Raw genomic sequence first — 144,179 nt, 5'->3', positions numbered from 1 at the left:
CAACAGGTCCGGGACATAGGGCTACATTTCCCTTTTGTTCACGGCCTAGCAGTTGGCATGTATTTGTGCTCCCCTCGATCCGACCACCCAGGACGACTGGGAGGCTGCGCTTGGAGCGGGGAAGATAACTACTGTCACCAGGCACGCTTGATAGGTGGCTGCAGTAATCACGGCCTGGGAATGGTTTATAGGAAGCCTGTCCAGTGCCGAAGAAATATGCGGGAAGTTGGCCAAACGGAGCCTTGTGCCACCTTCATCTCGCTCACAAATCTCGCAGATAGAAATCTCACCTCTCCCTTGTCCTTATTGCTCTTATGGACATTTTCCCCATGAAGTGTAACCGCTTCGCAGAGCAGAGCGAGGAGGGGCGGCGGCAGGCGGGGAGCGGGGCTGGGGGGCGAGACCGGGGATGGATAAATATAATCTGGACACAATAGCTTATAGATGTCTGTTTGGACAGGGAAATTTGAGCCGACAAAGCGCCCGGCTACAAGATCAGCGTGTATCTGAATTTCTATTTCCAGGCGCTCAGAGCATCATCGCAGGGTTTCACGCCGTTTCCCCGATGGGGCGGTGCTGCCTGAGCTTTGACCGACCTTCAAAGCAAAGCGCATCTGCTGGGGAGAGGTTAGGTATGCTCTTCCCTCCAGGCTTTCTTCCACCCAGCCTCACTCGCTTCCCACCGGTTTAATAGACGGGTCCCTCCCTCCAAACCGGTGGGAAGCGCTGGGGATGGGCGCTGCTGCGGGAGGGAGGGAAGCGCGTCCGGCCCGGCTGCACCGGCGATGTGACCCGCACGAAACGGACACGAGTGTCCCTGCCCTGCGGCTGGAGACCGAGCCCTGCCGCTGCCGGTCTGCATTTGAACCGCTCATCGGGCTTCTTGTCTCTGTGTCACAGCTTTTTAGATGTCTTTGGCCGCCATCGAGGGTGGGCAAAGACCAAACGGGCTTTTTTTTTTCACCGGGGAGCCCGGTGAAAGGCTGCGAGGAGGCTCTTGTCCCGTGGAGGGGACGGTGGAGCTGCCTTCGGGCCGTGTCCGCTCCCCTCCTCCCGGATCTGCTGCGGCCGCTGCTTTCGGCAGATGAAGCGGCGCTCGGCGGAGACGCGCGGGTAAATAAACGCCCTGGGTTTGATCTTTCCTCCCTCTCTCTCAGCTGGAATCGTTTCAGTCACTCAAACACGTAGCCCGAGTGGATATTCCTCGGGCTAGCGCAATGCAAAAGGGTCATAAAAATCTCCCCCACCCTCCTCCCGACTTATATGAACTGAGTGTGTCGGGCCTCCTGCGTTTCCCCAGCCGAGCTCAGTCTATCACCCTTCCCGAGAAAAAGGTGTGCAGTGCACCTACTATCCCCAGGAGAGGCAAAAAAACCCAACAAAGCCCTCTCAGATCCCATTCGCTCAAAGCACACACCCGCCACCCTTCCCCACCGAGAGCTCCGTCGACGTGTGAAAAATTCCCTGGCGAGGGCAGGAAACCTGCCAAGAGCAAGCGGGAGAGCTGGAGGTAGCACGGCAAACAGCTCGGCGAAATAAAACAAATAACGACTTAAATTCCTTCCAGGTTTAAAGGGGGGTGGGGGGGTGAGGGGTGGAATAAAGAGGGAAAAGCAGGGAGGGGGTTCTCGGCAGGCTCTGAGGATGTCCTGGGAGGATTCACTTTGTCTGCGGATAGAAGGGACGCTGGTGGCTTTGGTGGCGGATGGAGGGGGGTGGTTGTTGGTCATCCACATGCCACCCAAGATGTTATTCACTGCTAACAATTACCATTATCTGTCCCCACTTTTGGCTAATCAGACAGAATATGTAATGATGAAGCCTGTTTCCTGCTGCCTTTGGGAGGTAACGGGTTATTCTCTCAGGGGGTGGCGGGAGGGGGGGTTACACCTACTCCCATTAGGGCTTTAGCACTTGACTAATTCAGGTACTTAGCATCCTATAGACAGGGACGGTTTGAAAGCAGGCAGTGTTTGCAGTGGGGAGGACTGTTTATATAAACAGGACACCTCTGTAAACGACACTAATATTTGGGGTTAGGCGGCGATGGAAGGGAAGGTTCTCTTGAGCCGGGAGATACCCCAGTAACAGCGTGCAGTCCTTTCCTCGCAGTTTTAAAGGGAGAGGGTTCGAGGCGATATTTTTTTGGGGGGAAGCGTGCACAACCTACCATGGCCACATCTGGCAGGATCAGTTTTACAGTGAGGAGCATTTTGGATTTACCAGAGCAGGATGCCAACAGCATAAAGCAAGCCTCTGACCATCACCACTCCGCCGAGAACTACGCTGGCTCGCAGTACCGAGGGTGGATAGAAGCAGAGAGAAATCATTATCCCTGTGAGTATGAAACGGACAGGAATTCGCCATCTCCGCACCGCTATCTTTTATTTGTTTTCCCTCTTCCTTTGGGGAAGATGCGAAGAATCGAATCGCTTAGAGTGCGTAGCCTACAGGATCGGGGGGATCCAGGCTGGGAATTTTATAGCATATTAACGAATTGCGACAATGAACCAGCAGGAACATCCCGGCCACGAGCTTAAGAGAGAAAAGATACACATTTTTTTTGTAGGTCTGTGCATGTTCCCTGCGATAGCAGAAAGCAAAATCTCAGGCTGTGTCTGTCCGTCTCTCCGCACTTACGGTTTAAGGTCGCTTCCCGGATTCTTTCTCCCTCTGCCCCATCCCTTTCCCCCTCCCTTTCCGTTTCACCCTTGCAGGAAACACTGCCTTTTCGTGCTGGAGGGGTTTCGGGTCTCCCCACGCCCCGCAGGGGAAGACGAAGCACACGCCGTGCCTCTCCTCCCGCGCCCCGGGGGCCACCGCCTCCATCCACGCACTCGCCATCGCGGGGAGAAGGCGACGGCTCCCTGACCCATCATGTGCCACTTCGGTCTTACCTCACAGACACAAATTGTGCCGCAGACACGCGGCGTTTCATGTATAGCTGTGCGTTGCGTGGATGCGGGGAGGCCCCTCTGTTTACGTTAAATATTAAGGTAATCGAGAAAAACAGTAAGAAGGCAACTCGGTGCTGCATTTTAGCACCGAGCGAGCACAAAAGCTCCCAGCCTGCCCGCCCGGGGCTGTGGCGGCGAAGCTCCGGTGCCCGTGCGGGGCTCGACGCGGGGGCAGAGCCTCTCGGCCGCGGAGGGAAGACCCACCGCGTCCCGTTTAATGTATTCGGGGGGTTAGCGCACATCTCTTGTTGACCGTCGGGATTAATTCGTCCCGGTAAAGAGCCGGGGCTCTCCCCGCGGGAGGCGTTTCGGCTTCCGACGGCCCGGCCGCCCCCTGTCTCTCTAACCCCCTCGCTGTCCCCAGCTTCCGACGAGAGCGGCCCGGAGCTGAGCGTGCCCGACTCCACCCAAAGGTCGCTCCCCGCCCGCGGTTCGGAGGCAGAGGAGAAGAAAAAGAAGCGTCGGGTGCTGTTCTCCAAGGCGCAGACGCTGGAGCTGGAGCGGCGGTTCCGGCAGCAGCGGTACCTCTCGGCGCCGGAGCGGGAGCAGCTGGCGCGGCTGCTCAGCCTCACCCCCACGCAGGTGAAGATCTGGTTCCAAAACCACCGCTACAAGATGAAACGGGCGCGGTGCGAGGGCAGCCCCCCGCCGCTGCCGCCCGCCCTGCTGCGCCGGGTGGTGGTGCCGGTGCTGGTGCGGGAGGGGGAGCCCTGCCGCCGCTGCCCCGCCGCATCCCCGCCGCCCGCCGCCCGCCCCAAGCTGGGCTGCTCCCTGGCGGGCTGCAGCGCCCAGGCTGCCCTCGCCCTGCAGGGCTACCGAGCCTGCCAGCCCGCCTCCGCCCTCGGCGTCTTCCCCGCTTACCAGCACTTACCGCATCCCGCCGTCGTGTCCTGGGGATGGTGACCGCGGCGCTTCGCCCTCCAGGGCCGGACTCATCCCACGGGCGCGGGGAGGCTCCCGGCGCAGGGCAGGCGGCGGGGCGGCCCCGGGGCGGCGGGCAGGAGCTCGCCCGGCCGCCCTCCCCTGCCAAGGCGAGGATGCCGGGTGCGGCTCCGTTTTTGTAAAATCTCTGCTCCTCCCGCTTCTTTCCGAGAGGTTCGTTGTTAAAAAAAGAAAGAATAATAATCCTAGCGACCTAGTTTATTTTTTAAATGATTCTTCCAGTGACTAATAAAATGATTTTGGACAATTATTTTTTTTTTCCCCGGCGGGGGAGTGTATTTTTGACGATTGGGGCTTTTTTTGTAGGATTACCACCTCCTTGTGCCATAAAAGCCGAAATGCTTCCTCTCAAATCGCGCCAGCGGAATTTCACTTTCAAGTTCGTTTATTTTACCCACGTGCGCCGGGAAAACGGCGAATAAAGTTTGCTACGAGCATCTCACTGTAAATCTGGTGATGTTTCCTACGGAAAGAGTGAGTCCAGACCCCCCCGTCCCTGGAGCTTTGCTGAGTTTTCGTTCGGGGCGGGGATGCTCCGGGGCTGCGCGCAGGATCCTCCGCGCCAGCGAGCGCATCTCGAGGCCGCCCGTCACCGCCGGCTTATTTAGGGCTAAAGCCAGATTTAGGATTGAGCCAACCTTCCCTCTAGTCTGTCTCTGAGCCGAAGATCGACTGGGGAACGTTAGCCAAGAGGAAATAACCCCCTCTCAATGCCCTATATTCTGAAACGCTTTGATGAACTACTGATTTTATTATATAGAGGAAAATAATGTAGTTGTCCTTGCTACCGCCGACGGGGAAAACCCCTCCAAAGCAAACCCGCAAGTCTCTTTGAAATACAGACTAGACCGAATGCCTCCATCCTTCCGACGGGAGCCGCGGAGGGAATATCTGGGAGCGAAGACCCCCCCCGGGGATTGCCGCGGGGAAAAGATGTCGAGGGAAAAAGAGCTGCAGAAGCTGTTTGGGGTTTATTTCATTAATACTTAATTACAGCCCTGCCTGCCCCAGGGCTGCGGGACCTCCGCCGAGGGCTCGGTGTCCCCGGACCTCCGCGCAGGAGGATCCAATCCTGCTGCCTGCAGGGCAGCTCGGGGAGGATGGAGCGACGCCGGTCCTCCCACCTGCAACCCCTTCCTTGCTTGGGCCATGTGCCAAGGGAGGGATGCAGAGCTGGCTTCTGGGATGCGCTGGAAGGACCCGGGGGAATACAGCCTCTGTGTCACCTGGTTTTTTTTTTTAGTCATTATCTTCTCCCTCCCTTCCCTTTATTTTTATTTTTCCTGCTATCCGAAATCTTTTTTTTTCTTTCTTTCTTTTTTTTCCCCCCAGTCTCAGCTGCTGGCCACCTTGTCTCCCATATGGATGGGGTTATCTTAGAAGAATCTCTCAGAGAATCCCTCCTTAAACCTCCTTTTGTCTTGGGGGTTGAAAAGAGCATTGTCGTGCATGAAAAGGACCTAGACAAAATCCGCACTGTTTCAATTCAGGACTGTTTAATCAGTCCCTAGTGACAATTTTATGGGTTTTAGGCGGTACAATAGTATCTTTTAAAATCTTGTGGCCTTCATGAAAACAAAGGGCTTGAATTTTATGGGCTTACAACTCCAATTAGAACAGTGCCAATGTGTACGGGAGATTATCAAATTTGTATCATAAAACCCCTTTATCATAAATGATTGCTGGAAACTGGGGAGAAATGGGGGGAGAAGGGACCCGGACTTCAAGCAATGGACTGTTGCGTCTAGTTTTAAAAGTGCACATGCTTCTCTCCGTTTTAACTCTTTGCAACCCAGCTTTGCAGCAGCATCAGCAGTGGAAACAGTGTGACATTGGCAGTCATTAGAAACAGAGACAAAGACAACAGGAGAAGACCCGTCCTCCTCAGCCCAAATCCACCCTCCCTCAGCTTCCCAGTGGTTTGGCAGCATCCCACCCAGAAGGTTCCCTCCTTGGCTTCTTGGTTATCTGGGCAGCTCTCCTGTCCCGAAGCCCACACATGGCCTTAGGAAGCACCTGTAAAATAGGAGGTCTTCATTATATAACCGCTTTTATCAGTTATTGGCTGTACAGGTGATGACAAAGGATGTCCCTTCCCGGGCCCAGGCTGCAGTGATTCCCTCCAGGGACCGGCTGCAATGGTCCCTCCCTTCCCCCTTTATGTGGGTTTCTTGACACAAAATGTGCTGTTTGTGAACATTGCTTTTTACCAAGCCCAGGGAATGGAAAATATGCGGTCCCTGGGTGCTAACAAAGGCTAAAATCCTGCCCTTGCAGGGTAAGGGGAGGTAACCGCAACACGGGTACAGGAAGGGTGAGAGAATCACATTCAAGTACTGAGAAAAGCAACGTCCCTAATTTGATACATCCAAGTAGAAAGAAGAATACATTAAATAGTGAATCAATTCAATAGACTATGGAGGTATACAGTAAAAAGAAAAAGTCTTGTGAAGAAGATTCAGTGGGAATGAAAATATTCTTCCCGGTAGAAATGAATGAATCCATCTCAGCGTTAAGTGTATTTAGTAAGGAAAATTGATTTGTTAACCTTACCAGTGGTTAAGCCATACCTAGGAGATGCATCTTAATAAATGTCATTGATAACAGCTTTGAGGCAAAAGAAATCTACTGCCCTTTGGTGTGTTTTCTGTTACTTTTGCTCGGTTTTTAATAAGCCAAGAAATCATATCAGTTGTTGATTTCATTTGGGTTTGGGTTTTTTCTCCTTCTCAAAGCGGTGAATGCATACACAATCTCTGCCTTTTCTCCCTTTCTTCTGCCCCACCAGGTTTCGTTATTACTTTCACCCTGCAAATAGGCCTGTGATTTCACTGAAGCTAATGAATAAACATGCCACCTTCAGAAAAGCAGTGCTAACATCTTCAAACATCTTCCCGAGTCAAGTGCCACCAGTGTCAGTAATGCCAGAAGGACCCCAGGCACCTCATGGACCTTCCAGGAAGCTTCTAACCCATCTTACTTAAAAAAGAACTTCCTGTGGGAAAAGGAGGCACTGGATGCAGGGTTGCCCTTGTCAGAGAAATTGCTTTATATCTTTATATTCCTCAAGCATAAAACTCTTCTCAAGTATCATGCAGGAGTAGATTAACTCAGATCAGCAGTAACCAGCATTATCAATATGATAAAAAGCCACTGACATATCTACAAGACATAAGAGATCTTTGCCTGACCTAAGTATGTGTTACTGAGGTATGAGATCAGGACTACTTTTCATTGCATTCAGGCTGACAATATCATTCTAAACAGCGAAGGCAATCAGGTCTCTAGACTGAGGATGTTGGCAGCTGTGCCAGTTTTCTTCCTTTTTTTTTTTTCATTCCTCTTCTATTTAGAAGCGGTCATGAAGTGTGTTGGAAATCTACCTTCCAAAGATAAGTCTCCCAAGCAAAAATTGGGACACCTCTCTATAGACCAGAGCTATACCTTTCTTCATATTCAGGACCAATATAGAGAATGAGTCCATTTCAGGCATCCACAGGTCTCAGACCGCCTTTCCAAACAAAAGGAAAACAAATAATTTAGTGATGTCATGTTAGTTACTTCTGCATAAACCTTTGCTCCATCTAAATCTTATACCCGGGAGTTAGATTTCCTCTTCAGAATGTGGCAGAATTTGGCTCTAGATGAGGAATACTCTAATAGAGAAAAGGGAACAAATCCCCTCACCAGTTCTGGAGCTCAGAGAGTATGTTTCCATTGGACTGTCCACGCTGCTTTTGAGCAGTCAGCCACACTCCTCAGGGGCACCTTGCTCACCGGACAGTCCTGCTCACTGGGTCATAGTGTTCCTGAAGACAAAAAATATTTCTTGACATTCCCAAGAGCCCCAGTATTTTGCTTTGCAGCATTCGTTGACAGAAAATTTCTTATTTTCTGGGAAAATGTGTATGCTGGGAATATCTCCTTATTTTTCTGTTGTGAGTGGATGGGAGATTTGGTACTAGGTTAATGGCATGATATCAAACACTAATCACAATTTTACTAAATCATAAATGTGGCCATTTAAAAATATACAGATAGTGTTGATCTGGAGAGAAAAAAAATCCTTATTTTAATAAAATAGATTGTTTTACATAATTTAGTATGAATTATAGAGTAGAATTCCAGTATATTGGTTCTACATTGGGGTATTTTCACGCCTTACCCTATACGTCTTACATGAATTTGAGTAAATCATATTTTTCTTTAGCCGTGATAAAAGGACAATTGAGAAGAAAATCTGCTACTGATATTTCTCAGTATATGAATACTGCTGAAAGACACTGAAGATCACTGCCGTCTCTTGTATTTCTGCTCAGATGACTGACTATCGGTGTTAACTGTCATTTTCTTAAAACAATATAGAGTCTTTTACTTCTTTTTTCTACTACTGCTGTCTTTCTATACCCATTCTTCAAGTTTTGTATCCTGTCTTGGGTATCTTCTACACCTGTCCCATATGCTTCTGAGTCTCCAACGCTGTCAGACAAAGTAAACTTCCCTGAAAAGGTCTGAGTCTGGGATAGAAAGGTGCCTGATAGCCAGTGCAGCACTTTTCAGGAAGCCGCTGATTTGCCTCTTTCTGTTGTTTGTGTGCTTTCACGTAGAGCTCCTAATTGGACACATCTGCTCTCTGCAAAATACAGTACCATCCAGGATGATTGCTTTTCCACCACGCTTCAGAATATGCATCTGCTGCTGCGATTTGGGCACTGCCTGGCGGCTGCTCCTCATCTCTTCCATTTCCCGGTTGCTTCCAGGGAGCAACATGTTAGCAAACGCCTTTTTTTGCTATTTGCACATCCCGTTACAGGACAGGGATGACTGCTTTTACTCAGCTCTTCCCTCTCCTTCCCCTACATGGCATCCTCAGGGCAACACGTAGGGTTATAATTTGTGTCTTCAGTGTTGAAGTTCTGCTTTCATCACCACGAGTGCCGGGTTTACCTGCCTTCTACTGTGGTGATTGGGTTAAAATGCTTCCCTTCCTCATCTTTTCTTTTTAAAAGAACAATTTAGCACTCCGTTGTCTTCACTCATGTCTGACACAACAGCCTTGAGGAACTAATTCTACCAGTGAGTAACCAGACCTAGTTAGCTAACCAGTTTTCATAGTACCAATGTGTAATATTTGTGATTAACATTTGTATATTCAAATTCAGCTAATGAAAATTAACTCTATCTGTGCTTCAAAGCAACCTAGAGTTTATTATTGTTTTCTGCTTCGAATACTTTCATTTTAAACGTGTCTTTGGCAACAGAGAGCTGAATTTTGAGCGCACTGGAAGTTGAAGCCTCTACAGAAGTTCCGTTCTGGTGTATTTTAAGTAAGATGCTGAAGTATTCAAAGACACCATGCAAGAGTTGCAGGAAAGATGGAAGCTTGGCATTCATCCTGTGGATTGAAGATTGGACTGGGTGTCCTGTCTATCCTACCTTATCAAAGAGACTGAAGAAGCAATGTAAGTTAAAGCACTCACACAGTAAACCTAAATTTGGTCACAAAAGGCTCTTCAGTTTAGCTGGAAAGTTTAATGAGGTCCAACAGTCAGACAATACCTAGTTAAAAATCTGACCTGACTCCTAATCAGTGAGAGTAATTAGCCATTTTCACCACAACTTGGTGGCAAATTCCCTGACTGAAAATTTTTAACGGCATATTCATATTCTAGTTTAATCATAGGTGTTTGACTTGAGCTGAGAATTAATTACAGGGATCCCCAAGGCTCTTCTAGCATCAGAGATGACAGTGCTTGATTAGAACAAGTCCTTTTGACATTAAAATCTGCATATCTATATTTGCTATCCTGGTGGACTTTGGGTGCCAGAACAGCCTCTGTCATCAACCCACGTAAATGATCAGCGCTCTTGGGCTACTATAATTTCAACCGATCCTGACAGAGCCCTGCCAATTGGATTCACGAAGGTGGGTTTGAGCTGCACCATATAGCTGGAAAGCTCTTCCATGCTATGATTGCATGTGCCAGCTCACAGGCAAATGGCTTGTCTAGAAAAGTTGCTGAGTTTGGGATAGATGCAGCTGTGAGGGTAGTGATGGGGCTGAACAACAGCGTGAGCCCTTCTCTGTCGCGCGGTGTAGCCCCACAGCCCACACAGTTAATGGCAGCTCCCATGGGCTTCTTGGGAAATCTGTGCCCACACACACATGACACCCTCTACGTTTCTGTTTCTAGCAACATCCACTGCCCAGTTTGCAGCAATCCTAGGGCAACGATGCCACCAAAAGGCCAGACCTCCAGCCCTCTCCCCAACACCTTTTCCCCTCTGCCACAGAAACACAAAGAACATCCAGGTTGTCTCAGGTCTCCTTTTGATCACTGTCCTTTCTCCCGCTGGCACTGACTTCACAGAAAACAGAGGCTGCTCGGAACATCTTCAGGCATCTTTCCAAGGGCACCTTGTAACGGTCGGAAAAAAGAGCTGAAAAATTAGGAGGCTGAGGAAACGTACGTGTGACACTCTGTTGCTTTTTCTTTCCTCCTCTCTTGCTCTCTCTCCACCATCAGGCTGTGCCTACTATAGAATCAAGCCAGTACCTGCTCCTAACAGCCTCACTTTGCATTTTTTGCTATTGTCACTGTACCAGCCAATCATGTAAAAAATGATATATTGACTTGGCAGGTGCTTCTGTTTTGAACATGATTAAATAACTTTTTTATTGTCATCTTCAAAGCATTTTTATGGTCATTTACTGAGTGAAAGGGGCTCTGATTTTGTGAGCATCTGCCAGAATATGTTTGATCCTGTCATCATTTCTTCAGAAAATCACACGCCTGTAGCTAGAGTGCAAGATACGGTAAGTGCATGAATTGTCCATTGCACTCTGCACTTACAACACTGCCTGCTTTGTCAATGATAACAACAGCAGGGGAGAGATCTCGGGAGTTAAGCTACCTGCTGTTTTCCCCTTGATGTTTGAGCTCTTCAGTGCTGTGTGAATCTCAGAGATGCAAAGAGCGGCTTCTTTGTCGATGCCCTATTTTATTGGTTATTTAAACTCGGTACGCTGTTTATAATTAAAACTGGGGCTAGAAGGAGGATTTCCATTTCACAGGACACGCTGGGTGTTTTGCTGTGTATCAGCACGACGGTGTTACAGCACTGACGGAGACCTGGGCTGTTTGCCACTGCTCGCCGAGCTGCTCTGCAGACCGCCACTGGGCACCTAATTTTGAGTTCCCATCCTGTTGCCATTTATTGAGCAGAATTCACATGTACCCCTCAAATATCCTAATCCCACTGAATCAGGACTTTCCTGTGGAAAACCACTCAGAGCACTCCCTGACAGCGTTATCTATCTATGCGATGGCTTTCCTTCACCTTTCTCTGGCCTTACAGACCCTGAGCAATTTGCTATATGAGTACCTCTTGCTGGCTGAGTGAAGTTGGTAATATTGGGTAAATGAATCAGAGAGTTAGAAGTAGCGCATCTTTGTTTAAATTTAGCATTAACCAGCTGGCCACATTCTGTGGGAGGCAGGAAGGAGGATTCATGCAGAGGGAGGAATCTGTTAGAAAATCAAGTAGAGGCTATAAAAAAATATTTCTTTAAAACAGCAGCATAATGAAAAAGGGATGCCAAGCAAAGAGCTTGCTGATCATCTGTGTATCACTCACAACCTACCGCAGCGAGCTCAGCCCTCATTTCGGAGGGGGCATGCAGGTGTTAGGAAGGATCGCCTCCTGTATATGGTATTTTCTACAGGATTCTTTTCCACAGAAATAACTTTTTTGTGCTTCATTATCACTCTCTGAGACAGGTTGTTAAAGTGCGAGGTGAAAAAGGCAAAAAATTGAAGAGTATGAGAATGTCAGCATTCCCGAGAACAACCAAAATGAGACTGACTGCAGAGGCTTGACTTTCAGAGGAAACCTATGGGCTAACTGGTTGCATCTTTCCCTCATTTTCACACCTCTGTATCCCTCAGAACTGCTGCTTCTCAACCATTGCTCTGCCATTTGTATTTCTGTCGATTCTGGCTGTGCCAAAACTGCCTTCCTCACCTTTGACAGCCACTATCTTTCCTCTCACAAAATTATCAGTAAAGAAATTAACCTCATATAAAATCAGTTATCATGGAAGAATTTGAAAGACCAAAGAGGCAGTTAACCATAATGGCATTTGATATTGCAAAAAACTCAGCTCCTTATACGAAAAAGGCAAAATCATTTGTTATCAGAGCTTCTTTCTTTTGGTTGGGAGTGTCAAAGCAAGGAGACTGCAGGAGATATCTAACGCTCCCACGAGTATCTCTAATGAAGGAATATTTCGGGATATATTAATGTGTTTATGCTTATGAGTCTATGCCACATTTTCAAGACCATGCCACACAAGTTTTGTAAATCAGCGAGTCAGATCTCACAAATCGTGAGGACAGTGTAAGGAATCATGAGATTTAAAAAGAAAGGCATAACCTTTTTTTTTTTTTCCTCCCTGTTACTTCTTGAAGACAATTTTGTTACATTTTAAATTTTTTTTGATCTATTTTCTCTTTTCCAAAGAGCTTGTTAGGCTCAACGAGAACTGAAATGGCACATATTTGTATGTGCTATCCCTTCATTATTTGACTTCAAGAACTGGGCTATGGAAACAGTTACACTGGCAGTCCTATGAAAATCATGAGAGCTGATGGATTCTGCATTTTCAAAGGCAGAACCCCCCTGCTGCGAAATAATTTGTCACTCGTGTGGTTAGCTGTGGCAGAAAGGTCCCTTCAGTCCTTAGCCCTACCTTTAAAAACATCATGAGCCAGATCTTTAGGTGGTGATTGCCACCGTAGCTCTAGGAACTATCTCTACGTCCAGCTGAGTGTCTGACCTGATTAATTTAATCAGCTGGCATTGATACATACATACGGTATATTGTCTCACCCATACGGTATATTGTCTCACCTTCACATTTACACAGCTCTAGTCCATAGTCTTTGACTAATGTACTATCTTTATTTCTCACAACAACCCCTTGACAGTGTATGCGTGCCAAATCAGAGCTTTTATTACAGTGACTCTCCATCCACATATTTTCCTCCAAAACTCAATTTAAGGACATTGACTCTCTGGGTGATTTGGAAAAGCCCCCATAAATTCGCAGGCAATCACGCTATAAATGTGGAAAGATCAACAGGGCTTCCACTGTACAACTTTCTCAGGCCAAAATCCACATCACATTCCCCGGATGCCATAACTCCTAATGCCCTAAGACACTCGTACATTATAACAAGTGTCAGAATTACACGAATAGCTTATATCCTACTGTAAAAAGGAACTCGAGGGGAGAGAGAAGGTGAATGAAAGAGAGAAAGAAGAGAACATTCACATGGAAAGGGGCAAAACAAGACTGCATTGTCATGGGGGAGCTACACACAGCTCTCGGGAGATCTGGAGTCTCAGATTGTGGCTGCTGCGGGGACAGATAATGTGCAGGTGAAGTGGCTGAAGTAGCACAAGAAATGCAGCCGCTGACTGCATGATTTTATGTGTTCTGTAACCGTGAGGGAGTGCTAGGGCACTGATATCCTTCAAATACGCCCCCTCAGTACAATCCTCTGTTGCACTGCCGAGAAGCCCGCTCATCGGGGATGGTTAGTAAGGCACAGTCTCCTCACAAAAGCTGAAGATGACGGAGAAATTCAACCAGGTCTCGGAGGGCAGAGTGCCTCCTGTGCTTACTTAGCTCATGGGACTATCCCTAACAGGTTTCTTCTGACTTTTCTGGTCCTCTTTCTGTGCACCTTTGACTGTTTGAGCTGACTTTGCGAAGCCAGAGCAGGTCACGTATGCCTCATGTCAGAGGAGTCTGACTCAGAATATTTGCTAGGACTTCTTTCTTAACCGCTAAATATAGTACAGAGTAAAAGCGTAGGGGTTTTTCCACCTTGCTAATCAGGAAAGAGGTAGATCTTAGCAATGAGACAATTATGAAAATCAGGAAGCGATTTAATTGTCTGAAAACAGCTTAATTAGAAAGAATATCATTTTCTTAAATGATAGTAATCATTTTCCTGGTGATTAAAGAATAGCAGATCTTAACTTCAAGGAAAATATCTTTTGCTATCAGAAACCAAATGATTGAAAAAATAACGGAAATAAGTAAGTTTGTCTTTCCCCAGGTTCTGTTAAGCATTATTCATATGGAAACCTTCCCCTTTTCTTGTTTACTCTATAGGGGTGTCATCAGTATTTATCCATAGCACAACAACATCTAAGCCCCTCAGCAGGAGGAGGGCTCCACATTGAGGTAGGAGCTGCCTAAATATATGACAATGTGCTGCCAGAGCCTCCCTCACAGGCCAAAAAGGGGGCAAAACAGTACAGTAAACAAGTTGAAAGCATTGAGCCATCCTTGACTGCTTAAAAAGACCTAAAACCTATTTGGTTCTTTTGAATAATAAACATTAGTTTCCAGGGGCAGAGCAGTGGGAGAGTATAGAAGATACCTGCATAGGGGTGAGGCCGGTATTGTAGGTAGATCAGCCAAGGATGAAGTGTTGCTGTATTTGGAAACCTAATTGTACAGCCTAAAAACTCCTCACACATGGGATTATTCTGCTGATTATTTTGTGAAGAGACATGGGTTCGTAATTGCTGAACCCTCTGTATTAAGAGGGCTGATCCACAGGATCAACTGTGTTCTAGTCTTTACAGAGCCAAAAACCTCTGCCATCTAAGGGCAGAAAGGCAAAACAAAAATAGGAGTTGAAAGCCAGACTTAACTTGGAGCAGGGCACACCGTTGGAAGTGTGAGGGTAATTTGTTAAGGTAAGGACCTTTCCATGAAAACTGGAGGCCCCTCTGCAAGGGATGTTTGAATCACACTCAAATCACTTAAGGTTCAAGACAGTGACATAAAATGACTGCTGATGTATAAGAGACAGAACAAGATGATTCACTGTTTTCTGGTTTTATTCTTGTCTGTGTAAATCAGTGCAGAAGCAATACTAGTGAAAGGACTGTGGGGCACAGCGTGGCTCTGAGCCCTGATTTGCAGACTGGATCCTCGGAGTAGCCAAGCAGGAAGGCTTTGACGAGAACTGCAGAAAAAAGGATCTAACTCCCACTCCCGAAGGCAAATTCTAACTCAAGCGTTGCATCATAAATCTCAATCTTCCCATTCAGCAACTGTGATTAGAGAAGCTGTTGCTTTGGCTTGTATTTCTTTTTGTAAATCAGATTCTTTCCCAGGCTGAGTAGCACCTTTCACCAGCAGTGCTCAGGCTGAGCCTAAACATCCTACTTGTAGACTCAGTCACTACTTAATGCAAGAATGGCTGTGGTAGAATCTGGCTGCAGCACTGCTCTTGTGTTGAGGAGCACTTTAGTCGCCATCAGCCCTTGTTTGTTTCCATCAGAGAATCACTTATGGAGTCAAGAAGTTCTTCATGAAGGCATGCAAGATCTAGGAAAATATATTATGTAACATGTGTCTTAAATTATGTTGAAAGGAGTCTTTTAGCCGTGCAGGTTCTTAACTGGATATGAGTATGATGCAGTTTAGTGTTTATCCTCCATGACTTCTCCCTGCCTGGTGGCAGCACAACAATCTCAGTAATACAGAGCATGAAAAACTCCTTCAACACTTGTTCACCCTCACTGAATTCTTTTGAAGGCATCAGCGCAAAAGGATTACTTTGGTTTTTCAAACTGTAGTCCCAGGATACTTTTTTTTTTTGCAGGGTATTTCTAATTGTATAACTTCTTTTGTCAAGTTGAGCAGTTTCTTTTTCTTTGGTAGCACAGCTACTCCTTGCAAAGAAGCTGCCTGTGTAGAAACTGAGGGAGAAGCACAGGTGTAGGAGGGAAGAGAGGTGCACTCCAAGTCTGGTTGCTCATGCCTTGAATGCTAGCTGAGAATATAACATCTCCAAAAGCAAGTATCTCACTAGGGAGCCAGTGCAGCTGCATTTGTACCTCACACACAGGCTGGAAACTATGGTGGGAATAACTCTGCTAGTGTGACCCATAGGGATGAAAAAGCACGAATAATTGACAGGCAAAATAGACAACCTGGGGGCATCTCTGGGGATATTATACTTCCATAAATAACTTGGCTGAAGCAAGCCAAGTTTAGCAAGTCCTTTACGCTCTGCTGTGACTGGCGCAGCCTAGGACGGAGGGCACAGAGGCTTCCTGTCAGAGCACTTGTGCTGGTGTCTCCAGGTCTGGAGGATGCCAGCTCACAGCCTGGGGAGAAGAGTCAACAGCCAGTCGTGCAGGGGTTGAACGGTGCAATCTTAGAATGTGATTCCCAGTGAATCAGGGAGTTGGGCTGCCTGTAATGCCAGCAAGAACAGCAAACTGCTCTTCATCTACAGAGAATGCAGACAGTTCATATCCCATGAGCATGGGATCTGTACACTGAGATAAGCACGGTGGCGAAAACAATGGGTATCGCTACAGAGCAATACTAGAAATCTCTTCCTGTGGGCATGAGTAGCCTGTGAGGACATTTCTGTTTTCCTTGGCAGAGGCAGACTAGCACAGAATGAGCTATCTCACCCCTCCTGGGACATGCTGGCAGGTAAACGGAGCAACTACACAAATCCAGAACAGATAAGAGACTTAACAGAGCACTGAATTGAATTTCCAGCCTAGTACAGGAGGTATTACTCAAACTGCCCAGGCCAAATATTTCTACAGTTTGTGACCTTAAGACAAGGATCTGGCACATCAGCAGGTAGACAAGCCACTGAGCCATCGCACCACCTCAGGACAAGTACCGTTCTTTGTTGACATAAGTGGTTATTAGGATTTGTAAGAGAAGGACATACCGAGAAAGTGTGAGCTAAGGTATAGAGATATCATTACTCCTAAGAGAAAATTAAATATGAGGCTACACACCCTGCTAAGGTTTTGATATGATGATGTAAGAATCAGCAGAGATTCAGAAAAGCCAGTTATTGCAGAGCCGCTGAGCAAAGCGTGACACAGTTAGGTCATTAGAAGTGGAAGCATAAACCATTGGCCTGCCATGGACTACAATACAGATTGTACAAGCCTGAATAAAGCAAATCATATAATAAGGCTGTCCAGATCAAATAAAAGAACACACAAATAAAAGAATGATACCCCGGTGCTATGGCCAGGCAAGGAAGCATGTAAGAGACTGCCTACGAAGAGTCAGCACTTTATCCTCTCAGGTGTAAGAACAAACTTTTATAAAGTGGGTACAGACTTAAAATGTGGAGACAGAAGCATGGCTGAGCGAAGCCAGAGGATGGGTAGCTGAATATCTCATGAACTATCAACATGGAACAGTATTAAATACACCAAGATTGATTTGAGAAGCCTAATCATGCAAAGCCGACAGCTCTGAAATCTCATAAAAGCCGAGCGTGATGCTGGGAAGAGGCCAGAAGAGACTGATTTGTTTGTAATTGCAGGTGCTACTGCACTGCAGAGAGAGTATCAAACAAGAAACTGGAGGCGTATTGCAGTGCTCGGATCACTCACTCCATCAAAAAATTAGAATTAGTCAGGGCCAAATGAAAGCTTCCCACAGTATCTGCCTTGAAATACTGACAAGCAGGATGAGGGCAGCATTGGGTAAAACTCTCACAGCCAAGTGAAAACGTAAAGAAAGGATTAATCTGCAACACATCCCAGATGAGGGATTTGTGAGCTGCTGGACCCAGATCCTCTTTCCATAAAAAAAGGAAACGCTGCTGCTCTGTCTTCAATAAAAAAGCGAAGGAGAAAAGCAAATTTGGGTCTAGCTATCAAAGCACAAAATGCAATGATGAGCCAGTGAGGCATCCCCAGTTGCCTGCCTTGTTTCTTAATTCAATCCGACCGGCCAAGATTATGCTGCTGTTGCCTAGTCCCTGAATTGTAGAAATAAAATACAATGAGATGTCAGTGGCAGGATCATCACATCAGTAAGGGACAGAAAAGGGGCCAGGATTTTGATTTCTGGAAATAATTAGGCAACTAGAAGCCTGATGTTTTAGCCCTTTGCAGAATGCTACTCTCCTTCCTTAGCGAGTGTTGACCTGCGGATTTCTCAACCCAGCTAAAGGCCTTATCTTCTTAACCACATTCTTTCTCTTTCCCAAACTTTAATTTCCTTCATTATTTTCCTTCTTTTAACAATTATGTTCCATCAAAAAGCACTCACAACTTTTGATGTGGAAAGGTGAGTTTGCTGCTGTTTTCTCCATTTTAAATAGTTTTCTTTTTTTTCAAAAAACATTGAATGTGAGGTTATGTTTGATGTACATATACATACGTTCTCCACACAGAATATTTAAGCGTATAAGTTTTCTTATAATTCTCATGCAATATCACCTGAAATCAGTGGGAAAGTTCCCTTGATTTAACTATATTGACTGGACCCTGTAACTCCCTAATGTAAAAAGATGAACATCCCGTACACGTGAGGTCAACCCTGCATGCAGAAAGCAGAGACACGATGCTAATCATGAAAGATACGTCCTAAGTAAATGAATGCAAATTACACTTAAAATGCTAAATTATGAGCTCTATACATGGATTATTATGTTTTGCTGTAGTACAAAGGAAGAGACGTCATTTTCTGCGAATTAAAAAAAGTTCCCATTATGCAAACATCCCTCTGCCTAATCCCCTAGAGGGCAGTATGACCTAAAAATAAATTAAACTCAGCCAGGCAATTAGTTTTTTTCAAGGGCTGGTTATGTTAAATAAGATTGTGTTTCCCCTTTGCTCTGACAAACTGGCGCAAAGGTGCAAGAAATAGGAAGGTTACAGTTTCCAAATTATATGAGAAAATGTGTATAATAAAACCAGCGATAGCACACTATATTAAATTATTTAGCTCACAGAAATCCATATATTTAATTTTACAAACAGTCAAAGCCAAGTACATTTTATTTAGGCATCTTCTAGCTGGTTTCCTAAGAAGGGTTTTATGGGTTCGGATGGTATCAATTCCTTGGGCTGACCTTAAGATCCTGCCTGTCTCTACCATCTGCGTGGGCTTGATCTGGAGGAATGAAATTGTTGGGTACCCAAATGCGAGGCAGGTAGGGAGCGTTGGCTCATTTATCCGGCACTGCCAGGGCTTGGTGCCATAAGGCAGCCCAAACGCCGCAACGCCCGAGTCCTCCAGGCACTTTCAGAGTCTGAATGAGGAAGGGACGTCTGGCTACAGCAAAAAGAAGGAGGCTCTGTCCCATCATTCATTATTTTATATTACATAATATACATAGATCATAAAACGTCTTTACTTTGCAAGTATGAGCCTTCTGTCTGATGTTAATGGAAGTAATAAGGGACAGGTTTAAAACACGTAGTGGTTGTCTAATACTCCTATTTGTGCCCCGGTGCCCGTTCCCTTTTCATCCAGAGCTCCACTGTCTGATTTTGGGAAACTAAGATCTGACTTCCTTAACTGCCTGAGCAGGGAGAGCACACACTCACACACAGGCAGGCAGAGTATGTTTGACACACACTCCTCAACTATCATTTAATTTAACAAAAAGGGGAAGGGAGGGGGGAAAAAACCTCCAAATGGACATAAGCATGTGCGCAACCTCCAGCAAACACCAACATCCTTCCAGCAGGTACAACCTCACATGGACACCATACTGGCTTTTGTCAGCATTTTGTTTGAAAATGGGTTTTCAAGGGTCAAAGGCTATCTCACAGAGAAGATATCTCTGTTCGACTGCTAGAAATGGCAGAAATTGAAGCCAAGGATCTAGTAACAGGCATTAATTCCTTGAGCAGTAGATCCCATTTACTTAACAGACTCCAGAGGAGCATTAGTCAGCCACTGGGATCCCTTCAAGGCTTTCCCAGTTGTCTGATAATAAGCTGGAGAAGGAAGAAAAATGTTCCAGGATGACAAGTTGGTTTGAAATAAAATTGATAGAAAAAGGGACAAAGAAGCCTTCTAATAAAAAAGTGCCCTATAGCTGTGCACATTTTTATTCTGGTGTAATTGCAGAAAGTATTTTTAATTTGTACCGGTTCCAGAGTTGTTTAAAGCTGGTATTACCTATTCTTTGAACCGGAAAGAATAAAATATGTATATCTGTGGATAAATGAATTTAAAAAATAAAGTTTTGTTGTAATCACCAAGAGTAGGATGGCATAATAGCTCATAGAATAGCTTTTAGTTTCCTGGAATACTCTTCTCATGAGAAAAAAAAACCCCAAATATTTCCGAAGAACTAGCTGGCAGGTACATGAAAAATTACTTACATTGCTAAGCGTGACTGTTGGATGTGGTGACACATTTTAGGTTAACTAGTTTACATGTCTTTTGAAGTGAATTTCCTAGCGACAATGTTTGCACTATTCACCTGCCTCATCAAGGCCTGTTTAGAATACAGTGCTTAATACAGTTTTTAACCCATTATAAAGCCATGCACAGATAATTTAAAATGATCATAACAACTAACAAACACGTAATCAAGGAGCTCTTAAAATGTATTAAAATTCAGGTCTCTCGCTATTAGCAAAACCGCTTCATTAACATACTAAGACAATGTTCATTTGATAATTAGCTTCTGTTTTCTTTGCATCCTGGCAGTTAAATCATCCCTGTGAAGCCAGAGGGGAAAAGTTTATGCTTATACAAGGTGTCTTCAGTGAAACCCAGCTCGCCACTGCCTCCTGATAATTTTTAATCAACTTCCATATTTTCGTCTTCTTGTAGTCCGTTTCTGGAATGTTGTAGACTAAAGCCCACTTCCACAGTGAATGCGGGAATTTACAGCTCTCAGGGCTCAGAACAAGGAAAATCACGCGTTCCTTTTTTCCCCTTGGACTCATGCTACTCTGGTAACACAAGGCTCAAGGGAAAGAACTTGGGGAATTCCTCGCGTAAAACCTCTGTGACACAATTGGGCCCCGTGTAGTGCTCAGAGCCTGGCAGAGAAGAAAAACTAGCAGGACGTAGTTCACGGATGGAGGGTAGAACATTGTTTACCATAATTTTCCTACTCGCTAGTTATTCATCCAAACTGTATTTTTCAAGAAACAGAAAAGGGGCTGTTATTTAAAGTAGATTTAAAAATATTTCAACCCCAAGTACGAGACACTTGATAACCTGATTTTGTCTGACTGAAAATGTTGTCCACTTCCACTGAGACAGCTCTGAGCTGCACATGCAGTGTCCCATATGCGCAGTCTGTTTCCACTGCAGCAACAGCCAGTGGAAGCAGCTTATTTATGCCGAAGGAAGAAGGAAAAATGGATTATTTACATAAGACTGCTCCAGCTCATGTCCCTGTTGCATCCCCCTACCACCATCACCTCACCAGCCACTTCCAGAGAAAACTTCACATCCTCTCTCACAGATGTGCAAGAAATAGGAAGCCAGGCATTACTGAATATACAAGCTAGACGAAGAGGTTATAATTTCCTCTGATATATATTTAATTTGAATACATTCTTAGAGCTAAATAGTAATAAACAACATGTTCTACTCTTTGAAACAGCAGATGCTGAATGCTTTAAGTATAAGTAGTAGGTTGGCAGAACTGTTCAGAAGGATCTTGCAAGACGGAGTGACTGGATACAAATAGCAAATGAAATTTAGTGTAAATGAACATTAAGCAATGTACGTTAAAAAAAATACTATGATAACTTCACATACAATATTATGGGCTGAGAGGTGACTACTCAGGAATTAAAGGTTATAACAGACAGTCCGATGAAAATGTCATGTCAGTGGTTAATTGTGGAAACAATGCTAAAAATGTTCCTAAATAGGAAAGGAAAAGAGAACGAAAGAGAAAACATCGTAGAAATTAATTGTACACATGTATCCTGAACACTATGGAGAGTTGTGGTTGCCCTTCTCAAAAAGGACGTAATGGAATTGGAAAAGGCTCAGAGAAGGATGGCACAGGTATATAATTTTTTCTCTACTGGGGAAGCATCTTCAGTCCGAAAGGAGATAACTGAGGGAAAATATACTGGAGGTATATAAAAATCCTGAATGCCAAGGAAAGGACAAATAATACAGAAAGTAATGATTTGTGCTCTCCCAGTGCAAAAGCAAAGGGGGGCATCCCATGGCATCAGAAGGCAGCGATTATAAACAAAGAAAAAGGAGATGGTTCTCTACACAGTGTTGTTAAGCAAAAGAATTCTATATCAAAAGACATTTTTGGTACTAAAACTGGGCATGAATTCAGAGAAAGGCTGGAAAAATTCAAGTAACATAAACTCATCAAAGACTAAATGCCTTGTCTGGCTCTGAGCCACAAATTGCTGGAGATTGGAAGATTATTTTGCAGAAGTATCACTGTGTGTTTCCTCTCTCCTCTAGACATCTACTGTTGGCTGTTACAGGGTATTGACTAGGTGGACCTTTGATCTGACTTAGCATTGAAGTTCTTATACTCTCACAGTCTTATATTAGAAGAGATTCTGCTCTGAGAAAGCCCTTACAGCAAGAATGGTGTCAGGGATGCCCTCATACAAACAACTAGATCTATCCAGCTTAACAGAAATTAAGCTGAGGCACTGGAGAGAAGAAAATGGACCTTATAATAACTGCACCACAGATTTTCATTTTTCTTTGTCCAGACCAATATTTATTACTGTTTCAGGTATGTGCTGTAATAATGAAGAGACTGTATACTGTCATTGATGTCTTCTCACTACTGATGATTTTTCAAACTATATTTTTGCTTTTTTGTTGTTGTTAAATTAAATTGCACAAAACCCACAAACTTACTTTCATCCTGCCACATTCGCTAGCAGAGGCGCTGACTGAAATGAATAGGGAGGAGATGTTATCTTTTCCTATATGGATGCAGAAGCCAGACGTCAAGCAGAGATGGTAAACAATCAGTCTTTAGGTCTTTTACCTTAGTAAGTACGTGGCTTTTCTATGATATCAAGGGCAGGTGGAAATTAATATCCTTCTAACTTATCCATTTGTTTCTGAGATGTGTGGGAACAGCACTCGAAGAAGAAAACACCCAAGAAAACAGCAGAAAAGTATGTGAAAAGAAAAGGAAAACAAAATCTGGAAGCTGACGACGTGTTCCCTTCTTTTCTCCTATTGCATCACTAAGAGTCCTAATAGATTATTTTCTTCACTCTTCCTCAAGGTTTTCTCAAATCCTTGCCATGGGACTGTCACAGTTCTCAGGGCATGGAAACAGCCTTCCCTGTTCTGCTGCAAGCTCCCCTTGAAAAGCCTCACGAGTGTCAACCTGCCCACCCAGCCCTGTCCACCCCGGGGCTGTTAAAGAATGCCTCAAATCAGCAGGAGACACCCTCTAACCACTATGCTCATGACAGCAAATTCCTTTATTTTTCCACATCTTGAACAACTATTGCGTAGTTGTGCCTTCTTCTGAAGGAACATGGACCTTGAATGGGTGGAGTCGAGTCAGGTGGCTCCCAGGAGGAACGGAGGTGAGTGGTACCACTTTGTGGTAGCGATACAAACTCAAGCCAAAGCCTTTGCCTCCCACACTACGCTGTCTGGTGGTGGCATTTGTGAAACCTACTGACTTATATCTATTTATGAAAATTGCCAGCTCCTGGTTGCCTTCATGACTTCAAGAAGCCTTGCCATCTCCTTCAGCAGACCAATTCTATTGGAGGTAGCTCCAATATCACTGAGGTACTCACAGTGTGTTACTGAGACTGCAAGTTTCAGATAACTTCTGGTGCTTTCAGCTGGCATTCAGAACGCGCTAGGAGAACAAAGACTTTCCTCCGTCTAAAAATGCAAAATACTTGACCTTGGCTCTGATAGAACTTTGCCAGATGCTGTGATATATTTAACCTTCACTTTCAGAGTTTCAAAAACTAAGTCCTGAGGTGTTGAAAGCCCTAGATGTTTTTTTTAAAGGAAAGTGTGAGAAAATGGCAAATCAGCCACAGAGAAGGCTCTGCCGAAAACTGCAGCTGCATCAGTGTGACTGAGTGAAAAAAAAAAAAATGTTTTTAAAACAGAAACTGCTGATACGGCTTTTGGTGAAGCCTCTGCAGCAGCTGTGATGGCTTTTAACTTTGAGTTTTCAGTGGGTGAAAGATGATATTTCTTGCGCTGTCATTTTTATGAATAACACAGGCAGATTTCAAAATGTCAGTCCAGGTTGAGGAGCAGATGTAAGGTTAGCTGTGCCTCGGACTGATCAACGTAGTGTGGGCTGGACAAGTTAGTGAGGGTCATAACTACAGGGAACACAAAGACTGTCGGTCCTCCTGCTCAAGTTAGCTTCAACACGAGCTGGCGCTGGTGTGGGTGGCAGTGGTGATGCTTAGAAAGATGTCTCTGAGCAACTGCTTCTCAGGGATGCCGAGGTACCACAGGGGGGAACAAAGAAGTACAAATCAAATGTGAATAGATGCCTGGTATCTCAGGTCATGGACATCCTCTTGCTTACATGGCAGACTGTGTCCTCAGCGTCTCAGCACTCCACACAAGAGAAGGAGACTCTGGGGCAGAGTCTCCCATGAAATTGCTAAAAAAGGAAGATTACATCTTCCAAATCAGATTCTCCTTTTGTGTTAAAAAAAAGAATCAGTGTAGCAGCTGGTTTCAGGCACCATGCCTCTACATTAAACTCTTCTGGGAGGACAGAGGGCTGAGAAATACTTCTGCCAAAAGCTGACTGAAGACAAAATGTCTTTGTGAAAAGCTCTGGTTTTGAGGAATGATAATTTTCAAAGAGAAATAAAACATTTAAGATTTTCTAACTATGTTTTCTTGAATGTCTCCTAAGGAGAAGGAAAGAATCCCGAGACTCATGGGTGGTTCATACTGATCTCTCAAAAAGACTGAATTTTCACCCTGGGAACAGAAAATACTCCCAAGAGGGGACACTTCTGTGCTTGAATAGCTACTGTCTGAGAGAGCTGGCAATATTCTTTTATTTCTTTGAATACATAAGTTATCAAGTATTGCAGTAGGGTTATACTGCTGGAAAATACATTTCAGTTTTTCAGAGATGGTAACCTTGAACATGCTCTGATTCCCTGTTAAGATTTATTAGAAGTCTGATTTGAATTTGTTCATGCATGAGCCAGGGACCGGGAGTCCATAAAAAAATTTCCAAAAGTAACATTTTATTTTTCTTCTATCCATTTCAAAGTCCCTTCGTTGTTCTCTATGCAAAATCCCCAGCCCTCCAGGCAGCTCGTGGATGGAAGTAAAGAGTGTGGCCACATCAGCAGTGCTGCACACAAATGGCAAAAGGGAAAGATTTGCCAGAGGCTGGTAAATGCCAAGGACACACATCATTTATCAAAATGTAGCAAAGGCAGAAATTCTCCTTTGTCAGTTGCTGTGGGAATAGATCTTAACATTGCCACTGCAGATCTGTTCTTTATTGGCAGCTTGTTGAAATCAAGGAATAAGTCTATCGGAGCCGCAGTTCATCCTCAACAGGAGGAAAACAAAACATGAGGACTGGATTAATTTCCTGTTTCGAAGACTCTGGAGGTGGCTTCTTACATTCCTGTGCTTTGTAAGTGTTTATAGGAATGGGAAAAGCAGTGGACCACTGCAGATCAAAGGATATGATAGGAGACCACCAACTGACCTACACACTCCCCGCGGCCAGTTTTATACACTGAGTATGACATTTTATTGTGTGGGATATGCCTGTGGTCAGTTGGAATCAACTGTCCTGGCTGTGTCTCCTCCCAGCAACTTGTGCTGCCCCAGCCCAGTTGCTGGTGGGGTGGTGAGAGGACAGAAAAGGCATTGACGCTGCACAAGCACCGCTCAGCAATGACTAAAACATCCCTGTGTTACCAACAGTGTCTCCAGCACAAATCCAAAACACAGCCCCGTACAAGCTACTAAGAAGAAATATAACTCTATCCCAGTCAAAAACAAGGAGCCACAGCTTTGTGGTCTGAAAATCTTGGAAGGACTGCTTGGACTTGCGACAGAACTTCCATTCTTTCCTATGAGGCTGAGCAGGAGCAGAGTTATCTCTTCTTCCTGTGTGAGACCCAGAAGTTTGTTTTTGTTAATAGTTGGTTTGACAACTAAATTTGGTTATGTGACACCTGCTCAGAACCTCTTCCAGGCAGACAGTGATTCTTGTTCCAAATCTGAAAAGTATTCAGTTTCCCAGTTCAAAAGTTCACAAGATGTACTTTCCTTTTCTAATCCCTTCCCTGGAAAATTATCATCAAAAGACTTGAAACAGTGCTGGGCTTTTCCTGAGTGTTTGGAGAAAGAAGCGGGAAGATGGAATGATTTGTCCTGTAGAGTACAAAAGAGTCTCACAATCTTGAGAACTCATACTCTGCTTTACCCCAGGAGACAAACCACTGCCATTGGGATCTGAAAGCACCTGATGTAAGTCTTGTTGTGATGGAATCACGGATCAGAGCAAAATGGATAGAGTTGGGGCTAACAGCAAAAAGGATTTATGGAACCTGTGAAGCTCAGAGGAGAAAAAAAAATAATAATTTTCCCCTGAAATGGCCTACCATCTATGTATCCTTACAATAACATAATTTAGTAGAAAATCAGATAGCCTGTGGTTAAGATTTCACTGGAAAATATGCAAGGGTTTCAGTTGATTTTCTTTAATATTTTGTGGAACTTTCAGTTCTCAGTAGATTGAACTGGATTTCCTTAGAATTTTTCAGACTACATAACATGACCAGAACAAAGGGATAATTTGATTAAGCTCATTGCTTCAAAATCCTTCCTTCCTTCCTTCCTTCCTGAAGGTTTAATATTATGACAAATCCTCCTGAACAAGAAAAGTTTGTGTTGCAACCCTGTCAGGGATGAGCAAAATAACTCATATTTTGTTTAACTTGCTAACTTCCTTTGTATGGGTAATTTACCTTTCAAAAAAGAACCCTGTACATTTTCACCATTGCCAACAAAAAATGTCCAAAAATTTAGATTGATGTCTCAAAAATCTTTAAAGCTGCCTTCAAAATATGAACTTGCTAAAAACAGGAAAGCCCTAACACTTTTTCTGCCTGTTACTCTGAGCCTTGCATGTTCCATCAAGCTGTCTGTACTTTGCAGGAGTGAGAGCAAGAACCTTGTGTTAAGAAGGTAAAAGAAGAATAAATTGGACAACTACGTGTTTAAAGAGATCTCAAGGTCAATGTAAAACTCCAAGTATCAAAGGGCTCATGATGCTGAGAGAGACTGAATTCTTTATTCCACATAATGGGAAAAATTAAAGGGTAGGGGAAAGCAAAAAGAAAACTTACGGGTATTTTTCCTCCTATGGTGAACCTAACACAAGTGTGCAGCCGCCTGCAGCAGGCTGAAATAAAATATAAATGGCCCAAAGCAAGAGATAAAACTAAAACAGTTCTGCTAGGTGGATTAAATGGGTGTGCTGCCCCTCTAGATATCTGTATTTGAAAAAATTATTGAAGACGCACCAAATAGATGAACAACATTTGACATTTAGCTCTCAGTGTATTAAGGACTGTAATCAGGTCTTGGCTGCTTTCAGGCACAGGGTCTGCAAGCTCAGACTGCTCAGGCGCAGGGTCTGCTCTTCTTGCTAGTGCACTAGTGGTTCCTTCTCCCAGTGGCAGTTGCCACTAAACAGTCAAGATTTGGTTGAAATGTAGCTGGGAAATCTGATCAGCAGCACAGAAGCATAAACCATCTTTGTGTTGCTTGGACCTACTCCTGAAGAGGGATTTGAACATCAGAAGAGGTGCCTTTGATTTGAGTGGGAAACAGGAGCAGAAGGCAGAACCCTCCGGAGCAGTAGCAGCCAGCGTGCTTTTAGGTGCCAGAGAGTAAGTTGGTACCAGGGCATAGGCCATCCATTCCCTCCTCTCTGATTTAATTTCTTTCTTTTTCCTTCCCTACTTGATGATCATATTCTGTCCCTTCATCGTGTGCACTCTCTCTGCCGTGGAGACTGACTCCAGTCTATGAGAATCCTACTACAGGACTTGCCTCTCTTTTTCTCTCCTGTAGTCTCCAACCACCAAACAGACCGGCTGCCCAAATACTTGCCTGTGAACTTCCAACAAATGCACTTCTTTGGAGCACAGGAGAAGGAGAAGGAGAAGAGAAGGAGAAGGAGAAGGAGAAGGAGAAGGAGAAGGAGAAGGAGAAGGAGAAGGAGAAGGAGAAGGAGAAGGAGAAGGAGAAGGAGAAGGAGAAGGAGAAGGGGAAGGAGAAGGAGAAGGAGAAGGAGAAAAAATGGCTCCTTCTATATCCTCCCTCACTTAACAGGGTAGGAATTGAGTGGTAAGGCTTTGGAAGCCTTTGTTTCCAACACACTGCGCTGGGTTTTGAACATGAACCTGAATGAAATTTCACTGATGATTGTTTTTCCCAGCACACTTGAGAAAAATATGAAGCCAGTATAAAGGCATCCACCAAGGCTTCATGAGCACTGCAGCACCATGACTGTGTTCTGATCCCCTCCCCTAGAAAAGGCTTTATTTCAGAGCATAACATAACTCTAAATGGAGGAAATTATGCAAAAATCCTTTAAAATTATTAATGTTATTTAACGGTTTCATGTGAAGCTGATGATTATGTGATTGATAGGAAAAATACATATAGTACAATGTCTTTCTAGTATGGATTATCTTAGTTTATCTATTCTAATTCCAAACTTAGCAGAAGACAAAGAAATCGGAAGTGTATGTGCACCCTGATGTTCATTAGCATGTACTGGACTTCAAGTTTTACAACCCAAACTAGAGATTAGAACACTTACAGAAAGAATGAACAAAATGGCAGTGGTAACCCTCAAACAGATGTTTTTACAAAAATAGCCCTAAACCAGCATCTAAGTGAGGTCAGAATTTGTTTACTGAAACATAAGAATCTTATAATTAAATACAAAAAACCGTGCTTCAGATTTCTGTCTGATAAGAAAGCAAAGCAATGACCTCTGGGTACTGATTTATACTAAGAAATATTGATTTATACCGTAGGAACATTAATGTGTTATCTTTTATTGCAAAGACTGCTTGAATTATTTTGTAAGGTCTATATCATGAACTAAACATACAGAGAAATAAAGATTTTTTTTTTCAAGGGAGATAAAATTCCTGTTCCTTCATATTATTACAAAAGATTCAAAAAACATGTTCTGGCCTTAAGTATCAGACTTATATTTTGTCTTTTGTTATCACTTACAATAGCACCGCTGCTTGAATACCCAGCCATACTGAATGTAAGTTATTTGTATATCTCTATCCTCTCAGGAAATCTTGACCTTGAAATAGAATAAATATGTAACATGTTCACAGCTAACACGACCAGTGTTAAAAACCATAGACACTGAACAAAAACGTGAGCTTGTGCAGTGCTATTTGACTCATTGTTGCAAAATGAGAAATTACAGTTTAAATGTTTTGCTGTCTGTGAATGACCCTTCATTTGTCATTGATTCAGCTCAACAGACTGCAACTCTAAAACCATTGAGATACGGAACTTATTTGTCTCGTGTTTAGAGTATGCTTCAGTCACTCTACCAAAATCAAACCACACAGGATGGGACCTTCTCTGCTTGAGTGCTTTGGTAATGTGCCACATCAACATAGAGTCTGAGATGACTAGTTATTCAGGCTGAGATTTTTAGATGTCCACGAGGAACAAACAAATCATTTGTTGACCAATTCTATTAAAAGAAGTGAATTACACATAAAACAAAACCTATAAATAAGCCCACAAATTAAAAAAAAAAAAAAAGGAAATCCCTTGAATAACTATTTGAAGCAATTTTTATCATCCCCTGTAAGTAGTCATACTTATAGGCCACTAAGATAACAATCCTTGAGGTACCTGTACTGATGGCAAAGGACACGAGGACATGATCGTGATCAGCTGTAGTCACACCGGTAAACCTTGAGGAATGGGATTTTTACACAAAAAGTTGAAGGCCCGTGCTCCAGTAAGGCCACAACACAGACCTCTGATGGCAAGAAATTGGGGTGAAAAACTTATAGTACATGGCACGGCTCCTTCCTTTTGCCACTACCTGGTGTGAAGGGCTGTAGCCTTAGAGATACCCAAAACCAACAGACATCAACTTCACTTTAGGTTTACGAAAGATGGAGTAGGCAAGGTGTGGAGTCAAGGGATCACATTATAATATATTGGACACTTAAAAGGAAGAAAAAGCCTATCCAAAATCCCGCTTGGCGTCACTGACGGATGAACCCAAGAGATACAGTGAGGACTCAATAGCTAATCTTCTTTATCCTCCCATTCATACACAATTGATTCTGGGGACACATGCACTGTGGTGCTTGTGAGCATGTGGGTGGGAGAACATGGGAGAGTGAAATCTGTAGGAAAAGGAGCATGAGGGACTGCAATCATTTTCTTTAAAGTAGATACCACCCTTGCTTCCAGAAGGTCTAGAACTGTGGTTTGCTACATTAATTTTCTTCAAGAGCACTAACACAGAGTTTATAAATTAGCTGTTGGATTGAAATGATGAACACTAATGTGACAAGCTGGGGAAGGTTCTTAGAACTAGAGGGTTCTTACAGAGACCGGAGCTAGGTCTGATTTTATTGAATATCTTTAGTGCGGCTAGGAAAAAAAGAAGATTAGAAACACATTGATGACATTCGCAGATGATTCTTCCCTAGGAAACATTCCCAGCCTTTGCTGGGACATCATATTGTACAGACATCCAATATGAAAGGACTAAAGGAGTTTGGGGACATGGAAATAAAAACTCAAGGCTGATTTAGGAAAAACAGAAGGTGCAGGGTCTGGAGGAAGGGAGGAAACCCCAGAACAAGGCTATTCAATGGGGATGATGAATCATATCTTCCTTGTTGATGATGCATATGTTAAGAGTGGACAGAAAGTACTCACTGAAACTTCCTGTCCAACAAATACTTCTTATGTTATACGACTAATGAAATACTGTAACTGTCTTACCGACGTGAACAGCAGGTGGACCATCTAAGCTAGAAAAATTTGTACTAATTAAGAAGTACAAACACAGGACAGGAGTTTTATTTATTAGTTTTGCATTTCCATTTCAAAGAATGGGAAAAAAAAACCAAAGATATGGAAGTCTTGAATAAAGGCATGTGAGAAAAGGGACTAAGTTTCAATCTCGAGCAAAGAGGCAGAGATGAGCAGAGAGAAAGGACTGAGAGGCTAGCACTTGGCTCCCTGGGCAGTTCCAGGGAGAATTTCAAAACACTGCTGTGCCCCTCAGCAGTTATTCTGCAAGGATGTTGGTGATGACCAAAAGAATTAGATTCAACACACTCAGCTGGAGAAACCAATGTGCAAAGTCCTACTCAGAAACAGCTCTATAAACTGTTTTTCATAGGCAACACAGGGAAGCAAGTATTCCTAGGATGTGTCAACTCCTCCCAATGTAAAACAGGGGAAAACAGGACATCTGTAGCATAAAGATGTAACAGAGACTAAGTAATACTAATAAAAGTAATAGAATAACGAAATGTGTAAATAAAAGCAGTAGCTTGCAATAGAAAGAAAAAAGTGGGTTTAACGTTATCAGGAATGGAGGGGGAGAGGGTTCAGGAAAGCAATGGAAAGGCCATCCAAGACAAGATAAAGCTTTAGAGAAGGGAGAATCAGTTCCCCACTCTTGAAGCTATACTACTGAGCGTAAACCACACAACTGAGCTAGTCACTTTGGTGACTGTGATTGTGCAGTCTGATGAAAGGTCTGGTGCACTGGGCTTCGATTGCTCCTGCTCCAGCAGGATGTATATCATGGATATCATCACGCATACTGAAGATGTATATCACCTTCTGTAAAGCAACAGTTTCAATAGAAGCCAAAGGAGAAGTGAGGTGCTTTCTAACAGGCAAAACTAGCCTTTGGGGCTAGTAAGCTCATTCAGATCCCCTCAGGAATCTTGGTCTTCTATTCCAGTTAAAAATGAGACAACTCTTTCAGGCAAGTTGTCCATCTAGCTCTCTTATTTTGTGCAATTTGCACATGGATAGTGTCGCTAAAGCTGGTACTGCATTTTCCAGCAAATTTACTGCTCATTAAAATTATATATTTGAGCAAGTGGAGATGGCAGAGTTCAAGTTTGTTTTCTCTTACTCATGATTCATCTGTAAGTACATAAATAAATGAGGCAGTCACAGGAGACAGTCAGAGCTACCAGATGCAGCAATTTGGAAGAGTTTCTTAGTCTAGGCTAGTGCAGAGAAGACTTGTAAAACTGGGTGATGAGAAGGAGAAATCCAACAAAATATCAGTGTTCCCAGCTAGCAGGAGGTTGAAAACAATAAAAGAGTGCTCCTTAAAAATTAACATTGTCTGAAACATCTATATTGCACCACAAAGCTTTAAACAACTGTGACAACTGTCTTTGTTTTGTTAAAAATGATTTGTCCCTGACTTTTCTCACAAGTACTCCTGGAGTAACTACTGAAGTAAATACAGTTGTATTCCAGACACATACCCTTCAGACTCCAGCCCTTTGACTGTGCTGTGTACATGGATGGAGAGTGAGGAAACTTGCCCTTTTCTGAAAAGAAAAATGAAGTACATGACATGGAAAAGAAATGAGATGTGGCAAGAATGAATTTTAAAGAAATGATTGCCAGAAAGAAACTAACCTTGAAAGAAGCACCTGAATATAGGTTATTTAAAAGGATAAAGCTTCTGTGATCCTCTCTCATACAATCACTTTGAGAGGGACTTTGTCAGGTAGGTGGACACCGGAAATTTTTTTCTTGTGTTGGATTCAAACACTTAGGAAAATTTCAGTCACATTGAGTCAAGTCCCAGACGAAGAGAAAAAGGCACATTTTCTCCCAGTGCCCCATCAAAATCTTGGCTCCACAAACAGTAAGCAACAGGAGAGTCCTTCTACTAAGTCCCCACGGCAGCCTCTGTTTGTCATAAGTTGGTTTTCGTCAGGCTGCTGGCTGAGGGTCAGCCATACCACCTCCTCACCTTGCCACATGCCTCTCAGGCTGCGTGAGAAGGAGAATAAGCCATTTATAGTACAGTTTTCCAGGCTGTCTGAACACAGACCGAGTTGGAGTAAAGGTTAGTGGATGCAAATAGCAGCTACCTCTCCTGGAGCCAGTACAGAAGCTATACACCTGACGCAGCTATACACTGGGGAGGAGTGGATGCCAGAGACACAGCTTGCAGTTCTCCCTCTCCAGCCTGTCTTGGCACACAGAGCCCTCCTAGCACAGCATGTCCCTTCCACTACACAAATGGCTGGAGACAAATGTCCATACTTTCCACTTTCAAGACCATTTAGGGGCCCTTTGTGCAATTCATGCAGCCATAGAATAATCAAAACAAATCTGTCCCTCTAACAGGGCTTTTACTCATACGTGCCACTTGCTCTTTGACTCCTTTTCTCCCTTGTTGATCAGTTCCATGGGTTTCTTCCAACAAGCTGACATGCAGCTGGATTTGGGATAGAAACATATTCTGCAACTTCATGGTTACAAACCTGCTCATTGGGCTGTGACTTGATCTCCGCAACTCTCTGGCATGAAACCAAGAGAGAACACCCATGCATGCAGGTGACAAGAAAAGGAGGAGGCTTAGCAACAGAAAGTCAGAGATAAAGGAAGAGGCAACCACATAGAGAAGAAATCTAATATTGATTCAATTACTTGCATTTGAAGTTAAGAAAGAAGTAAAAAGAATAATCGTGTTGTCATTTGCGGTGGTGGCCACTACCAGATCTCTACCCTTTCTCTATGCGTACACAACTGTGAGATCAGTAGAAGCTCTGTGTGCACATAAAAATGGCAAAGTTTGAAAGGGAAGAACTTTATCTAGCGTTGATTTAGATAACTAATTCAAATATAGACATTATAGTGTACAAAGAATAATGCCCGTTGTAAAACTTAGTGGAAAATATTTCCTGTGGGAAAAAAAGAGAGAAGAAGGTGTTTACCTATGCATCCCTGGAACTATGACTTGAAAACAGGAAACAAAGTTTTATACTGCAAAAGTAAATTGAAACTGACAGATGTTTTATGACAGTTTATAGTGTGGCTCTGGGTTGTCTTATCCAAAGTATTACACAACATTCTGTTTAAAAGTGACAGTACAGAATAGTCTAGTTTGCCAAATAAAAGGATAATATGTGTGTCTCGTACAGAGACACAGGATTTTGTTTTTCAATAAAAGACAAAAATACTAGAGGCATTCCAATTCCCTGTTGAAGACTAGGCATTTCGGAAGAACAGCTTTTAAAGTAAAATTCAATGATAATGAAAAATAAATGGGAAAGAAAAATGCATGAAAGGAACAGTGGCTAAAAAGAAAATGCTACCACTTTTTTCTTGAACTATTTTTGCACTAATAGAGACAGAAAGCTATGTTAAAAAATCCCAAGACGAGCATCCTTGGGTCTGCAAGAGCAAAGGCATGCACATTTCTTTGGGTGCCACGATAGTCTGTGGCACTGCATCACAGGAGATCTCACACACCCAGAAACCTCCTTTTGGGAAACAAGAGCTATTGCCCAAGTAGGAGAACTGTGATTCTTGCCTTTGGCAATGCCTCAGTCTTGCCACAAGTGATGAATAATATAGTCAGCTCAGTGTAGTGATTATCGGAAGGTTTTATAATGCAATGAAGCAATATGGCTTGACCAGGCTCTGTACTGCTCAAAAGTTCTGCAGCCTAGATCATGAGATCGGCGATAAAAACAGATGGGTAGTATGTAGTATCCATAGCTGTTGCCTAAGATTTATTTCTAGTTGTTTCCCGGCTGTATCCATTCCCAACTACGTGTCTTCTAGGACAAGAATCTAAGCCACACTGGGCTCTTTGGATACAAAACCCCCTAATAGCTAAGAATTAATCCCTTCTCCAACAGGTAACAGATGTGGGCCTTGAGTGGTAAAGGGAAGTCAGACATCTTTCCGTGCTTGGAAAGTAGTTATAACATTCCCGATGCTAGATAAGACCCAGTTAGTCCTGCTGTGGTGACAACATAACTGATTTTCCATTCTCACTCTGGTAAACTACATAAACAAACATCATACACCAGGGAACAGTTTGTGTTAACCATTTATCTTGTGCAACGCAGCAGGCTTCTGCCAAACATTTGATGTTCAGATGTGCAGTTTGGGAGATTTTTTTTTCCATAGCTTTCTGCCACCCAGAAGAAAGCAGATTATTAAGTTTTCTCACAAGCTTTTAGTTACTCAAAATAGTTTTAAGTATTCAGGTCATTTGGGGGGTTTATTTATCAATTTGAGATGTCTGCAAACTGAAATTTCTCTCTCACAGAAGGGTTTTGATACTTCTTCTGAATCCAGACCATTTATTAAAGCATCAGGAGTTCTGGTGAAATTTCTGTCTCTGAAAAAAACCTTGACATTTGATACTTGCTTTGCTTCTATATTGAAACACAGAGAAGAAGAATTGTGGGAGAGAAAATTCAACTTCTGATAACATCAGACTGTAATCAACAACACAGCTAAGAGGTGGTGCCCACCGAAGGAGATGGAGGACAATAAAATGTGGAGAAGCAACACCCCCAAGAAGTTTCAGTTAGATTTGCTCAAGAGAAAAAGATACCAATTCAGAAAAAAAAATATTTTCTGAAAATGGTACAATTTAATCCAGCTTTAAACTTGCCAGCTTTAATTACAGTATAATATCTATTAATGACTCTTTACCTAGTTAAATGTAGGTAAATGTAGGAAATATACAATGACAACATGGAAAGATCAACAAAATTAGATTAAAGAAATAGAACTAGTGATTGAAATTCATCCCAGTTCCAATGCATATTTATAAGTTTGACTAGATGATCAATAATTATTCCAGTTTTCCAGTTACAGTCACCGCATGTCAAAACTCCCTCTTCCGAACTTCTGGATCACAGATTCCCCTGAGATGCTAGCCCTAATTTGTCTCCAAACTGACTTCCACAGCAGTTTATTCAAGGTCCATGATGATGAAGTTCAGGGCCATTCATGTCCACCTTCCCTCTCGAAGCCCTACCATGAGCCTCAAGTGGTGAGAAGAGCCAATACAAGGCTATTGAGTAATATTAACTTTAAGGGAATAACCACTCTTCTAAGCTAAAGTGCAGCAAGGCACTGAAGTGTCCACACATGTCAGAATTTCATGATCAGGAAAAAACCCACCATTTTGGTGCTCAAAACAATATAAACTTTCAAATGATACTTCATTGAGGGAAGAACAGGAACCTGCTGTACTTGGTTTGTTGTCCTCTCTCCTCCTTGAAAGGCAGTTGCCAAAATAGCATAACCAAAAGCACATTGGTTGTTGAGTCGTGTTTGATTCAGCAAAGATTACCTCCGTTGAACTGATGGCATCACTTTAGTGTAGAGTTTACCCATCTACAGGAAATACTTTGTGCTCCACAGGAGGAAGTGGGGGATTTTTTTGCTTTCTCACTGCATTTCACGTAGATGTGTCTGAGAACACTTTCTGTGGTCTTCTTAATGAGGGTGTATGGATATGCATGCTATGTTCTGCCATGTGATTTCTCCCTCCTTCTATAACCATACTTATATAAATAGTATCGAATGCTGATTTAAAAAATCATACACCAAAATACACTTCTTGTTTTAAAAACAGAGGTAAGAGCCACTGCCTTATTAGAAAAGGAAAAAATATCTGAAAATAGAGTATTTCTCCTCTGCCTAGAAGACAAATCTGAATTGAACCTTATTTTCTAAGTAGCCAAGAAAACAAATCATATAAGAATTCAGACCTCTGACCACCTCTGAAGGAGAAAGCTAATGGAAACAGTACCTCTCTGGGGACATTATTGCATATCATCACCTAACAGCGACCCTGAGGGAAATGAAACTGAAGAGAAATGGAGCGGCGTGCGAGGGAGGTGGAACTGTTCTCATTTCTGAACCTGCAGCAGAATAGCTTAATTGAATATACAGTGCGGCAAAATGAATAAATACCAGAGGAAAAATATTTCCAAGCTTTGTAAAGGAACAACACGCAGACTGAGGGAAAGGCAAAGTCCTGCATTTCCAGTCATTTTTGATAAACGCAGGATCCATAATGATTATTCAGAAAAGGAAAATTTAGACAAGCCCATTAATTCAAGGGACTGCACATTCAGCAAAGCATTATCCCTTGCAAGGAACATGCCACGGAGAGCTGAGCATCTGAAGTTCATTGAAAACTTTCTACAGAAGCCAAAATTTCTCAGAGGTACAAGCATTTCAGACACCTTTTTTTTCCTTTTTTTTTTTTTTTTCCTTTTTCTGAAGTGGTTGGTTGCTGTAATTCACAATTTTCCTAGGCATGAAAGCTTAGCCTGCAGCCTGCGTAGTACTGCTGGCACTCCGACTGCTCTGGGTGTTATGCAGGAAGGTGCTCAGCTGTGAGGCTGGTACCTGTACACAAGCTGTGTCACACAGGCTCTGCCACCAACGCCAGCTCTCGCCAGTACGCTGTCAGCTCTGGTCAGCTGCTGAGAGCATGATAGAATCACAGAATCACAGAATCACCAGGTTGGAAAGGACCCATTGGATCATCGAGTCCAACCATTCCTAACGCTCCCTAAACCATGTCCCTCAGCACTTCATCCACCCGTTCCTTAAACACCTCCAGGGAAGGCGACTCGACCCCCTCCCTGGGCAGCTGTTCCAGTGCCCAATGACTCTTTCTGTGAAGAATTTTTTTCTGATATCCAACCTGAACCTCCCCTGGTGGAGCTTCAGGCCATTCCCTCTTGTCCTGTCCCCTGTCCCTTGGGAGCAGAGCCCAGCTCCCTCCTCTCCACGACCTCCTTTTAGGTAGTTGTAGAGAGTAGTAAGGTCTCCCCTCAGCCTCCTCGCTGTGGGGGAAAGTCTGTGTGGCTGGGGGAAGATTAGGAAGCTTATGGTTGGCATCCTAGTGCCGGTACAAAGTCCTTGCTAGCAGTCACCATCATAGTCAGGAGCCCTGGCTGCAGCTGATCCCAAGAGCTCCAGCTGCCATGCCTGCCAGCACCAAGGGCTGCTGCAGCAAGCGGTACCCAAGGCGAGATCTGTTTGGAAAACCCTGCTTCATGTAATATGTATTTCCATTTGATGTTTCCAGGCTGCATTCAGGACAAAGCTCCTTTACTGAAAAAGCACCGAAATGTAATAATGAAAAGGACTCTTTTAAAGGTTTTGTAGTGCAAGCTTTAAAGGCTGTAATTACCACAGACTCCTCCCACTGAATTTAAATGCAGTCCTTAATTCTCACTCTGGGAGAATCCTGGGCCACAGGTGGCAAAGCGGCAGGACAGAGCCCTGCCTGCAGGTGATGGCAGACTGTACGTGGCCCTGAGCCACAGCCTGCAGCCCTGTTTGCAGCCCCACAAGGAGGTGTTTTTCCTCTCAACCTTTTTAAGCTGCCCTATACCGGCTGCAGTCACAGAGGCCATTGGGGGCTTTGTTTGTCTGCAGCACCGAGTCGCTCTGGCTGTGCGTGTACTTTTGACCAGAAATCCTGCTTCCCAGCTTCAACAGCAAACTGGGCTGGCTGTGCTGCCAGAGAGGTCAGTGGGGCCAGATAGGCAGAAGGCGAATTTGCCTTCATTCCTTAGTCAAAAGAGATTTCCGTAAGGGCACACTGATGGTATTGGACCCACTTATTTCCCATATGACTATAAGCCAAGTCTTTGTCTCTTTTGACATCTCAAAATAGTCCTTAAATGCTTCCTTCTGTCATCCTAAGACCATTAACATTCATAGAGTGTTTTGAGATCCTACAGAGAAGATGGGATGGAAGTGTCAAGTTTACTCACCTGTAAAGATTGCATCTCACAATGGGACAAATCTCTCCCTGCCTTCTGGTGACTTCCCAGGGCACACAGAACTTGAAGTTGGCACCCTTTTAGGGTGGCAGAGCAAGCACAACAAGTATTGTACGTAGATGGCAAAATGGCTTTCCTCCTTAGTCCTGTGTTAAGTGCTCACTGAATGAGTTTGACTCTACAGGCTCAAGGACAGCCAGCTCAGGTTGCTTCCTCCAATACTGATACGTAAACAAGTTACTCACTTGTTTTTTTCAGTTAATGTTATTCAGAGAGAGTAAAATGCTGTAGAGTGTTCATTCTGGTTCCAGTTGTGGAAACAGAGCATATATAATTACCGATGTGGGTAGCAGTCCATCTCATAGTCTTACTTATGCCAGTGAAGGATATTATCTCATTATATCAGCTTAGCAGTCTTCTTTCCCTGGAATTTGAAATAAGCAAGGCACATAAAGGATTGATGAAACAACTAATTATAAGGGACATTATTTTAAAAACTGCACAGAAGTCAAAATCCATTAATGGACTGTTTTACATCATTAAACTACTTCCAAGAAAGTATCTAGGCTTTTTCAGCATAAACATTTCTGCACTGAAAATGTAACTTGAACCTAACTCTGTGGTTAGCTATTTTTTGAATGAGCATAATATGTGCTTTCATTTATGACAGGGCAAAGATGACTGAAATTTTTAACTTCATTATGTCTATCATCTGAAGTAATTTAGAAGATAGTCCTGCTACATGGAGACTCTTCTGCACTAGAATGCTAATAATGACTAATGTCTGGGGAAACAGAAAATAGAGCTGTTAGCAAGGACTTGTTTTAGCACATATTTTAGGGTTTTTATTTGAATAGAAAGTGCTGTTCTAATTCAAAGGTTGAATACTTCTGGACCTTCAGAAATTTCTTGGATGTCCTTTTTACATTACAATACCAATAAGCTTTGTTTTTGTTTTCCAGCTCTCAGCCCATCAACCCAACTGAACCTCAAGACGAACTTTGCTCTTTCTTTCTTGCTGATCAATTCCAGAAAGAAAGATTCTGCAAGTCCGAGACCATCTTTTTTTGTATCCGTGAAACATTTTGGTCATCACTCAACTGCAAGTAGAAATGTGCTACCAGTCCTCTAGAAATATGGACTCCAAAGAATCCTGCTCAATGGAACAGTAATACGTCCAAAGAGAAGAGAAGTTGCTGCTGGAAACAATAGAGGAAGGTGTGGACATCAGCTGGTTACAATAAAGTCACCTCATTTAGGAAGGACTCTGTTCTTCACGTAGCTACCAGAGTGGGCAAAAAAGTGCCTTTCCAACTCAACCCTTTCTTTGTCAGGTTATCGGTTCTTTCTGGGAGATGGAAAAGGTGAAACATTTTGATGAACCCTTTGCTTCGCCTTTCTTGGCAAGAAATATATCCTGGTAGATCTCACACTTTGCAGTCATATCAACAAACATATTTGGCAGAGTGAATGGCAGAGAGTGAAAATGCCAGTGTTTGAGCAAGGAGAGGGGGTACATGCAGTAACAGGAAAGCACATTGCTCCCAGTAGTAATCAGTATTGCAAACAGCCATAATTCACTATCCCCCATCTCCATTTCTTGCATAAAATAACGGGACTCTGCTTCCATAAATCTGTTTGACAATACAGATGCCACTGGTGCTGGAGAGGGTAAGCCATGTACAGTGATTCTACAGCACTCTTTGAAAAGTACAGTATTACGAGATAGAGCAGCTGATGGAGCCTGATCTGGCCTCCAGAGTGGAGCCAGAATGGATCTATGATCCCATTCCCTTACAGGTTATGAGAGCTGTTGCCACAGTAGTCAAGTTCCTTCTGTGGCACACAGGTCTCATGGCCTGAGCAGAGCTCCTCTGCTACGTACACCATGCACACATCCCACTGTACAAGGAACTTTTGAGACTCTATTTACAGCAGGAAACTCTTGAAAGGGTGATACCTAGAAACCGAACTCTCTGAAACTGGTAACTTCACAGAACCCTTTCCGGGCAAGAGGAATGCACCTGTTACATCAGCACCCCGGGCCATATATATGTCAGCGGCCGGTTGACAAACCCCAGGCCTGGAAACAATGCTGCAAAGTGTACAGCTTTGTTAACGGGTTTAGTAGCAAGACCAATAAAGTTCATTGTTGAGTTTCCCAACAAATGGCTTCTTTTGTGCTGCAGCTTTTTACATCAGCTTTTAACTAGACCTACCAGTGGTACTAGCCAAACTGAGGGCGTGATCTTCCCAGCGACTCTGGTTCCCATGACGTGAAAAGAAGACTTCTGATACATCCCTAGAAGCACCCTTGGACTTTACTTTGCTTAGTAAACCTTTGTGTCCTCTCTTCCTGTAAGGGAATGGATCATAGATCCATTCTGGCTCCGCTCTGGAGGCCACATCAGGCTCCATCAGCTGCACTACCTCGTAATACTGTACTTTTCAAAGAGTGCCGTAGAACCACTGCACGTGGCTTACCCTCTCCAGCACCAGTGGCATCTGTAGGAAAAGAACGCAAGAAAATCAAGGCAGAAAGAATTGTGATATATATATATTTTTTCCTTAAGACTCAGGGGAAATGTTGATTTTAAGGGCTCATGTGAAAAATAACCAAATCCACTCTGGACTCACAGTTGCGTCACTCTGGCCCTGCCAGGCCAGGGCTCATCTCAGCCCCTCACGGCACAGCAGATTCCGTCCCCGAGCTCAGAGGAGAGCGTGGGGCAACCGGGGGGGACTGAGCAGGCTCAGGGGGTAGGAATCAGGTGAGGAAGAGGCAGAGCCACTCCCAACAGGCAGCTTTGGAGCAAGAATCTTTTGTGTATGTGACCGTGAACTGTCAAGAGTGCCAATTCGAAAGTGTTTTCACTGTGCTTCTCAAAGTGAACGCTTGGAGCGGGCACAAATTATTAAATAGCCGCTTTTGATCCAGGAACAGGCGAATCGCAGACTCTCTTTCCCAGAGAGCGGCGAGAATCCCGCTCGAAGGCCGAGCTGCCTCTGAGGGAGAGTGTTGAAGAGGAGCCGCAGCGGCATTAAAAGAAGCTGATCCATTCCTGTAGACCTGGAGCGAAGAGGGACTAATACCCACGCAATCGCACCAGCCTCCTGCAAGGACGGCTGAGCGGACCCCCGTCCTGTCGCCTCGTCTGTTTGTTTTGGGCGCCGTTGGGGCCTCAGCAGGCGGGCGGCGGGGCAGGTGCCGCTGGGCCGGCGCTGCGCTCCCCGCGGCGGCCATTGGGGGCTGCTGTGGGCCGGTGCCTCCCGCGCTCCGGCCCCGCCGCGGCCCTCCCCGCAGGCATTGCCCTCGCCGAGACAAAAAGCGGCCGAGACGGGGGCAGTTCGCAGCTTCCTTCCGAATGAAAGCCCCCGGGGAAGCCGAGCCGCAGGCTGCGGAGCGGAGCGGAGGCAGAGGAGGATTTAGGGGCCATGGCCGGAGCGCTCGGCCGCTCCTAAGTCAGCGACAGCGGGGAAGCCGCGGAGAGATGCGCCCGGCACCGCGCGGCTTGCGCGGGTTCCCAGGCTCTGGGTGGGCTCGCCCGGTACCTTGGGGCGAGGAGGGAAGGGCCGGGGCTCCTCGCAGCCCTCCGGTAACTTGCCCTCGAGTTTTGCTGTGAAAACAAAAGCAAAGCAAACAATTCCCTTCCCCCCTAGCCCGAAAATAAAGCTCGGGCACCACCCGGGCCGGTCGAAAGGGCTCCATTGTCGTTTTTAAATGAGATATCTTTGCAACCGCTCGCCCCTCCCCGAGCCAGCGGGGAGCCGCCCGTATCCCTGGAAGCGAGAGGTAGTGGGGAACAAAAGGCAAACTCCGAAGTGACATTGAAAATAAAAGCGAGCTTTGGTTACCCCCAGGGAAAGGTCGAGGGGGAAAGGTCGCCTTCCCGCCAGCGCACGTACTCGCGGCGGCCGTGGGGGAGCGCCCCGGGCCCGGCCCCGAGGGCGCGGGAGGGCGCGGAGCCGCCGCCGCCGCCTCGCAGCGCGTCCGGGGCGGGTGGCGGCGCCCCCAGCCACCCGCCGGGGCAGCCCCGGGGCCGACGAGGGGCTTGGAGACCAAAGCGGGGAGCAGCGAGCAACGCGCCCCCCTCCCCGCCTGCTGAAACCGGTGCGCCGAAACGAGCGGCGGTAAATCCAACCGCCGGTGCCCGTCGCTCCGCTCTGCGCCCACGGGCACACGCGTGTCCGGCGGCTCCGGCCCACGAGGGAGCCGAGAGCTCCTTCCCCCGGCGCCGGCGCGGCCCCCGGCCTGGCACCACGGGGGAAAGGGAGGGCAGCGAGGCGACGCACTTAAATGCCGAGTTCCTTTTTGAAACACTTAGAGACGACAGAGTTGAGGACTGTGAATGTACGCGTAAATATGTACTCACGCGCAGCCACTGCCGGGGACACGCAATAGCCCTACACGTGTGTGTGTGTGTGTGTGCACACAACAGCACCCAACTCCTGAACTATCTAATGTAATCTACTGATAGCTGTATTTAAGCACTGATAACACAGCTCCCGGCAGGATTCCGTTTGTAGGAATAAACCGATAAAAAAAAAAAGTATTTACAAATTGATATCTATGTAATAAATGCGTATGTTTTTAACTATCTCCGTAGAACAACTTTATACAAACCGTCTCAGCAACCAAATTCCAAAAATCCTCCGCAGAAATCACCTGTGGTTTGGGTGTATCGAAGGCGCTTCGGGACAACGATGAGTCTTGTGTGTGTGTGCGCTGACAGTGTCAAGGCCGTGACGGGCTACTCACGTTAAGGAAGAAGACATTATATTAATTGCTAATAATGACACATAAAACTAATATGTCATTATTAGCTCGTATATGTGCGCGAGGGATGCTGCTCCCATCTACTGGGGCATCGGTGCCTTCTAACAGCCCTTTCCACCGGGGCAGCCGCGGAGGGGCGCGGTGCGGCCGTCGGGTCGAGGCGTGCCCGGGGCCCCGCCACCCCCGCCCTGGCACGGCGGCTCCGGGAGCCCTGCCCTGGCACCTCGTACCTGTCCCCACCCTGGACTTCTTGGCCGGGAACGGCCCGGCAAAGGAAAAGACGGGGCGGGGGTGGGGGTAGGGGGGGGAGGCTGTGGGCAGATTAGGGCAGAAGGTCTCAGCCGTCCGCCAGGAACTGGGGAAGGAGGGAAAAGAGCTGCAAGGAGGCAGCGCTGCCCTCGCTGGGTGAAGGGGCCTCCGAGAACCCCCAGATGCGAGATGCTCCACGCCCTGAACAGCTGGAGGAGCAACTGTGCGTGTGCTGCGGAGGGGTGAGGATTTTCGCTTTAGCCTTTGGTAGTTTCTCTTGTTTTCTTAGATTCTCACACCAGGGGAAGAGATTTTGACCGATGTGTTGCGGGGTTACTCGCACCCGAACGAGATCACCCGGGCAGGGAGGCTTTCCCAGGGCTGTGAATGGCCCCCACGAGGCACAGCAAGAGTTTCCCCTACACAAGTCCGCCCTGCTCGGTCACCGCAGAAACCCTCGCTCCCTCCTCCCCGGCGTGGGCTCTGGGCACGGTGTGCTAAAGCACATCTTCCATTTTGGGGGGGCCAGGAGAACAGGGGGTGTAATGCACCGACATGCGCAGAGTCGAGAGAAGGAAGAGCTGCAGCAAGCTGCCTCGGCAGTGCGGGCGATCTCCCCTTTTCCAGGCTTTGGGAGGGTCATACAAACCTCTCTGTGGATGCTGAGCCTCTCTGTTAAGCCTCTCTTAGGCTTGCGATGTTGACTAGGAGAGAAGTTTAGTCCCAGCTCTGCTCTTGCTCCCTCTGCCTCGGGCTCCCTTTGACGGCTGGCCCCTCCGCGGGGTCCGTCGAGCCCCGGTCCCGCAGCAGGGCAGGGCTTTGCGGGCAGGGCTGCGGGCCGGGCTGGGCAGGGCAGGGGCTGCTTCGTGTGCCGGGGGCGCAGCACGACACGCAGCCCCGAGCCGGCCCACGGGGGAGCAGCGAGAGCCTCATGCCTCTGTATCAAGAAAGTTAAGCCTAGAAAGTGTCTCTCTGGCTGAGAAAGAATTTTCCTGCGGGTTGCGTGGGACTCTTCCCCTCTCCCCTCCGAGCTCAGGTGCCCCCCGAGGGTTTCAGCCAGCGCAGACGGCCGTTCACACTTAAGCACACGCTTAAGCGCTGCGCTAAATAGGGGCCGCGCTCCTGCGTGGGGAGCGGCGTGGGGACACCTCGGGAGCCGAAAGTGCCTAAAGGAGGCGAAAAGCAATTTGGGGCAAAGAGCGAGTCGGGCACCGGACCAGGCAGAAATGCTCCCCCTCCACTGCTCCCGGCCGTGCGGAATGGGTGCCAAGGCAGAGCTGTAGCCCTTCGGTGTCTCGGGCTGGCCGAGGACATTCGATTCCCCTTGGGGAGGCACAGCAGCTCGCATGAAAAAGACATTGTTGTCTTTGGAGAGCCCTGTGCGCACTTTCAAAAGCTGATCCTTGAGTTCCCAGCCCCCGCAATCCAGTTGATGAGGAAACGCACTGCGGTCTTGGTGGCACCGTTTCCATTGGAATTGGCACCATTTGATTGACAAAGTCTCCCATTCTTCCACCTCTCGAGTGTTATCAAACGGATTGTGTGGGGTCAGAAGCTATTGAAGGGACGTCCGTGTAGCCGCATTCTGCAAACACTGTGTGAAGACCGTGCCTTTCTCATGAAAATGCTTCCACCAGGCAAAACGCATCTCATCTTCCCTGCTCTCCTCCTTAGCATTTCCTTTTAACTCGAGCGTTTTACTAAGCAGCGTCACCAGGTAAACGAGCACATCACCAGAGGCAGCCTAGGCAGGACCCAGGGCTGCGGGGAGACAGCTCTGGCAGAAAAAACTTGGGTGGAGGGTTCGAAAGTGAAGGGTGAGCGGACGGGTCAGGGTAGCGGCGAAGTTTTCTCACCACTTCTCCGCGGGTTGAATCGCCCCGTTATAGTTCATTTGGGACGGGAAAGGAGGAGCAGAGGCTGACCTACTTCCCTTTCGCTAGGTCGATCTAGCGGGTCTAAAAAGTGCCATCGGGACCTCGCGCGGGGTATCTGTGCCTATACGCGCGTCGGTGTTCTTCTAAATCAGCCGTCAGAGCTACAGAGGGAGTTTCAGGCTTCTCCCCAGCAAAGCGGGAATTAAGACCTCTCGCCTTAACTTCGAAGACCCCGCGCAGAGTCAAGGTTGGACTCGCTCGTGTTAATCTAATCGAGCAAGATTTTAGAGGCGACTTAACCCGCGCTCGTTCGAGCGGGGGGATGAACTCGCCCATCCTCCGCCGGCTGTGGAAGGGGTCGTTGCGACGCGCCCCGTCCTGCCCCGCTCCCCGCCGGCCCCGGGGCCTCCGCAGCTGCCCCGCATCGCCCTCCCCGGAGGCAAACGGAGTCGCTGCTCCTGCCGCACAGGTTGCGCGGTCAGTCGCTGCCGTTCGTCCCTGATTCGAGCAGACCGCAGCATCATCTCGGTGGATCCTGTGTTTTTTAACTTTTTTGTTGTTGTTGTTGTTGGTTTTTTTAATCTCCACCCAACCCCTCCTTTTTAAGGGTAATAAAAACAGGCACAGAGCTGATGTGCCTGAGAAATACGGGGGGGCAGGGGGGAGAGCGACCAACAAACCGCCAAGGCAAGGCCGAGTGTCTCTCTCTGTAGGAGCAAAACCGAAGATCCTATTGAACAACGCGCGCAGAAGGGCAGGGGGTTGGAGAGGGGGGAAGATGTGTCCCGGGGATCTGGAAATACAAGATCTAAAGATCTGGAAAGAAAAGAGTCAAGAAAAGAAGTAAAAGCAGCCGCCTTCCTATCCCAAAGCCTCTCTCCCCTGCCTTTGGTGACCCAGACTCACAACAAGCTCTCTTCGGAATATTCAGCCTTGAGGGAGCTGGTGCCGAAAGAGACAGCTGAGATGATGTAGGAGAGCTGGAGGCCTGATTGAAGGAAAGTTCCCCCGATTATATTTGTGTGGAAAGGCTCACCTCTTGCAGAGCTCTAAAGTGTAATCAAGGCTAAGGCTTACACTTGAAGGATGTTAACTCTCATACGGGAACCTACTTTCTCCTAAACGGTTTCTTGCCTAGTGAATGAGAGCCTCCCAATTGAAGCAAAATGATCCTTATGTACTAATATCAAGCACAGTCACAAAGCGACCGGCTATTTATGCTGCCACTTTAGACAAAGATATTTAGTTATTCCCGGGTAGCAAGTGCACTTTTGCATTTTTAAGCACGAACCAACCGAGCACAAACATATTTACAAGTGCAATTACTGAATAGTTACTTGACACTTCAAAGTCACTGGGTTAACTGTACCTTCGCTGTAACGTTCTTAATATTCGGGTAATCGCTGTATTAAATTGGGTTTGCCAGGGCCGTAGGCCGGGGTGTGAAACACTCCGGAGGTTTCCCTCCTCCGCCGGGGAACACCCCGAAATGTAAGTTTTGGAGACACTGGACAACTTGGAGAATTCTTTAAACACCCGAGTGACATGAGCTGCTGGCTGTACGTACGTGTGTGTGGCTGTGAACGGGCTCGCTTTTGTTTTGACACCGTATCCGAGAGCAGATCTGAAAGTGCCAGAAACTGCGGTTTATTCGAAACTGCAGGGGATTCATTGGCAAGGTGATGTGGCAGATGACCTGAGAGGTCTTCTCCATCCAACTCCTGTGCTGTATAAATAACCTTAGAAGCAGCTTCAGGTTCAGGGGGACCATGAGAGCCTGCAACAGTCTTTGCTTTTGAGAGTAACAAGGAGCATTTTGCTCTATCTATTTTCAGTTTTTCGCCCCAGGCAATTCAATTACTGTTCGTTTTCGCAAACTTGCATCTTACACCTCTCCCTGAGGTTTGTTGCGTTTGTTAGTTTTTTCGTTTGTTTGTTTGTTTTGGTTTGTATTTTTTTTTTTTACAAAAAAAACCCAAAACGAGACAAACAAAAAATCCCTAGGTGAATGGAATTTATGGATTTAGGGAGACGAACGATCCTCGCACTGGGGGTCTCGCACTGGGGGGCTTAGCAGACATAGAGAAGGTTCCCGAGATGCTAAATCCCAAGTGCTGCTCAGCCCCCAGCCGGCCGGGGTGCCTGACAAGCCGGTGCGGGGAGTGCGGAGCGCTGGGAGCGGTGGCCCAGAGTGGAACGTCAGCCCTACGGAGAGCTGCCCTGCCGGCGGCGGGGCTCCCTCCGGACCAAACTTGGTCCTTTTGCTCACCGGCATTCAGCCCCGTCTCCCCAGCTCTCACAAAAGCTAAGCTGACAGCCTTTGCCACCCGGGAGCTGGTTTTGAATCCTTTCACCCAGTCAAATGGGGGTGTCTTCGCCTTGCCTTCCATTTCCCGTCCATGATATTGCCACCCTCGAGAAAAAAAACCAGAATGAGTTGTTCTGATGGGGTCTCTCTCTCTCTCTCCCCCCCTCCCTCTCTTTCTCTCTCTCTCTTTTTCTAAAACAAAAAAAAAAAAAAATCCTGACAAGTAAAACTTAAAGGTGTTTACCTTGTCATCAGCATGTAAGCTAATTATCTTGGGCAAGATGTAGGCTTCTATTGTCTTGTTGCTTTAGTGCCTATGCCCCGCCTCTGGTGGCAGCCTAAAACCTGGCGTCTGGCTAAAACAAACGAAAGGCAGCCCTGAGCCTCCACTCAATCCAATTAAGGCGGACTTCGTCCACTCGGTTACGTGTACATCCAACAAGATCGGCGTTAAGGCAACACCAGAATATTTGGCAAGGGAAAAAAAAAAAAAAAAAAAAAAAAAAAAAATCTTTGCCACCCCTTCCTTTTTTTTTTTTTTTTTTTTTTTTTTTTTCTCTCCCCAGCCGCCGAATCATGTCGATGAGCCCAAAGCATACGACTCCTTTCTCAGTGTCTGACATCTTGAGTCCTTTGGAGGAAAGCTACAAGAAAGTGGGCATGGAGGGCAGTAACTTGGGGGCTCCCCTGTCAGCCTACAGACAGTCTCAGGTTTCGCAGCCGGCCATGCAGCAGCACCCCATGGGCCACAACGGAACGGTGACTGCCGCCTACCATATGACAGCGGCAGGGGTCCCCCAGCTCTCCCATGCTACCATGGGGGGCTACTGCAACGGGAACCTGGGCAACATGAGCGAGCTCCCGCCTTACCAGGACACCATGCGGAACAGCGCTTCGGCCACAGGATGGTACGGCACCAACCCGGACCCCCGCTTCTCCTCAAGTAAGTCAGCCCCGGGGCTGGGTGACCGGCGGGGGGTGGCCGCGCACCTGCCCCTCCGCGCGGCGGGCGAAGGGGGCTCCGTGCCGCGGCAAAAAGTCGGTCCAGATCGCAGCCGACACCCCCGTCCGCCCCCACAATTCCTCCTCCTGCCCGAGGATCGTGCCCGGTCCCTCCTTCCCGGCTGGTTTCGCGGCAGCCTCCCCGGGGAAGGCGGTGGGAAGCCGCGAAGAGGCGGCGAGAGGGAGCGCGGGGGTCGCCGTCCAGCGGGACGGAGCGGCGCGGCCCGGGGTGCCGGGGTGGTGTGTGGGGGGGGGGAGCCGAGCGCCCGCCCGCCCGCGCCCCGAGAGAGGGAAACCGGAGCCGCGGGAGCCGCGTCCCGGGAGGCGCGGGGGGGAGCGGGTGAGTGCCTCGTCCCCGGCCGCTCCCGCCGCGCTGTCACATCGGGTGCTCGCTCGGGGACCGCTCCTTTATTCCCCGGGGCCGGGCGAGGAGGGGGATCCCGCCGCTCGCCCCGGGGACGCGGCGGGCTGTCGGGGAGCGAGGGAGCCCCGAGGCCCCGGCGGGGCTGGGCTGGGCTGCCGGGGGGCGCGGGGCCCCGCTCGGGCCGAGCCGAGCCGCCTAAACCGTGTGCCGCCTTCTCCCTTGCAGTCTCCCGCTTCATGGCGCCGTCCTCGGGCATGAACATGGGCGGCATGGGCAGCCTCGGCTCCCTGGGAGACGTGAGCAAGAGCATGGCCCCGCTCCAGAGCACGCCGCGGAGGAAACGGAGGGTCCTTTTTTCCCAGGCCCAGGTTTACGAGCTGGAGAGACGTTTCAAGCAGCAGAAATACCTCTCCGCCCCGGAGAGGGAACATTTAGCCAGCATGATACATCTCACCCCGACTCAGGTCAAAATCTGGTTCCAGAACCACCGCTACAAGATGAAACGCCAAGCCAAAGACAAGGCTGCGCAGCAGCAGATGCAACAGGAGAACGGCTCTTGCCAGCAGCAGCAGTCTCCCAGAAGGGTGGCGGTGCCAGTGCTTGTGAAGGATGGCAAGCCCTGCCAAGCAGGCTCCAACACACCCACGGCAGCTATCCAGAGCCACCAGCAGCAGGCGGCTACAACGATCGCAGTGGCTACCAATGGCAACAGCCTCGGACAGCATCAGAGCCACCAGACAAACAGTGCGGGGCAGTCTCCAGACATGGGACAGCACTCGACCAGCCCTTCCTCTCTGCAGAGCCAAGTCTCCAGTTTGTCTCACCTAAACTCTTCTACTTCTGACTATGGCACTGCCATGTCTTGCTCCACCTTGCTATACGGTAGGACCTGGTGAAAGGATTAAACAAAGCAAAAGAAAAAGAAAAAAAAAAGAAAAAAAAAAAGAAAAAAAAGAGAGCAGATTTTCCCAGTCACACAAACCTCTGTTCTGTCCAAACTACTGGGTGTTTTTCTTTTCTTTTCTTTTTTCTTTTTTTTTTTCCCTTTTCTTCCTCGTTTTACTGAGTGATTTTCTGAGGACCTCTAAGAAAGAGAGAGAGACTTTTTTGTTTGGTGGGTTTGTTTTTTTTTTTTTTTGTTACTCTTGATAGTTTTGGGTCTTTCTTTTGTCATTTCTTTTTTTTCCCCAAGGTTGTTGTATGGGGAGTTAAACAAATTCTAATAACTACGGAACAGTCTGCAGAAAGAGGACCATCATTAGACGTGGTCCGAAGGCTTGGATTTCAGATATACACTTTGCCAGCGTCTAGGACTTGCATGTAAATATAGAGATTTTGGGGGATGGGATGGTTTTCCCCAAGAAAAAGCATTCGCGTCACCCAAACACAAGAAGCAGCTTCCCCCCTCCCCCGGTCTCCTCTCCCAGCCCGCCGCCAGGGCCAGCGGACGGAGACGTGGAGTCATCAAAGGCTTGGCTTTTATTTTCCTTCTTACGTTTGATGTGAACCTGTAGCTGTATAATGCTGTCAAAAGTTGGACTAAACCCATAGTTTCTAGTAGCCTGTATATTTTGTTGTAAAAAGAAAAAGAAAAAAAAAAAATACAATCAACCAAACCAACCCTCACCTTTTTTATGGACACTGATCGCCCCGTCGTAAATCCTCTGGCAGTTTGTTATTTGCGCACGCCGCCTTTTCCTGTTGTAACTTATGTAGATATTTGGCTTAAATATAGTTCCTAAGAAGCTTCTAATAAATTATACACATTACGGATATTCTTTTTTTTTTTTATTTCCCTTTGATTGCCCCTCCCTTCCCTGCATCTCTTTTATTTTTTTCCCCCCCCCTTTTTTTTTTTCTTGATGGAAAAACAACCCGGGATGCTGCCAAACCCTGAGAGGCCCCTGCCTCTCCCGGGGTCCGGACCCTGGTCTGGAAGGGGAACTGCGCAAGGGAGTTAACGGGATATGGGATCAGTCAGAGCGCGGAAGTGGGATTCACAAACTCGAGAGCGAAGGGATGGAGTTCAAATTCATTAGTCCGATTATTAGGGGGCGAGGGGTACCTTAGAGACTTTTTGCTAGAGAAAGTATTCCGGGAGTAGAAATTCAAATTGCCGAAAGCTTGGAGGAGAAAGAAGGTAAAAGTCTAACGTCACTAGAAACAAAATAACAAAGCCTCTGCTGACATTCTAGAAGATACGGTCGATTTAAAGTGTGTGTAGTTCTAATACCTTGTAAAAAAAAAATAATTTCTACCGAGGTTTACTATGTACTTGTATTTTAAGGGAAGTACAGTCACCTTATTTATAATCGAAATTAAAAGATAGTTTATTGTGTACGACACGTAGTTCGAATTAACTTTCTTTATCAGGCTGTATTTCATTTTCTGCGCGCCCCCATCTCCTCCAGCACATCCGCGCGGTTTCTCCTGCACACGTCCACCTCCTTACCCCGGCGAGAGGTCAGCCGCAGGTTACATCTCAGTTTAACGCAGACTGGTTTGGCCGTTTTTTGGGTTTTTTTTTTTTTTTGGTGGTTTTTTTTTTTCCTTCTGTAGCGATTTGGGAAGTTTCTAACCAAGAGAAAGCGCGTGTGCGCGCACGCGGGGGTGTGCGCGCGGGTGTGCGTGGATGCGCGGGTGCGCGCCCGGCTCAGACCGAGGGGCGCTTAGCGGGAAGGCAAATAGGGGTAATGCGAGGCAATTAGATATTAACTTTGTTGTAAATATATAAAGAGTATCCAGTTAAGCAGCTCGTATCGGACAAGCCCGAAATACACGTAATTCGCTGTTTCTCGGGTCCCGAAACGTCCTTGTTGAGACTGTTAAGAAAATAAGAAGTCCCCCGTCCTAAAACACCTCGTAGTGTTTTCCTTCGCATCTGCTGCTCGGTTTCGGGTTTTCTTTTTCTCCAAATCCCCTCAGTTAAACCACGGAAGAGAATCGTAGTCATTGAAAGACCTCTGAATTACAGAGGTATAATGAAATGCTGATATTTTTGAAGAGAAAGAAGCAGTTTGCCCGGGATGGAAACAACCCAATCTCCAGTTTAAGTAGCAGCTTTCGAAAGCTCCAGTCTTTTATTTATACAAGATAGTCGGTGTTACTCGGACACCAAGTGCTAGTTTGGATGGAGAATAAAGGAAACAGAAAGAGATTGGGGGGGGGGGGGAAGATTATCGGATTCTTTCTGCCACCCCCCCTTTATTTCTAACTAGAGAACATCACGTGTGCCAACAGGAATTTCGAGACCTTTCATACTTTATATTATGTCCTATTTATACAGTGACATTCTTAACTAACCCGAAGAATATTTTTTTTTTTTTCCCTTTTCTTTCTTTACGGAAAATATTCATTTCAGAGCTATAACATTATGTTAAGTATGGCGGGGAGGGGGGAGGGGGGTCTGGAGCTTAGTGCTGTTATTTCTGATAAAAGAAGAAAGTGTTGGGAACTCCTGGTCCGTGGCAAAGCGCTACCACTTCCCGCGGAGGAAGGGAAAGCGGAGTTAACTCTAAGGATTTTAAAAAATAGGCTTAGTTTCTCCCAGAGTTGATATACCAAACCGAAGGGGAAAGTGCTGTGATTAAGTCGACATTTCCCCTTCAAATGTAATTAATGTCTGCAGCCTTTCAAACAGAGGAACGTTCGAAAGTGGGGAGCACTGAAAGGCATCCATACAGTCGAGGAATATTATCCCCCCCATCCCAATACTGGAGTTAGCATGTTCGGTAGACATCCAGCCAGCGACTTTTCATTATAGACTTCGGGGGAAATAAATGAATTTTATTGTGTCTCGACAACCTCATAAACACATATTTGGTGGTGGGTGTAATTACTGTAATGGATTATTATGTACACTGACTTATCTTTCTTAAACTAGATTTAGTTTCGATTAAATAAACTCGTTTCCACTTTGTCTGATGTCGGCTTAGTTTAAAGTCTGTTTACTTGTTCCACAGAAAGGTGAATTCATCTCTTTATTAAGCACTAGAGACCGAGCAAACACAGTTCAAACTGTATTTACATATCAATCAGGAGAAATGCAAACAAACTGCTCTTTAACAATTTTATAGAGTTTTTTTTAATGACATTGTGTTGTTGCCTTTTATCATAAATTTATTTGTATAAACCAGTTATGCCTCGACTGGGATGAAGATATCGGGGGGGGGGACACACGTAAATACATTTTAATCTCCAGTCTCCCTCGAGAACACTCACGAGAACTTAGTCGCTGTATAGCTTTTCTAAATTAAAATATGTGCCTCCGTCTAAACGCCTGCTTCTTCCAATACACTGATTTTTCAGTCTCCCGGTAATCAATGCAGAACATGGATAATGGGATGGCGGGGGCGGAGGAGGGGCAGCACGATTCAAATCTGAAATTATGGAAGAAATGCACGTTTCCCAATATAACAGCTCCTTTATCGACGTACGACCGTGGGCACCCCGTGTTTGGAGAGATCAAGAGATATCTAGTGAAGAATGGCTATTCCCTTACACTCCCCCCCCCAACTCCCTGGCACAGCCTGTAAAATGTAGGAGAATCGCGGAGGGCATTTTTTTCCTGCTGTAAATAGGAGTTCACCCTCGAGTGCCATGGAGTGTGCATGTAGTGGCACAGCAGGCTGTGGGGAAAAAAAAGAAAAACACAAAAAACCAAAAAAAACACATACAAAAAACCCACAAAAACACACACAACCCAACAAAAATAAAACAACAACAAAAAAATAAAACCATAACCATCCCCGCCGCTATCACAGCCACGACAACAGCAACGGTGGCAAAAAGCTTCTTCATATTTGCCGTTTGACATCGAAAGGGGGTTGTCGGGTGGGTTGTGTGGTTTTGTTGTGGTTGTTTGTTTCCCAGCAGCTTGTTAGCAAGAGGGATGCTCGGAAGGAAGGGCTCGGAGGAGGCTGCGGCGCCGGGGCCTGCTGCTGCTCCCCCGGCAGCGGGAGGATGGAGCACCGAGGAGTTGTTACCATACCTACGGAAAAAAAAAAACCCCAACAAAAAAAAACGATGTGGAGCTGATCTAAAAGTGTATTGCCTACATCTCGGCAGCTCAGGGCCCTGAGACAGTGCTCTCAAAGTGCAGGTCCCAAACAATGTAACCTGAGACAGCTCTGAGATGACTCCAAGAGAAGTTGCCACGACGGGGGGAGAAGTATTTTAGGAGTTTTTGTGGAGGACCGCAGGTAGAGGGGCCTCGCTGGGAAGGCAGCCCCGGTCCGACCTGTCGTGACGGCTGCTTTTACAAAAGAGACCCAGAGGTAAAGACTGAGTGACTTCTGAAGAATTTCAGTCCTTTCACGGCCGTGTCGGGAGCAAAGCTGAGAAATATTTTATTATTATTATTATTTTTTTTTTCCTGTCTGACCCGTTGTTCCTCTCATGATTCCCTTCGCGGGAGGGGCTGGAGGTGGGGAGGGGGGACACTCTCTAAACCCTAAGTAAATGGTCATACTGTCTATATGTATCAAATGTGTCCCGAGATCTGACCCAGCACGGCTATTCCTATGAGGTAGGGAGATGGCAAAGTGGTGAATAATATGAATTGACTTTTTCTTTTTATTTCCCGCCCCCCCCCTCCCCTCCCAGCCTGCAAGCACATTAGGGAGCAGGTAAGGTCAAAGTTTTCTATATCCTATGTGTTTCTCTCGAAGGCTTCTGGTCAGCTATATAAATAAGCTGGAGAATAAGATGTATTGATGTAAAAAGAAACTGAAATTCGTTTTGATGCTGAAAACAATTTATTATTGAAGACAATTTCCTGGGAAACCTAGAGCTAACTAGGATATTTAATCTTCGATGTAAAGATTTTTGTTAGGGAAGGAGTAAAAGGGAAATCAGATTTTTATTTTTTACAATGACACAGACATTAAGAAGCAAAGACTTTTATAAACGGTATAATGCATTACCTACGAGAGATACTACGAATCTGCTGTCCTCAGCCGGTGTACAGAATTGGAGGGGAAAAAAGTATATTCTAGAAATATTTACTAAGTGACACTTAGGTCTGTTTTTCACTGGCTAGTTCTATATATCACATAAAACCTGAATCTGAATACGAAGGCTGCTGTTTTCTGAGTTATAGATCTATTTTTCAAACACAGCGAGACTTCCCGAGAGATTTTAAATCAGTTTGCAGTTTGTGTTTCTTTAGCAAGTGAATTTACATAGCTGAATTTAGTGAACGTATTGCAACTTATTGCATTCATTCGATAAGAACTCCACATATCATTCTGAACAGAGCATCATCAATACTTAGAGTGTGCAGGAAAATAATGAAGCGCTCGTACACGTGAAGTTGAGGGTTCTTTTGGATGTTTGTGTTTGTTTGCTGAGGTGTTTGGTTGGCGATTTTTATTGTTTTTTTAATAAATGAATAGTTGCAGCGCTTAGAAAACTAAGCAAGGTATGAGATCAGCACTTCCATCCGTTTCGGTGGATTTCACCGGAGTCTTTCTTCTCGATCAAGTGCATTTGGGCAAGTAATAACGTGCTAGAAGGCGACAAACTTGCACACACCTGGGATCTTGGAGGGAACAGACATTTTGCTTCCTATCAAAGGTGTTGTTGAAGTGGCTGAGTTCATTTCAGTGTGTTACTGACCTAATAATGTGACACTGGGACACGGTTCTTTCGGAGTTTCTGTCGGTGCTTTTGCTCCTTAAAGTTTTGCTTTGCCGTTTGTCAGAGGAGCTGTTAAAAATAGTTGTGTTTTTTTGTTCTGTTTTCTTGAGCATCATCTTGTTCTGAGCTGCTGCTCTCAACCTGCCCCTTTCCTTCAGAAACCACGAGCGCTGCTGCGAAACGGAGCGCACGAAGCTCCCCGTCCGCCGCGCCCCTCTCTGCCTTAACTCACCGCAGAGGGGAAAAAGCGTGTGGAAGAGCGATGCCGAGCGTGTAGTTTATAGATGTGCGTCTGTCTACGAGTTATACCTATAGAGCATCTGATAGCGAATGTAGGAGTCGATGTGCTCGGCAGAAACTGTGAGGTCCGAGGGGCAGAGGAGGGCAGGAAGGAGAAAACTCTTACTTTGAAAGCAGCGTAGCCCGCCGGCCTGTGCCCGCGCTCTCTCTTTAGATTACACTGAGGAAATACTCAGACTTGTCGCCTTCTCCCACCCGAGGCCGCTCCTGCGGGACGGGAGGGCGGCAGCAGCGCGGACAGCGGCGGGAGCCGGTCCGGCAGCGCAGCCCCGCCGAGCTCGGTGCGAGCGGCACCGGGGAGCCCAGCGGGGCACCCCCTGAGCCCCTATCGCCCTCCAGCCCCGCTGCTCCCCGTCGAAATCGCCACCGGTGCTCGTGTCGCTGTTCTCCGTCGAGGGCAACGGGCCTGATCCTGCCCTTTGCCGGCGGGGCTGCGGCCGCGGGGTCCCCCGCCGCTCCGGGAGCAGCCCAGCAAACTTCCCCGCCCGCGGGGGCTACAGGCGACCGAGAGCAGCGCCTGTCTCCCTCTTTATTTTTTTCTCTGCCTGCGCTGCCGGGCTGCAGGTGCCCCCGGGCGGATCCAGCGGTGCGCACCTCGGGCACACGGGACGATGCCCGGGCGGGAGGGCTGCGAGCGCCGGGCCAAGAACCCCTTTGACTTTCGTCCAAACGCTGCTCCCAAACGTCCTGACAAGGTGTTGACCGCCTATGGCACCTTGCCACAGGCAGGGCGAGTGGCACGGGGCTGGAGGACCCGCGGCTGCCCCGTCCCCGCAGCGCACAAGGCACTGCCCGGCGGGGTGATGGCAGGGAGTGCGCGGCACCTCCGCGGGTACTCAAAAAAGACCGAGGACGGGATGAGGACGGATGAGTTTGCGTCTTCGCAAAGGTACGGTGCAAGTGCGGGGCAGGATGGAGGACAGGTCTCAGCACTGGCATCTTCTGCGATGTCAGAGCTTTCCCGTGCAGACCTGGGGGTCCCGGCCCGCCGTCCCCCTCTCTGTGCCCGTCGAAGCGGCGGCCCCCGGGGCTCCCCGCGCTTCGCCTGGCACGGGGGACCGCCCCCCCCCCCCCCCCCTCCGATCTCGAGTTTCGTTTGGTTGGTTTAGGTGGGGGAAAGCAAACCCCCGAGGAAGCACCTGAAAAACTTCGGGGGAGCGGGGCCGGGGCTGCTCCCCCCGGGGAGCGCGGCGGGGTAACCCCTCTCTCTGCCGGGCGCGGGGGGCTGCCCGGTGCAGATCCCGCTTTTCTCTCCTAGCTTTTTAATTACCCTTCTGAATTTGAATGGATTATTCTTTGTGAGATATGACAGGGTTTAAAGCTCTCATTACATATCAATAGACGGAACCTTTACACGGAGGTTGTCCTCATTCTTTAGTGTGTGAGCAATAGCTGTTGCTCCCTGGCTCTGGCTTTCCATGGACACACACACATAGCTGTTGCTCCCTGGCTCTGGCTTTCCATGGACACACACACATAGCTGTTGCTCCCTGGCTCTGGCTTTCCATGGACACACACACATGGCTGTTGCTCCCTGGCTCTGGCTTTCCATGGACACACACACATAGCTGTTGCTCCCTGGCTCTGGCTTTCCATGGACACACACACATAGCTGTTGCTCCCTGGCTCTGGCTTTCCATGGACACACACACATACACAGACCGTCTGCCTTTAAATAGTGACTCAAGAAGCAGAACCCAGACGTGCGATCCGCGCTGTCCTGTGGGGCTCGGGAAGGTGCTGGTGGAAGGGTGTATTTTGTGCCCGGTGTCACGAGGAGGTTGCGGTGGATCGGTGGGACACACACCGAGCTGGGACGGCAGCTTGAAGCGTGGGGAAAGGGGACGTGTTCGTGCCGTGGAAACCCGGGCACACAGTGGGATGCGCACCGACTCAGCCCCGTGGCGGCGGCTGAGGTGTATGGGCTGGAGCGTGTGTGTGTGTGTGTGTGTGTGTGTGTGTGCGCGCAGGGGGGAAGGGGCTGTTTGTGTGTCAGCGCATCGCCCTTCCACAATGGCAACGTAATTATCTGGCTGAAACATTCTCAAATGGCAAAAAGTTGCAAAATAGATCGACCTCCCTGAGATGAGAAGGAGCCAGTTTCAGAGCTGTGCAACCGTCATGCTTTTTTTTTTTCCCCTCAATACGTGTTAAACAAGAGGATCTAGGGAGTGATTCCGATTCAATACACATAATCAGTTTGGAAGTCCTATTTCCATTTGAAAACAGGCCTATTTGCAATCATGAGGGCCGGACATGCTGGAAGTTACAGGACGCATTCAGAGTAGGTGGTAGGTGAGAGAATCTGCAAACGAGCACCAAATATTTTCTATTCGCTACAGACCTTTTAAACGATGCTTTAATCGCTATGTATTTTTAATCTTATATTATCTTTGAAAATATCACTTAATCGCTTTCGAAAGAGAGGTTTTGACCTATAGCGAGACTCCCCGTTAAGGGAGAAAAAAAAATCCAAAACAACCAAGAAAAGAATGGTGACTGGGAAAGCATGTTGATTGTCCTATCAGCCTCTTAGGGCTAACAGTCATTTAATCAGGAATACACCGGATAAATTATTCCAGGGGAAACGGTATCTTGTTTTTTTTTTAACTAAGGGCTGGAGGGAGGACAGTTGCACCGGGGTATAAAGAGGAGCCAGCGCCCAGCAAACCCAGAGCCCGGCAGCACAACCAGCGCCCGTGGGCGCCGCAGCAGCCCGGGGCTCCCCGTGGTCCCATCCCCGAGGCCCCCGTCCTGCCCTGCTGGAGGAGTGGGAAAAGGATGCACAAAAGCCAGACGGCAGAGCCTGGGGGGAGATTTAGCCTCAGGGAGGGCAGACCTCCCCTCTCGCCTCGCCCCCCGCGGCCATCCCTGCTCTGAGCACACACTGCACTTCTCCGCCTCCGCTTACTCTAGAGCATTTTCCTTATTCCTCAAGTGCCCGAAGCCAAGAGAAAGCCAGGAGGCCTGTGTGTCCTCCATCGTAATCATCCCCCAGGAGAAGAGCGGGCAGGGAAGTTGAAGCTCACCTGCGGGCAACCAATAGCGAAATAAAGGCTCTCCCAACACCGCGCATAGCACATTAATTAGCGTCCCCGATTTCAATCCTCGTTTACTTGTTTATGTGACTGCGCCGCTGGCAGCGCGCTGGGGCTGCAGGCAGTGTCCCAGCCCCGGTCCCAGCCCTCCGCCCTATTTTCCGCTTGGATTTTGAAAGCAAACACTCGCTTCTTGCAGCTAAACACCGTGGCCCGTCCCAGTCACAGCAGCCCTGCTTTTCCCGGCTCCCACCCTTCGCCACACTGTTTTATTCTCTTCCACTTCAAAGGGTCAAATCAGCTCTCGGGAAGGTAGAGGGGTGGGGGTGTGTGTGTGTAAATAAATAAATATCTGAATAAATAGGGCAATGCCGTAGAAAGCTGAATTAGCCTTATAAAAGGTACAAACTGTCGTGACTGACTCGCAAACGCACCTTCACCGACGGGGATGACGGACGGGCTGGTGCAGAGCCACCTCCTCGGCACCGGTTTGGGGGGCTCTGCCCTCGGCTCCCCTCCTCGCTGGCTCCGAGGGTCCTTTTCTCTCCTCTCCTCTCCTCTCCTCTCCTCTCCTCTCCTCTCCTCTCCTCTCCTCTCCTCTCCTCTCCTCTCCTCTCCTCTCCTCTCCTCTCCTCTCCTCTCCTCTCCTCTCCTCTCCTCTCCTCTCCTCTCCTCTCCTCTCCTCTCCTCTCCTCTCCTCTCCTCTCCTCTCCTCTCCTCTCCTCTCCTCTCCTCTCCTCTCCTCTCCTCTCCTCTCCTCTCCTCTCCTCTCCTCTCCTCTCCTCTCCTCTCCTCTCCTCTCCTCTCCTCTCCTCTCTTCCCCTCTCCCCTTGGCTGCATCCTCCTCCTCCCTTCCACCCCCGAGTCTCTCTTTCAAGAAAGAAAGAGCCGGGAAACTTGTCTCCATTGGGATTTCTACCTTGCTTCCCGGGGGCCGCCAAGGAAGGACCCCGCACTCCCCCCTCCACATCAGCTAATTAGGTCTGAGCCCTAATTATGGCTCGGGCCAGACGTCCTGGCAGGGGGCGGGTGCAGGAGGGCCCCAAAGGCTGCGCTCCCTGCTTTGAAGCGTTTCCTCCCCGACTCGGGGCATCACAGTGACAAACCTGCTCTGCCCCGTGTGTACCTCCTACAAAACAAGTGGGCACTGAGGGCTCGCAGGACCCTTCCCACGTCCTGCCGGGAGCAGGGAGCTTCTCCGGTCTGGCATCGCACTCACGAAGCAACTTTGTGATGGGAGCGGGAGAGGCAGGACGCTTTCCAGAGGGAAAGAGGGAAGGGGCCTTTCCAGCCGGTGTGCGAGAGATGCCGGGGGAGCAGCTCCCAACCCCTGCTCCAACCGGGCTGGAGATGATTCCCCCCCGGAAGATGACGGGGTGGAGAGGTGGGCATGGGGGTCGAAAAGCGAGGAATAAAGGGTACGTGTTAGGGAAAGGGTTAATAAAGGGTTAATAAATAAAGGGTTAGGGAAAGTTATTTCCCAGCTCAGAAACCGATGGTTTTTATTCACCCGGATTGTCCCACGGAAAGCTCCGTGGTAAACGCGGAGGAAATGGAGTAGTTTTTTGGCCTCACGCCTTTTTCTCCTCTCCTCAAGCCATGCGGGTTTGCTCGCAGTGCACCCCGCTGGATCGTGCCTAATTTCTCACCGCTTGGGAAAAAACATCCCAGGGCTTGCAGCACAACAGGGAAAGGCTTCCGTTCCTATTTCCTTTTTACATCATTCCAAAAGAACCGGTTATTTATTTGGAAATACGGAGATACATTATCTACCTGTTAGGCAGGGGGTCATTTTTTTACCCATATCGGTGTCATAGACCTCAAACAGTGATGTCACCCCCAGGAGCATCATCTGTTCTCCCAAACAGACTCCAGTTTCCTTGTCTTTTAAGAACCGCCGCCGCACTTTGTCTCCCCCGGTACACATTACACTCCAAGAAAACTTGCGGTGGATCAACAAGTGATCCCGTGATTTTATTATCAATTATTTTTCAAGGGAGAAATAGAAGGTTTGATCTCATAGCGGTCAGGCAGGCAAGATTCCCACTTAACCCAATCGTCGCCTTCCAAGGGGGAAACGGCAGTACTGCGACCTCATTTACTTACATTCCCGGGCTGCGCTCCCAGAGCTTTTCCAAGGGAAAAAGGCGAACGACTGACGAACAAGGGTGTCCTGAAAATTAGTGGTGCTACAAAAGTGTGTGTATCCCCCGAGTTAACACAGATCTTCTGCAGAAGCACAATGTACTCATATATGTTAAGGTGTGCGTTGATGTGTGTTGAAGTGCGTTCATGTAGAAAAGTGGTGACTTTCGTGTGAATTCGAATTATTCCACTATACAATGGAGAGCCTTACTAAACCAGGGTGAGATTTGCCGGGAGATAGAGGCAATTTAGTATACAGCGAAAAAAAAATAAGAGAGAGAAAAAAATTATATTATCTCATTAAAACCAAAACTTAGGAGAGGAGAGTATCCTGGGAAAGGCTGCCTGTTTCTGTGTATCGTTTGCCAACAAGCAGCTGGACTTTTTATTTCTTTTTATTTAGATATTCGTTTAATCTAAATATTCACTCCCGGTGTAAAACCACCGATGGGATGGAGAAATTTCGGAGTAATTTGACAAGAAACCAACCAGTATTCTGAGCTCTCTGCACGCGTTTTTCAATGAAGGATCTTTGGGGGGGTGGGGGGTGAGGAAAGAAAAAATAAGCGAAACGGCACCCGTCCAAATGACTAACAATTAAAAAAAAAATTCTGTTGCTAATATCTTAAAGAACAAAGGGATGAATACTTCTTTTGCTCAATGAATATAAACTAAATACCAGAGCATCTTTAGGAATAAAAAAGAGCAGATAATGGATTTTTATTGAATATTTCACGTGGAAAAAAAAATCTATACTTTTTACGTGTACTTGTCCTTAACCTTTAAAAGCAACTGCTGTAAATACAAGATCCGTACTTTCTCTAATAGATTTTACTAGGAACTGGTGACAGAGAACTGATTTCTTTTCTATTAGGCTTTAGTACATCTTTGTTGAAGGCCTGCAGAATGACCAGGGATTAGATTTGCATCTCTTAGACTCCCTGTGTGGTCTTTGTAAGAAGCTTGTAACTGTTAAAAATGACTTGTTAGGAAGCGTGTGGGCTCTCATCTCTTTGCTTTTGACAGAATGATTGTGAAATTCAGATTGTTCTTATAGGCTTTAGCCTGCAGATTCCACCTGAACCTTAAGCAATTAGAGCCTAATCTCAGCGCAATCATATTTGAGTTAGGATTTGATGCACTTTGTTTACTTCAATTAAAAAAAGCTACGGAATATTTCGGAGCAGTTTTAAAGAGGTATCTTCCAGGCATTAGCGATTTTTTTTTTCCCCCGAACCCTGAACGTTATCCTCACGGCCCCATCGCTCGGAGGGTTTGGAGTGCAGAGCACTCGTCGGGTTCCGCGGGCGGAACTGAAGAGGAAACAGCAGGGAATTAAAAACAAGCTGAAATTCCTTACGAGGCGTAGGGGAGAAGCTATCGGCTGCACCCCCTTCTCTCTGGAGGCGGCGGGATGAGCCCCAGGGCGGCCCCCTCCTCTTCTGCTTACGAGCGACGGGGCGGGGGGAGGTGGTGACCTTCGTTGGTACCAAAGCGATTTTGGCGGATGCTGTCGGCGTTCGCGGGATGAGTTTGCCCCCGACGGGAGGCTCCAGCCCCACCTCCTCGCCCTGGAGGCTCCAACGCATCCCTGGTGTAACCACAACCCACCCCAGCACAGCCCACCTGCCCACACCGCCCGTCCGCAGTGGCCCGAAACGCTAGAATTCGGGATACCAAACGGTGAAACGGGAAACACAGGTGCTCGGAGGCGTTCTTTTCTCGCTCAGACTACAAATTTCTGTTTGTGCTCAGGTTTCATGTGGTCAGCCTAAGAAGAAGGCTTTTTTACTATCGACATTCACATAATTATGGTTTTCAAGTGCCATCGTCTCACATCGGAACCGTTTTCTTAAACTGAAACGTTTCGTTTCTTTTTTTTTCTTCTTCTTCCTTTTTCTCCCAGTGGTTAAGGCTTTTCAGAAAGCCTTTACTAAGTCTCTGCGAATCAAATGCAAAACTTTCCAAAACGCTTTAAAATTTGCCGTCATTCTGTAAAAATTTGGGAACAATTTTTTTCGTCCCGTGAAACATTTTCCGTCGATATTCTACGTTAAGATAAGTCTGGGCCAGATCCTGTTCCCACTGAAGTTACCATGCGAGACCTCCTCCGGCTCTCAGCAGAATAGCATCAAGCTCCTCCATGCTAATAGGTGTTTAATAGCATCAGCACATGCCCGACAAACACCATTATAACCTTGACCCGGTCAGGTGCAATGATATTACTCCTTCTAAAGTTATCCTGCATTTCCTTGGTGACAGCAAGCAGCTCTTTATCACCTCTCACAACCCACAATAACCCACAGGCAGTGATACCAATAACTCACTGCTCTTTTGGCATTCTTTTCCTTCCTAAGTCTACTCTAACAACAGTAAAAAAATAAGAATACTGTCCGCTTCTTTTAACCCCATCAGCCTACACCACTCAGAACGTTCCAGCTCGACAGTCACTGCTGTAGTAAAAAGTCATGATTTTAGAAGTGAGTTAGTTACCCTCTGAGCAGACCCTGTCCTGATGGGAAATTGAGCGCTGGAGTGGAACATCAAGACCTCCGGTGTGATTTCTGCTCCACAACTTCTCTGCTAGGCTTGCTCCGTTTGACCTGAAAACTTCTCTACAGGAAGCGTTGGAGCAGCCCAGCATTATCACTGTAAAAACTTTGTTTCAGGGCTGTAAGGAGGATATGCACTAGACTTTATTTTTTTTTCCCTTACAGAAAAGACAACCTTGCAGCAGTCTTGTAGGATTATTTTTAAAATTCTGATTTTCACTCCTTCCTTAGACCTGCAGTATTTTACAGTTTTTCTTTTCCTTTCAGTCCATAATCACAGACATGATTTCTTTTTACAAAAATTTAAGTTTCACACGGTATGTCTATATTTCTGTAAAATACAGTACTCTTCAGACCTTTCATATCACAATATGGAGATACATTCACCAAATAATCATGGCTCTAAGAAAATAAAATATTAAAACTCAAGGATCTCCGCAGAATGTATGATGTACCAAATCAACTGATTTTAATATTAAGAAATTAGTTGTTTCCAAAATAGCGTCATGGGGGCAAACATGTTCTCTTCCCGCACTCTGAAAGAACAGGCAATTCTTCTTGCCTTAAAAGGCTCTTTAATAGATGAAAGCAACCCAGTTCACAACTTAATCTGTTCAAAATCAGGCTTTAACAGGGCTGAATAAGTGATGGAATGACAAGATTTCTGGGGTTATCAGTCCAAGAGTAAGGCAATATCTCTGCTGTACCTCTTCTTTCCCCTGCAGTGACCGTGATTGTGCCTATGTGGGATGTTCACAGAAAACAGAAGTCAGAAACAACTGAGCAAAAGGCAAAGTTAATACATTAAAGTCTCTGCTCTGGCAAAAGAAATGGAAATGTCCAGTACTATTCCTTAGGCAGAACTAAGGACTAGAGAAGCATTGAAGGAAAGAGTAAAGTTAGCAGGTAGAGCTGATACTTTTCTCAACACACCAGTAAAACCACGCAAGTAATGAAAAATGCTTATTAGATAGGCAAAAACCTGAGAAAAGCAAGCATTTCTTTCCTTATCTCACGTAAGATTAGGATAATGGGAGAAGCTGCCCTAAGAGCGGAAAGCAAGCATGAAGAAACAAGATGGAGCAATGCTAATCTGTGGAAAGCTCTGCAAAAAAAAACATGTGGAAGATAGGAATGATGATCCTGTTCTCCAAAGACTCTTCACCCAGTCCTTACTAGAAACAGGAGACAGCTGATCAAACTGCATGTAAGTAAACACAGTTCAGAGTCTATTTGGATGATTTTGACAGTCCACCGTCACTGAGAAAAGCGTTTTTCAACACAGTAATACATAAAATTTATGTGCTGAAACAAAGGATGGAGCAAAGGGCACAAGGGAGGTAAGCCTCTGAATTATGCTGAGGTATACCAACAGGCTCTTTTGATACGAAAAGTGAAATACAACCTGCATCCAAGAGCTTCCTAGGTTGTAGAGAAGGTCTTTCCAGCTAGAAAAAGGGTGGACATAGTGTTATCAAAAACAGATCTACGGGAAAGTTTGTGGCTCCTGAAGAAGCAATTACATCACTTACATCACAAGTAAGTATGTTAGGGAAGCTCAGAAGTGAGAACAGATTTGATTGCTGTAGGAGCCAGGGAGGGCCTGTCTCAGACATCCTCAATAAAGCTGCAAACAGAGCAACACAGGGATTTTGCGTTTAATATGACTCTGAAGTTCTCTGTCTTACAAATGTCTTTCAGAGAAGAAGCCAAAGTATGAATTTTACTGCTTTTCTTTCACTAGGGCTATTGCCATTTGGACAGATCTACTGCTGTAGAGTAAAAACTGGTCTGCCCAGCACTGGTTTATATATTCCATGTACGAGGATTTTTTATGCACCAGTGAGTGATTTGTCTGTAGAAAATGTGACAAAAGCATTTCAGTATTTTTTCCTATTTCTATTATCTAACAATTCAGTTAGGTCAAACCCAGATTTCAAGACTGCTTCACAAGACATAAGCCACAAAGCAATCATGTCCTACAGCAATATAAATAAAGTAAACACATTATTTGTTATCCTTGACTTTCCAGTACGGAACCTTTATTATTGATTGTTTTCAATTAATGTGCACAGAGTGATGAAATGGCTCTGGTTTTCCACATCTTTGAGTACAAAAATATGCCTTGGTCACAATTTGAATTTTGGCAAAGAGTCCTTCTAAAGAGGACAAGAGATTTCCAAAATATCTTTGCAGTCACATTCCTTTTGCGTGTCTTGTCTCACCCAGGCAAGCCTAGTTCAAAACAGCCAGGAAAATGAGCGAATGATCCAGAGTCTGCTCCGCAAAAAAAAACTTGCATGGTAACGCATGCTAGTCCCAAAATTTGGAAGAATAATGAAAGGGAGAGAGAGTATTCTAGAGGTTCTCTGCCTAGATTCCTTCACTGGCTGAATGAGGAAAATTTCTGCCACTCATTCCCAATAACGAGCTGCAGCAATAAAAACCAGGCTCTAACGAAGGGGTGAGGCCCATGGGAATGTATGAGGATATTTCAGCTTAGACAAAAATGCTGGCAGGTACGGGAAGGAAACAGGGGTGGCATGAGCATTCAAAAGTTCAAAGATACTGGAACATTATTCATAAGGCAACGCTTTAGCTAAGAGAAAGGGCTATACAGAAAAGGCAAAGTCAAATCAGACCAGTAGCTCATATAAATCAGTACCTTTTCCTCTGGCAACAGTACTATCTATTGATTCTAAAAGAAGGTGCTCAGTGTGAGTAAGTATAGAATAATTGGCTCAGAAGAGAGTTTTCTGAAGTTCATTACTTCTTGGACTTTCCCAGGGGTATCTTGTGGCAATTATTTGCACCGCTAATCCGTGACATGATTCACATTTGACTGTGATATTTGGCGGTTCACGGCCTCTCCTTTCCTGAGCTCTTAAACAGGCAGACTCCATTGGGCGACTTTCTTTTTGGTGTTATATTAGAGTTAGGGTTGTTCTTTCTCACAGTATTTTGTATTCTGGAATCACTTCTGCCAGGATCTCCCAATACAGGTTTTAATCCAAACTTTTTTTCCAGAATCTGCGGAGAATGGGGGGAACCAGGAGAAGCCACTCTTCTTCCTGGTGACTCAGTAAGCAATGCTGTAAGATCCAAAGATCTGTTCTTATTTCCAATGTCCTCATTGATGCTATTATCTCAGTTTGTAGCATGAACCATACATCTCTATTCTGACCGGGACAAATGTTATATCCTAAATAATTGATAGATACTCTGAAGAAAAAAGAACCACAAGTTTTTATGAGTCTTTTCATAGTGAAAGAATCAACATCTGCTCGATCAATTCGTATAGCAACTGGAAACAAAAATCTGTACCAAAGTCTTTTCTCTCTCTACATGGTATTCTTAGGAATGTATTTTTTTTTTTAATTCATTGAAAATGCAATTAGTACTTTCCATTTTGTTCCCTCTTAAGCACTCCATTTCTACCCTAATCCAGAAATAACATTTCAGTTATACTTCTTTAAGGAATAGGAGAGGCTTTTTCAGTATATGAAATCAATGAAACGTGGGTTTTTTTGCCAATAACAAAGAGGCTGAGATCACATAGTCCCAATCTACACGTAACTAAGAAAAGATTTCCTATACTAGATGTCTTTTTAATTCGGTAGGAAAAAAAGCATAATTGGCACCTTACAGCTGAAAGCTTAGGCTAGGCAAATTCCAGCTGACATAAAGTGCAAATCTTCGGTACTGAAGGCATAACAGTGGTATGATACATCCTCTACCTCTTTAACTCAATGGTCTCTGTCTTTCTGGAGCATGGACATAAACCTGACATAGAAATTAATGGATGAAATATAGTGGCTTCCTGTGCGCAGGCAGTAAGACAAGACATACCCACTGGTCTTTTCTCATCTCAATTTCTATGGCTCTGAGGAATCTTAGACCAAAGCCACTTTGTCCTTGCAAGGGCTCAATAGTCTCCTGTTCAGAAAGGGTATTACTGGAGATCAAGAATATTGACAACTGAATTACAAAGTCCACACTGATAACATGGGATATGCATTCATGCTATATCCCACTTGAATTCCATATAGAAAGAAGTCTGCAAACTTTTTACCTTCAGAAAATTCTGCAACAGGGAATTGAAACAAATGTTTCAGTTCAAGAGAAATACTTCTGTCCCAGTTTTAATGCTCAATAGACACGGGACGCTGCTACCCCATACGTATTGTGCCATCCATCACATGTGTAGGGTCAAGAAGCCAGTGAATCCATTTCCAGCTAGCTCCCTTCCCAGGGAGAGGTATTACTTTCTCACCTCATAGTGTTCTATTAATAAGTCCATCATTGCCAGCTACTTGTATTTCACGACATGTGAAATCCTGGGACCTTTCCAGTCCCAGGAACTAGACACTGGTTTCTCAACAAAACAGCCCAAATCTGCCATCTCAAGGCACATGAAGGTAATGAAACCCTAATAGACACTGTAAAGTCCACACTAAACGAACTATAAACCCGTAATGCCTGCTGTAGTCAGCTGTAGCAAGGCTCTAGTATTCAGTCCTTAGATGAGTTCGCTGATGGTCTTGGTCTGCTTGGAGAAAGCATGATGGAAACACAAAGCAACTCATCTTTCATAATCCCTGTCCAAGCTACAGTTATCCTGGGCTCTTTGGGTATGTGACCCGAGAGGGAGAGACCTCCAGAGAAGTTGCACCACTTATCTGTTACTAGATTGAATACTTCTCTTGCTCACTGCCGTTGCTGCCCTGCTTGTTTGTTCCTTATCTCGTATTTCTCTGTGGTTTCCAATCAAACCATTTCTGTATGGAGAGAGGGAGGGAGAGGGCGTAGGTGTTAGCTCTGCTGGCAGTTCATGCTGGTGTACCTGGAGCTAACCGGGGCTGAAAAATCAACTTTGACAGGCTGCTGCAATGAGCCTTTAACAGTCCCAGTAAGAGAGTTTCTTCAGACCCAACGCAGGCAGGGAAAGGAGAAATCGCAATTACTCTGAAACATGATTTTCACTTTAGCCTTTTACACTAAGAATCAGACCATTTTTTTCTCATTCGATTCTAGCTTCACATCCAGAACAATATTATTGAAATAAGATTTGAAGGCTACTTTTGGACCTCATCGCTGCACAACAATATTCTCAATAAGAGGACTTCTAATGAAGAGCCACAAGGTACTTTTTAATCTAAAAGGTATAACCTGCCTTCAAGGTGGAGCATTACTAGACACATTTTAATTAAAAAACCCATGATTCGGAGACCTGAGATGCTAGAGATACGGCCTACATAATATAGCTCAACCACCCAGATGATATATTCAGACTGTATAGGAGTCGCAATCACGTTTTTCAAATGCCTCCAACTCTCAGACCCAACCAAGTGTAAATATAACAAGGGACCCTCAGTCGATGCCTTCAAAAACCAGGAAACTGAGCACACCTTCTCTTTCCATTGCAGAGATAATTTTAATCTTAGCTACTTTTATTTTTTTTGTCAAAAACCTTTGCAGATAGTGAGAGGAAGGAGACAGGATGAAAAAAATTGCAGGCAATAGTATTGGTAACTCAGATGGCTGCAGAGAAGGAGAAAGATGGAAAAACAAAAGAAAAGCATAAAGACAGAAAAAATAGAGAGGGGCCAGGAAGATATAGAACAACTGGAATACAGTGGCTGTCCTAAAGGGTAGAATTCTTCTTTCTGAATATTTGTCATAGAGAGGGATTTAACATAAATAGCTAATTGGACACTTATTTAGTACAAGCAGTCTCCATTCTCTTCTTAACCCCTGTGGGAAACCTCTCACAAGGTGGGGTGCTTCACTCTGTATTCTGTGGAACAAAAAATACTGAAAAATTGACCATGATTAAAACTGGAATGGTTTGTTACTCGGTCCATAGAAGATCGCTGTCACACATATGACCTGTGATGCCTCCTACTTTCTGGTGTAAATGTGAGGATAACGTATACATAAAGTGGAGCTTAATCATCTTGCTGTAGCATGTAAACCCCAGAAACAGCCCCACCCTCAACCAGAGAAAAAGAGGGTGAAAAAGTGTTTTATCTTAATGAGAAAACAGAGGGAGAGGGAGATGAAGAAACAGGCTCAAGTCTCCTCTGCAAGTCTGTGGCATGAGGGGAATGAGAAAGCAGCCTGCTAAACTGTGCAGCTAACATCTCAGTCGCAAGGCTCTCCTTCCTCTCTTTGCTCTCAAATCCCTCGAAGCAGCAGGAGCAGCGTAATAGAAACAAAAGATGTAGTATGCTCTCACTGACCCCAAGCCTGAAGAGGCCTCTCAGCTCCAATTCCACTTTATAGAAGTGTGATTTCATAGGGGTCCGAGAATATGTCATGGTTGCCTGAGGGGTATAACAGAGGACGGAGAGAAAGGATGGGGGAGCAGCTAGGTCCTACCTACTCTTAGCGTGAAATACACACAGCATTTCAGCTCAGACTGATTTCTTCCGCGGTCCAATAGCTGACAGCCTTCACTCTAGTCTTTCCATTCTGGAGTTTTTGAGTTTTAGCCAACTCTCTCCCCTCTGTCCGCCCTCTCGTGTCCCCAGGAGGGTTTGATACCCCCACAGGGCAGTGAGAGCAGTGAGCACAGACTGATCTCAAGATATGGCCTCAAAATACGGATTCCAGGTGGAACAGAGCTACTACTGCGGATAGGGGACAGGCTCCTACGTGATGTGGAACTGAACTGTACTCGAATTCACGACCTTCAAGTGACTCGTTTTAGACTCTCCAGCTTTAGACAAATACCTTGTTCTGACTCTGCTTCCTAGAGGCTGTGTGGGTAGGAATGGAGAAACGTTGTAGTAAAATAAAAGGCACTTTTAAAACAAAGATAAAGGATTTGGAAAGTGACATGAAGAGGCGATAGGTAATTTTGCACCTAGTCAGAAGAAATATTACAGAGATTCTTTTTTTTGTGTGTGTAGCCAATGGGAAACACGAGTTGCTTTTAATCAAATTATTTAGAAGCAGTGGTTTGTTTTAATACTAAATAAAATTAACTGCATCGAACTTTCTCTAGATGTTAACATTTTGGTGGCACCACCTAAAGGCAAATAACGAATTCTTATGTATTTCATGCATCTTCTCTATTAAAACAATCTGATTTGCACTGTAACAAAATGCCCGCTTCTACAGCACTGAAATGGCTTTTCGGTATTCCAGCTTCTAACGCTCTAAAGGTTTTATTGGCACAGATATATAGAGGCAAATGTAGAATGTACAGGATAACAGAACTTACTTCTGATTCAAGATTAACTTGAATATGAGAAACGAACAGGAAATAAATCACTGAATTTTCTTTTGTGATTTTTTGTTGTGTTTTTTTGTTTGGTTTTTTTTTTTCCTATGTCTAATCTTGTTTTTCTGTACACATATCTTTAAAAGTGTAGGTCTGATTTGGAAACGCGTTCACAAAGTAGTATGTTTTGTGTGTACATTGTACATACAGAGATGCACAATACTAAAGCAAGTTTATACAATTATATTTTATTTTAAAACATAAAAAGCAACATGCTATTGGAAATATTTTAAGTGTATCTACAAAGAACATTTTAAGGAAAAAAGAGTTTAAATTGTATGGATATTGAATTCATATGTTTTAAAAGCAAAAATCTATTGAACAGTAAAATAAAAGGTATTGTGCTATGTGTTCCTGCTTAAAACTGAGAACAACACTGGAGCATCACAGTTAATTAGCTCCAGTCAACATGAGATGCTTTTCAACATTTCTCACATTGGTGCTTCATCTGGGCTTTAGAATAAACACTACCCATGTTTTAGGATAAGCATTTCCTTCACGTATATTCTGCATGAAGAAAATAACTGTAAAATATATAGCTCAGTCATTCAAAATATGGAGGTATTTCAGACTCTTTCCTGCATCAGAAAAGATATTTTAAATAATTTTCATGAAAACAGAGATTAAACCACTGAACAGTGTGGTTTGTAATCCCATTTGCTTAGCATTTGGAGGTGTGGGTTTAGTATCTGTTCTTAATCATCAAATCATACATATTGCTTTTTAAAACATCTTTCAGCCTTTCTGTATTTATTGTAAATTTTATGTACTTTAGTTATCTGTTATGCAGGAGAACTGTCTGTTCTGTAAAGGCATCATATAAAAATCTCCATTTAATGCATTATAAATAATGAAGTGCTACATTATAATAATTATTTCCATATTAACTGAATGCACAGCTGAGCTACCTGTATTAAATATCTACACTTTGCTTAATGCCTTCAAATAGCATTTGATTCTCTCTTCTTGTTGCAACTATTCAACTAATGTTCTGGCCCAGAGAAGGCTGAAGAGTTTACTTGTGTAAGGTCAGGGAGAAGTACCATACTTAATGGATTTTACTTATTTAATTTAATTTTGATTGTACAGTATATGTATTTAAAAGGTTAAGACTCTTTGCATCATGCATTTCAAACAGGTATGTAAGATTTACTATTTTTTACAGTCTCAAAAAGGCACTAAATAGCGTCCCATTTTACGCAATAGCTGAGATGAACTGTCTAAAATGCTTTCATTCTATAACTATAAACCCACACTTCTGCGAAGAATGCCGAAGCTTGGATGTGGATTACTATTAGTAAATACATCAGAATATAGCATGTGCTTTGAAATGTAGTATTTTAAAATCTGGGATTTATTGTTCACTGTATACATACTTATAAATATATACTATTTTTGACATCAGAGGCTGTGCTTCCAAGCTCAGATGCTTGTTTTCAAACCAAGATAGGTACTAGAGAATGCAAAGATTGTCTTTTGTCTAAAAAGCTGAGTAGAACAGCTTTCTTGTGAACTTTCTGAATCCTGACAACACGTTTCTTCAGAAGTTATTTATTATTTGTTCATTGTTTGTTGCTCTTCATGTTGTAACAACCAATAAGTAGTACTAAGACATTTTCTGCCCTTCAGCTGTAAACGTACCAGATTCAACCAAACAGGGGCCACTTTTCTTGCAAAAGTGAACGGCGTTTGAGGATGGGATTAATTAGGAGGAGGGAATGTTAGGGCTCCTACTTTAAGAGGCAGCTACCTTGTAACATTAGTTTGCTTGATTTTGGGAAAAAAAAAAGAAGAAGTAAACAAACAAAGAAAGAAACAAACAAAAAACCCAAGACCTCTTGCAACAAAAACTGAAAGCAGAATTAAATGCATTTTCAAAGACTGCTCTTTGGCCTCTCTGAAGTTTCATTTGTATTTAACAAACTACTACAACAGAGCATACACCTTCAAATTATTTAATGTTCTTATTACAGGAAATACTCAAAACTGACCAGCAGGACCACTGTGGCATTCATGCTTATATCTCAATTAAACATTTGTGAACGTGACACTGCTTGCTTGTAAAGACCCTGATGTTCTTAACACTGAGGGCAATTTTATAAGAAGTGGCTAATGGAAATTTACATTGCTGACGCTGTTTTTTAGTAAATACAATGTCAGTGCCATAATGGTAACTTTGAATATTAAAGTAGTCACAGAATTGCCTCTGAACTCATTGTTTCTTAAAGCAAATATATCACAGGGAAAGGTCAAATGGTTTGAGTAAAAATATTTTAATCCTTTGTATACACAAAGCTGTAAAGGGAAGATGATGCGAAGTTCTGGAAAGCAGAGATAAGACTGCGGCTCAGGAGGATACACTGTATAAGCAATTTTTAATCAGAAGTTTCAATCACATTTGTCATCATTTTCAACGGGCGAAACTGTCTTCTGCTAATGAGGAGAGAATCTGGTGCAGTGTGTACAACTGAAAGGAAAAACATTTGAAGAAAAAAATAGAAGCACAGCGCAGTCTATCAAATACTTCTGTCTAGAAAATACTGGCACTTAATTCTGATCTTCTTCACTCTCCTTGGCTGAGGATCAAAATTCTTATTTGGACAAAACTCTCACAGCTGTCTTTCTCTAGATTTTTGCCTAAGCACAAGTGACAAGAATTTGCCATTTTGTACGCCAGTTTTCTGCTCTCTCGTACAAATTTTAAGCCACTGTCTTCAGCTGAATTATTTTTGGTGCACATTATTGAACGTGAAAGAGCTGATCCCTTGGATTATACATTTTATGTACATGATGTACATAAATGTACATAATGTAACTGTAAGTCTTTTCAAGACATCACGACTAACGAACCCTAGGAAATTTATTGATGGACTGGGGAAATCTTTCTGACCTAATCTTCTCTTTTGTGTATTACTTACTGCAATAGAACCACGAAAAACAACAGAACTGAGAAACAAGGTAAAAGAATGAAAACTCAGAACAGCAGGAAAGTCTATTTTTCCATTAATCGCTAAACACGCAGGCACAAAGGCACAGAAGACAGCAGCACAGGGACAAAATATTCTATACAGAGTACTACTAATCAGAATGAAATTAATGAGCCGTATGAAATCCTGCTTCAGCTTTTACATTAGTATAAAGAAAACTTTTTAAGGTGTTCTTCATAATTATGAGAAGAAACTGAAGCAAGAAAAATTTCATTGTTGTGACTAAACAAACCATAAATGAACGAATGAACGTTACATGATAAACTGTTCTGAAAATCTATCTAGTTGGGCCTGATCCTGAAGTTTGTTTTGGGCAAGATATCCTTAAATATGATATTTGGCTGTGAGAACTGGAGGGCTTGGACCCAACATCTGTGCCTGCAGTTCTTTAATTAAAAAGACAAATAATAAATGTAACTTTTAACATTTCCTTAAATAAAACATCTCTTTTGCCATAGTGAACTATTTCTCTTTCTAGAAGAATCAACTCTTTTAAAACTATGCTTTTTAAGGACTTAAAAGAGAATCTTATGATCTTCATGAACAATTGCCCAAAAAGATGCAGAACCAAAGAGAGGGTCCTAATAAAATAGAGAGTTCATCTATCTTATTTGTAGCTATTAACAAGAAACTTATGGGAAGATGCTCCAAACACCCCTTATTCAGCCAAACAGTTCAATGGAACTACCTGCACTCATAATGAGAGAAGAATTTTGGTCAAACAGGGGCTCAGATGGATCTTTGAAAAGAATATAGAAGGGGAGAAAACTCTAGAGGAGTGTTTTCCCTGGGAAGAGAGTGGTTTACTGCCAAAGCAGAAACATAAACATCGAAACACACAGATTATGGAATCAGCTGAAGTCAGAGAAGTGTGGGCACACCGTGAAGACTCACTTTTATGCTGCATCTGGTCAGGGAAGGGATGAGATGCAGTTTTCTCCCAGACTTGACTGGACAGAAAAAAACCCTCTGAAGAACCCTTTGTTTGATTTCTGGTAGCTGAGTATCCACCCTGGGTTTTCTTCTTACGTATGGATCTACTGAGACATGCTGCTGCCGAATACAACAAAATTGAGCCCTGGCTGTGATTGGGATATGAGGACACATAATTAGCTATGTTAGAAAACTGACCCTCGGTCTTTCATTAAGATGGAATTTTACCACGTAAAATATGAATGAGTAAAGACATTTTAATCAGGAAATAAAATAACCAAATTATTCTCCTCTGTTGTTATTTTTACACTGCAGTGAGACAATGGCAGGGAAACTCACTTTAGGTGATATCACTTAATTAGGAAAAGCATCCTAATCAGATCCCCCTCCAATTGCAATAACTGTAGGGAGTCGAGTACATTCCTCTACCAAAGTACGAAACTGCAGTGAAGTATAGATATTGATATTTTAAATTGTGATACAAAAGCAGCAGTAGAGAAGACACAAACACTACGAAAGCAAACTCATATTCTCTATATTCCCCATTTCGTGATTGCTTCTTAAAGATACATGCTATAGCTCTTATGAAATTTCTGCACCTCCACTTATTAAAATAATGTCAAGGTCAGTACTTTCCTAGCCGGGACTCACAAGGGCCGTGGCACCCACCGCCTCAGTCCTTGCATTTTCCTGATATTTCTGTCCATCTCACTTAGTATTACATGTTATGTATGGGAAACCTGGAAGCAGGATATGGACACAGAGGGGATCTCTTGCTGGAAGGTCCACTTGGTTATCAACCATTCTGCCTGGAACTTGTGTAAACATAGTATCTTCACATCCTCCGATTCAACGCAGTCCTTTTTTTGGTGGCTGTGGATTAATGGTACCGTTAAGCCTTCTATGTTTATAAGTATGCTTACAGTTTCCCTCTCTGCATTTATCCCCAATACTATGAGTGCCTATTAATGATAGCATTCCACATCGTTCAATTCTTTGCACAGAAAAAATAAGCTTTGGCTTACAGTGCCTGATATTCTGCCTTCTGCACAGGACTAATGCAACAACCAGGAACTTAGGAAATCCCCTTCAGTTTCAGAGTAAATCTTAGGGTTTATTTTAGTGAAACGGTTTTTCAGTGAAGCACCTCCTCCCTATCTACAAGTAGCCATGCATAATAAAAGCCATACAGAATGGGAAGGGAAATAAATACTAAAGTACTACCAATTACATGCAATTAGTTGCATTGCCAACACCAATCATTGACAGGCTTTAAAATAACAATTTTTAACATACGTGTAGGATCCTGTTTATACATTTACTAAATTTGAGTGTTTGGTTTTTCCCCCCAGTTTTTCTAAGCAAGCAGCAGTAGCTCCAGGATTACTTTACAAAAAAAAAAAATCAGTGCTCATATATTTGCTACACAGTGTAGAGCAGGGTTTTGATAAGGTTCTTCACTGAAGACTATGAAATAAAGCTATCCTGGCATAATAGGGTGGGTTCTATGCTTAAAGGATAGGTCCAGCTTTTACCATGTTGATGAAAAATATGGAAGTAGGTTATCATTGCATTCTAGTTATCTGCCCAGAATACTCATAAATTACAAGAAAAAGGGGTGTGTCATGACAACAGAAAGACTGTTACTGATATTAAAGCTCTTAAAACCTAAAGCTGATTATGCAGAGGTGTAGAAAGATCTCAAGACATTTAGTAAAAGGCCTCTAAAATGGCTGATGAACCTAATGTTGATGTATGCAAAGTAATTGACCTGAAGAAAACCAATTCCCTTACATAGAGTTTTGCATACAAAAAGATGGGCTCTGGATGAACCAGCTGTGCAGGAATGAGTTTTGGCAGGTTTTTTTGTATAGTCCTCAGCTCAATGGTTAGTAATGCACATGTACCACATGCTATGTTAAGAATTACCGGAGGAGATAGACAAGAAAACAGAAAGTATCTCCATGTCAATGAATGAATCCATACTGCAGCCATATTTTAAATAACAAGCCTACTGCGAACCCACTACAAAGGAATATAGCAAAGATACAGCAGGTTTAGAAATTAAAAAAAAAGTCAGAATTATCAGAGGGACAACATAGTTTCTTACCACTTTAACATATTAAGATTAAATTACCAGTTTAACATATTAAGACTCTAGCTTGGACCTGGACCTGTAAACATTGTCATGAAGAAGGTAAAGAAGGGTATCCAGTGAAAGGATTAAATAGCAGGTTTAAAAGTATCAAGAAGAAATACTATATAATCTTATTGCGGAATTCACTGATGCAGGATTTTGTGGGGCGAGGAGTACAAAGGGGTTAATAAAACCACAGCCAATTTTGTGGAAGGAAACTAGCCACAACTTGACCTCACTGCAACTTTCTGCTCAGGAAATCATTAAGCCATTGATTGCTTAGATGTAGAGGCGACACCACAGCAGCGCCACGCTGTACTTTCTCTGTCTATTAGACCCTGAGAGTTTCCTATTGAACGCTGTCAGGCACTGTATCCCAGATAAACTAGATCTGATTCCACACAGCCATTCTCTGGTTACGCTCACATCAGGATTTAAAGCAAGCAAGCAAGCAAGCTGGCATTTTCATGTATCCACATGCTTCCAGAAAACAGAAATTTAGGGGAAACATGAATACTAGGAGTTTCCTGACAAAATCATGAGATGTGAAAATGCCCACATAACAGCCTCGAGAGTCTACACATAATGTAAAAATTCTCGTTGATTATTATTAGCCCACTACGCCATTGTTTTATTTCATGTGCTGTGGAATTGGCTATTTTTCACCATGGCCCTGCTATGTATCTACCTAATGAGAAAGAATCAAAAGTGATTTTGAAGCAATGGAATGGCCATATCCTGGCTGAAACTATTATTTCCAGCCTTTCTGAAAGATTTGGAAAGAGAACAGGAGCTAACAAGACTACTTTTAAACCACACAATTTGAAAGACTGCAGGGTCACTCAAAGGTAACTTGCACACAGACAAAAGATGCTGGGGCAGAACAGATGGACATACTTCCAAAGCGGAATGGTTCTGTTTGACTGCAAGATCAGCTGAAGGAAAAAGGAAATGCATATGCAGAAGGGGAAATTCTACCATTCAGGGAAAAGTCTGTAAGGGCAGAATGAAAAAGGCAAAGTTTTCTGCAAAGGTCCTCTCATCTGAATGTGGAGGACACACAAGACTGATGAGGTGAAGAAATACCTGTAAAGGTTTGTTATTTTAAGCTACATTAACTACATTTAGTCTGTATATGGAATGACTGATGTCAAAAAGTTCACAAACTTTGTGTTGTCTTAATTCAACTGCTACATATGCCCAGTAAGTGACAAACCGGAGCCTGGAAAGTTGGAGTTTGGGGTACTCACTTTAATGAGAAGCCTTGTAAGCCAAAGCTGCTCTTGCAGGCTTATGGCAGGTGGCCAGCAAGAACCCATTTTTGTAAAGGGATTAAAGACGGAAAACAGATGCCTAGGATACGTGTCAGAGATGACAAGGAAAGAAGCAGTGCTGCGGCTTACTTGGACTAAGGGAAGCTTAAGAGCAAACTGATCCGAGAGACTAGGACCGCGGAGCATCTATTGGGATGAGTTTTAGTAGGACTGAGTGACAAGAGTCAGCAAAACAGAGGTTTGAACAGGGGAAGCAAGAAGCTTTGAGGACTGGAATTTGTATACAGCCTGACAGGCTGCAGCGCTAATCTCCTCCAGCCTACAGACTGAAGGAGAGAATGTAAGCCCCTACTGACTGTTCCTGGATTCACTGGCCACCTTGGGTGTGCGTGGCCAGTGGTGGGAGACAGCATCCTCGCCCCGGCTTCCACTGGGCATGGATTGACTGCTGCAGAGTGGTGACTTTGCTTATGCCCCATGTACATCCTGATTGTCAGGTTAATGTAAGAAGCAACTCCCTTTGCAGATCCTCTGCTCTACAATAAATTTCACTTTCGGGTAAACAAATGCATTTTTATCGCCATAATGTTAGAAGTGATGTTCTGTAACATGTACACAGCCCAAACATTTTACCTGCAGCATCTACTGAAGAGCTGATGCTTTGAAGTTTTCCATTTAAATAGAAAGATCTACAACTCAATTCAAGTCAGTCACTCAGTTATGCCTTATTTAGAATGAATGAAGGTTCTTTTTCTCAGCTCTTCTCGCCTTGCACAACTGAAGCATCTTCTGAATAAAGTGGTAATCCAAAATATCTTCGAAGCTTCATTTCTAAACAGACCATAATTTCTACATGTTCAACTAAATTGGTGTGGTTCTCTGCATATTCTAGGTCAACACAAACATGTAATGCTCCTGTCATAGCAGAGCTTGTCTAAGGATGTAAGTGAAAGCTGGGTAAAGCAGAAAGCTTCCAAGCACAAAGCCTTGAATTGCCTGTTGTTTGTTGGGTTTTTTTTCCTAAGTAATGGGCCTAATCAAAGATACTATCTGTACAAATCTTGCTTCACAGACCTGTACACTGTTACAATGGAAAACATTTATAAAAAGCAACATTTCCTACATAAAACACTTACTATTTTCACGCTCCTTTTCACTGTGAGAAAAAGATGAAATCATAAATAATATTTTAGATCGACACTTATCTCAGTAAATATATTTGCTGTATTCTATGAAGTTACTAGAAAGTCTTTATTTGATTTTATTTAATTATCACATAAATACAGGAACATTAAGTGGGCTGATGTCAGCAATCAGGACTGCTTGTTACACAACATCAGTAACAGGGGCTCAGGTATGAAACAACTGTAATTATAGGTATTTAGCCAAAATGTATGTCAGTTCTAACTGATTAGCTGTGTAAGTCTTTATAAGTAATTGAAATACTTCATAAATAAAAATCGCAAACTTAGCAACCAACAATATAGACATAATATAGCAGTTTCATTGATTGTACAACGACACTTAATTCTCTGTCTTTGCTTCTGCTAATTGTTGCAAGCTTGTTCCTTATCAGATATTTTTGCCTTCCTCTTTTTGTGCCTTTAGTTTGTTTGGAATGGTAGTAGCATAACAGCTAAGGGAAGCTAAGTCTACATGATGTTCAGTATGTATCTATCTTGCACGCCCATTAAAACTTGTTTCTAACGTGGCAGGCATAAAAATAGTGTCTTAAAGATATTTAATCATGGTTTCCTCAAGCTCTGCGGCACAATTAGCTTGTAATTTTCAATGGACTTTTCAGCATGTGCATCATTCTGTCAAGAGCTGTGTTGCTATCCATTCAACATCACGTGCAGTAATTGTCAACTGATATCGCTAGCTTGTCATGGTCCAAACCAATCTTTACCAATATTTAAGTGATTCTTCTCTTTCTTAGGAATAAAGGTTAACTGTTGCTTTTAAATCAGGGATCCAAAAGCACAAAGTGCAATGCTGTACCAGAGCGACACAGGTGTATTAATGTGGTAGCAAACACTTAATTTCCATCAGGACCAGCCACATCTCATCAGATATGTGATCACAACAATTGATCTATAGAATAATATTTTTCTCTGGAAGGCATATGAGAAATATGTTTTGGTTGATGCCAGTTACGTCATATTTTATAACCACACTGAATTACTGCATATCACATAGGGGTCCCAACAAGGGTCTTGAAGCAGGTCCCTGCAAGTACCTATTTTGTACCAGACATAAACCCCTAAGACTTAAAGTCCGGATTGCTGCACATTTGATTACTCCTCCATGTGCAGCAGAGAGGGGTTTGCCTGCTTTGGCTGCTGAAACCATAACCATTGTGTACTCGCAACAGTCTATCCACCACTACACTGAAAAGAATGAGCTGAACCAGCTGCAGTCTGTGGCCATGGTGGCTATCCTTAATTTCTAATTAATTTCTGATTAAGCAGAGTACGAAAACTGTCAACACACACTGCTCCCCAGCATCACCACCTCATGCCATTTGCCCACAGATAAAAGATACCCATTCAGCCTTTGTTCCTTATGTTCATTTATAGCTTATTCAAAAGATTTAATTTAAGACAGGTAGGGCTGGGCAGAGATGCTGAAAACTTTGCTGTCAGATGCCACTGGCACTGCCAAAGCCGAACCACCGGCCATTCATGTGAAAGTATTACGTTGCCTGACCTGAAGTGAGCTGTCACAAATTTAAGTATGGCAAAAAAGCATGAGTCACTGCTATGTGCTGTTCCGAAAAGCCCTTAGTAGAGGAAAACATGTGACTTTGCACTTGCTAAAGCAGGGCCACTCTAGAGTTTACAGCTGCTATCAGCCCTCAAAGCTCTTCCTCTTCACAAACAACAGCGCTTTATGCATGAAGACTGTCTCGAGAGCAAGACAGAGGAGCTCTGATGGAACCATATTCCATTGAAATGTGCTATTTTATCAGTTCACTTCAGAGGAAAAATTCTGCTTTATCATTTACAGGATGACTCTTAAGCACATGCAGCGCATATAACAGGACCTGGGATAGCAGGAGGATAGTGCTCTGCAGAATGTACACTCATCAAACAGCTCCCTGCCCCCAGCAGTCGTCTGCCTCTACACCATTTAGCTTTAGTTTCCAGCAGTTACTTGTCCTCTTTCCTCATGCCATGATCCTAGCACCACTTGTGTTGCCAGGACAGTGCTAAAGACCTGATGCCAACACTTCGAGGAAAAAAAACGAAAGAGGAGAATATACGAGTTGAGAAAAGCCGATAGCAGAGGCATTAGATGTGTTGTAACTCTGAGCTGTCCTCCTTTACACACAGCCTTCATTGTTCCTCTTGAGGACGTGTGTTTTCACAGGGACGCAGGCTGAGGTACCAGTTCACCGTGTTTTCAGGAAGCCAAAGAGGAAATCTTTTCTCCACCAGTTGTGTTGACACTGGACTTTACCCTTTCCCTGCCGGCTGTGAAGGATCCAGGAACAGGTTGTTCTGGCCATGGGCTGAAGAGCGGGAGGGAGACATGCTGCGATCCCCAGACAAAACCCACGCTCGCCGGTACTGAACAGAAAGGGAAATTTTCATCTGAATTTTCTCTCTCTCCTAATTTTAAATCCATCAAACACAAGGAGATATGCCAGTTAGATATACTCTGGTAAATCTTGGAAGTGGGGTATACCCTGGTAAATCTTGAAAGTGGGATATTGTCTGGTAAATCTTGGAAGTTGTGTATACTCTGGTAAATCTTGGAAGCGGGGTATACTTTGGTAAATCTTGGAAGCGGGGTATACTCTGGTAAATCTTGAAAGTGGGGTATAGTCTGGTAAATCTTGGAAGTAGGGTATACTCTGGTAAATCTTGGAAGTGGGATATACTCTGGTAAATCTTGGAAGTAGGGTATCCTCTGGTAAATCTTGGAAGTGGCCTGGTTAGGAAGCCCTGTAGCTACAGTAACGATGGGCCTTTCTTTCAGTCCTACTGCACAGAGGTCCCGTAGGACACCTCCAGGTGCTGAGGGTCAGTATGGGTTTGAACGAAGGGGACATATGACATGTCATGGAACAGCCCCCATCCTTAGAGCAGCTCAGACAAAAAGTGAGTGCGTGGGGGCTTGGTTAAAAGTGCCCTTAGTCTTCTCCCAGCCCAAGGCTGTGGTGTAAGGCCCCATCCCAACTGCAAAGAGCATCACCCTTAGGTAGGTGGTGAGGAAATGCTGGGAGAGGACTCTCCCCTGGGTGGAACACAGAAAGCCTGGGGCTCCTGTTGTTTAACCCGCTCAAGGAGGACCCTACATTTGGCGTCCCTACACGCGCCCCTCGTCCTGCCAAGGACTGGGCGATGCTGGCCTAGAGGCACTCGCCCTCTGAGGTAGTTAAAAGACCGCTGTGAGCCGCCTTCCCACCGCGGCCCCCCTCGGGAGAGCTGTCACCAGCCTGAGGGGCGCCAGTTCTGGGCCCCTCACCACAAGAAGGATGTTGAGGCTCTGGAGCGTGTCCAGAGAAGAGCAACGAAGCTGGTGAGGGGGCTGGAGAACAAGTTGTATGAGGAGCGGCTGAGAGAGCTGGGGTTGTTTAGCCTGGAGAAGAGGAGGCTGAGGGGAGACCTTATTGCTCTCTACAACTACCTAAAAGGAGGTTGTGGAGAGGAGGGAGCTGGGCTCTGCTCCCAAGTGACAGGGGACAGGACAAGAGGGAATGGCCTGAAGCTGCGCCAGGGGAGGTTCAGGTTGGATATCAGAAAAAAATTCTTCACAGAAAGAGTCATTGGGCACTGGAACAGCTGCCCAGGGAGGGGGTCGAGTCGCCTTCCCTGGAGGTGTTTAAGGAACGGGTGGATGAAGTGCTGAGGGACATGGTTTAGGGAGTGTTAGGAATGGTTGGACTCGATGACCCAGTGGGTCCTTTCCAACCTGGTGATTCTGTGACTCTGTGAAACGCGGAGCCGCCGCGGGCGCCGTGCAGGGCCTCGGCGCGCCCCTAGCGGCTCCCGGCGCTCCCCTCCTGCCCCTTCCCGACCGCTCAACGGCAAATGAAATCAACCCAGTGGATTCCCGGCTGCCCCGGGCCCTTCCCGCGGGGAGCGGTCCCGCCTCGGCCCACTCGAAGGACCCTTCAAGAGGCGGCGGAGAGAGGTTTCGCGGGGCTGAGCCACGAGTGTCGCTCGATGAGCAGCTTTGAGATGAAAAAATGCAAAATATTTTCTTTTTTTTTTTTTGGGAGGGGGATAAGTTGATGTTTGTTTGTTTTCTGCTCACAATGAACCCAAAGAAATTGCCGCTCTCGGGATTGCCAGGCGCGGGGGGGGGCGGGTGGGAGCGGGAGGCGCGGGAGCGCTCCGAGCCGCCGGCGGTAATGGAGGGTTCGGTTTGTTTCCATGATTACAGCTATAAATAATAAGAGTTAAAATATATATAAATATATATATATACACACACACAATCCCGGCAACTTCGGGGGTTTTCATTCTCCGCATCCCGGGGCTTTTTTTTCCCTGGCTGCGCTCCCCGTGCGCGCTGCCTCCGCCGCGCCGGCCGTGCGCTCCGCGCTTCCCATCCATCCTCCGCGCATCCCATCCATCCTCCGCGCATCCCATCCATCCTCCGCGCATCCCATCCATCCTGCGGCCCATCCCATCCGTCCTGCCGCTCATCCCGGCCGGGGCGAGGCTCCGCGGAGGGCGCACCTGGCGCTGCTCCCGCCGCCCTCCTCCTCCTCCCCGAACTCTCCGGAGCTGCAGCCTCGTCCCTTTTTAAGCCGTGCCCTACTTTGTATTGGCTGGTGAACAAGCCTGAAAATGGATATTACAGCTTTTTATGATATAATATCCCTCTAATTGGTGCTTCATAGGGCCGTGCCTGAATTCTTTTCAATTAAGCCCTAAACTACAGTAACTGTTTCTCTCGGTACATGCTGGAAAAGCCATTCATGAGAGAGGCGACTGGTACTGCACAATTCCAAAGTACCTTTAATGTGTCAAAAATGTTTTGTGAAGAAAGCAACACTGTAAATGCAATCACCTACATTGGTGTCCCCATTGTTAAGCGGGAGCCAAAGTATTGCTAATTGTCCTCCGTTTTAGCTGGGTTTTTAGAGCATTATGTAGTAAGTACACCGAAGGGTCAATTTGTGAAGTGAAATACTTAGCATGCAAAGCGTAATACAAGATGCTGTGTAATACTTGACCTCTCAGCATAATAAATGTAGCAGTGAAACGCTGTGCATTCAGGATTCGCTGAATAGAGCCTCCGCAGAGGAACAAAACCAGAAAATGTTCTCTTCATTCCTTTTTTTTTTTTTTTTTTTTTTTTCACTAAGCGAAAATTATTCTTTATAATGGCCATTGCAGCAATTAGCCAGCATTTGGGGAGAATAAATGTGCAGAAATAGCAATTTCTTATTTTAAATGAGATTTTTGTATGGAGCCTGCAAATTACTTGGAGGTATATGAATAATTGTTGCCTTAGTTTTATGCTACAGAATAGGGTGTGGGTGGGTATAAAGATTTCCTATTTGCAGTTAAATGTTTAGACATTTTATTATTTTAATTTCACTCTCAGTCTGTCTCGATTGACCCTGCTTTCCCCACTGATCATTTCATGTATGCCAGGAAGCAAGTACTCAGATGATAGAAGCTTTCCAATTAGAGCTTTATGGTTTGTGTGTGTGTGTTGGGGGTGGGGTGGTGGCGTATTTCTTTTTTCTTTTCCTCCCTCTTTTTTTTTTTTTTTTAATTTTGGTTGCTTTTTTATGAATGTGACATGTAAGTGCAATCAGGTTTTACTCTGGAAGCAACTAAAAGCTACTGAAGCGTGCTAAATCAAAACTTTTTAAGAATGTAGCATATTTGATGGGCACTTCTCATTATCCTCTAGAATGGTAAACCTAATTGGTGCTTTATTTACACATTTGTGCTCTGAAAAAAAGAGATGCAAAATTCTTTCTCTTGGGCCTTGCAGATCCCTCCATTGAGTTTTAAGTGGATTGAAATTTTTGTGCTTCACTTGCTAAAGTGGGAGAAGTTTTGTGAATATGAAATTAAAACACTTTCAGAGAAAGCGTGGGAAGTTCTGACAGCTAGAACTTATTAGGAACATTTGGTTTCTGAAAAATTAATAAGCTTCCTTGCGCGTTTCACTACAGCAGTGCTGGAAGTTTATATCCTGAGTAATGGAACTTCTCGTATAATTCTGTAAACATTTGACAAAAAAAAAAAGGCTTAGATAATTAATTTAGAGTATATAACTTCCTCTTACTTGATACAAAACTTTCCTCGTCTGCGTGAGGTCTCTCCCTGCACTCTTATTCCCTCCTAGCTCTCCTTTTCACTTCTTGAAATTGTGCATTAGCAGGATTGTCTCTGAAAGTGTGATTTCTTGGGTAGTGGAACGGTACAGCAGGATGTAGTCCATAAAACTGAATGGCCTCAGAAAATAAGGATTCTTTCAGAGAGCTGTTCCTGTTTTTATAATAATGGCAAATACTTTCACTTTTTTATGCTTTTGATGTGCATTTTTTTTGTTTTGGTAACAAATATAGTTACTTTCTGATTATATGCAATAATGGGTTAAAACTAATAATGCAATCCTGGCATCTTGTTTAGGTCTGATCCTCCAGTCACTGTGTGTTTCGAAACTCCTTCCACTTCATTAAGGTGTCTTGTCTGCAGGGATTTTTGGCTGCAGTTCTGAGCTAAAAGCAGCCAGTTTGAATTTCATATACCTCTAGAAGGAGTTAAAATAAAATAAAATTTACTGGTGTCCATAAGAGCTATAGTTACATCATATTCTATATTAAGGAGTCATGCTGCTCTTTTTACTAATCTTTCTTTTTTCTTATCCCTTAATATCTATTTTTAATAGATATAATTGATAGAAGATGAATAACTAGCATACAAAATGAGCAGAATGTTTGGAAATTACCAATGAATTATTTGTAGTAATAAAATGACTAAAACCAGTAATTTTAGATATTCAGCCGCTTCTAAAATGAGTATTTTGTAAATCAAAAGTATTGCTATTAATGCTCTTTACATATTTTTTTCTCTTAATTTACTCATTGATGTTAGAAATGTATTCCATGAGTTTATGTGCTGGTAGAAGCATAGTCTCCACACCGGTGATGGCAATAATATATTACACTGCAGTGTCACATTTACCATGTGTTTTTGGCAGGTTGATGTGCTCTCTGCCTACCATAGCATTTTCTGTGAAAGTTCAGATCATCTTTGTACTTGGAAAGAAACTGATCAACCACGGAAGCATCCCTTCTTACTCAAACACTGTATTCATTTGAGCACCAATATGTCCTCATTTGGATTGGAGAGTTGACACTGTTTAGTCTTCCCTAAGTTTGCAGTTTTCACATTGCATGAACACCTAGAAAAAAAGTCTTTGGCTAGGTTCTCCGTTGAGCTGTGTTCTCTGGAGCCAGTTACTTTGCACCAGCAAACTATATATCTCCCAGAGTTTTGTATTCCTGGAAAATCAGAATTCTAGCTGTCCCAATGGAATCCACGGGACTAGCTTCTAGCTTTCAGCTGTCGCAAGATATTAGATGAAGTCGAGTGAGCAACTGAGTGAATTGCTATGTAAGATATATGCGGTGTGTTTTTTTGAGGTATACAGAGTTAGGTTCACAGTATAAAGAAATCTTATCTGAGTAGGTGAAGATAGAGAAAGCAGCAGACTGAGTAAGATATTCAACTCGCCACTCCCCTCCCCCCAGATACTCAAAACTTCTACAATTCAAAATATAAATTCAAAAGACCAAACAATAATTATCATGAAGATCGCATTCACTCATGTAGCATCTCTTCTGTATTTTAGTTTTGTCTTTGCCAGCTGCTGGGGAGTGTAATGATAAGCAGTTATACTGGAGTACTCATGGTCAGTCTGCTAAATTTAAATAAGAAATTCAACTTATGTTTCATTATCCTGTCATGACCAGTGCCTTCATAATAAGAGTTGTAAGAAAAAAAATCTGATTTTTATGTTAGGTACATACAAAATGTTCCCAGGTAACATGATTTCAATATATATTGGAAAAGCTCCAGTATGGAAAGGAAGTTGGTAATGGGCTTTCGTTTTTGTCGGCTTTGGGAAAGCAACAGAGAACATACGACTTCTTCAGCATCTTTGCTCTGTTGTAACTGTTAGTGTTTAATGTGATATATATAAAAAAGCAGTCAAGGATTGTTAAAAGCGTGTTTTAAAGTCAATCTGTGTATCTGAGAATTAAGGACTTAACTAAATCAAGTTCTGGCAGCCATTGGTAGTGTTGTTCAGCCAAAAACCAGAACTGCAGAACTGAAGGAACTAAAGTTTCTTCTACCTCATTTTGACAATGTTATTGATACATTTCTGTGCTTCAATAGTTAATTCTCTAAATAGCCCACAGTAATGTAACCAGTAGTCAGCCAAAGTCCTTAAACTTGGTAGATGCTTCCAGATACAATGTCACTAATAATTTCTTGATCCAAAACCAAAGTTCTGTGCCTGCTGCTTGATAGGTACCACTGATAAGCTTCAGAGATACAGGAACCTTAGTATTGATGCAGGGGCAACCAATAGCCTTATATGATTTTTAGCAATGTGTATACAACCAAAAGATGAACCCCTAATTCACTGCATACATTTGATTTTCAGAGTAAATATACAAATATCTCATGTCTTGAGGAAATTTTAATTTATTGCCATGTTTATGTTCAGGGGTCTAATTTTAGGCAAATATTAATCTATTTATAAATACTTACCCATTTCTACAAAGAGGGAATGGAAAGTGCTCTGTCGAGGTCAATTTATTTGCTGGGGAAAAAAACCCTCTTCAGACTTCATAGTTTACACATATCTTGCAAATTCAATCCAGCTATTTTCCAAAGAAATGCAAGGATGGATGTGGTCAAGCATTGCCTGATATGATAGCTGTGTTTACAAAATGAATTAGTGAACACAGTTTTCCTCACCTTCCATCTAGTAATTTTTTATGTGTAGAAAAATTACTTGATTCAGAATGCTCTATTCATTAGTGGCTCCTACTTCTTATAAGACAGAAGAGTTATGTCTAGTCAGCAAGGTGGTCTTCTTTGGTTCATTGACTTACTGCTAGATGTTAATGAGTAGCTTTATATTTTTCCCTACAAGTAGACTTTAATGCACATGGTCAATTAAGAGACTGAATCAAGTAGTCCATTCACAAAAATAACATATAGTCTGTGACCTCCTAACTCCTTCACTTGAGCAGATCTATAGTCTAAAGAAGTGTAATTGATGGTGTACTTAACAGGTTCGATTCAACTTTGTCAGAAAAAGAATGTCTAAACAGGTGTTGGAAAATAGCGTAACAGACCACTAACTCAGTCCTCAGAGGTAACCAAAGCACATGTATTTGACAAGATGGGATGCAGAGCTGGGAATATATCAGGATGTAAGAAGTTGAAGAAGATCCACCTAGCTTGTCTTGTGTCTTCTGATTGTTTTCCTTCCCACAATTTTTTCGTGTATTTTTTTAACCATTGAACTGTATTCATTTTGCACAAATAATGGACTACTCAATCGATGCATGTCATTCTACCTCTTAGTCTTACTGTTGGATGCATTAATACCATACGTGATATTGTCTTCAAAATTTCTATTATCTCTAGACCTAGTGCAGATAGTTCTATGAGAAATATAATTGCTTATAGCAGACAAATTTTACTTCAGCTGATGTCTGCTCTGAATGAAACCAGCAAGAAATGTACCTGTATGACTGAGAATGGAATCAGCTCCAAGACTGGATATGGATTGTCAAGGGACAAAAATCTTCCAGGTCTCAATGTATATGAGAAAAAAGGATACAGTTTAGAGATATATATAAAGAAACAATCAGATTGGTTTTAAACTTAGATCGTTGGTAAAATTAAAAATTTAGTAATGACTTAAGAGCAGTATCGGGAAAGTTGCAATTAATTAAATGGGAAAAAAGTCAAAGGCGCTCAAAGATGATGATATAAAATGGCACAAGATAAACAGAACACGACTAGAATCTGTGGTAGTTTGCCATGTCACAATAAGCATAGTAAGATGTATGAAGTTTGCCACTTTCAATCTTCTCTTTGCTTTTTGTGCAGCAACATAAAAATGTTTATGCAGGCTTTTTCTGCGAATTTGCTGATGAATCCTAAAATTACAAATGAATGAGATGTGGGTTTTGAATGAGGTTTGGCTTCAGGCTGAGATCAAGTGAAACCATTGATTTACTATTAGTTCAGTATAAACACATAAACAAGACAGGTTCATCCACTAGAATCTGTGTGTTTATGAATGTTGGCAAACTATTCATGATTATTGAGTTTTTCATGAGATCAAATCTGAGCAAGTTTCCTTTGGCTACAGTATTAGCTCTGAGTATTTCAAAAAATCCAAAATACTATTTTGTTTACCCATATATATGTGTGTTTGTGTATATATGTGGGTAGACAGATGTATGTATGCACATGTGCATTTATGCAAAGCTTTTCAAATGTATTTTTTCATGCATTGATAATGTTGGCTCTCTGAAGAGGGCTCTATGTTGCATAGTATTCATTGTATATGAATAGAAAAAAATTGAAAGAAGATAATGGTTACATATGTAACACTACTTTTCAACATCTTAATTCATAGGATGGAATTCATCAATAGATTTGAAGGAAAAATGAAGCCTGGAATTTTGGATGCATAATGTTTTTAGCATTTAAAACTAACAAATATAATAATCTCTCAGATGGAAGTGAGACTTTAACCTCTTGCAATAGGATTCAAAGCTGTGTTTTAATTTTATAGCTTACTGAAATCTTGAACTCTAAGGTAAATTTTTACCACAAACCAGTAAGTTTTGCATGGGTTAATTATCTGTAGACTTAATTTTCCTCACATATTTCATTTAGAAAGTAAGAATTAAGGATCAAGAATTAATTAGCTATGTACAAACTATGAAAAATTGTTGAGGCAAGTGCTGTCTTGGTAATTCATGACTATATTTAGACATTGTAATGATTAGGTTTTAAAAGAAACAAGCTAATTAGAACATTTTTCCAAAGTCACACAGAGGTCAGGGATGACAGCGACCTTATGTAAAATGGAGACTAAATATCTGCTATTCTGCACATTGTATGGAACTGGTACAGTAAGGCTAAAGCCTTTTCCTGTTCAATGAGTTGGAATTAAACATGCTAATTTGAGATCTCCTTCAAGTATTTTATTTAACTACTTTGGCCTTTAATTCCTTTATATTGCATCATTCAATGTAATGTTATTTATATATACGAAGGATGTTATGCTTATTAACCAATGTGCAAAAATCTAAAGTACAGATTTTATGTAATGGGCTAATTACAGGACTTTAAAGCCACCTACTGAGTTTTGCTAAGCTTAACAACAGGTTCACTGAACTGGATAAATTTATTCAAACTTGTGGAAATGAACCCCATTCTATGTGCAACCGTACTGGGAAAACACACAAATTATACGTCAATACCAGTTTAATGGGTCAAACAGTGAACCTGAATACCAAACTTATCTACATCTTGCAACAGCAGAGAAGCTATAGGCCCTGGGTGAGAAGAGGAAGTGCCCATTCACAGTTTCTTCCTCAAGTTTGTAAGTAACTCAGACTTAGTATATGGGATGAGCCAGATTTTCACTATATTTAGAGTTGGCTAATTTTTTCTCATGGTGGCCTTTGAAGCTGTGGTAGCAAAATGTCATACGTGTATCGTATGCAATCGTAGAAGAAGAGTGAGAGATATGATCCCTTACTATATCTTCCTATCACCTATGTATCTGTTCATTTATTTATTCGAATGTGCTTTTAAAACTGAGTTTATTTCAGTCAGTCATTTCACACGCATCTATTAGATCTGAATTTCGTCTAACTTGCATGTTTGTAAATTGGGTCAACTTTAATTGAGGTTCAGCATCTGTATCTTTGTCAAAACGGAACAAAATCAGAGTCATGCCAAAAAATCTCTTATTGCTATACTTCTAATATAGCATTAAATTTTTGGATTGATTATCTGAGGAGTTAAAAAGAGACTTAGGTTTCCTACTTATTGTTGAAAGTTTCACAGAGGTTCACAAGGCTTCTGCTTTCCTTGGATATCCAAAGTCACTTCACTGTTTCCCATCGAGTTAGTCTAGATTTGTCAGTGGAATTCAGCAAAATATGTCCCCCTAGTAACGCTTTTTCCCCAACTTTGAGTACTATTCAGATAACAGCAAAATGAAAAGGCCAGCTTTCTTATTCTAGCCATAGCCTCTCCTTTAAAAATGACAAAGCATTTTGCTATTTTAAACCCCACTGTAGTCTAAGGTTCATATGTGATTTTTTCATTTGCATTGTTCTTGAAAAGTACCATGCAGATTATTTAATAAAAATCTTTTTCTCAGAAATCAAGTATTCTGTTGCTGAGATTTTATGTATCTTTATTCTGTTTTGGATAACTATGCATAATCTATTCAGTAGCTGACATTTGGGTCTTGATAGATACATTCAAGCGTGTACTTTCAGGAATAATAATGCCAGTGCACTGTGTTCTACAATGTGTGCAATGAAAATGTGCCTCATAAAGCCCATAATTGTTGCTTAAGTTACAAAGATGATTTTTTTTCCCAGTAAATGAGGAACAAGCCACATAATCTTGCTAACACTATATGCCCAGGAAAGAAGAGTTTAAATAAGAAATGCATAAATTTAGCAGACTGCTGTAACAAATGAAATGGTGTAGCATTGAAAACATTTGAGGCAATTAATCAATGCTGTGTTTGCACATATCATTAAATATATTATACTAAGTTTAGATTTGATTTCTATGCTTCTTTTATAAAGAGTTAAAAGAAAATACATTTGAATTCATGCTGATACTGAAAACATGCTCCTAGCTCCTACTTTCTTGGATTTCAAATCATTTCCATTAACAAACAGCTATTTGCCCTCTAATAAAATATGTCATTATGCTTTATTCACATCACACAAAAGAATCACTGAAAAATCGCCCCAATGATGGCCAATAATTACACATTTTGCTCCTGCACGAGCAATGAAGAAATCTGTTCATTGGAGAAAGCAGGTGCTGGGGCATCATGCTAATAGTCAATGTGTGCCACAGTAATTAGCCATTGCAATTGCTAAAATTAACAATTAGCTAACATGCAATTCTCTTTTTGCAGGCTGCAGTTTACTTTGTATAATCCTTGTATGTTCTTAGTAATTATTCTGACAGCTTATTATTTTTATTTTTTCTGGTTTGAACACAGCTTTAACATTTGAATCAGTCTACCCAAATGTTCAACAGGCAGTATGAAACAACTGCTTCACTAGGCAATTTCTAAGGAACAAATTTGTTTTTATTCTCAACTTTGTATTGTTCAAGAAATACACATTTTTTTTTTTTTGTAGAGTAAGAACTTCTCATCTTATTTGAGAGCTTAGGACCTCAGTGAAGGTATTAAGACTTTTTTACGCTAGTAGAATGTAGGATCATCCCAAATTTTTGTAAAAATTACTATTAATTATTCTTTGCACTTGGGTTCCCGATCGTTGGTTCATGGCCACTGGTTGTCTGTGGAGCTCTTGGTGGCAGTCTATGGAAAATTTGCAGGTCACAAAGTTCTAATTTTTGTTGTTACTACTGTCTAAATAACGCAAAAATTATCACAGAATATACCAATCTCTCAGCACTTTTCATATGAACATGTGGTGATTTTATCCCTGGAGTTGTTTGATTTACAAAGACCTTCACAACCCTACCAGAAATCCTTCAGAACCACCATATTGTAGAAATGAAAAAAAAACCCCAAACCCAACCAGCCAGCTCAGAAAAGAGTAAGGACTATCATGCACAAATTAATGGTATGGCCTCATCTTGAATACCGTACGTTGGTCTTACAAGCTGCCTCAAAAGAGAGCAACAGTAGACACAGAAAGCAAATTCCACAAGGATGAGTAGTGGTGTGGAATGGCATTCAGACTGGGAAAAACTAAATAGACTGATCAGTATGGAAAAGATGACTGGTGGGGTTATAGTAGAGGCTTATACATTTATAGGTGATGTAGCGAAAGTAAGTGAAGAAAGCTAATTGCGTCTTCTTAAGAGTTGAGGGACACCCAATAGAATCACCCAGTTTAAAAGGCTCGAAAGCAATGACTTTTTCTTATGGTGCATAATTGAGATGTGGAACTCATTGCTACAGGATGGTGTGAGGCAAATGGCTAAATAGGCTGAAAGAAGAAATGGCTGGATTCATTTTAAGTAGCTTCCCAGCAGTACTCATTATCTACTCATGTGGCCTCAGGCTTAAAAAGTAACTGGGACCGGTAAGATATACAGCTGTGTATCAGGGAAAGCTCCATCTGCATGTGCGTGGCTCTTCCTCAAACATCTTACACCTTCTTGTAAGCCATTTTTACACAGAGGTTTTCAGAGCTAGTTGAAACTTTGGTTTGACCTGCTCTAGTTATCTTTTGTTTTATACAGCAGTATGCACTGCATAAAAAGCTCAAAATCTATTTGCTACAACCAAGATGCCCAAGAATTAGATTTTTTTCCTTACAAATTCAGTCAAAGTCCAGCTGACGTATGAATCTGTGCATCTCAGTTGAAATCAATGAGGACTGAAGTATTTATGTAAATAGATAATGCCCTATATTTTTTACTTTTTGGTTTTGGGTTGGGTTTTTTGTGCTAGTAGATGGCTAGAGACAACTGGACCCTCTGAAAACACTGGTAGCTTTCTAACCAGAAGGGTTGTATTCTTCTCCAGCACAGGCTTACACCTGTGTAACTTCAGGGACTGCGGTGTAATTCTCCATTTTATACATGTGAGATGATAATAAGGTTTTGGGAATTTATGTAAACTTCTGTAATCAGCATGGCATTTGCAGCTGGCACCAAACCAAAAGCAGTCTTTTAAACAGTTCCTTAAAGCTCCTCCATGTTTTTCAAATATTTTAAAATGTGATTTGCTCCTCTGCATGCTAACCAGCCAAGCCATGTGAGACAGAAGTGAGCTATCTCAGCAACTGTAGTTTTTTATCTTATTTTTTAACAAAAAACCTCGTCACAGATGGGAGTCAGAAAGAAGCACCAAGACCATTCTCCAGGATCAGTGTGATTTTCCCAAAGAAGACAGAGTGAGGTATGAGAGTAAGACTAAACTACGGAGTCCAAGACTTTAGCTAAGGCCATAATCATAGAAGGATCAGATACAAGAGTGAGGATCATACTTAGGCATGTTTCAACTGTGCCCTTCATAGTAGACTCAGTAGTTTTGTGGCTTCCACGCAATACTACTGTTGATGATGGAGAATAACAAATGACAATGAGAAGGAAAAGTGCACTCCATTTCTGAGGAGCTGTATGATGTTTAAGGTAATATGCTCGATCACCACGACCTCTGTGGACTTTGATGAAAATATTTACATATACATCAGCTAAAAAACTGATGTCTATAGTCGTGGAAACAATTAACCACTCATGGGTGGTTTAAGTGTCTACGTGAAAGGGGGAAATCAAGATTTCTGTCTTAAAGCCACATGCACTTGATGCCTACGGATGCTTATGTTTTAGTTGGATAAAACCCTCTGCGTGTCTACATTGCTTTTTACATCATGCTAAGAAGAATCTTTCTGTTATCAATGACAAGCAGTGTGATTTTAACTCTGCTAGTCAGAGCTGATACAAAGTTCATGAACTTAGGTCTCAGCTTAACCCATAAAGAAGGTAGACTTACGTTCACATATTGACCAATGTGTTGGGTGGCTGAGGCATTTATACACACTTTTTTTTTCTTTTGGTATTGTAGTAGGAGACAGAAATTGAGTTGTGTGCCACAAGTACTACTCTTCTCCCTAGTACAATTTTTCCCACTCTGTTTCACTGGGAGATGTGTTGTCAGAGACAAAAAGCATTGAGTAGATGCTGGCTTTTAAATTTGGTTTCTAAATGCTTCTAAACATTAGGGAACTTAACTAAATAGAAAAGAGGGGACCCTTAGTTCTTCACTGAGTTGTAGGTGTTGGATAAAATACAGAAACACCCTCAGGAGGAAGGAATTCAGGACTTCTTCAACCTATGCAATTATACCAAGTACTGGTCTCAGCTGTTATTCATCTCACATTGCTTCTTTCTGTCCTAGCAAATTTCCAATTCTTTTCTAAAGAGTGGGACACTCTCCACAGGAGCATTGGCATTGCTTCTTTTGTTGGGCCTAATGTCACCCCCGAGTGCATGGAAACCCCATTTCAAGGTGAAATCTAGGCATGTGCAGCTGCCTTTTGTACGTCGCCCTTCATGGGGTCAGAAGGGAGGTGTGGCCCTTGGCAGCTCGGTCCTTTGCTGGGTGCTAAGAGCTCAGAACCCTACACCAATTCACAGCATATGCAGCTTTGTGGACCTAGGCAGAAAGCTTCACTATTTGAACCCAAGAGAAGAAGCTTTAAAAGAAGATTTAGGAAACAGGATCTCCCCTCTAAGTCCTGCCACTAAGCAGAAAAAAGACTTCACTACAACACACCAACTACATAGTAAATTTACTCGCAACAGCATGTCAGCTCTTGAATTTGTCAGTGAAGTGTCTGTTAGTTGTGACACATCCCATGGCCTTTGTTCTACAGCAAGCCCTACAACTAAAGGTGAAAAGTAGAATCACTTTTGATCAATGCTTCATTGTCATGTTCCACATAATTTTGTTGAGAATAAATGCCATGTCTCAGTCTTGGGGTTCTCTCTGAATTGGGTGAAATTCATCATCTCAACACAGTAATCTACCTCTATGTGTATACTTTATTGAAAGACATCAGCTCGTATTATCCCCATTAAAGCCATCTTGAGTTTCTCCAGCAGCACACAGTGGTCCAAATAATTGGCTGCAACATGCTATTTAGGAAGCTTCAAATCATATCATGTTAGGATACTTGCTTCTTTATTGCTCACATTTAGTCTAATCTCTAATCTGGTTTGAAGGTTTTAATTGGAGTATGGTTGGACTCCAACCTTAGTTCTCATTAGCTACTGATAGCTACTGATATCTTTGCCTGTGAACATTACTGTTTGTAAATGCTCCTTTCAGGTCTATCTTCCTGAATCAAAGGCTGGGGGAAGTGAGGGATATTAAAGTCTCAGCTCTCTTGCACTCTCTCTGTAAACTCCTCAGACTGCTAACCTCAAGCCTGTGGTCCATCATATGGAATGGTTGCACCATCTTGATTCCTTCCCAGACTTCTCCCACCACATAGAAGTCTTAAAATACGAACACAGGGGAATTAAAATGTTATGTTCTCTCTTAATTTACTATTATATTAGGTTGCTCATATGGTATAAAATATATTTAATTACCAATTTAATATATACCCAAGTACACATTTTGTACGGCTTCAGCAGGCTGATGTCATAAGACCATAGAATATAGAAAGAAATAGACTATGGTCTACTAAGTTATAGGAATTATATTGGCATACACCTGGTATTTGGTAAATACATTTGGTGTACAATGGTTGGTCATTTGTGAATGGGGTAGTGAAAATAAATTACAGAGGACATCTCAAAACAGCAGTGGCAATTTTAAAGTAATGCGTTCTGTACCTAGTGCATGCCAAATGATTGCCAAACATGACCCCAAAGTAATTTTGTGGCTGCTATTATTTCAGTTTCCATTATTGAGATTATTTCTTATGTTTTGGCCTATAAGACCAAGAGCCTCATTAATTTCAGTCTAACAGAGATTTTAAAGTATGGTATTACTTATTTAATTAAGTCCTAAAATTCAGGAAGAATTCAAGATGGGTCACAGCTTCTCTATATCCTACTGCAAATACTCAGAAATCAGCAACTTCTAGATCATGAAAGATCACGAGCTACCAATTCTTTAATTTATCTTTGGACTAAACTGAACATGACCAATGTTGTATTTCAGAGATTTATCATAATCCTTTTTAGAAAAAAAAAAAATCATAGTGTGCAGGCAATTTACTGATAATAATCTTTATAACAGCTCAGGAGAAGTACCTTTTCAGCATTAGAAATTTCAACTCCTGTCACACAGAGCAAGGTCTAGATTTTTGCTATTGCTTCCTTGGTGCCACTGGTGCTACCCAGAACTTTATGGCACATAGAGGACAGCATGGTGGCTCATCTGGCAATAAAACTTATGTTGCTTGTTGAAATTATGCATTGGTTCTCAAGAGATAGATCAAGAAATTTGATGGGCTTGCCAGCAAAGGCTTCTGAAAATCAATGAGGTTTAATGTTGACTTCAACAGGCTTTGGATCGGGCTTATGTAGAGATCTTCAGATACATGAATGTTACATGGCTGATCCTTCTGAGAGTGTAAGACACATCGTAAGGACAAAAAATCAGGATTCCTTAGACCCTGTAAGTAATCTAAATACCTGTGTTTCTTTTCATTTGTACTGGCTACCAACACAGGGACACAAAACGTAAAGCTAAATAATCTCCAGAGCCACGATCAATTTTAGAACAACAAAACCTTTTTCATTTTACCATCATACCTGTTAACGATGAGCTAAGGATCAGGTTTTTAGCTAAGAATATTGTGACATTAGAAATTAATTACGCTTTAATATACATTGACTATGTCATAAAAACCTGTCCTATGAAAGGAACAAAGTTGTTGATTAAATGAACTCACTTTTTTTTTGCAAACCAGGATAGATTTAAAATGTGCAAGGGCATGCTCGCTAGAATATGTATGCTATGGAGTAAATCTCTTGCAGCAAAAGGATAAATATATTGTAAGCATCCTTATTTAAGATGCTGCTGTATATAAACCGAGGCACATAAAACTATAATATGTTTCTTTATATAGAGACATATAATCAAACAAGAACAAATCTACCACCAATTGCTTCATACTGTCTTGTGCTTTGATGGCGAAGGAAAGCCAAGTTTCTAGCCTGGGTCTAGCCTGACTCAGGCCATAACTTGTGAGTCCTGCTATTCTAACCCTTTCTCTTGATCTGCTTTTCAGCATGCCTTAGAGTACACAGCTCAAAGCAGCAGGGGAGTTTCTTAGCAAAGGGCCACCCACTTGCATATTATTCCTTCCTTGCCTGTGACATGACACAAGAACAAAGTAGACATTAACCGCTACATTAAACCCAGAAGGAAAGTAATCAGTAACCTGTTATTCCCTTAATAAAGGGAAACACATGCAGTGTGAAATCCAGAAGACTAATCAATAACCCCAGACAATGCAATGTGCCAAACAAATTGCAAATCAATTAGAATCCTTGTTTTCTTTGAAATGGTTCACTATACCTAAAGCAATTACTCGTTCATTAGACCTAATTTAACAGCATGACTGCCCTAGCAACAACTGGCAGCGTCTGGCTATCAAATGGAATAATGGCAGCTTATTTCTGTCTGTCTGTGAGTCTAATGCCAATCAAAAAAAAAAAAAATTGAATTCCTTTATATAAGACAACTTTTCATTAATGAGTAAAATATTTTCTGTGAGGGAAGAATCAAGTATCCTATTTGATTTGGTTGAGTTTGGATTTATTAACTAAGTAAGGGAATTGATGTAGACTTTGTACGAAGAAATTCTGAAGTTTTTTAAATGTTTCACTTAGTTGTGATACTAAGATATGCAAGTAGGAGGGGAAGTTTTAGACCTCCTTCAGTAAATCCTTTGGGATTTGGAAAAAAAAGTTAAGTCCTATATGTGTTTGCATCAGCTGCATGTTTACCACAATTGAAATGGCACAATAAGATTAGCATGGTCCAGCACAGGATGACACAGATTCGTCAAATGGTCCATAATCCCTTTGATGGGCTCAGAGGGCATTCAGCATTCGATACAAACCCTCCCTATTGTCTTCCCTTGGCATTGGATCAGGGCCCTAATACCCTAACTACAGGTTTAAAGTGATGTTTTTGTATTTTGTTTCCTGCTCTATTCAGTGATAGGGTGATAGCGTGGCCATATGGGCCTTACAGGATTTAAAAAAAAAAAACAAATTAAATTTTTAATATACGTTCCTATCCCTCCCTGCAAATCTCATACTGACTAAACCAATTTTTTAATGTTACTAGGGCAAGGTACTGCTCTGTCAGGTACTCCAGGGTTTAGATACTGCCCTGGCAATCTGTCCAGGATTAAACCCACCACCATTTTTTTGCCAGTAAACTTAAACCACAGGAAAAAAGAGAAAATGCTTGCCTGGAGGGTTGTTTTTAATAGCCACGATTTGAAACCCTTAAATATTGTTTATTGACCTTTAAAGATGTGACATTCTTCTATAAAAATACTTGTAAACTCTTCAGTGCTTATATAGAAATGTACATAGCCTATATATATATATAGACTAAATATATATAGCCTATACACATATAGCCTAAATATGCATGGGTATATTTATAGCCTCAGTTGGAGTATATTTTTGTATTAATTGAAGTAATTTCTGATTTCCAGCAGATAAAAAACTCTTCAAAATTATTTTAGAAAGCCTTTAAACACTTTTTGTGGCTATATTTAGTGTCAAGTTGATTTAATTACTTTTAGAACAGCTGCTGTTACAGGGAGTTGGAGCTGTTAAAAGTGACCGTAAGTATTTATGTGAAAATATTCAACTTCAGTGTTCAGTTTGTCAAGCCTGCTAGGCTTTTATCCTCCTGGGTCTTGCCATCGTTTCTGGTGGTGTGATGCTCTCCCTCACTGCAGAGAGGATTAGTGAGATGATATTTTAATTTTGTGAAGAGAATGTTTTCCTGGAAGTTTGTCTCTTTTTTTTTTCTTTTTTTTTTTTTTTTTTTTGTGGCAATCAAAGGCTGCTCAGGAGATGGAAATGTAAGAGGTAAGTGCAATAATCATAGAAGTCTAATAAATGACCACAGTTCCATATATCACTATCCATAACTTGTCTGGATCGGAATGTCTATACGTATTTGATGTTTTGCTGTAAATTCAGAAATCACTCACCGTTCCTCACATCTTCTAGAAACCAAAGGTGGCTGAGCTTTGTCTGTTGGAATTTAATCTGACATTACAGACCCAAACAATGCTCAGGTTCGCAACTTGTCTGGCAGGCACACACAGTGAGATCCTGTCTGAAGGACTTCGGACCACTGAATCCAGGTATTCCTGAACCTTCAGGCCCTTCTACAGGCTAGTCTTTTCCCTGGAGTGCAGACTAAGGAGCCATGAAAGGCACCATAAAATCAATAAAAAATGTCATTACATTTTTTTCCCTGATGTTTTAATATAGAGCTTACAGTTCACTATCCAGTACTGAGCAGATGTTTAGCTTTTTAATAGGGTAAGAAATCTGAAATCACTTTATAACTCAAATGGTCTCAAACTGAAGTTCACAATAATCTCCTGCAGTGGCTCTGCCAACATTTAGAGTTCACTAAGAATTAATTTTAACACTTTACCACACACACACATCAATAGTTGAAATATGTTATTAAGTGCGACTGAACAATTGGTTAAAATTAGTTGGAAGCACTTAGCTGGAAATGGTACCTTTTGACTGTTAGAGCAAGTGCCACAAGGCACCTTGAACTTAATAAAAAACTTGAAATTAACCACAAATTACCTATTAACTTCTGCCCTCGACATATTCAATAAAGGAGGACAACTATTCGTGCCCTCACTTTGATAGAAAACTTGAGCTTATGCTCATGCCCATTCCTTTTCTGGCAAAACAGAAGTGGCCATGAAGCAATGGACATCGTTCACATGATCGTATCTCCTTAGAGCTTATGTGCCTTAAGACTAAATACTAGTATTGTATTGTGCAAGTACGGCAACCTGAAACATGTCCTAAACGGGTTATAGTTTCTTCTTCTTTTGCCAACATTTGAAACATAATGGAATCTGAAACTAGCCGAAGGGCATTTTAATACTTGTAACTGAGAAATAAGCTTTATGTGGGTGATGCGAAATAACTGAATGACATACAATAAATTACACCTTTTTGTTTTGTGGAATCCATTGTAGGTGAACTCCTTATGATTTTGCATTTATCAGTTTTTATGTATTTATTAGATTTTAGCACTGATCTGAATCAGAACTGACGTAACCTGTAGGTAGCTACATCACTTTCTTAATTTGGCGCAGATGACACGCAAGCGTTTGACTTCTTGAAAAGCCAGCATATACTATTAATAAAAGTAATCTTGAGGTAAAGAAAGAGAGTATCTGCCTAGAGCATCCGTGCCACGGCATCCAGGTGAGTGTCCTCGTCCTGCTTGTTGGCAACACTACTCCTGAGTTCCTTTCTCAGCGAGGCCTGGGTGCTGGAAAGCCACATGAACCAAGAGTGGATTAGAGAAACCCACAGTGTACCTGATCTTGTGAGGATGCCTCTGTGTGCAGTGCCCTGACACCTAGTGGAGCACATATAGACCTTTCAAAAAGCGCTGAGCAGATGACACTTCGGAGGCTCTGCACTTTGCATATAAGAGTAGAGGTATACATTGATATAGGTGAAGAACATATTGTATGTGGAAAGCATCCACACACAAGCATTAAGGATCATTACTGCTGTTTTTTACTCTTTTAATAACACGTGATTCCCATTTTACAAACTTGAGTAGCAATCAATACTTTTTGCTCCGCAATTACACCCATGTCATTAAATACTGTGACAGACAAGCTGAAGTAACTGCAGTATTTTTAAAGTTGTTGCTTCAATCTCTCTGGGCTACACCTATTGCAAGGTTTGCTGCTCCAGGTAACCACCCCTTCAGCAGATGTATCAGAACAGGATATGTATTTGTGCCTCAGTCCATCCTGGCTTACTGCTCAGCGTCTCCGCTTAAAACATCAATGAACTACACATTATTTCTAAAGACAGGATTACTTCCACCACACTTTAGTTGCCTAAAAGTGAGGCACCTGAACTGCCAGTCATTTAGAGTCCTTTATTCAGCTACTGAAGAGAGACAAGGAATTCTGAAGACTGCAAGATAATTGAGCCCTACACTGTGCAAACTGTGCATTTAATATTTAGCTTAGTAGCACATAACGCTCATGATATTCACAGATTGTACATACATTTTTTGATATATAATGTCCAGTTAGACTCAAATATTTGATGTTAGACTCCAAATTCCCTTGGGAAGCAGTGCACCCCTTCTTTTTTTTTGGAAAAGAACACGGCTGGGGAGATACCACTGGAATACATTTTCATCTTTCAAAATAAACATTTTGTCTTAAGACTTAAGAGTATTTGAGGACTACTGCGTTGTCAGCATTACTTTCAAATAATGCATTTGTCTTCTTTGGCTAATTCTTACTTGTATAGTTAAAGACAATTCAGTAACAACAGCTTAGTATCACTTTTCTCACTCGTGTTTGGCAATGAAGGAAATCCAAGCACATAGATGACAACTGGATTTCTTTGTTTCCTGTTTGTGACAAGGGTGGCAGCACTGGAAGGGATCTCAAGAAATCATCACATTGGTCTTCTAGCCCCAAGGTAGACTCCACTGTATCTTGAAGTTGATTAAGGGAGGAAATGTATTCTGTGTTTTGTGTTCTGGTAATTAAGCATTTTACAAAGATGTGGCTGTGGCTAATCTGAAGAATGACTATGCATATACATATGTATGCTGTGATGAGGCATCTCTTTATGCAAGAAAGAACTAGTCCTAATAGAGCTGCATGTTTCATTCAGTGCATACCTAACAGTTAAATGGATACTGTATGAGTCAAAAGGGGATGGGATTCATCCTCTCATAGTGGCACTGGTTCAATAGTGAAAAAAACTTACTTTGGTGTCTCAATGAACACATGTAAAGAAGAATCCAGAGGGACAGAATAAAGAGCATTCAGAAAGGGACACTCTTTAACACTTTTCATATAGTTCTGCTCTTTATAAAAGGCTGTTTTCAGACTATTGAAAGGGCTTCTTCCAGGTTATTGACAGGGCGATGACAATCACCCAAATTGTCCTGTTGAACTAATTCCCTACACTGAAACTATTTATTATTTCCTATTATGCAATTGTAGCTTGAATAGCAAAAAGTTTGTAGTTTTTCAAAGCTTTTAGGGCACGATTCCTTTTATCTCTGTTGGAATCTGTATTATAGCCAGTATCATAGTGAGGCCATTCTCTGTCATCTTTGAAAGGTCTTGGAGAGCAGGGGGAGGTCCATGATGACTGGAGAAGGGGAAATGCTGCACCCATCTTCAAAGAAAGACAAAGGGGCAATCTGGGAAACTACAGGCCTTATTTCGGTCTCCAGGACATTCTCAGAATGAATCCTTCTTGAATGCCTTTATGGGTGTATGAAGAAAGTTGTGACTGGAAAGTCAGCAGATAAAATCACGCTTTTCCCAACTGCTTTCTATGATGAAATAACTAGATCTGCAGATGAGGGGAGTGCAGTGGATGTTGTTTACCTTGCCTTTAGCAAGGCTTTGGAGAGCCTCCAAAATATTCTTGTATCCAATGTTATGGTCTAGATTGTGGGGCAAATGGACAAGTAAACAACTGGTTGGATGTTCAGGTTCAGAATGAGTCATGCTCTACCTGGAGGCTGGTAACAAATGGAGTATAGGTATCTATCATGGGACCTGTCCTGTTAACCATCTTTATCAATGATCTGAAGCAGATGGCAGAGTGCACCTTCACCAGATATGAAGTGACACCAAACTAGTGGGACCAGCTGATGCACTTGAGGGCAGGGCTGCCACCAAAAGGGGCCCAAAATGGCCAGCAGGAATATTATGAAATTCAAGGGGAATGAATGCAAAGTCCTGCAAGTGGGAAGAAAGAGCTACTTGCTCTTGCAGTAAAGGCTGGAGGCTCCCAGGCTAGGGAGCAACTGTGCTCCCAAGGAGAGATGGGCAGTGAGCTGAACATGAGCCTGCAGCCTGCCCCTGCACAAGAGCATCCAGGACAATAGTCACAGGAGCACAGCCAGCAGACTGAGAAGAGTGAATATCCCCCCTCTACTCTGCCCCAGGAGATCACATCTAGATACTTTGCCCAGTTTTAGGTATACAGTACAAGCAAGGTAATGATCACCCAGAGAGAATTCAGTAAACTACCACTAAGATGGTCAGGGGTTGGAGAACTTTCCCTGTAAGGAGAGACTATGAGACTGGGGCTTGCCCATCCTGGGAAAAAGGCAGCTATGGAGGGATCTAACAGCAGTCCCAGTACTTGCAAGGTAGATGTGGCTTCTCTGGACTGATCTACCAACTTTAACTCAATAGCCTCTGATTCCAGCTTTGTGAAACACAACTGCCATTGATGATGGTGGCACTGTGAACATCGTTCAGGTAGAATTTGGGTAGTGGTGCCACACAACCAAAATAACATCTTGTAGCAAAACCAATCAATTAAACAGATTGGATTTTAAAAAGAGACAGGAAAAGAGAAAGTGAATGTATTTATTAGTGATGAGAGTTAACCGGCATTTTAGAATAAAAAAAATGTATTCTGAATTAACAAACAATGAAGAAAATTTTGAACTAGTACTTTCCAAAACATCGAGATAAATTAACTCATAAAAAATACAGAGGAGTCACCAATTTAGGACATTGCAAATCCTCACTTGGAAAGACATCAAATGCAGTTTGAAATCTCAAGTTTTATCTGTTTTTCATTTTCTGCTGTTCACCGCAGTCAATAGAAATTAGGGGTACTTAGTAATTCACGGAAGCTCCCCAACAATATGAAGGATTGGAGCAACAGCAAACTCTCTAATTGACATTGGGCATCTGGGCAAAGAATCATAGTTGAACATAGTTGAACATCTCTCAGAAGTGTGATCTTTTACCTACAATAGGAATAATTTTAAAGCTCTGGAAATCTATAATTCATATTCCAAGCATACACAATATGACCAAGGACCATAAAAATACTATACTATGAAAAAAGGTAAATATTGCCGAGACAAAAGGAAGATTGTAATTTATTCTTTGTTTGTGATCTATCCAGAATATCTGGACCCTACATTCTTATTTGGCACCTTCATTGCTAGTGCAATAAAAATTATAACAATATAAGGCAATCAACTCCTGATACTTGAATAAGTGAACAATATATTCAAACTCATTGAAACAATTCAAACTAATATAGATTATGCCTGAGAACCACATATAAACACACTTGGCAAGAGTCTAGTCACATAAACAAAAAATAGTTTAGCACAGCCATTACATTTTGCAGGCTTATTAGTAAATAATTTTACTGTTTTCACAAAAATGTGTATGTCTATGCATAGGTACATGAGTAAATGATCTGTACTAATGAGAGACCTCAATGCAGCTGGAAAGATTACAACAACTTTCTATTCCTAAGACTGTGCATTTGCATTTCCAAAATCTATGCTTGTTTGTTATTAACAAATCATTAAATTTTTAATGAAATTCATTTTTTATATAAATATCCAAGTATTGGAATGCATCTAACATATTTACAAGATGGTGCATGGGGAAATTTAAGTAAGCAACTTCTCTACCACCATTCTAAAAAACATTATTCTATCATTGTTTTTTAATGAGCAAGTTTATTACAAATGTTTATTACAAAATCACTGTGAAAAAGCAGGGTGTTCTAATATAGCTGTCTTGTAGCAGACCCTGACTTATGAGGATCACCCTATGAATTAAAAGGAAGTAAAAGTTCAGCTTGACCATTACAGTGAAAATTAAGAAGTAGGGAGGCTGCAATATTCTGATGAAGATGGATGTAGTGAGGGATTATAAATATGAATCATTATTTGTTTTCCTCTGAAGGGAATTATTCAAATTATCCTCTAGCTTTCCAACAAAAAGAAATAAAATTAGCTATAACGCTATTGTAATAGCAAACTTAAGGAGATCCTCTCTCATTGTATTTCTTCACATATTACCAAGACCAATCAGTATTTATAACCAATAGCATTTATGGCACTTATTAAAATGTTTTAAAAGGCTTTTTCTAGCGAAAGACTCACCAAAAATTATTAAGGAGATTTTCTATATGTGATATATTTCCCTTTACTACAGCACATGCTTCAGAGACCTGATTACTGGTGAAGCACAGATAAAAGCTATAACAGAATGGTGGTCAAACAAGTGGAGCCTATAAAGTATGCACTCCTCTTTTGTTTGCTGCTATACAAAAAGTGAATAGACAAGCCCTTTTGCAAACTTGCAGAGGACCAACTTTTTCCCTACCCCCCACTCCTGGGAATAAGCCATTTTAATTATTGAAGTTTTTTTGTTTAATCTTCCAGCAACAAGTAATATGAATATTTTATACAACACTGATGAATGCTTAACTAATACAGTTCTTCATACAAATGCAAACTTCCTTTTTACTGGCCTCTGGTGACTATGCATCTAGTGCCAGAGTGGCATCATTCAGCTCTAGTTGCTATAGCATTTTCAAGAACCTCTCTGTTCTTGTCATAAATTATCTTTAAGTGAAAAAAGCTCCAAGGAGGTCTGCAGCAAATTGTATCAAATAATGAATTTCTAAGCTGTGGTAGAAAACACTCATCTTACTTATATTCTTCTACCATCGATTGTTTAGTGACCCTTCTTTGGGATACAGATGAGCATAACCCTGAAAAATGTTTGTGTTGTCTTTCTCTTGCTGGCAGCCTGCAGCCTGCATGATCTAATAAATATTGGCAGGACCAAATGAAATAATATAGAAGAGCTTCTCTTCTTTAAAGTCCATAGACCAAGAGACTCTTGTCACTTGTTAATATCTCCATCAAACAGTGAAGTGTTAACATATGTGATACGACCACGCAATCAAGTAAGGACCGATTTGTTGACTAATTAAACCAACACAACAAGCTCTTTAGCACCTACAAGTGACAAGTTTAGAGCAGGCAAGTGGAAACTCTCAATTGAGTCCCCTTTTATGAGACTATCATGCCAAATTCAATTCTGACTGAGTAGTATTTGAATGTACTTGACTTCCACTATGTGCTGACATGCTTACAATAATTCATCATGTGTGACAATAGCCCAATATTAGAGATTTATGATATATACAAAACAGTTACAAATGAAATGTAGCCCTAACATGTGTCTGCTTTACTTATCCACAGCCTATTGATATTATAATTAATGGTCAATTACTTAGGGATAGAGAATAGAAAATAGTCATTACCAGTTTCAGTCATCATCTGTTTTTGGCAAATTCTGGAAGTAAATGAACCATTTTCATAGTGTTTGGCGGTTGCTGGAAAGTACATTGTTGCTCACTGCAAGAAGAATGGGTTTGATGCCTGTTGTGCAATTTAAGAGTTATTTTAGGAATATAATATTTATTTTATTATTATCATAATGTAGGTAAGTTTAGAAAAGTGTATCTGGGAAGAAGAAAAGATAGTGGACGTGGCATAGGAATATTTTAGAAAGATTGCTAGCACTGGCTGATTTCACACACAGACACACACACACAAAACCAACCCCCAAAGCAATTAAAAATGTAAATTCAAGTCCAAATTCCTTTAATAGGAAAAAAAAAATCATGGAAGTGAGCACTTTCTGTTAATCTTTCACAGTTTTAGATCCTGCTTTAATATTGACGAGATGACTTGTGGGCATAATAGTCCAGTTTAAGGAGGAGTTCAAGCTACTGTGAATCACTTTTAGGTCACCAAATATGCAAAAACCTATTAATAATTTCCTTTTAAATCTGAGTAATTCTACTGAAATCAATGGGGTTATTTGTACTAAAAATAATGAATTTTTATGTATGCGTATTGCAGTATTTGGACCCTTGGCTTCAGCAAGGAGCAACCAAAAATCCAGACTCTTCCAGGTTCTTGGAGAGCTCATTCCAAGGTTCAGCCTACTCCTTGATAAACTTTCATCCCTGAGGGGACACGGAGGCTTTCCATGCTCAGGAGGGATTCTGACACTGAGGAAAGCATTTTCAAGGATAACCAGCTGATTGTCACCTTCCTAAGTCCCAAGGAGCAGAACATGAAGAAGATGCACTTTCCTGGCTCAATTGGTGAATCCATTTGGTGGGCCAGAAAGAACACCTCCCTTAGCTCAGGTTCTTCAGCTGTTGGCCTCCCCTGGAATTAGGTCATGAAGATGATGTACGCTTAGTGATCTGGTTTAAAGGAAACCACATCTTCCACAACAGAAACTCTTTGATAATTGTTCAAGCGTGGAAATGAGGTCAGGAAGAAAAATAAGGAACTCAGAACACAAGTAACCTGACTACTGTCTCACCTTTTAAGACATATTTAACCACTGACCTGGCATGGAGGGCATGTTTTAAACAGACGGTTGCAGTAACGAAAGAAAAATACAGGTAATCTGTTGGTTTGCATGTTGGCTTGTCTGTGCTTGTAAGGAAGGAAAGGGGAGGAATGAGAAATAACCTTGGATTTGTATTGAGAAAATTGCTCTAATTGTTAATTTCAGCACTAATGTTTGCACAGTGCTTTGACATCATCAGCTGGAAGAACTGCAGAATAGTTTTTTCAACCTCAGAAGCCAGTGGTGACAAAAGGAGTTCTTTACAACAGCAGGGGATAATAATTATAGTGATCCCTTTTATACATTACTGCTAAGCATCTATTACTAATCAAACTTTTAATATGATTTTTTAATATCTTTGAGAGCATAACATTTTGTCCTTATATGGAAGTGTTTTTAGCTTCTCAAATTTACTTTAAAATTATATCCCAATATGTTAATATCCCTAATTCATCAAACATCTCAAGATAAATTGTCAGAATTTCATATAATAATGATCTGGAACATAGGTAAGTACATTTTATTTCAGAAGTACAATCATTCATAGTTGGAAGAGAAAAGCTTTAATTCAGTTCTCAGTGATACTCGTGCAAACAGAGAGTAATAATATAACATCGAACTCATGCAATTTAACTTCAGGTTTAACATGCAAATTAATTTAGATATTTTATTACCTAAAAGCCTAAAAGCATTAAATAAAAATAGAATTATTTTAGTAACCTTAAAGGAGATGAGATCATATAGACTTGTGTTTATATCTGCATCTCCAGAGGAATCAATGCAATTTCAACAAACGAATTGTATCACATTGAGTTGTTTCATATAATGCCATTGAAATGAAAGAGGTTCACAAAGGGTTGATTAAATTTAAGTGGAAGAAACACAATGAGCAAAATTCATCGCTGGTGTAATTCTGTTGTTTCCTGCAGTTCCACCATGAATGGATAGGGCCCATGACAGTCTGAGCTTTTACTGTACTTCAGCAACTGAATTAGCTAAATTAAAATCCTTAAATTGTAAAAAAGCCCCAACAACAAAATTTCAATCCCCGCCCCCATAATTATACAAACAAAATTGAATTAAAGAAAAATACACTGAAAGAATGCTAAGAATTTGATTTGCTAAGACGAGAGAATATAAGGAGGAAGCTCCATCATTAACGTACACCGTAGTCAGTATTGATCTTGTAGGTCGCATCACAAGTGTTTCAAATCAGTCTAACGATAGCATGTTCGCAATAAAACTACTGATAGCAGCTTTGAGACAAATCTGCCGTCTCTATTTCTTTTATTTTTCTTCTGTTTAGGGTCAAAGAGAGCAGGGTCGATGACAGACTTCTTACCAATTTCTTAAACCTGTTCCTAAACACTAAAAGATACTGCAATGAACAGGAACACAGCCAGAACATACAGACAGCCGTTAGCTCAGAGGGCATTTAACTTCTTTTCACAATTTATCATGTGTAAGACCCATCAGTTGCAGTACCGACTGAACAGCTAAAGAAGGTCTAACTACACTCTGTAGGATTTATGGTTTTGGAGGTACACACATGTGAGGGAAGCTATTTTAAAATGCAGCTACTTTAGAGCTTATTGCACTCAACTTGTATTTTTTTATGAACATGAATATGCCTTTACCCCTCCCTAGCAGCTCAGAATTGTTCGAAGTTATATCTTAAAGGGACTTAACCACTACTGAAATTCATCTAACCTACATCTGTCTATCTCATACAAAAGTAGCAACCTACTTCTATTGGAATGGAGTTTGCATACTAACTCCATCAGCATGTTTTCAGTAATTGTACAAATAGCTGCATTCCAATATTTATTCATGTAGACACTATAATTTGGAGGCCAGAAAAGTTTTCAAAAGGAGAGGTAAGGTACTAAGAAAAGCCTTTCGGATTTCTTTTAACACTAAGTCAGCAGATCACTTAGTTTATAGATGCATTATTAGATTGGAATGTGAAAGCCTCAGAGAAAGAAATAGTTCTGTGAATAACAGAATTGGGAAACCTGTTTTTATGGCCTCTCCCCTGTGTTAGCCTTGATGTCTTGTGGCTCGATGGCTGATGTCGTACCACAGTCTTACTGGGAGTGAGAACACTTTAATTCTACACCTCTGTCCAGCTGCCTGCGTTCATACTCAGCTTGAATCTGAAATCTCTCTTTTAAGAATTCCAGTCTTTCTGTATAATTTCATCAAAATTACACTACATATTGAGGAATCTCTAAGCAGGGCGGGGAGTAGCAGAAGGAAAGGCAGAGCTATTAGACAAACCTTTTTCACCTTTAGAAAAAAAGCCCTGAAAGAACCCCATGTTATTTGGGCTTCCTATGACCTCAAAAAGTCCATTTCTTCCCCTGTTAAGCAATACGGTTGAGTCAATATTGGCATATTTTGGGATTTTTTTCATATAAATGTTTAAAAGGGACTAAACATTAGTGAAGTTATTTAACCCATTTTCAGGATGCCTTACAGAGTTGTCCTGTGGAGTGGAAAAGTTGCAAGATTAGACTACATACATGATTTGTTTCTGTGATTTTCCTGGAATTTTGCATTTAAGTTGAGACTTTTTGTGTTCTTGGGATAATCTCAGGGCATATCTCAATAAGGAATGAAGAACTGTATCAACAGCATCATGGCTGAAATGGTCTACTGAGCCATAGTTTTGCAAATACGATATCTTTACCTTTAAGAGACAGAACCTCTGAGTATGATCACATTTGTATCCCGTAAAGCTTAATCAGAGTAAGCTCATGTTAGATCTGGATCAGACTTTGTACTTCTACTCCCAACTTGACTTAAAAATATTGCTTAGTATGTTTTATTTAACCTCCACATAAAAAGGAAAAAATTGTCAAATGCTAGGTTTTTCATGCTATTTTAAATACATAGTGCCTTCCGTTTGTAGAATTCCTTTATTCCATTAACATAAGTTTTGTACTTGGATAAAACATCAATTTCAATGAAATTATACCTGGTTTGTAATAATAAATATTTCTGACTGACTAAGTTAGAAAATGTCACCAGGAGTACCCATCACAAGTTAACGGGTAAAACTAAAGGCATCAGATTAAACAGTTTGTGATTTCTATTACTTATAACATGCCAGCTTGAGGATGTGAACTTTTCAGACTGATTTGTGAGCCTATTGGACAGCTGTGCCTTGGAAAGTGGTAAGACCCACTAGAAGAGTGTTAGCTGTCTAATTTTAATGCATCACAAACAACTCTGTCAGAGCCCTAAATATCTTGAATATCTGCCTGCATTCTCACCTTAATCTCTCTCTTCCCTTCTCAACATTCTGATTTTACTTTATTATAGTCCCACATAGCAGAACTGGACTTTGGTCAATGTTGTACAATTTTAAAACTCAGGTCTGCATTTGAGACAAGAAAAGGAAGAAGTAAAAGTCGTGGTAACTCAGAATGACACAGCTCAACATCTCCAGTAAATTAACGTTTTCTTAATTAGAGTTGAATAATACTGATATGAACTGACTAATAGGTCTATACGTACCCGGGCAGGTGCAGCAGTACAGCGTGCCTTGGGTATTCAGACCACTCATTTGCTGTGCTCTTGGGTATTCTTATACACCACGGTGTGTATCCATTAATGATGTTATATGGCAATGTTGCAGCAGGAATTCTTGCCTGCCTTAAAGTAAAAAGTAGAAACACACTTGACTTAAACGGTGGCTATGGTCTCTCTCATCAGCCTAGCTCCACTCACGGAGATCTTAATCCATTGCAAGTCATGACACTGCTGTCAATTTGAATGGAGTTTATGTAACTTGTGGATCTGGTCTAAACCTGTGTCAGTGGGCTATGCATTAAGCTAAATGTGTCTACAAGCTCTGAAGGACTAGCACCTGGGAGGAAATGATCTGCAGAGTTTAGAATTGGTCTTGATCTGCTTTAGTCCTTATTAATATAACTGTGATTTCATTTAAATAAATAAAGCGATCACAGCAACTGTGAGTTCCCAACACCGGGTCTGTGACAATTTCACTTTCTGAGGTGTTATCCCCATTGCTTTGTTTAGGCTTATCAGGAAAGGAGGACAAAGATAAATTTTCAGACAGTGGATTTAAGATGTAAGCATATAATCTCTTCTGCTTCACTGTTACAGCAGCAGTACACCCTGTCAGGAAGGCACGGGAACATCTGTGTGTGGTTACACCTTACAACACATCAGTAAGATTTGCCAGTGACATTCCCCAGCACCTGCAGGGATGCTTCCGTCACTAAGCTTCAGCTCACTCCTGCCTCTGCAAAATAAATAATACTATATAACATATAACTAACAGCCAGAATAATATGTTGTGGGCTGTGGTTTTGTGCTTGTTTTGTTTGGATTGGTAGGACCTTGAAATTGAATAGCAAAATTCCAGCAGCTGAGTATTTTTTTTTAGAGCTAAGATCAAGTTTAAAACCCTTCACCTCTGTAATCCTGAGCTGAAATATTACTTATGCCACAAATCAAAATGAGTACAGTGACATGAACCTACCACTATGTAGGCGGAGATTACAAAGCCTTCCCTTTATTCGGTACTATTGTTGGTTTCTGTTTAAGCGAAGGCCAAGGACTTCAACAGCAGGATGTCTAAGCTCGGGACTCAGGTGCATCAGAATAACTGGAGGAGAAGCAAGTTTCCATCACTAAAAAAGGATATTAGAGTTCATGAGATGGAGAAAACAATGAAGGATCCTAATCTACAAAACAATTAACTTTCAGTGCGACATACTTAAATATGTGCTGCTACTGAGAGAAGAAATCTAAGATACTAATGTGGACTTTATTGCTCCTACCCTTTTAAATGTATCTAGTTCTTACAGCACCATCTCCATTTTGCAATGGAAAGTGAGGCAGAGGCTTAGGGATTCACTTCTGTACACAACAGTAAGCAACTATAGTGCAATAAGACATTACTTCTCCCATCTATTCGCCCTTCTCCTTTGCCAGAGGATGCTGCCACCATTGCAGGAAGAGAGAGATTTGAATATGAATATTTGAAATGTGTGCTCATTCCTCAGCTGCTCCACTTCGTATCTCAGCCTCAGTGAAAACTTCAACAGCCCTGAAGTGAATACATGAAGCCGTGAACTAGAATGGCTGAGGTACGGCCACATTCTTTTTGCCATTCCTGCTAGAGGGTTAGTTACCTGCGGGAGAGGGGTGTGGGAAGGAGCACATGGTGATGCGTAGATCTGCCCCAGAAATATTCACCAAAACTTATTCCCAGAGCCTGAAGGTCTTACTCTCACAGCTTGAAGATCTAACACTACAACGGGATAACTATAACTCCCTGAAAACCCAAGATTAAAATCCTAAAAATCCTTGTTTGTCCCTGAAGGTGCCTACTTTTTCTGGGTTTATAAGTGCTGGGATGCCCAGTAAATCCATATTGATGGAGGAAAACTACTCCATTGTTTTGTCATCTGCTGAGAATTATCAGGATCTACAAAGTGTCAGTAACGCTTGGATCTTGTTGATACAGATCTCCCAGAGCACACTGACTGGAGTGAGGTCTGCACAAACATGGGCAGGAAAGAATACAGTGCCCTTCATAAAACAGAGGGGTACGTGGAGGATTCTGATACACTGTGGGATATTTTTATTCATGCTCTTTTCCAGCTGAAGACTTAGAAATTTCATCTCAAAGTACCAGAATACTGTAGCTTGTTCTGAGCTTGGAGATCTCTCTCCGTACTGCAGAGCTGTGGTGGACGACCGTCAGATGAAAGAAGCACTTAAAAAGACAGGATGCGATTCTTAGCTCAGCTGACAGGGCAAAGTGAATGGGGGAGGGAGGCAAGCAGTAGGGTTTTCATACCTCCTCTATTTACTATTTATGTATTTTATGCTAGGAATTTACTGAACGAAACGTGCATTTTGTGAATAGAATTCTAGCGAATTTCCCGAAGTTCCAAGAGAAAACTACGATGGACCTCAATAGAAAGTGTTCAAGCTCGATTAGTGCCCCAAACTCTGGGTGGTGTTTTCTTTCTGAGCAAGTTTTTTTACATCAAGACTATTCAGCAACTTCAATATTTCCCAGAGTATGGCTGGCACCTTCCAAGATAAAGCTCCTAATTCCTAAAGGGTAGCTGGAAAAGAAGAATAAAACCCCAACACATTGTTTATCAAATCAGTATCGGGGCTGGCAGAAAACACAGACCATGGTCCCGGTCCTGCAAAGTAATTTGTCCATCTGCAGCATTAATGATTAAATCCCCAGTTGTTGAGAATCAGTCTGTCCTAGGTGAAGATAAAGAAAAGTAGGATTTCTTACTTTTATGCAGAAAAGTAGAGAGCGAGCTGAAATGAAAGGGTGTGATTTTGAGCGAGGCAAGAAGAACAAACCGACACAGTTTCTTTCATTCCAGAAAGTAATATCAAGACTATTTTTGGTATTTTGAGACCCTGCCTAAACTCATGTGGGAAGACTGCTGTATGCCTATGCATATGCATATTCCATTTGGCAATTCACTACGGCACACAGCCACCTACTAAATAATAGAACTTAAAAATAGAAAATCAAATGACAGAAAAAGCTATTTCCAGGTATTTAGTCAAAAGGAGGATCAGAGTACAAAGCTCAAGATAGACCCAGCACACAACTCTGGCTGAACTGTCACTCTACAGCGGGTTTCAAACATCTGCATGACTTTGACTGAAATACCATGAATAATTTATAATAGAATAAAGAATTTAAGAAAAATAGATTTAAAAAAGAAATTAATACCCCACAGTAGTTACCTGGCTTCATGTTTATTAGCAAAGTTCTCTGCAGTATAAAATCATTGATTTTATGAACCTTTGGGGAGGTTTCTTTTTAAAAATTAACATTTCAGCTTGATATTATTTTAGTATTTACCACTCGGTATTGTCTTAGATGTCATCTTGGCAAAGGGCTCCTAAACAACTGCCACTTTTAGCACTGCTGCCAAAAGGCCCCCTTTCACAATAAAGCATGCTGTGCTTTGGCAGGAAATCAATAAAGTGAAAATCTGTTCTCATCATCCATACATTTACCATCACAATCAACAATCAAAGGCAAGACCTGGGTTCTTTATCCACAGGCTCCAGCCTCCCAATTTTCTGCTATGAAAGGCAGCATAAATTAGAACCCTTGGTTCCTGTTAGCTGGGCTTAATGGGTATGATTTATGAACCATTAAATGAGGTTATGTAAATTGATCCTTAGCAGAATGCTAGCACACAGGTGACAGGTGCAGTACATTTGAATGATGAGTCCACAAGGGTTCTGTACAAATCAGATTTCAGTGACATTCAGTTTTAGGAAGGAGAAATATGTTGTCAACAAGGAAGTGATTTAAATAGTGCCCTGGGTTTGTCAGCAATTATGCTTTTCTTCTTAATTGCTGCAAACTATATAAATTCTAATAGGAAATAAATTACTGATTTACCAGTTAATGACAAGGGGGTATAGACAAGAATGGTTTAAACATTAAAAAAAAAAAATTGCCTTGTGAGGCCATATTCAGCGATGATTTCATTTATGCTGTTAAAGTTAACAGATGCTTTAAAGTCACACGATAAACTTTGACATGAGCTAAGTAAAACTGTTTTTATGGCTAAGCTAAAGGAATCTGGGTTCGTACTACAGCAATAGATGTTCTTAAAAGGATGAAATAATGTATTTACATAGTAAGGATAAAATTTTCTTGTTATTTTTTGCTTGTTTGTTGTCTTAATAACCTTTTAAAAAATCAGATGAAATTACGTTAACTAGATTTACAGTATTCTGGCTTACCCTGGCTGGATTTTATACCAATAGTGAAAATGATCACATCTAGCGATCTGATATTTGACTCATTCCTTTCTCAGTGCTGCTCAAAGTGACCATAAGGATTGACTGACTGCCTTATAATAAGGTTTTGATAGGATAAAAAGCGCTTGCTGTTGTAATACATTTAAATCAGTGCCATCAGTGCTGCTTTGGTCTGCGTAGGAGGGCTCCTGGAGAACTGGATATATTTGTGTGGTACTTCAATTCTGCTTTTCCCCAGCTGGTTGATAGCACGTTCCAACTAGTGGCCTGGCACACCTCTGCTTAATGAATTTTTGCATCTTTCTTCAGAGTGAAATGAAGCAGTGATAGGAATAAAAAAGCATGGATAAGTCTGTATGTAACCGAAGGCTTCAAGGGCAGCAGTTCTGGAAGAAAGTTTATTCAGGAGGGTACTTGAAATACATAGGATAGCAGGACAGTGTGAAAACACTTTCAGAGGCTTAGCCATGTTAGATCATTTTCATCCATGGGAGAAAACACAGAAGATGAGATGGAACCAGGGAATAAACCCACTAGTAAGCTGGGAAGCCTGCTAAGATCTAAGGTAAACTGAACAAACTCAAGATACTAACTGCGCCTGTCTATTTTTGTCAACATGTTCATTGGGTGTGTATATCCTGCTTTTATTTTTCAAAATTCGGTGAAGTTTGGTCAGGCCACAAGCATCACTAATTGAATTTGCCTTTCCTACTGTGTTTTCCTTCAGTGGAGATTCCCTCCGAGGTTCAGCTGCTTCCTCATAGCATTGTTCTGCTCAGTGCTCATATGTCACTTGCTGCAATACTTGCCCTTTCACAGAAGATGCCACTTTTATTCCTGTGAAGAGGATCAACAGGAGTGAGTCCAGAGTGTGTAGTGCTTTTAGGGGCGTGGAATGCAAATGAAAAGCATTGCAAGGTTGCAACGTGGGTAGTGCAAAAAAAGCCTGATGCAGTTTCATTGGGGAGGAGATGAAGTACTATTTTTAACTCCAGGTATTAAGGAAGAATTCTGTAGCCTTCCTATCAATATCATATGACAAAGCTGCATCAAAAGAATGCTAAAGACAAGCCCTCAAAAGCTAAAGAAAACCTCACTATGTTTGTCTAGGCAAACATCATTGAGAATCTTCTGTGACTGCTTTACAAAACAGCCTTCATCATACAGGATCTGCTGGTGCTTTGGAAAGTCCTGCTTGTGTTTCACACCTACAGAAGGGACTGTGTACCCAACGACAAGTCAGTTATTTCTAAAGATTCATCCTGCTCTTATCAAAGTTATCCTCTCCCTCAACACAACTTGCCTTAGGTTGCCATGCTTAAATCACCATTGCAACCGCAAACCTATAACTCCAGTTGCAAATAAAACGCTCAGCATTTTTCTCACACGACTGTGCCTCATTCAGTGTGTGAGATGTTGATCTTCACGGAACAGGAAATATTTCTCGGTGTGCACACCACCTGCTGCATATCCCATGCCTTCGCTCTCTGACAGCGGCAAAAAGCAGAGGCTGCAGAAAGTGCACAAGAAGAAAGGAAAATATATGTGATACTTCTGAGCCCTCTTCCAGCCTCCAATTATTGTCCACTTAGAGAATTCCTGACATGATTTTTCTGTGTTTATTACCTTCTGATGAATTTGACTTCACAATTGTCCCATATTGGCTTGAACCCACATAAACCTTAGCAGGACATTCCAGATATCAGCTTCTCTCCTTTTGTTTGTTTTGAACTTGAACCTGTGTGCAAAATATAAGCAAACCTTAGGAAAGAGAATGACTAATGGTTAAGCACTGGACTATATTTTAGTTTCTGGCATGTATGAGGTACAGAAACAGTCCCAACTATTTCCTGACATGACAATATCAAGACATGACTATATCAAGACATGACAGGCTGACTGAAATCCTGAATATCTCCCTTTATAAAATGCCCCATGGGGATTCCACCTGTATTCGCTTTGGGTTTCACTAATCGAAGCAGCATAGCTGCAGTAGCTGGCTATTGTAAGCAGGGTGGCAGCATCTTCTCTTCCTGTTGAAAATGGACAAAAAATGGTGCCTGCAACTGCATTTTTTAAGAGCTCTCTAGTCAGCTGTGCTCTGGGAATGTCTATTGGTATCCCACAGAAACTGAGATTGGGACTTGGGGTTGAATCTAATCAGATCAGTCAGAACTGAGCAGTTCTGGCTATGTAGAAGTGTCTATATTTGCACCTGGGAATGCCACAACTAGACAGGAAGGTTCTCATGGAGATTAGTAATTCCCGTGGTTTGGTTACCTCCAGGAACCATCACAATTTAACTTTGGGCAGAATGGCACATTTCCTGGTGGTGCTTTACGCTGCAGTGGATCTCAGTGCAAAGATCCCTGCGATAGCCAATAGTGGCCTGAATGAGTACCTCCACGCAGTACAGGACAGCTTCGTGTAGACTCGGCAGCTCAAGTCGGGAAGGAGTCTGGTTGTGTTGTTGGTGCAATACTGTGATAGAGGGAAGCCAAACCCCATGAATTAACTAGCGTAGCCACAGAAGTGAAATCCTGCAGAATCAGTCTAGAGGTCTTTGCGTGGTGATAATGGGAGAAGCTGCTAAGTTAAGTCCCTTTTACACCTACTTCTGAGTTCTTACTTACACCCTTTTACACCTACTTCTGAGTTCTTCAGAAACACCAGGACCTGTGCTGTTCCTTCCCCGAGTGGTGTAGTTATCCTTTCTGTGTTCCATACGGGCAAGCAAAAGGCAGGGAAAATGCTTCCCACAGATGCAACCTGATTGTCCAGGTGAGAGAATATGGCAATGGCTCTGGTTACTAAAATTCTCTTTTTGGATCAAATTTATGGGTTTATTTTGAATAAAACAAAGCTAGGAAAAAAGATTGATGCATACCCCTTCCTCACTCCCCACTGCATAGAGTTCTCTTGTATAAAAGCACTTTGAAATTCCATAATGCAGACATAGGCACTGATATTAAATCACAAATTCACAGTGACAAGTGAATGTAGGTGGCTGGTTTGAAGGACCAAGAACCTAATTTTGTTGTATCTTAACTTCTCGAGTCACTTCATTTTCACTGTAGAGCTTCCCAGGGTTCTAAGATGCAGAGGTGAGAGTTTAGTACAACACTGAAGCATAAAGATGATATTTGAAAAGTGACAAAATAAAAATAGAGGCCTTTTGTGAAAACAGTGGCTTGTGACTTCTCAGCATCACACAGGAACTCTACAGCAGAATTTGGGATAAGAATCAATTTGTTAGGACAGCATTTCACTGACTCAGTCATCAGGGCACTGTGTCCCTTAGTGCGATTTCCTTTCTCAGGTTTGAGCAATTAATGAGATAGGATTAATGAGGTGGTAATATCCTGAAGCACATAACATAGATTCATCCTCAAACTAACCCCAGGTATAGTGAAATGAAGTTAAGTTTTCTTATGCTGAGAAAGCTTACAAAATCATGGAATTGAAGAGTGTGTTATTATACTCTTAATAATAATGGCAGTCTTACTTATAGTAATTCTTATTTTGAGCGTTTGACCATATGACCTTTATACAACCCTTTATTTGTGGATTTTTTTTAAATTTTGGGTTTTTTTAATAATTTCCTGGATCATAAAATCTTAGGCCGTGGAAAACCAAACTTTTCATTGTGTGTGATTGCATGACCCCATAGGGAATAGGTTCTTTATCAGGACTAAAATACTTAGGGCCACAGAACCTTCTGGAGCTGATTGAAAGGCAGATAAGAAGGTCATCTGAAGTTCTGGTCTGCTGGGGTCCCATCTTATACAGACAGCTTCTGTACCTACTGTTCTTTCTCACGGCTCCAGAGTCTTCCTCTTTTGCTGTCCTCACTGTCTCATCCTCACTGCTTGACAACTGCCACTACTCCCATCCTCCCATCTCCAGTTTCTGCCCTGTTCATAACTTCTTACCGTTCTCCAGTTCTTCTCCCTTTATCTTCATGTTGTCATGTCTTACCTGCACTACACCACAATGGAAATCCCTGGTGTTTCCTGCCCTCAGCTTGAATTGCCAGAACCAAACTCCTTAGCGCTGAGTGATAAAGCATGGTTTTATCACGGACCCAGGCACACGGGGGATACCTCTGCCAAATCACGTGCGCTGATATCACAATTTCAGTTTCCTTAAATCAGGTGACTGAAACATATTCATTAACATTTCTCAGAAAGGTATTACGTATTGTAATTATTTTCGGGGAATTATTTACATTGATCCCTCCCAGTGCCACATCATTGTTGTCTGTCTGTGCGTCTCCAAAGTTCTCTCTTCATCATTTTTTTTGGTGGTCTCCAGTGAAGTAATGAAGTTTCTCCATTTTATCCTTCTTCTGACCTTTCATCCTTTCTCCTTATGTGGTTTTATCTTGTCTTAGAGCATAGACCATCAGAGCCTGTTTATACACAACCTATGCTGGTCCAACATGTTCGGGAACTGCCTACTGTATTCACACAACATCCACGCGATAACAGTGGCACCCATGGATACTGTACCATACACTGGATGCATTAACCAGGTCAAACTAACTTAATACGAAGCTTGCACAAGAAAGAAGTTGGATTTCACAGTGGTAACAAGCTGAAGTGCCAAGCGTTGTACCTCTCCCAGCTTCTCCCAGCTCTGCCTCAGGCTTACTGCAGAGAACATCTAGATCAGTGTAGCTGAGAAAGGCTTCCAAAGTCACTATGAGGCAGAGGATACAGAAATCCTAAGGCCCTGTCTTCAAATGATCTTTCAAATTATAGAGGATTATTGTGGTAGAGTTGGTATCCAAGATGCTGGGGCTTTCTGCTGGGTCCAGGACTCCTAGATCTCCTCACCAGGCAGACTCTGTTCCATTGGTCAGAGACACTGCAGAAGGGTTCCCTCTTCGGCAGAGAGCCAGAAAACTGATGGTTTGTCAAAACTCCTATATAAATACAAGAAAGAAAATATCCTTAATAAATTTAATTGCCTAAAATGCCTTCAGATTTGTCTCCTGAATAATTTCATTTCCATTTACTGTGCCCTGGACACAACGTCATCCCCCACGGTGTTGCCCACAGACTATGTCCTCACAAAGGATGAAGGACAGGCTGAGACAGAAACTGGGCTGAGGCAGGAACCGGTTTGCTACTAAACCACTACAGTGGGAGAATTTCAGTGTGGCTGTGGGAGAGCAGGAGATCAGGGCCACCGTCTCAACTATTAACTGGCTTTTCTTGAGGACTCATTGTAGTCTGGAGTGAGTATCCATTTAGCTTGTCTCTGACTTTTGTCTCCCCATGTCTGTTTCTCTTCTTATTCCAAATGACTCATGGAAGAATCTATTCGGAGAGAAGTAGTTCAGGTAGGAAGCAAAAAAAAACCCTTCAAAAATTCACTTTCTAAGCCCCTTGCCCCATCTTGGATTTTTCAATAAATTTTGCTCTCTTCCACTCCATGAAATACCAGACAAAGCAGAATTATATTCATATTTGTTATTAGCACGTATTTAACCACTTGTAGCGTTCATTGAAAGGATTTCTGGCCACCCTGATTCCATGACTTGTACAATTACATTATCTAGACATATTGCTGTTCCAATTGTTTTTTACCATTGTACATAGAGGATGAATCCCTGTATGAGAAAATGGTGGTAGATCTTAGAGTGATTTGCTGAACCGCAATTTTTCATCCTGCTAAAAATCATTATAGAGTCATAAGAATTTCCTGAAGTATTTATTTTTTAATTTATACTATCAAGTTTTATCAGTTTCCTGATTTTCATGTCTAATGTTAAAGTATTGCATAAAGCAACATAATGATGTTGCTTCTCTTCATTATAAGTAAAAGGGCTAAAAAGTCAAAGTTGCTTTTTACTCAGATGCTAAGAGTTCCTTGTAATTAATTCTTTGCTATAAGCTTACCCTTCTTTTTTAAAAAAACCAAAACCAACAGAATAATAACAACTACAGCAACAACGATACTTAGCCATGAAAAGTGATTTTTTTTCAGGTATCCGAGGCAGCCTATCAGCACTCATGGTGTTCCCAGCAGTGCACATTATACCCAAAGTATGATTTCTGCATTTCATGCTTAACAATCAGTTGTTTTCCTTCTCTTTCGGAGACCACATAAAGTGGGTGATACGCTCTGCTCTGGTTCTTTGTACCCCTCATCACATGCCACAGCAAAAAAATATTTCTGAGTTGCCTGAATTTTCCTTTTGACGTGAAATACAAGAAGTGGCAGTTATTGCTTTTGTGCATCCCATCCTCTTCTTCGGCAAAGGCTATACCTGGAGAAGAAAGCCATAGCTGCGAGGCAGACTGTGAACGTGGTCTTCTGCTAGTTGGCTCCTCTTTGGCACAGGACCAAACAACAATCCCTCATTACTAGTGGAATCAAGACTATTAGAAAGCAAAGGGCAAAATCCGGAAAGACCAGTCTCCATCTTCTGCCCGGTGATGGAAGTCTCTGCTCTCTAGAAGAGTTATAGTAACTAATTCAAAGTCACGATCCTTTCAACTTTTCTGCAAATAGAGTTGAAGAGTTCAAGCTGAAATGCAAATTTCACTGCTATTTGGGTTTTGTACTGACAAGTTAAGAAAAGACCGGAAAGTCAAACTTAGAATAATTTATCAGAAACCCTGTGTTGTAAAATTAATTTTATAAAATAAAAATAGTGATCTCAAAAAGCTGGAAGCATTTTTGATGAAAGAGCTTTCTCCTTCTGCAGTTTTAACCATTTAATTTTTTTAATTTCTGCTCAGATTTAATACCATATTGTTCTTAATTTCTTTCTCCAACTATCATTAGATTTACAGACATTTTTCATCTGTATTTGGCTCGATCCTTTCTACAGTCTCTTTTATCAATTTAATTGCTCTAATATTAGTAGAACAACTCTTGTCCCAGTACACACAGGTTCTGGCTTCAAATTCCAGGACTTCTGTGAATGACAACTTTTCGCCCTAAGTCATTGTTTGAAACTCTAGCATGGATGACACTGAATGAAAATTACTTCTTTACAGCCTAGAAAGCAATGGCCTCTGTTGAGTGGAATAAATTTGCTCAGTAGGAAAATAACTTCCACCTAGTGGCTTTCCAGAAAACTACCATTGTAGTGAATTTCTTGTGAAACTCAAATTTCTATTTTTATATAATTTGTGAGTAATCCTGCCACCAAAATCCATATTCAGTTTTCAGTGAACTCAAATGCACTACTTAGACATATATAGTACTTGGTATATAGTTCACAGTAATTTTAGCGTCACCGTGCTTGTGGATTTATAACGCCAACGTAATTCTGAAAAACTTTAGGCTGAAACTTCTTAAGATTTCTAATAGCAAACTGATTTTATTCCAGTTCTCTATTTCACGTTGAAAACATATTTAAACACTAACTCTACTAATATCCTCATACCCACTTCAGAAAAAGCCCTCTGTATTATTTCCGTACTTAAACTACCAACTCATCAAAATTGTACACATAACCATTTGGGTACTGTGTATTAGTGGAATATAAATGACTCATAAATCTGGTAAGATATGAATCCACTGCTTAATTTAAAAAGGGATTATTCTAGAATTTAGCATTATACATCTGGCAGAGCTGAATAAAGAAAAAGTCATGGGAATGAAAACGAAATACATCATTTCTCTGGCCGTTGTAACAGTAACTATTCTGGATCAGTGATTTCAATACTAATTTACATGAACTGAGAACGTGGCCATTGGGCTACTCTGAACATTGTCTTTTTTTTTTTCTGGAACACAAGTATTAAGAAATTATTTTTAAATTCAGGCAGACAGAGATGAGTTCCTGAATTACGCAGTTAGTGTTATATAGCATTCATATGGAGTATGAAGGATATATATATATTGGTTGAAAAAGGACTCTGAAGAATGGCATGGCCTGATAAATAATTTTGATTTAACTCATTAGATTGCTACCTATGGGCTAAATTCTGAAAAGTAATCCAAACTTCTGCTTTTGTGACAGTAAATTTCTAAAAAAAGCAGTAGAAATATTCAGTATAGCAAAGGTATTTGTTACAATCTAAGCAGTAAATAGAGAAGCTCATAATAAGCTGCAGTGAAATTAATTTTATAATTTTTAAAACACCTAAGCTAAGATAAATGCAAGAAATAAACAAGCATAAAACCCCCATAACTATTACAGTGATTTTGGATTTTTTCCCTTTCCAATAATCTAAAGTATTTAGTAATATAGACTAAGGAATGAACAATTTTATTGCCTCTATTTTGTCCTTTATTTAGCTATGTAACTTATATATAGCCCCATATCTTTTTTTCAAAATTATTAGAGGGTGAATGTTGCAAATTCTTTGTATATATGTGGAAAATTACACCAAATGCAGGACAAAAAGATTGTGCTTTATACAGTAAAAATAATTGTTGTTAACAACAATTCAAATTAATTTACTATAGTTCTCCTCTCAAATAAATGCGGAAATGTTACTCTCGTAATATTATTAATATATATTCAAGTATACTTGTAACATTATCTTAAGCTCGCCGGACACCCTGTACCTCTCCACTGTAAACTCTGATGACATACACTCTACCAGGGGTTTTGCCAAAGGGAAAAAGAAGGAGCGGAGTCAGAGCGGTAGAACACAGTTAAAATGTTTCGACTGCTATTTTAAAAGGTCCCATCGTATTCTGTACTCACAACACTTATCCTAGATAGAAAAGTTAAATTTATACTCAGTTTTGTGTGCAACGGGTAGTTCGGAATCCACCAGCTGTGCCCAAACTTTGATTCGCTAATTCTCGCTGGTTATTGGGAGTCAAGGGGAATATTTTTTGCATGTGTGTGAGTGGTTAAACTAATTAAATAAGTTAAATGAACGTTATGTTAAATTAGCTGATTACTACATGGCAATTTTTATTAATGTGGGTCTTATCAATGGAGTTTTTCGTTGTTTTTCTTTAGTTGTTTTTCTTTCATTCCTCGTGACATGCAATAGTTAAGGCATTCTCCGTCAAGCTGTGCACTATGTGTCAGCTCTATTACATGAAGTATAACAGTAGGACGTAACGAGATTGAGGCTTTAAGTGTGTGATGGGAGATCTACAAAGCCAGGCAGCCTTCCTCAACCCTGACCATGGCCTCTTCGAGGCTCAGAGACCTCTAAATGTGGTAGGAATTCTCTTCAGATTTCTCTAGAGGGTGGTGAGATCCTATTCCTCTCTTTCAAACCAGCAAGAAAGAGGAGCTTATCCCAGTGGATCCAGGAGAGACGGGAGAGGAGATGCAGGCCTCTAAAATCAGCACCTGCCTTTCATCTTTCTTTCCTCTCCGAGGATGTAAACAATAATATTTTCCAAATCGTCCATTTTATTCTGATGTTGTGTAGTGAGACGTCAGGAACAGTCTGAGGATTGCAGTGTACCCATTTCTATCTGTCTTAAGTTGTCATTATAGCTCCGAAGTAGAATGTCAGTACTTGCTTATTTACTATAATGGGTATATATTTATTCAGGCTAGCGAATTGCAATTAATTTTGTTTATGGAAGGCAAAATTAAACAATTAAGCAATCAAACATACTGTACAAATTTGTCAGAAAACATCACAAGAAAAAAAGAATTAATCAAAAGGCAAATGACTCCTTGACTTTGTCCCCAAGATTTTAAATTTTATTTTGGAAGAAGGGAAATCCAAACAACCAGAGCACATAGAAGTTTTTAGATTAATAATTTTATAATTGTGGGCAATTTTTAACCTCAGTAGGTGGAATTAAACCTCTTTTATTCTCAGTACAGTGAAGTGATAGATTCCATATCACGATTCTGGAGGACTTCAGAGACAATTAAACCTGCACCTTCCCACGTCCTCCAAATTAGGCAAATAAAGCACTCCATAATCCATGAATGCTCTATTAAAGCTGTCGGAAAATGCATCTGGAAAAATCTGGCTATAAAGCTGGAAAATTGAGGAAAATTAAAGAAGTTGAATACAAACAATGTCAGCAGCAGTGAGAAAAATACAGAACTGTGATAGAATCCGACACGCAGATCAGTCCTGATGCCAAAGCACTGATACTTAGGCAACTCCTGCATCTTGTTCAGAAAGACAGACAATATGTAAAGAGCTGGGGGAAGAATATTTTGAAATATTTCTGTGATGGTTATTTGCACAACAGATATGGAAGGAAGATGATTTTTTTTTTTTTTAACTGAAAAGGTATTTGTTGCTCCAAAAATTAATAAATGTTCATAAGTTTTTGCATTCCTAAAAAATCCAGATATCTCCATCACCCCTCTTTCCTCTCTTTTTTCCTCAACATATGTTGAGTTTGGATAAAAAGAAATAATTCCATTACTAATTGCATAAAAAAATGTTAGGTATTTTATTTCTTCAAAAGAATCACTGTTGCTGATGTTTTGTAAAAAGGCGACATTTTGACAACAATCAAACTGCAAAATAATTGCTATTGAAAAATAGCTGGTGTGAGGTCTAAATATGCTTATTTATTGCTTTTCCTATCACTTAAATAAATACCACCATCTTGTTCACCCAAAGTGTGAGCTTTGTAGATCCAGTTTCTGAATGTTGGAAAAGGTGGAAAAGGCACGAGAAGAAGGTGACCGCCTCAAAAGGGGGTGTGTGCACCCGTCTGGGGGGCACTGATCCATGCATATAGAGGGGAACATAAATGTTTTATGTTATATTTGACAAAGGGGAGACACGGATGTTTCCAAGTTTATTACCAAAAAAAATCTATCACTGTGTTGCATCACAAGCCAGACTATAGGATGGATTTATAAATCCACTGCAGAAAGTATACTGTCAGAGACAGATGGCCTTCAAGAACCATGTCATAGGAAAGCCAGCTGTAAATCTAGCTCTGTTCTTCAAAACTCAGTTCCTCCTGTTTCACCAGTCAGGTTGAAGTACTTTGTATTTAGTGCTTAGAACTCTAAAATGTATTAGTTTATCACAGCATAATATCCTGACACTAGGATACGAGGCTAGAACATTTTATTCCTTTTGATACCAGTAATGAAAGCTTTTATTTTTAAATTTCTACCACTCAGTGCAGTGCATCAAACAATCAGTTTAAATATCTTTAGGGTTAAGTGCACTCTTGTAATTTAGAATTAAATTATTTTTATTAAGCACTTTTACTGAATATCTGCAAGCTTTACAACTCTGTTGATTAAGGATCTGATAGTGACTGGTAAAGCAGCCACCTCCATGAATTAGGGAAGCATTAGTGAGTGCATTCTGTCTATGATCCTTAGTGCTTAGGGAGTATTTAAAAAAAGAAGTGCAGTTCCTGTAAAATGTAGCCATAAAATGCAAGTAAATGAATGTAAGTGAAACTTAGTGCTTGCATTGCACAGTGACATCGTTTAAGAGGTTACAGGCATTTTTTCTAGAGTGAGAACAGATCAGATAAAATTACCACTGGGCTGAAACTTCAAGTGCAGAGTTTTTGAAGTATTCCCCTGTGACACTGAAACTCTGAAATGAAAAGCTAGCTGGGAATATCCAAGATGTGAATATCCAAATGGCCTGAGCACACATCTGGGACCAAGGAATGTGCACCGCTTGTGGATAGTAACCTCTTCTGCGAGCTTGCACAAGCTCCTTTATTTTCAGAGATGTTGCTCTCTCTGCTCTCTCATTAACTTCAATGGGAGCCAAGAATACACAGCACCTTTGAAAATCAAGGGGCTAAACTCACAGCTTCAGTTTCCCCATCCGTAAAATGAGGCTAAACCTTTCTTATCAGCCTCATAGAGCTGTTGTGAAGATTAATTAGATAATGACTGCGAAGCTCTTTGAACACGAAAAGTGCTAAGAATTGTTGTTACCAAATGACGGCAAAGATTGGGCTATTCTTCATTGCTGTCAAATAATAATAAAGAGATGTGCTAGCCTAAGGAAAAGAGAGGTGGGAAATAAAGGGCAATAATGGCTGCTGTTGTTTGCGCATATGGTACTGAATAATCTTTGCAAGAAGCAGCCAATCTTGTGAAAAGCTATCTACTGTAATGGTGCTAGGGTTATTGACAGGTCTGGCTATAAGTGCAGGTTCCATTAGATACATCAGCCGCAATGTATTCGCGGCAAATCTCACTGATGATTGCCCTCCTGCAGAGGGAGAGATAAGACAAACTATGATTGAAGTAAAAATGTAAACAGTTAAAAAAAAGAAATAGAAGTCAACCACTGCTCTCCCACAGGGGCAAGGACCAAGGATTGTTGCACCTGCGAAGCTGTAATGACATCAAATGTTAATGTGATATGTGATTGTAGCACAGATACTGCTTCAAGCTCTTGCCGAAGAATTTATGTTGTTTAGTATTTTTATATGTATATTAAGTGAAGTGCACTTTGCTAGTCTGGGGCAGTGCAGGGCACAATACCAGCAAACTGAAGGGGTTTCACACGAGTCAAGTTAACAAAAGCATTCTCGAGCAGTACAAGTTAAAGCTTGTGCTTTTTACAGGTCTCCAGCAAAAGCCTCTGAAGTAATACTGATTCTGAACTAATATTGACCCTCTTAATATCAGGGTTGTGTCATGAAGTATACATGCTACAGTTTTCTGTTTTGTATTTGAAGTTTGTATTAGACCTATTATTCCAAACCCACACTATTCATTAATATCAATACCCGATATAAATTCTTCTCTTTGGCAGCTGGAGAGAGAGTGAGTGATACCTCAGGGATAAAAAAGTACTTCCTAATTTCCCAGTGACAGGAAATTTTTACAGTAAACACTAACATTAAATAATTTTCCAGTCTGAAGAATGGTGTAATACACACCCTAGAGTTTTAAAGCAATTGGCCAAAGAAGCATTCTAAGGTTGATTTATGCATATGGCTTAACAAATAATGCTGCCCCAGCAGCTGGCCATTAGTTCTTTCGTTCCCCACTCTTTTCCCCCAACCTCAAATAATTTTCACTCTTTAGGTTAGTTGCAGTCACATTTAGCAGAGGCATAGAAGTAGCAAAGAGAATTAATTTATTCTAAATTTTAATTGGAAAAAAAATACTGTCTGGGTAGAAGAGAAAGACTATTCATGCCACAAAAGGAGAATTCATTGTCCCTTAGACTCAGCAGCAGCCAGCTTATTCAGTGATCACACATGTACTAACCAGCTAGCCAGCACGTCTGTGCCAGATGTGCTGGCTCTTCCCCAGCTGGCAGGGCAAAACACAGAGGTAGAGAACATGGAAAGAATATAAAGAACATAGAGAACACGGAGCTTTTGTTGCACTGGACATACAGGAGATGGAAGGGAGGTGGAGACAGGAACAGTGGTATTAGAGATCAAAGACACTGGAAGGAGTGCGCAGCAGTGGTATAGTAAGCTCGGTGATGTGATGGAGGAGAGCCAGAGACACAGCGAGGATGACACGGCAGAACGGTGTTGGGAAAGATTTAGAAGACATGGAGAGAGCTGGGATGACAGCAGTGATTTGGTGGAAGATATAACTCCAAAGAAAATAAGGTTTAGCTCTTTCTGCTGCTCATGGAAAAAACTTTTTAAAATACTCTAAAGCTGTCAAAGTTTCAGTGGTCTGGAAAACATCTAACATGGCATTTTGGTTTTTAATGCACAAAAAACCATTACTAAAGTAAGTAAAAATCTAGTAACTCTATATTCATTCCAGACAAAATACTGGGACATAGAATAGAATGGCATCTAATCAGTAAGTTTATAAAGAGAGTAGCACAATCGTTTTGAGTGAATGAGTTTTCATGGGAAATTAGTGATAGAACTGATTACATCTTTTGATGAAATGAAAAGGTTCTGTTGCTAAAGGAAGTTGCTTAATATAACTGAGCTGGGATATTCTACCTCATACGCTGACCTTCTCGTTAAAAGTGACACAACATAAAATCTGGGTAGCATATTTTAACTGGTGAGAAAAGGCTGATACAGCTAAAAAGTAATTGCATAGAGGGCATCATTATATAATGGGGTTCCACATACATCTATTCTTAGTTCAGTGCTATTCAATATCTTTATCAATGAGATGGAAGAAAATAGAAACTTGTTGTTGGTAAAGGCTGCAGATGCCATATTCACATATAAGAAGTTAGTACGTGACCTGATTTTTAGAGGCACTAAGCATATTTAGGCAATGAAAAAGGAGGATTTTGGCTTAGGAGCTAAACCCACAGATATGTAGCTATTGCAGTGCCAAGCTTTTAAGCACCTTTTGGGCTAAACCCATCTCAAAATGGGTTTCATAACAGATGGTAAGAGAGAGATGCCCAAACTAGCCAGTATAGAATCACACTGTTCTTCAGTGCTCAGGCAACTATTTCAATCTGTCAGATCAGAAGAAAACTGCTTTATCTCAAAACCTTCACACTGAATTAAAGACTTAATTGCTGTTTCATACAACCAGGCTGTCCAGCAGTGAGAGTACTTACTGAGCCACATGACTTACCAGGGATGAACATCCTCCTTTGGTGTGAGCAAGCTGACAGGTTCACCTCTTGTCTTCCAGGAAAATGTCTTTGCCTACAAGTTAAGTGCATGGAGGTACTTTCCATCCTTCCTCTTTAAGGTGAGGCGCTATACAGAAGCACTAGAAAAACACCACATATGCTCAGGCAAGCATTAGATGATGTAATATCTACCACCTCTTCTGCCCTCACCAGCTGATGGTGAGAAACACAGTCTTATTACAAAATCATTCCCTGCCACCAGTTTTTAAAGCAAAATCTGGGTCAAGAGAAAAAAATGTGAGTAGGTAAGCAGATGCTGGCAGATTCTCCCTTTCTATGCATGTAAGTATAAAAAAAACCCCAAGGCATCAGGATCCTGCTCCTTTGTAGTCTGTGTAGGAAGCTGATCAGACAATGCTACCAGTGCTGTTGTTCCTCACATTAGGCTTCATTTTCCATGGAAACCAATACAGAGCAGAAACGGCAGGTAAAGATAGTGTGTCTCCACCTGAGAGGTATGCTTTTACTTACATCCCATACCTGGATCAGAGGATGGAGAAGTATTCCCATATCTTGCTGTTCAAACATAGCCTGAGAGAGCAGGAGTTCCTCCTCAGTCTTCTCTCTCTCTCACTATCTTACATGCTCTAATCTATCCCCTTTTACTAATTTCCTCCCTCAGGTAATGAATCCCAGACTTTTCTATTTCTTTTCATAAAACTTCCTTTAGGCCTAGGAGTAAAGTGAATGCCTGGCATAACCATCGCTCAGACAGCAGATATAAAAGTAGTGGAAGGAGAGAGTAAAAAAAAAACCCTAAAGAATTTTTATTAATTCTGATAATTAATTAGTGATAATAGAAAAGGATATTAACCCCTCTTTCTTTTATTCATTTTTCCAAACTACAGTTACCTAAGGACAGAAGCTGTGCAGACCCTCCTGAACCATATATTTATTATAGTGACCGTGGGCAGTGCATTCTCCAAAGGTACTCCTTTCTTCGTGTCACGGCTGGAAGTACTAACAAGAGTGCCACATGCGGGTGTATTTTCTATAAAGTAGACCATTACCAGCTAAAAAGTAAAGGCAAACTATCAATTCACTTAATGTGGAGTTCTCAATGAGCATTTAGATGCTGCCACTTCTGGGCACTGATGGCTATATCAGAATATCTGTAGACGCTTGTGACCTGCATTCCAGGCCTGGACTACCTGATGAGCTGGCCACAAGGGAACTGGCTGAGCAATTCCATGAGGGCTGTGCTTTTGGAGAGAGCCTGCAAGATCTACAGCTCTTATTGCCTGAAGGTGACTTGCGTAGGAGTTTGGGGGCGTTTAAAGTGATTGCAACTATAGCTTTCATGGTCATTTTACAGCCCTGCTGTACTACAAGAGCAGAACATCTTTGTCCATGGAGAAATTACGTTCCTTTATCTATACTTGTCCTTATTTCTTCTAATGTATAAAATGAACTGTCTTAATGTCCTTCTGCAATAACAAAATTCCAAAACGACTACTCATTAAAGTGGGTCTTCCTTGCATATGGACTACTTTATATCTGGGCTGCCGTGCAGGGGGAGATATCCAAACTGGCCTTAAATGACTTAGATGCAGTCTAGCCATTCCAGCACAGCTGTCAGCTTGGATCAATTTTCCCTTCAGAAAAAAAAAAAATAAAAAATGCTGCCATCAGTAGGAATGTTTTGTGGCTGAGCTATCTTGATCCCCCACTACAGTTGCAGCAGGGATCTAGCCTATTTATATCCTTCAGCAAGGAGCAAGGAAAGAGTGCTCCTGAAGTGGGAATTGGTGTGCACCCCATTCCCATTGTACCTCTAATGTTAGAAGGAGTTCAGCTGTTCTCTGGAAAAGCTCCTCATTTGGATGACTGGAGTGCAAGGGTGCACTGTGGCAAACAACTACAGTCTGGGGATCAATACAGTACCAACAAAAGCCAGGTCTTTTATTAGATATTGTGGGGTTTATTTCAATTTTACCTAGCATGATTTTCTGCCACTTTATGTATTTAAACACTTCTTCAACCCAGAATGGAGTTCTCCCCAGCGAAGGTAATTAGTAGCTATCAGTGTGCAGTATGGAACTGTTTTTCTCATTTTGCTCCTGTGTATCACACTAACACTGCCTGATAGCAACAGAGGGCAGCTATAAAAAAATCTAACAAGAAAATTAACAATAATGCTTCAAAAATCATCACTGAGGACCTGATCATGCTAATTGATGTTTAGGATGACTCATCCAATTAGTTCTTTGAAATAGGACTGGTTGCTGTTCTTACATTATTGAGATTGCTATGTTGTAGACCTTTGACGGTATGAAGCAGTCAATGAATGCAAATTAATGAACATTGACCCATAGCCGCAGAAACAATTACATCTATGTTATCTTGCATCAGCATCTACACTGACCATCCACTAACCATCCTTCAGGGTGCACTCTGAGCTCTTCAACTGATAGCAAATAGGGAACCTTAGAGCACCATACCTGCAGGCTACTATGGATATCCGGATGATCTACAGAAGCCCAAGTTCTTTCTGTCCTACAAAACCACAAGCTTGTCCCAAACTGCTTTTCACACTCTACCTCAGATGTCCTGTGCCACCATACAGAGAAACACCACAAATATTTAACCTTGACGGTGTCAAATGGCTGAGATAAGGACAACACAACTTCTCCTCCAACTTGGAGCCTCATATTCTTCTTTCTAAATGGAAATCGGATGGAAGAGACTCCACATTTGAAAACAACAGCTAAATCTATGCGGAGATGATTGCCTGTTCGGTCAAGCTAGTGTGCTGGTGAGCTAGGGAAAATGTTGAGAGATGCTTCAAGCAAGGGTAAAGATGGATAATTTGCAGTTGTGTACAAGAAGAAGGTACAGAGTCACCCACTGAAGAAAGAGGAAAACACCAAAGAGTCTGAACGCAGACATACTCTCAGAAGGACTACAAATGAAATATTCAACATAACCATCCAGCGCTGGCCTCATTACAAACAGACCCACGGAAACCTCCATTGTCACCACGCAGCTACGTGAGACATATCCCTGGGGCAGAGTGCAAGACCACTGCCAGCAAGGGGTAACTACCCAGTACTGCACTTCTGCGCACTCTGCTACAAGTCAGGAGCCTCTCCCTGCCTGAAAGAGGGTGGAAGAAGAATGCGGAGTAGGGCTATGAGACCAGGATCAGGCGAGCAAGATGGGAGTACACAAGAAACTAAGTAGAAAATGTCTTCTAGAGAGATGCTGGAAGCTGGCAGGTGGGAGGCAGGCTGTTGGATGTCTCCTTGTACATTTTCTTTGTGCTCATGTGAACATGAATGACTGTTGCTTTAAATCTTATTTGCTGTCTGTTTTCAAAAAAAGAATTGAGAAGAACTGTGTATAATTATATACAGAATATTAATCTTCTTCCTGGTGATCTACAACTCTAGCATATTCATCACACTGGAACTGTACTCAAAAGTATTTTCATCTGATTAAAACCGCTGATTCATCGATGCATATAATCCTTTGCTAATATGTATATAAATGGCTCTTAAGAATTTGCACATCAGTTATTCCTCATTTTCATTGTTATTTGGTTTTTCTCAAACACAGAGTGCAACGCTGAAATTTTATGTTTAAATCTAGGTTTTTTGAGAGGTAAGGTGCCGTGATCTGGGTTGTGGTGGAGGAAGTGATGGAGGAAGCTAGAAATACTAACATCTGATTTTAGCTCTGGCCCTGACTTCCCTTTGTAGATTTGGATAAGTCACTGCTGTCATGCCTACACTGGGGTCAATATTGCAGTCACCTTCAATCCTGGACCCACATATTTTTAGGAATTGTGAATACTTAAACATGATCACGAGCCATCTACCTCAATACTGGAAAATGCCACGCTTCAGACTGTGAAGCTCACTCTGACATTACTCACTATACTACGTCTTTCTGCACTTTCTCGGAAATTCACATGGGAAGATACTTGTATACTTTCACCAGGACTGTGCCAACTTGCTGTTCTTTACTTCTGACTCTTTCTGTACCTCCTTCCTTATTTTACTGTTTATAAAAAGAAGCTTGCTTAGAAGAAGAGACAAGGCTGCCAAATGTTTCACAGCAGTGTCCCACAGGGAAACTTGGGATAAATCATGGAAACATAGAATCATAGAATACTTTGGGTTGGAAGGGACCTTAAAGATCATCTAGTCCCAACTCTGCCTTCTATGGGCAGGAACATCTTCCACTAGGTTGGGTTGCTCAAAGCCTCGTCCTAACTGGTCTCGAACACCTCCAGGGATGGGGCATCCACTAATTCTCTGGGCAACCTGTACCAATGCCTCACCACCCTCAAAGTAAAAAATTTCTTCCTAATATCTAATACCTATCCTCTTTCAGCTCAAAACCATTGCCCCTTGTCCTATCACTGCACTCCACGATAAAGAGCCTCCCCCAGCTTTCTTGTAGCCCCTTCAGTTTCTGCAAAGCTGCTCTAAGGTCTCCCCAAAGCCTTCTCTTCTCCAGGCTGAACAATCACATGTCTCTCAGCCTGTCCTCATACAGGAGGTGTTTCAGCCCTTTGATCATCTTTGTGGTCCTCCTCTGGACTTGCTCCAACAGATCTATGTCTTTCCTGTGATGAAGATTCCAGAACTGAACGCAGTACTCCAGGTGAGGTCTCATGAGAGAAAAGCAGAGGGGCAGAATCCCCTCCCTCAACCTGCTGGTTAAGCTCTGACGTAGCCCAGGACACGGTTGGCTTTCTGGGCTGTGAGCGCACATTGCTGGCTTCTGTTGAGCTTCTCACCCACCAGCACCCCCAAGTCCTTCTTCTTCAAGGCTGCTCTCAACCCCTTCTCTGTCCAGACTGTAATTGTGCTTGGGTTTGTAGAATCTTACCTATATGATCATGAACTAGAAACGCAATGCAAACAGTTTTGGTTTACACCAAACAGCCCATATACATATATGATAAAAAAAGGAAATATCGGCTTATGGGGCTCAAATTTTTTGTTTGAGAATAACTTCAAGGTGAACACTATATATCATTACAGACATAGCCTTAGGGAATATACATATAACAATCTCAATACCACTCTTGTCAAAATCTTCAAAGCTGCAACTTATCCCATAGGATAAGAAATACTATCAGTTAAAATTCCCGCTACTTAACTATCTCTTTCCACACATGTTCACAAATGCTCAGCAGCAGAACATCCATCTCATACCTCCATTCCCTCGTCCATATCAAGAAACTGGGTACATCTCACCTGTGTCTCTTGAGAAGCCTGAAATAGTAGCAGTGCTCAGAGCATGTGAAGGGTGTGTCAAGGAGATTGATTTTGTGTGAAACTGAGTGTTATTTTATTAGAAATAAAGGCATGTATTGACCTGCTCTTTGTACCTCACTCTGATAATCTGAGCACTTCCCCTAGGTTCAGTTCTCTCCTTGGGCTAAGAGAAAAAGCAAGGTCGAATCCACAGCTCTCAGAAGCAAAGCTTCACTGTTCGGCTGAAATCTCTTCTTGGTACACATATTCTTCATTGGTTGTTGAAGCTGTTACACAGCAGTCCTAAAATCTCCCCAGTCTTGTGAGTGTTTGAGATTTTATGATCATATCCCAAGTCCCCAGTTCTCTCAATCTCTTTTTTTCCTCTGCAAATTACTTAAGCAGTTTATGCCAGGAAAAAGATGCAGACTTCTTCATCCCACGTGGAGGGAAGTTTATAAAGGGTTATTTATACAGCTGGAATTGTGAGAGCCTGGAAATCAGTCTTCCTTTTGTGTTAGCTTAGGCAGCTTCACACTCACCTGCTATAAACACTATTCTGAGTTAATGAACTCCTCCCATGTCTTGATCCTGGGTAGTTATTATAAAAACTTGTAAGGCTCAGTATTATGGTATCCAAGATTCTTTATGAATTTAACTACTAGGACAAAAGTTTCCATTCTGAGTATGCAAATGTCTTCAGTGCCTCTGAAAATTAGATCATGCCTCCATCTAGTCAGTGCCTAATTTTACAGTTGATATTCAGAAATGTTTGCCCAACCTCTGTATTTTCTGGTTTTTGTTTGTAAAAATGGAACATTAATACTTAATTGCTTCTCAAAACTTTGTGGGAATTAATGCTTCTAAAGCATTTCAAGAATGAAAAGGACCACATAAACTGACAACTACTGTAATTAAGTATGAATTATTTAAAATGAAAAATTTGTATTGCAAATGAAGTGTTGGAGCAATATATTGAACAAACCACCAAAAAACCTCACAAAAATTACTAACCAAAACACAAGGCTTAGGCATATCACAGTACGACATCTTAGCAAAGTATTGAACGTCAACTGAGCTGTAGAAATTTACCATATTGTTTCCATGGAAAGTAGTTTCATGTGAGATATTTTACGTTGCGTTTGGTGCAGACAGGAAGATGGTCAGTCAGGTAACTTCGGCTTAATGAGGAGCCTTCAACAGTAGTTTCATAGTGACTGCTACTCACTGCCGTCTAACTGTTATCCTGTGCCTTCTTTTTGTGGTATGGAGATTTTTTTTCCCTTCTAGTATTTCAAATGTAAGTTCTGTAGGGGAAGTAACCACTGTTTTATTACCTGGACCTAGAACAGTTAGGCTTAAGCTCCTGTGCTGGCAGATGATCCAGTATAGATAAATATCAAGGATAATTTTAAGGACATTTATTATCAATAACTACATGCAGCCAGGTACAGAATTCAAATATGCATTTAGAGCAAATGCCTCAAGTGGAAATTTTCTAGATGAAACATAGGCAGTGGACTCGGTTTAGGGAAAGGGAAACCGATAATTAATGTCTAACACGGTATAATAATATATGATATTTAATAAAAGCATTCCACTAAGAATTACTTACCAATACTTTGAAATATTTATATTTCAAATTTAATTTTATATTTTTATTTAATTTTATATTTTTTGAAAAGTAGTGGTGTTAATATTGCAAGTTTTGCAGACATTTTTGCGAAGTCATCCTGTTCAGCAAAAGACCCGATGGCTGGGAAACGGCTAACGTAACGTAATTATTGAAGACATACTCTAGGAACACTTCAGAAAATTATAGACCATTTAGTCTGGATGCCTTTTGGGAGGAGGGAATCTTAAAAAAGCATTTTTGGACATTAAATGGGTACCAGTTAGAAAAGCACAGCCTGATGAAGGATAGCCAATATTGCTTCAGGAATGAAAGATCATGATTCACTACCTTCTGAATTTCTTTCAAGTTATTCATAATCAAGGGAATAAATAGATAGCATGCACTCGGTTTTCATTTTCAGAGAGTATTCAGGAAAATTTTAAATCAAGGGCTAATATAGTGTATTGTGATGTTATTAAAGAAATAAAGTAAGTAGTTTTTCTAAAAGGAAAACATTATTATTCTGAAACAGAAGAAGAGTAACACAGGTATTAATGATAGGGCTTTGTACTTTCATCTTATATATATTTAGTGACAATCGTAAGAACAAGATCAAGCTATCCAAAACCACACAATTTAAGTCTCAACGGAGTACTTAAGCATGTATATAACTCAAAGCAGATGCTGAAACAGTATTGTTAAAGTAAGTGGAATTACTCCGGTGCTTAAATGATTTACAGACAATGGCATACGCAGCCCCTTCTAATATAAGCTCGCAGATTCCAGACAAAAAAAGAAGCAATTGCTGCAATATGTTTTCCAGGAAGTTAAGCCGATAATTACAGGACACAGTTTTTTAACGTTCCCCCTCTCAACACTTCCAAAATACTGAGATTTCACTTACGAGCCTCTGACCCATCCAACTTCATGATCTCATCCTCTGCAACATATTGTGCCCCAGCTCAGAAAATTTCATGTGCTTTAAAACAAAAAAATGTATAAACAAGATTTTTTGAAAACAACTAAATATTCTGAAAGTCTCAAAATCCTTGGAATACTTAACTAGGATAAACTGTTATTAAAATATCAAAGATTAATTGTGCAGCACACTCAATAGGAAATTATTTTATGATGTGGAATTAAAAAATTTAGATAGAAATATACAGAGATCAACCAAGATTTGGGGCACTGTAAAATTTGTTCAGTAAAGTTCATTATTGTATCAATTTATATTAAACATGTCACTACTAAAAGATCCAAGTACATAATTATGCAATACATAATACTTAATACAAACTAGAACAGATTTAGCTAAAAAATTCTCTGCTTTCTTCTCCAATTCCTTTCTATTTCTTATCCAATATTAGTAGCAGTTTGAGATTTCAATTTGAATGTCAAGCTTCATGCTGAAAATTGTTATTACAGAAAAAAATCCTTCAAACTAATTTATAGCTGACTGCAGTTCTGGAAATATTATGACAAAACAGTGAATTAGTTTGCACAGCAGCATTTTGCTTTTCAGTTCTTCCAAGACCTATGCAGACATCTGTTTGAGACACAAATGCTATAGTTAATATGTTATAAAAGTGTCAGCATCACATCATCCTTCAACCTCTTACTTCTTTTAGCGTCTGACAAGAGAAATCCTAACCAGGAAAAACATGGGGGAGACTGATAGGATTAAAAGAATGACAATATGTAGGAAGATTTTTAACAATTACCCTTGATATAGTCCTAATCTGGGAATTCAAACATTCTCCAAATCATTTGCTAAAGACAATGCTCCAACATTGAAATAGAAGAAGAATACAAGATAAACTTCTCTCTCCAAGAAGAGATCTAGAACATCCGGAATTGTTTGCTCAGGTTCTGAGTCAAGAAGTCAAGACAAAACTCATCGATCGATTAAAGCAAACAACATCATCTTATTGCGATTTAGGATACACAGTTTGCACAGAGAGAGAATATCCTCTACAAGACAAGCCGGTGGAGGTGGGGAAGGGGGACAAGCATTCAGGCGGTTCCTGATCGGAGCTCTGCAGGGGTAACAGTTTGGTAAGGAGCCCGTTCCTACAAGCTTGCCTTTCTTTTGCAACTACACCAGCTGATCCGATCTACCTTTTCCCCTAAGCCCTCTATCTCTACCTATTCTTAGACCACCACTGCTGCAACAGTGCTACGAGTTCAAGGTGAAGGCAGGGAAGACTGACAGAGGATGTTTAAATAGAGGAAAGCGAAACTAAAAGCTGTGTGCAGGATAAATCATGCATATACTCACTTTTCTGAGTCCTGCTTATTTATCCCCCCATTTTAAACATATCCCGAGGTTATGAAGAGAATGGAAATGTATTCTATGAGTACAACATGGTGCTCACAAGATGGTAATTATCTTGATGCAATGCTACCCTTTATCACAGCATACTGCAAACCTACTCCAAGACAACAGAAAAAATATTTTTTAAAACTTATTTATTAGATAAATGACGCAAGGTGCATCCTCCACTGGTTTATCTCGCGGGTAAATTTACAAGAATTAAAACTACACAGAGTTAAATATAAAAAAAATACGTTTAAAAAAATTAGGGACAAAAGAAATCCAAGGAGAGATATTTGGACTTTGTTAGATATTCAGAAATGTATGGCCCAGCTTCTCCAGAAGGGGTGGACATCTCTGCTCAGAACTGCCCTAGAGCTGCGAGGAAAGCCCTGCAGCTGAGCCATCCTGAAAGTGTCTCGGGCAGAAGTCCTTGAGGAGAAATCAAATACCAAGTTAGGTGCATTGCTCGGTGATGGGGTTCAAGCTTAGTTTTATCTGGCCTGGTTTTATCATAGGAAAAAGGATGCCGACAAGAATTCTTTCAAAGGGAGGTCCTGAATCACAAATCTGTGACGTTGCTAATAACGTAGAGGGTATGGTTGAAATTCACATAAGATTTCTCCCTGCAACACTGCGCTCAATCTCAGCTTTTAACACTAGTAGCTCTTTGGGCTCCCAGTTTCAGGTCTTTTCTAAGAAGGATGCCTTGAATCTGGATCAGGCGGCTACAATAAGCTACTGACATAATTTTTATTTGTAGCTAAATACTTCAAAATCACTGTAATGTATTTTCCACCTTAAGAATGCCTTTCTCAGGAACTACATGTGTAGCTCAGCAGAGACTCGGTTACACATAGCCCTTAGCTTGTCCATTTCAGTGCTGCTTTGGGTAGATTTCTGAAATACCATGGTCATTGTCATAGGAACACCAGCTGTCCAAATCAATATTTAAAAAACTGACTTGTTCCATCTTTCTTGCAATTTCCATCTGCTCTTTAAAAGCAGAATACTAGGTTTGAGTGTGGGACTATGAGCTGTGCTCATCATCTTGCAATTCCATGCACCCTGTCAGTGGTTCTACCATCCAAATCCATATCCAGACTTCTGACATTGTGCAACGTGTCCCATGAGCTACAATAACAGTACAATTCCCTTGACATTCTGATGTACCTGTATCTCTTTAACCTCTTCCAGCTTCTAATCGTGACATTCTTGAAGGTGAGGCTTCCATCGATGTCTTGATATTAATAATGAGTTTCTTGTTGGAAAAGGTTTTGGCATCAGGTGTTTTCCTTCTCTGACAACTTTTTGTTATCCCTCTAACTAATTTAAAGCCAATACAAGAGCTTTAGGAACAATTTTAACTACAGTTCCAGCCTAAGTGCAATCTGCTTCCAGACCAGATCAGATGGAACTATAAACATATTAAATACTTCTGAGAATTTAAGGTTTAGCCCAGCCCAATGCATATGTGCCAATGATAAATGTGGTTTCATGTGATCTGCATGCACATGAGTATTTACTCAATACAAGAGTATAAAGGGTAGCAAGAGTATTGAGTAAATACTCATGTGCACGCAGATCACAAACAAGAGTATTGAGTAAAGGGAAAGTGTATACCTCACTTTTTTTCCTTGCTGCACATTCAACCTTTTTTAAAAGCAGTTTGTTTCATTTGAAAGTGAAATTAAAATCATGGATATTACATTAAAACTGTTTCTAAGGCAAGGTAGTTTGTGTAGCTACTTAGCATTCATCAGATGAGTGTGCCTGGCAAACCAGAGCTGACTAGCTCGAGCTCTGCGAATTCATGTGCTTTTTGCACACTAAGTTCTGTCTGTAGAGAAGCCTAGGAAGCAAGTTCAAAAGTGATTTGTCCAAGTCCTATAAGGTTTTTAGTAAAGAACGACTAAGTTTGATCAATGTCATCAGTCTGAGCAAATCAATGTGTTACAAGTCTCAGTGGCTGAAATTAAAGGCTACATAAATTTAGACTATAGGTCCCATTTTTTTTTTTTCATTGTTAGCATAAGCGTTGAAACATCACATTCAGATTTCTGGTAGATGCTTTTATCTCTGGAAATGTTATGATCAAGAATAGCATGCTTTCTCAAAGATACGCTCTAATTCCAGAAGCAATTAATTCCAGGAAATTTTTAGCCCTATGTTATGTGGGAGGTCCAGTGAGAGAATTGTAATGGTTACTACTGGCTTTATACTATACAAACAACCTAAGAACTTGCAACTGAATAGTTGTTGCTACACCATTCCTGTTTGGGGAACAAGCATTATGGTCACAATGCTCTTTCAGCAGCAAAGCTTATTTTAACTACAGGCTAAAATACCAGACCCTTAGGAAGAGACTTTTAATTCAGCAGTATCGCTGATTCTGACTCTGTGGTTAATAATTTCATCTTTCTTTCTAGTTTTACTGAATCACTGTCACTAAACAAAATCACAAAGAATCACCAATACTTTAGTAAATTAACTCATTTATTTATGATAGAACATACTGATTTGTCATATATAAATTGACCATTAAAGTCTGGTAATTCAGTGATTTGTACATGATCCACGTGTCCATGTCTGTCCAGATAATGCAACCGTAAAATAAGGATTCAGGAATATATCTTCTTGCTCAGTATAATAGTTTTAAATAATACTGATAGAAGCCCACACACATGAAGAAGGTTGGCTATCACCTAAAGCACAAATGAGGTGACTTAAGTGTATTTTGATCACAAAAAAAAGAGATTTAAAGCAAAGTTTCAGTAGTCAAAAACCAGAAAATAAGGCTACTGCAGCATTTTCTAGTTATAGTACGAGAGAGAGTGCTCAAACACACCACGTACGTAGTTTAAATACCCGGCTCCTTCCACTTTTTATACCATGACTGGTACAATTTCCCCTTGGAGATAGCTTTAGGATAGGGCTTATGAGTGAAATCAGCTTTTCTGCTTTTCAAATGCACAAACGTGTCAGGATCTGTCACCCTTTTATCTTTGTGAAGAATGCTAGGCTAACTGAATCTGATTCCTGGGCAAATGTAAAAACTGATGAGGATGCAAGGGATCCCAACCTTTGTAAACACTGGCATAATCTGCAGAGGGACAAAGACAGGGAGAAAGAGAATGTGAGACATTGGTGAAAGAATTCACAGTGCTTAGGAGCCCCAATTACAGGCCAAGATGCCATTTGCATTGTTTAATAACAAAAGATAGTTCTTGTCTCAAAGCACTTACAATAAATGTGCATTTGAAATTCATTTTCAAGGGATGCTAGTGTATTCGTGTGAGCACTGTGTTTAATATAGAGGTAACATACTTTTGGGAATGGCATGTAGTAGTGGAATAAAGCCAGCCTGAGCCTGCGTATTGTTAAATTCTGTCCACAAGATAAAAATTATTGTGTAATATTGGGCAGAGACATAATTTCTTCATTAATGAATTCCAATTTTTAAATGCCTTTCTACATTAGCTATAGAATTTATGCACCTGACAGCATCTGAATGAGAAAAAGAATAGATTTTGCTTTCTCTCACTGAATGACCTTGATGGCCATAATAGAAATTGGAAAATATGTCCTATATTTGTTATGGCAAATTTATTCTCCAAAGTACTACCGTAATTATTTTTAAGATCATAGTTATTTAACAGTCCCTCACTTCTTCAGGTACTCCGGCCTTGGATAATCACGTGAATTTTCACATACGTATTACCTCCAAAATCTTTGTATATGTTTTTAATACTCCAAACTCTTTGCTACTTTGAAATATTTTTAAAGATAGTGTGGATTAATGAAAAGTCAGATGATGATATTTCATGATTTTTCATGTCATAGCTAAAATAAAATGAAACTATGCCCACAGACACATTATCAAGTGGTTTTTTTACTCTTCATTTTTATGAAAATCTTTTTCTTTTCTCCCTTAATGAGAAAAAACCAAGTTAGCTCCCAAAGAAGATACATCTTTCACATGGAGCACAATTGTTTTATTCTCACAGGCTTGGATCTAGGAAGGAAATTGTCCACCACTAGACTCCATAGCTCAGTTCTTCACAGCACTGGTAACGGATGAACTCGTCCCTGTA

The 144,179-nt window shown here is 42.1% G+C and overlaps 2 protein-coding genes and 1 long non-coding RNA gene across 6 annotated transcripts; all 3 read left to right on the top strand.

Moving 5' to 3' along the window:
- Positions 1-1,857: 1,857 nt before the first annotated feature.
- On the top strand, positions 1,858-4,194 carry NKX2-8 (NK2 homeobox 8). The gene is made up of 2 exons (XM_054068745.1): positions 1,858-2,337; positions 3,322-4,194. Exons 1-2 carry the CDS (start codon positions 2,172-2,174, stop codon positions 3,858-3,860), a joined length of 705 nt encoding a protein of 234 aa, XP_053924720.1. The 5' UTR covers positions 1,858-2,171; the 3' UTR covers positions 3,861-4,194.
- Positions 4,195-43,657: 39,463 nt separating this feature from the next.
- On the top strand, positions 43,658-51,674 carry NKX2-1 (NK2 homeobox 1). Of its 2 annotated transcripts, none has more exons than XM_009563611.2 (3): positions 43,658-43,832; positions 48,342-48,718; positions 49,367-51,673. In XM_009563611.2, the coding sequence occupies exons 1-3, from the start codon at positions 43,780-43,782 to the stop codon at positions 50,035-50,037; spliced, it is 1,101 nt and encodes a 366-aa protein (XP_009561906.1). In that variant the 5' UTR covers positions 43,658-43,779; the 3' UTR covers positions 50,038-51,673. The 2 variants fall into 2 exon arrangements, with proteins under 2 accessions (XP_009561906.1, XP_053924719.1); XM_054068744.1 differs by having other exon boundaries at positions 43,693-43,857; positions 49,367-51,674.
- Positions 51,675-54,253: 2,579 nt separating this feature from the next.
- On the top strand, positions 54,254-137,755 carry LOC128852385 (uncharacterized). 3 transcript variants are annotated; one of them, XR_008450202.1, is made up of 4 exons: positions 54,254-54,417; positions 108,156-108,712; positions 130,844-131,005; positions 131,795-137,755. It is a non-coding gene; the product is annotated as an uncharacterized LOC128852385 (long non-coding RNA). The 3 variants fall into 3 exon arrangements; XR_008450203.1 differs by lacking the exon at positions 54,254-54,417 and adding an exon at positions 56,771-56,969; XR_008450204.1 differs by lacking the exon at positions 54,254-54,417 and adding an exon at positions 97,722-97,832.
- The last annotated feature ends 6,424 nt before the right edge of the window (positions 137,756-144,179 follow it).

This window comes from Cuculus canorus, chromosome 5 (assembly GCF_017976375.1).
Source record: "Cuculus canorus isolate bCucCan1 chromosome 5, bCucCan1.pri, whole genome shotgun sequence".
NCBI lineage: Eukaryota > Metazoa > Chordata > Aves > Cuculiformes > Cuculidae > Cuculus > Cuculus canorus.
Note: the sequence above shows the minus strand (reverse complement) of the source record. Positions and strands in the feature narration are given on the sequence as shown.

Coding starts and splice junctions, on each gene's coding strand:
- NKX2-8 (XM_054068745.1), top strand. CDS start 2,172: ATGGCCACATCTGGCAGGATCAGTTTTACAGTGAGGAGCATTTTGGAT. Junction 2,338..3,321: donor AGAGAGAAATCATTATCCCT/GTGAGTATGAAA, acceptor CGCTGTCCCCAG/CTTCCGACGAGAGCGGCCCG.
- NKX2-1 (XM_009563611.2), top strand. CDS start 43,780: ATGCTCCACGCCCTGAACAGCTGGAGGAGCAACTGTGCGTGTGCTGCG. Junction 43,833..48,341: donor TGTGCGTGTGCTGCGGAGGG/GTGAGGATTTTC, acceptor TTCTCTCCCCAG/CCGCCGAATCATGTCGATGA. Junction 48,719..49,366: donor GGACCCCCGCTTCTCCTCAA/GTAAGTCAGCCC, acceptor TCTCCCTTGCAG/TCTCCCGCTTCATGGCGCCG.